The sequence below is a fragment of the Echiichthys vipera genome, assembly GCF_963691815.1.
Source record: "Echiichthys vipera genome assembly, chromosome: 22".
Taxonomy (NCBI): domain Eukaryota; kingdom Metazoa; phylum Chordata; class Actinopteri; order Perciformes; family Trachinidae; genus Echiichthys; species Echiichthys vipera.
This window is the reverse complement of record NC_139847.1, coordinates 18977662-19121840: the sequence shown is the minus strand read 5'-3', so window position 1 is coordinate 19121840 and position 144179 is coordinate 18977662. Positions and strand designations below refer to the sequence as shown.

Genomic DNA, 144179 nt, shown 5'->3' with positions numbered 1-144179 from the left:
AAAACAGATAAATGACAACAGACACAGGAAGTGAAAGACTGGCACCTATCTTGATCCCTATGTCTTTTCCCATAAATCCTGTAAATCCATACCTTCAGCCCCCTAATCCGCACACTAATACCCTCTGATACCCACTCCACATTACAAACACTGGTATTTGTCCAGAACCTGGCTAAAGAATTCACAGAATGGAATAGCCGGGATAAAACGGAGAAAACTGTGAACTTGTGAATTTGTTTCATCAGTTATGCCCTAAGAGCCCACAATACTGTAGATCTATATATGATACATTATAAGATAGTACTTGTGTGTTAAGCATTTGGACGGGGTGAGGGTTATTGGAGTGGATGCACAAAATTCAGCAAACATTTTGTAGGCGCTAACCAAATCAAAGTAATATTGGACAAAAAAAAGAGTGAGCAGATGCCAGGTGTTAGGGCTGCGAACTGAGGAAAACAAAAACACGATGCTTATGAAGATATTTGCATTTAATTAAGTTGAGGTACAATGCATTAACACATGATGCAGTACACTGTGATCAAACAAACAAAACAAGCTTGTGCAAAAAGAAAACATGCAACATAAGAAGCGATACAAAAAACTGTTACAATATGATAAGATAAAACAAGATAACATAACAGGTAGGGCTGGGTATGATCAATTCTCAATAGTTTCCGAATATTGAACAAATTTTGTTGACATGAGTTTCAAAAGTGCTTGAAAGGTGTTGCCATCCAATTTTGGTTAATGTGATTCCATATGTCATGTAGGCATTAACATCTGTTTGCATTAAAATAACAGATTTATTCTCTGCTTCTTTTTACCTGCCAATTATCTATTTTATTGGGAAGGAATAATGTGTGAAAGATCTACATTAACATTTGGGTCATAAGCTTAGTTAAATTTCAGCTGAACAGGACACTTAAATACCAGTACTGCCTAGTTTGACAGTGTTATCTGAGTTTCGTGAGCCTGGTAAGTTTGCCAGCATTATGATCCTCTGTCAATTGCTGTGTTACCCACGCACTTGAGATAAACGGTTCTTATTGGACTGCCCAGGGCCTGGATGGCTGGAAATATGTTTGAAAAGGAGGAGCCAGGCGTATGTGCCGAAGCAAATTAAACATGAGCTTGGCGAATTCATCTGGTTACCAGGCTGCAGGTGCCCTAATAGATGAGAAGGAGTGCACTGCCTTGGACATCCATAAACATAAATTGTGGCCAAAATTATTTTCCTCTGCAGAGTGACTGGGCTTTGCCTTAGTGTGCATTCACACCAAAAGCGATGGAGGCAATTATATCACGTCGCTTGCTCACATTTGTCACATTGTGATCATCGCTTCATTTGCGTCTATAGCAGGAAGCAGCCAAGGCGGCTAGCTAACTGAAGCTAACCCCCGGCTCAGCCTACTCTACTGTTATGCTAAATGGACGTTATGCTAGTGCTAACAGGGATCTGATTGCTTCTAAAAAGAACAGAATTGAGCTCTCAGATTAAATGTGTGGCTCTTAAAAGAGCTGTTGTGTTGTAGTGAGATCAGGCCGTCAGTGATTTAACCTCCGTAGCCATACAGGTGCTGCCCGGTCTCCGGTAGATCAGACCGGGATACGCTTCACCATGCATTGACGGCTTTCTTCTTCTTCTTCTTCTTCTTCTTCTTCTTCTTCTTCCCCTTTTTCTGGATTTCTGGCAGACTAGATGCCTAAAGGCACGTCGCTACCATCCACAGTTCGTAGTTATATCCATTATATTATATCCACAGGAACAGTCTGGTTTCCCCCAATGGACTGCAACAATGGCGGCTTTGTTGAGCCCGGTGAGCCCCTGGATGTTTCACCGAGAACTTTGATGACGCTTACCGCAATCTCAACACTGATTGGCTGTCGCGGCACAGCTTCATGCGATGTTGCTTGAAAAGTTAAAATTTTTCAACTTCAAGCGACACACACGATGAGGCGATAGACATGATGGACGCTTCATCCCTTCATCGCATCGCTCTTATCGCTCAGAATGGGTCGCCCGAAGCGGCATCGCGTGTCATTGCGTCCTTTATATTAATTTTGAATGGCAGTTTGATGTTTTTATCGCCCCCATCGCTTTTGGTGTGAATGCACGGTTAGGTATAAGGTGAGAAGTAGTCACTGCGGGGTAGACCAAGAACATGCTGGAGAGATTATATATCATGTCTGGCCTAGGAACGCCCCGAGGTCCCGCACGAGCAGCTGGAAGGCAATGCTGGAGAGTGGGATGTTTGGAATACTCTGCATAGCCTGCCCAGGACCCGGCCCCAGATAAGTGGACGAAAATTAAATGTTTTGTATTGGCACTGATGACAAATAATTATGAAAAAAATACCCAGCCCTAGCTATTACAGATGTCAAGTACAATAGGCAAGAGACTACAAATTGTACTTTAAGTCCAACACAGAGTTAGAAAGCTAGCTCAAAGACACGCAGGTCCTGGCTACTGTAACCATTCAATTGAATATCCAAAACTCAGGTTTCCAAGACTACTAAACAGGGACTTCAAGTGCTGCTAGCTGCATTAAAACAATACCAGAAACTGTGGCCAAAATACTATGACAAGAAAGATTACCATCCAACTATCAAACTACTAATCTACAATGGAGATCAAAATTAGAGAACAAAGTTTGAATGATTGAATTATTCTAAAATGTTATTTTTTATTGTTCAGAATTTGATAGAAAATCAGCTGTGGCTATACCACTGCTGTACTAGCATTCTTTTTTTTAAATTAACCAAACCTTTATTTTGTGATAAAAACACTGAGCAAAATTAGACACTTTCTAATACTGCTTGTTGGTCACCCCCTGTTTATCTGCAGCTCTCCTAGTTACTTTGTAAGATGGTGAGCTGCTCTAAGGAGACTGAAACCCTGAGACAGCAGGTCGTCCTTTACAAGGACACAGATTCATATAAGTCCCTCAAAAAAGCCGGTCGTCCACGTAAAACAAGTGCACGAGAGGACAGGATGATGAGAAGACTCTCAATGGGGAATCAGTTCAACACTGCAGCTGGAGTTGCTCACCAGTTCAGTACTGAACAGGGCAAGGATATGTCTCTGCAAACAGTGTCTCACGATTTAAGACAATTTGGACTGGAAGCCACTCTGCAGTGACCAAACCTCTCATCAGCAGAAAGAATAAAAAGGCCAGACTTGCCTTTGCTGAGGAGCATGTTGTGTGGACCGAGGAGAACTGGTCCAGAGTGACTTCAGTGATGAGAGGATGTTCACTTTATTTGGGTCTGGTGGAAACATTTTGTTGGGCGTAGGACTGGGGAAAGACTGAACCCAAAGTGTGTAAAGAAGTCAGTTCCATTTGGAGGAGGTAGTGTCATGGTTTGGGGGGTGGTTTCTGCAGTAGGAGTTGGGCCTCTTGTACAGCTACATGTCAGGGTGAATGCAAATGTTTATGTGAACCTCCTTCATCAACATGCAACACCTTCACTGCAATCGTTTCCCAAGCAGATGCAATTTTCATGCAAGACAATGGCCCTCATTTATCAATCTTGCGTGAAAACGGGCGCAGATCTGAGCGCAGAATTGGTCGTAGGAAAGGACCCACATGGGATTTATGAAACATTCATATCTGAACAATCTCAGCGTACGAATGAGCGGGCCTTGATGAATGCGGCGGCTGAATTTGATCGTCATTAACACGTTACGCCCTTAAATATTCCTGTTTTGGAGGCCTCGCCCACTGAGGTCAAACATGGAGAGGAAGAACGCTGGTTAGAAAAGAAACTCTTCCGACACAGAGATCGGCATCCTGACATCCGAGATGGAGCGAAATAAGGACGTGCTTTTTGGCAGTCTTAAGAGTGGAATAAAAGGGGCCCATAAAAACGCTGTATGGAAAAGAATAACGGAGGCAGTCAACCCGAAGCAGCGCTCCACTGTGACCCGTGTGCATGGGTGCGCACTGCCGGACCTGCGTTCCTGCTCTGTAGGTGGGTTTTCCAGCGGGGTTATTAGGTATCCCGTCAGAGGATAACCTTTTTCACCATCTGATACCTTGTTTGATTTAAATCAATTTATCGGGGGTAGCCACTAACCGAGGAGATGACTTTGGCTCTGCAGTGCGCTTTCCTTTTCATTCATACAACTTCAACCGCTTGTCCCTGTCGGGGTCGCGGGGGTCTGGAGCCGAGCTGTTTTGAAATACAAAAGAATTGCCCGCTCACGTCCATATTGATAAATGCCGAAGTTTGCCAGGAAATGGTTGTACGCACGTTTTTCTGCCATACGTTCGTTTGATAAATGAGTTCCAATGTCCCCTGTCACACTGCAAAACAGGTGAAGCAGTTCCTTGAAGCTAAGAATATTGAAACAATGAGATGTCCAGCCCAGAGTCCCGCTCTAAACCCCATAGATAATCTCTGGAAAATCTTTGGAAACAAAGTAATGTCTAAGACACCCACTGCAGTTACTGAACTGTGAGAGAGACGGAAGAAGAATGGAGCAGTGTGAGAAACTAGTGATGTCCTGTGGACGCAGATGTGCTGAAGTTATTCAAAGCTGTGGCCTCTACACTTCCTGTTCATTTTTGAATCCAAGAGAAGAAAACATTGGTTGCTGGTTACTGTTCTCTAATTTTGCTCAGTGTTTTTTTCACTAAATGAAGGTTTTTGTTGCCTTGGTTATTTAAAAAAAGAAACATGCTAGTACAGCATTGGTATAGCCACAGTATTTTAGAATAAATCAAGTATTTATAATTTGTTCTCTAACTTTGATCCCCAGTGTATAACCTGGAACCATTGAATTCTTTGGTGCCTTAGAAACCAAGCTCAATGAACACAGCATGTGTCAGCATAGAAAGGAAAACTGAAACTGAAACTGTAGACTGAGCCCCAGTCTGGAGTACTGCCTGGAGTGACAACAAGAAAGCTTTCAATTCAATGGAACACACATCCATTCTTGAATGCCTGGCACTCTGGAAGGTCAGTAAGACATGATCTCGTTTGAATTGTAATAATAGAGCCTCCACATGCATATCACTCACCAAATATTTTTTCTACTTCACTTCCAAATAATGCTACTCGCAATCAGACGCATATACAGAATACCAGGCACACACTAAAAACAATGTAGCCTTTGTCTTTCCCTCTAGCTATCTATCTGCCTTTGAAGCATCAAGTAAAGTGAAGAACTACACTCGATTTCCAAAAGCATATAGCAAGGCAACCACTGTACCTGCTACTTTTCTGCATTAGTTCAACCTTCCGAGTTGGGTATTTTGAGTTGCAATTATGAGCACAGGTTCAAGAATGGGTCTACTATTAGCCTCCTCTTCTGCATGGACCACAGCTGCCCAATTGTGGACGCATGGTTGCAAAAAAAGAGAGACAGGATTACTGGGACTGACTGGGTTGAACGAACAGATGGCCACACAGACACACAGGGCAGCCTTATACTTAAGGATTTCAAAATAACAAAGAGGCCCTGAAGCATGGCAGGCAAAGAGAATTTGCAGGACTGTACTGAAGAGCCACATCAACAGAAATAACTATATCCAGTGTGGCCAATGCAGGACAATTGCAAACACCAATCCCTGGAAGTTCCTATCAAAGCAAGAAGGAAGGATTCCAACTGATGTCCAATATGCAGAGACTGTGCAACCCCAAGATAGAATGGCTGGGGCTAAGTGACTATCAAGGCCAGTGTCCTGAGAACCACCAATGAGTGCATCTATATAGGGGCCTTCCAGAGTGCAGCATGTAGGGGTTATGGAAGAGCAAAGGAAAGATGGGTTATGTGTGTTCCACTGGCAGACAGATGACCATAGAGGGAGCTGGACTTGTACCAAGTTACCAAGAGTCAAAACACAAGAACACGTACTCAGGACCAGGTCACCAGAAACAGAGTCCAGCAACCTGGTAGGACCCAAGGTGCAAACTGCAAACATAACTGCACTCTCCATGTGGAGAAGGCTAGAACAATGAAGCACAAATGCCAAGATGGGAACTCGAGAAGAGTTGTGAGAAAGGATATGTTACAGAGCCTTAAGTAAAATCTTACCCAATTTGTCCAAAAAAGTGACAAAATGATGAAACGTTTTGAAAACTAAATTTATTTCAAGATCTAGCATTCTTAACATTTTTAAACAGTTTTTACCTCCTACTTGTGAACATGAGACATGTCTACATACTAAAGGTCATTCTAAAACAATGATGATAACAATACTAGACGTGGCTGCTAAATGCTACAGGAGCACCATTGGAGTGCCGTTGCAATGCTGATAACACTCCAAAAGAGAACAGGCAGTCCCACAGTAGTAAGCAAGTCTAATGCTGTGTTCACACCAAACACGAAGCTAACTTTTATGTTACGTTTCTTACATTCTAATTCAGACGCGCCATTGTAAAACTCTTGGCAAAAACGTTACTTTCGGTCATCAACCATAGCCGGAAAAACCACAGTTGGTGCTTTATATCTGTTATGGAAGTCTCAGATATGTCAGAAACACAAATGTCGTTGTGTCTGGGTTAATGACATTATACTGAGGCATACAAAGCTTGGTGAATTTCAACACCTTCTCCAGTAAATACATCTGGAAGATTGTCGCTTACAGCGCTTTTTAAAATACAGATTTTGCTGTGATTTAATTGGAATGAACATATCAAAGGTGTGCCAAAATGATCACATCATTATGCCAATTTGTAAAAAGCCTGAATTCATTCTTTGTTAGGTATGTCCTCAAGTCGACAAGCAGTCTTGTTTTCTGAATGGACTTTAGAATAATCGGGGCTTTGCTATCTCAACACGGATAGGCTTTCGCAGTGAATTTCTCGAGTTTTTCACCACATCTTCTATCGCCTGGCATGAATTTGCATGTGTTCATGACTTCACATTGTCCTTGTACTGTATGTAATAACTCTGTTCGAAAACACTTCGTGTTTGGTGTGAACAGACCATAAAGCACTGGATATGTTTCTGTCACGTTTTCTGTTAACATAATGCTTAAAAGTGTATTCAATAGAGTAATCTACACCTGCAATACAGTGATCTACAGAAGTACATGCCGTTATTTAGCAAGCGTAGATAGCAACATAGATTTAAAGAAAATGGCTTGTGTGAGGAGGGGAACTTAATAGTTTTACTGAAACATGTCTGGTGTAACAGGGTGTAACTGTCAGTTTTCACAGGGATAATGGGAAGTACAGAGATGCTCAGTACTTCTGCACTTGGTATTCCTGGATAAACAAGGTGTCTATAGAAAAGAGGCTCCTCTACAAGGGCACTGTTGAGGTTTCTTTATCCTTAACTCTACAAATAACATAGCAATTCATGTCAGTATGACGAAAGGATGACAATTTAATAAAAATTAGAAAACACATTTGTATAACACAACTTCATTCTGTGTCCTTACTTTGGTGTTGTGACTGTACTTTATGTATTATTATTATTAGGCCCTTTCCCACTACTCGTAGCTTGTGTTGTGTGTGTTTAAGTGCTGTCTTTTGATGAATTAAGAGAGGGGATTGGAGGGGGTTGGCCAGTCAGTCCCTTAGGGGAGTTGTTGGTTTGTAGAGGCTAAAACAGAAATGCTAGACATGTTCCAATGGGCCATGTGAGCTGTAAGGGCATTTGTAGTGAAAACACTGTCTGGTCACAGCAGACACACACATACACACTGTGGACACTGGTATTTTTCCATCATGCTTTGATGCTTTGAGATGAGGTGTCAGGCTTGGCTGGGTAGTCTGGTCCGGCCAATGAGAGCGGTGCTGTTTTGTTTTTTGTTTCTCTCTCCCGCTCTCTCTCACACACATTGATTCACTCTTCTCCTCTTCACTCTCTCATGCTCTTACTTCCTCTCTCTCTTTGGCTGGCAGTGTACTCCAAACAAAATGGAATTTGGCACATTTGCAAAAGACTGTTGAACTGCCATCTAATATGCCACAGTGGGCAATTGCCAGTATGCTTGCTGCAGATTGGGCCCGGTAATTTAATGATGCGTGTGCCAGATGGAGGAGCTTTGGAATGGTTGTGCAAAAAGACACAATAGAAATGAGAAATTGGCACTCCAAAGCATGCACACAAATAAGCAATAAGCACATTTTCAAAGCTCAAATCCCAAGAGATAGGTTTATAGGACTTAAATATTGTAACTCTAAAAAAAAATTGTTCATCTGATGATTTATCATAACGAGCAAATCTCAGTATGCTAAAAGAGGTCAAGTATTATTACAGCCACTAAACACTGGCAATCAAAGTCAAACATGGCACACATTCCTCAGGAACATGCCATTTTGTCTCTGTTAACACACCAGATTTGATTTGTTTGGAGTACGCTGCCAGCTCTCCAATTTGTCTTCCCCCACTATACACAGAATAGAAACTGACAAGGTCTCTTGCACCTGAATAATACAAAACTCAAAGGAACACACCATGTCTTCAGTAGATTATCCTGTTGGTGTGATGAGAACATGGACACCAAAATCATTCATGTCTCCTGGGTAGATCCTTGGCTCCAGTGCTTCATGCCAGTAGGCTCCATGCTGACGCAAACACATAAGCATACCGCTCTGTTGCGCGATAGCAGGCTCCATGTCATTTTTCCAACGCAGCCCCGCCTATACATGAAACAAACCATTGACACACAGGCACCAGAAAATGATTAGTTGGGGAATCTGTCAATCATCACTCTGTGCTTGTTGCCAAGAAAATAAGACAGCTGTGCGATATACTTCGACATTGTCTGTGTATTAGTTTAAGAAATGTATACAATTCAAATCTATTGGTTTCAATACATCTATACATGTAATGGCATGGTGCTAGGAGAGGGCACACAGTGTATCCACAGCAAATTATTACAGTATCAAACCAAAAAAGCAGCCAAGACACAAAATGTCCTATATCCCTTAACAGACAACTTAAATGGCTAGCATCCCTAGCGGCTGTATTTTGTAAAACATGATATTTTTGTAGCTTTGGAGTATATTTTATAGATATTGCTCAAATACTATAATCTGCATGACTTTTATTTATCTTTTTCTTTTAAATAAAAAGGTTGACACAGTGACTTCATGAGACCAGTTACTTCTAATATCTGTGTCCAGTAAGGTTAACCTGTAAGATGTGATGGACTTACCATCCCAACGTTTGATTTGTTAATGTATCAGGTGGATAATATGTATATTAATAAACTTTCAAAATATAAAAACTGGCCTGAGAGGTTAAGCTACTGACCTACAGGACCACACATCCTGTTATGTTAGCCTGTGACTGTAAAGACAGATCTGCCTTCTAAAATGACCTTGAAGAATGATGTACGAAGAAATCTTAATCTTGGCACCCATCCATTATGGCAATATGGATGACTCGCCGGACACTATAAAGACAGAGGTCATGGTTAATAGCAACTTTTAGATTTATTGGTATTGTAAAGAATCTCTTCCTGTCAGAGAGGTGACCCCCGTTTTAAAAGGATTTCTACAAAAGGGAAGCTTATTTAGGATTCATATCGAATATGGGATTCACAAGACAAGAATCCTTTACAAGATAAAGAATTTACCGGGGAACCGGTCATTAGTCTCAGATATGTGAAAGAGCAACACAAGCGAAATGTATTAGAATATATTCTCTGTCTTAAGGTGTCATCTCTTTGGTAACAGGGCTACAGAATGGAGCCCAATTACAAGCTACGGAAAGATTCATTTATAGAGGACAAATTCAAATGTAGAGGGTGGCAATTTTTAGCCTTATACGTATTGTTTTTCTCACATCATAGAAAGTGCTGTGGAGAGGGGCACTGGACAGGGGGGCATGTTATATGTTCTCCATTAAGAAAAGCAAAAAGATAATAATTACTGACTGTGCAGTGTATGATACATACGTCCATACCCTCCAGACAATGGGGATATGTATCTATGAAGATAGTTTAAATCCAAAATAACTGGTTGAACCAGACAGCAAATAAAAGAGTCCAAACCATTTAGTGTTTAAAATTCTTTTTATTTTTAGAGCATAGTATTGCTTTTTTATGTACAAAGTTGTATGCTCATTCACAGGAGTTCTTCTTGCAATGTAATCCATGTCACCTGGGTCCATATCCCTGTGCCTTTAGCTGGTGCCTGCCTGCCAGCAGCCCAGCAGATGGGAAATAGGTCTTTCCCCTACAAATAAAGGTAAGGAAGATATGAATTTTGACATTTCTGTGTAATTAACAACCGAATTTAAAAAAAGATTAAATATTAAGTTACCTTGGCAAGAACTCCGTCAAGAGTCCATCAACCAGCACCAGAGGAAGCATTGCCCCACTATATGAAGCATTACTTCCTCCATGCATTCACTGAACCACTTCAGCAAATGTGCTTAATGGTTTAAGACCTCCACCTGTACAATCGGTCATGAATAATGTGTTATCTGAGGCACATGCATAATTCAGAATGGGGTGGTATTGCTTACCAGTTGCTGCAGTAGCTTTCTTGTAAACTGCAATCCCCTAATGAGTTTTTGACAAGATGTTATACCACATTTAGCATTCTCTGACTCACAAACCCCAGCAATAAAACTGACGGCAATAATGTTGTTTGCGATATCTGAATTTGTTTTCTGCGCTTCCTTTTTATTTAAAGTTTTGTATCATAAAAAAAAGCATTTAAATAATGAGACATTCCCCAATTTTCTCAGTAGCCTATGACAGCCTGTGGACTTCTTTGTGAAGGACAAAATTTAGTGAAAATCCAAATTAAGTGATGTTTTGTGTGCCAAACAGTCTCTTACCTCTCGTCAGCCACCCTACAGCGAAGGGTGTGCAACTGTAGCTAACGTTAGCTTAGAAATAGTCCACACATGTTGTGTTTCCATTACATTTTGCGGCAGCGGCCCAGAGATGGACCTAAGGTTTGCGACCGCTGCAGACAGCTTGAAACAGAGGCACAGCCTGTGTGAACCGTTGTGAGGGTACAACCAAGCCCGCACCACAGCGACTACTGGTTGATCCAAAAAAGGAAGTGCCAAAAATTGCAGTTTGGCTGGAGACTGACCTCCCGTTTCGTCTCTACCCTATAAAAAAATTCCTGCTCCCTTACAAAACGAAAAAAATGACTGCCGTTCCCCCCTGGGCCCGGACAAAAATCTCAACATTGACCCCCACTTCAGTTATCTAGCAGCGTGTGCTGTTAGCCTTGCTCCTCCCTCCCCCCAACGTCACATACATGCCTTTTTTTGCTAAGAGGAAATGAGGCGGAGTCAAAGTCTGGCAAGATGGAGACTCCCAGAGGCAAATATGATTGGATCGAGTTGAGAGAACGGACCTCAACACAGGCTACGTCCATTTTTTTATACAGTCTATGGGTACAACAAAACCTTTTCCCCCGGTGTTGATAAAAACCCTTGAGGAAACACTGACATATGAAATATATTTTAGCTGATGATAGCTTGCTTGCTGGCTGTGGATGAATTGCTAGCTAGCTGCCGTAGCAAAATACTGTCTTGAGTGGATGATGTCTGCTAATTCCTCCAGACTTCCATGGCTGATCTGACTGACTTGCCGTTTGCAAATTACTTTATCAGCTAACATTACGAAGAGACCACCAGCCAAGCAGCGTAGCTAAATTACAGCTAGCTGACTCACTCTGGCTTGCTTTCCATCTAATGTTAGCCCACCATAAGCTAAGCTAAAGTTGAGCAGCTGGCTGTGGCTTGGCCGTGCAGCATTGGCTCATGGAATCATTTTTCAAATGGCCATCTAGCATAATTTTAAATATTTTTGTAATTCAATCTACAGCATTCTATCAACATGATGTTAGACACTTTCTGTTGTTGTGTTGTTTCAGTCTCACTGTTTTGGGCAGTATTTGTCCAGTTTATTTTGTGCCCCTTATATATAGGGTTTTAACATGTAACAAAAGTTTTAGGGATTATAATGTCTGGGGCAGGTCAATTTCAGTCACAGCTATCTAATCTGCAAAGCAGTGAAAAGCACTGTGTGTAAACACATTTTCTTGTCCGTTTGCATAATGCTTATGATGAGCTCCAGTGTGATATCCAGAGGAGGAGAGAGCCAAGAAGTCAGAACCATGGACAGCTTCAGGAGGGGAGGGAGAGAGCTCCCTCATTAAGTGCACACATTTCTCTGCTGATGTTGTTGGTTTTCTTCAAGAAAAGGGTCACCTGAGGTATCAGGGAAGGACACAAACCAGGATGTGAGCGTTGCTGTCTGTGTCATCGTCCCCAAAGATCTCCGTCTCTGCAAGTCCAGACTAAATTTCAGTCTCCAGGTTTTCAGACTAAAACAGGGTCAGCTGTGTTTTCAGAAGCCTCTGTTTTAGGGGGTTGAAAATGCCGGAGTAGTAGACTTTACACTAGGGGTGTATTAGTGTGGATGTAGCCTCAGTGGCTGGGATTGTAATGGCTTGAAAGAATGGAAAACAAGATATAATTAATAGAGTAAGTGTACATAAAGTCCTTGTTTCCAAATGTCTGAGTACTGATGATTGTATATGAAGGCAAAACAGCAATATCCACAGAATCCTCATCGGGCAGATTCTCAATTTCAATACTGTGTTTGGGTAGAATGTGGAAGGGAGAACATGACACAGATTCCATTGTGGCCATGTAGCCGGTTCTTAATTTGGTCATAAACAGCCATTTCAGCCATGTAACGATTTTGGTGTTGGCCGTTACTGACAGAAAATATTGAATCTCGTTGTTTCTCCAGTTAGAGATTTTCATCGCCGTCTTCGCGTAATTCACCCTTCTTCTTCACACTTAGATGTTTGCTCTCTTCTGGTTCCGTGCCAGCTGCTTTATAGACATCTCATCATTACGACCGCTCACTCGCTGGGAATTCTCCGCACAGTGAGCTGCTCTGTTCACACTTTGGGCTCAATCAGACATTTTATAAACTTTATACCGGGGAGATGGAAGGGGTAAAGTCCGTTTGATGTCCGGTCGACTGATTCGGACATTTATGTTCTCGCACACAGCCTCGCCAAGTAATGTCTATTCCAGGTTTGCAATGCATGCGTGAAAGGGACTTACGTGAAGTCTTTTGTTTGCAGTTTTGTCAGCTGTCGCAAACTAACACTTGAGAGATCCATTTGAGTCCATTGCAAATTAAACTGTATGGTTTATTTCTGCTGCAGCTTACACATCTGCACTGTAAGTCACATGTCCTGAGCTCTCTTTTATTTTTTTATTTTCAACTACAAGTCTTGTCCACACAAAAATGTCATCTATCAGGACTTGAACATTAGAGTGTTCTTATGCGTAATCCTCTGCCCATTTGGACATGTGGTATCACATCACTAAGGGCGCACTCACACTGTCCTTCCGTACCGCGCCCCAGGCTTTAGGGTACTTGTCCCCCCCTCCCTCTCCCCCCGCGCCCCAGGTCCGTTTGTACTCACACTACCTGGGCCTCGAGCAAATGCTGCTTGCTGTCCATACGTCATCACGTCGTAACACATCACACACATTGATGACGTTATCGCGATGCATGGCTTTGTTTCCAAATCTTTCCATAGACCTCTGAGTTTTTGTGCGCCTTGTCGACTGTTTTTGAATATTTTCATCGACCAAATCTGCAGTAAACACTCCACCTCCGCATCACACCAACGTGAACCTTTCCCGCCATTGTTCTTGTTGTTAAATGTCTGTGCATGGTCCGTCCTTCTACTTTCTATGTCTGAACAGGCGCACATAAATTACGTCGTAGGCTTCGTGCTCGTGCACGTGCGCACCCTTGTGCTCGTACATGTGCAAACGTGCTCTACAAAAGCCCACCTCTCTCAGACGGGCCGTGGACGGCCAGCTGGCCGCAGTTATGCGCGGAGCGGGTGCACTCACACTGGTCAAACGCACTAGGCTTTAGCTGAAAAACCTGTTTTGGCCCGATGCGAAAGGACAGTGTGAGTGCGCCCTAAGGGACTGTGAGACTGAAGTCTGTGCAGATAAGGTGTTTACATTGTTCAAGTTCCATTTCCATCCAACTATTTTAATGTGCATTCATAATTTGAACATAAATGAAAAGAATGAAAACACTGTAAATTCAAAAAGTCCTAAAATATGGCAAAAAAGTTCTTACACTTGCCTGAGGTTTGAAAAGATTGCAAATCCAAAAAAGAAAAATGCAACAAAGTACAATGGAAACATATTTAACAAATAAAGCCCAATTTCAGGAGCCCGGTCCATATTCAACGGTAGGATCCAGAGAAAAAAGAGTTAGTGAGTGGCTTGCTCCATAGCTGCTCTCTCATCCGTGGAAGCCTCCATGTTGTTTACCCTGAACAGTCTCTTCTCGTTTTGTCAGACTTAAATCTGCCTCAAAACCAATGCTGATTGTTTCGGTCGCTTGGGCAAATTTCTCCAAATTTTCTGTGCCACACGTTTACAGACTGATCTGAGAGTAGAATACAGTGGAGCTCAGAGATCAGGATGGGCTTACGAGGCCAGATGAAAGCGGACAGAATGTACATTTTCTTTTGCGAATTTTTTAAAAAGTCAGTCAACATTTGTGATACATTTGGATGGAAACCCAGCTTTAGTTGCAAAAGTCAAATCTGCAGGTCATGTGATGCGTGGGCCCAGAAATACAAGTCTATTACAAAAGAGCTGAAATATGATGTTATACTGTAACATCATAGTTAAGCTCTTTCATAAGAGACTTGTATTGGATTTTGCATTTAAAGTGTAAACAAACTTGCTTACTATTGCAGTGTCTGTGGCACTCCCTTGCCCATTGGGTCTTACTGAAAATCCAAATTTTCACAAACAGTAGAAACATCATAAATCGTAACAACTGGTCCACTTATAAATCCAATCTGCATACAAGTACCTCTAAAGCTCACTTACCAACATATTTTAACCTTTTCATTTCTCAAAGGTCATGTATGGTATCAATCAGGTTATCTTAACAAGACAATAAGAGACTATTTCCCAAGAGCAGTCGCCCTATGTAAAGAGGCTGAAGGTCCTCAAGGCAGCGGCCGCAGGTTTGACTCCAACCTCCAGCCCTTTGCTGCATATCTCCCCCTCTCTCTCTCACCCCATTTCCTGTCTGTCCTATATAATAAAAGGCTTGAAAGACTGCCAAAGAAATAATCTTAAAAAACAATTAACTGTCAAAACCACAATTATTTACATAATAGTATTCTATACTTCAACTATAAATGTTTGCGTAGAGCAATAGATATCGGGCGATATGTCATTATCTGACTTTTTAAACTTTAAAATACTGGCCTCCAAACATCCACAGTAACTATCCGGTCACAAATTTATTGTTCCTTTTTTTTTAAAGGCTCCAAAATTTCAGCTTGGCACTCAAAACAGCTTGCCACCACTTTTTAATAAACATCACTTAAATAGGAGGGATACTGCAATGATTGGGGACTATTTTCAGCTGTGGATGGATACACATTTGGTTCTCTGGTGAGTATTTGTGGCAGGAGGGCAGTGCTGTTCATTGTGTGCACATGGGATGTTGTTGACAATGGAAATATCACAGTCTTTGCATTTAACGTAGCTAGTTTCAGTTTCAGTGTCAGATTTTCAATCAAATGATTTTGGGTACAACGACTCACTACTGTGAGCAGTGTTTGATCCTTTTTCATCCTTTTGTCATATGTCCTGTGTCATCATCATGCACAGGTTCTTGTTGACATGAGTGTGTAGAAATCTGGATTCTGACGCAAGACGAATGCATGTAAATGTGAATGCTGTTGGCCAAACTGCTCCTGCTGTAAAATGAATGAGGGTCATGGGGAGGAGAGGATGGGTGTGGGGGATGGGCAGGGATTACGTGTGTGCCATTACACCCAAAGACAGCTGCGGGTGTAATAAATATGATGAAAGAGTGCAAGAGAAAGATGTGGACGGTAAAAATGACTTTTGTGTTTCCTGCTTTTGTGTCTGTTCCGTCCAATTTCAGGGAGTGAGAGCGAACAAGGTAATGCATCACTCTGCAAACACGCACACATACGCGTACACACACACTAAGCCCTATTTGACTTTGCAGTAGTTCATCACGAGTCAGGCCTATTGGCGAACAATAAAACTGCTCAGGCAGACAACATTCTTCTCCACCTCCTCCTGGTCACCTTCTAGACTCCTCCAACTGCTCCTAGCCTCCTCTTGGCCTTTCACCTCTTCTTTGCCTCCTTCTATTTTAATCCTAACCAAGGCTACTATATGAAGGCTGGGACGTGCTCTCTGACCCCATTAGAGCTGTGAGGTATGACACATGCGCTATGTAACTGGAGCTGCGATGTTGGATGGTTACAGCAGACGGCGCTAGAAATAAAGGGATGGTGTCCGGTCGTGTCCTTTTTAGGTGCACTCGACCTGACAGAATTTTTCGGGCATGCTCAAATAGATGCAGGTCGATATACATTCTTTTATTTTACGTGTAAAATATAGTCCGACCCAAGGCCGACCGGGAACGCTTCAGTGAAACAAATCAATCATTCCCATATTCTTTGATCGTGCACCAGCTTTTGAGCCTTTCGGCAAGTGCAGACCTGATTTCCACTGTGTATCTGTTTATAGCCCAATGATATGACGCAATATGACGCTGACATCTCCTCTATTTTGGCCTCATTTGGTCCTAACCCTCCTCCTCTTCATCTTCTTACTGCCTCCGAGCCTCATTCATACTTCCACTCTCCCGAGCCTCCTCTTCAGCTACTCTCTACTACCCCCACCCTCCTTCTGGCCAGCCTCCCTACCATCCCCCTCCTCCAGCTTCTCTCCTCCTCTCCTAAATCTATCCCTCCATTCTCTTGTCCTCTTCCCCTGGCCTCCCCTCTGCACTGCAGCACCTATACCCTAGTCATTAATCTCCAAGGTCCCTGTAGTGCGATGCACAATGTGTGTGTGTGTGTGTGTGTGTGTGTCTGTGTGTCTGTGCAGGGCAATGTCACACTCAACACTCCCTGAAAAGTCACATGTACTATGAAGACAGATTTATACTTTGCACATTTGTATTCGCAACAGTCTACATAGCATTAGCTGCTATTCTGCACCATAAGAAACTATTTGTATTATTATTTTTTCCCATGTTGCTATGCAAATGCCCATTTTGGGTCAACATGAGACCATTTCCTCTAATGTTCATTTTACAATAGTCATACCTGTGACTCATGCAAGTGAGCAAATGTATCCATTATTTGCCCATCATTCAAGATGCTGCCCTGATTTCCAGTTCTTTCTTTTCCAGTAAAGCACAACATAAATCCCATATTTGTGTAACTTGTCACATACTAAGACACGCTCCTGTCAAGCTCCAAAAGATAATATGCAACATTTCTTTAATAAAATATCTAAAAAAAAATCTAACAACAGCTTAGTTATAGATTTTGTTGGCTTACGTACTTATTCGGGGTCTAGATTCAAAAGCCAAGTAAGTGCTTCTATAGACACAGCCACTAAGTCAATGTGAGTGTTACATGTTAAAATACAGCCACAACGGAAAAGAATCTGTAAAACGAGTTCCTTTCATGATGAGCTGTCAATCACAACACAGTTCATAGTAACATTGCTTACGCTGCAAAGCAAACTAACGTTAGCTTACAGCGCCAGGAGCCTGAAAGATGGCGAGACGCAGTGATCATCCTGAAAAAATGTCTCAAAGTCAGCCAGGAACTGAAGAGGAGTTTTGACAGTTTGGTATTTGAATTATGGTGATAAACGCAGCAGTCATCAAACAACTGTCAAGCAGCCAAGAAATACGGTGTCACAGAATGTAATGTTTGCAGATGGCGAGCCCTAAAAGACCTTAACATGGTTCTCAAATCCGCTACTTCCAGGAGATGGACAGCAGAGTGTATGAGTCATTAATAGAAAGAGGAATGAGGGGCCGCCCATTACATTCAGGAGAAGGCTTTCAAAGTGTTTTTATGATCCTTATTTCTAAATAAGATTGTTTCTTTGTTAAAAAAAGATTTGGTCTTCAATAAGTATTTTTCAAAAAGTGATTCCTTAAGAAGTTGGGTCGTCTTATATTTGGGCCAATATGGTTATTGTTAATCACAACATCACAGAATTATACTCAGTAACAGTAAATGAGTTTTGAGTTTTGAAATGAGTTATTTCTGCATTAGCTACATGCCGTTTTGCAACACCATAGCGTTAATCCAGTACAGACCTAATATATATATATATATCATCTTACAACGATGTGCTAGGATGATAAGGTAATGGCTAAGACGTGCTTGGCTAAATCTTACAGCAGTGTTACAAAAATAATTCAATGCGCTCAAAAGTATTTTTAGTATGATTTTTTTGACAACGAACGGCAGTGATAGGCTAACCCACAATTGCATTTGCCACATCACGTTAGCTACAGTGTACGGGTAGTCCGCTCATCTAAATCCGTCTTGAGTTAATAACTTCAAACTAATTTATCCAGGCGCTGGGATGAATTGGCTGGTGAATCGGCTAATGGGAGCTTGCTGTTTTCAAATTGCTTTATTGGCTAACATATCACAGCAACCAACGCCAGATCGTGCAGCGTAGTTGCAGCTAGCTGGCTGCTGGCTAAACGTAGCTTGCTTGCTCATTAACTACTCAGTTACCACCACAATATAGTTTGATTCTGTTGAAAAGACTGTGAAAATGTCATTAGAATAGCTTGATATAAATAAACTTTACTAAACATTATGTAACTTAATTTTTTGCCTGACTCACATCGGATCGATTTGCATCGGCAATGGTGGTTGACAATAAAGACTGCAGCGCCCATGTTCTCACGCAACATCACAAACAACATCAAAAAGTCTGTCTTTTGTTATAGTTTTAATAGTGACAAACCTAGGGGCAGAAACCTACATATTATACATTTAAAGAAGCATGTTAGGACTGGTGGAAAAACAGGCAGCTTGTTAACCGCCAGGGATCCGATGTCCATGTCCAAGGCATCTGCATCCACAACCAATTGTTGACTGGGATCTGGGAAAGTGAGGATGGGTGCCGAGGTTGCTCTCTGATCGACTGAACCAACAGATGGTTTAGGAACACACCGTGTTTCGTTAGCTCTGTTAAGCTAATTAAATAGCCGCACTTGCACCATGACTTGCAGTACAGCCTGCTATCTATGACACATACACTAGATGCTAATATGGAGCAGTAGGATGATTTGGGCCGTAAGGTTCGGAGTTTTACAGTATGTGAGCATGGTCCTGTGTTGAATATCAATTTAAATCCTAGATCATAAACGCTGCCTGCACTTCACTCCGGTGTAGTCTCCGCTAGAGACACAGGATGCCCACTCCCGTTTATCTAGTAACGCGTTCTGTTAGCCTAGCTCCCGGGCGGTTGAGCTAATGTGAGCTAATGTGGCTAATTCTGTAAACTTCACCCATAATGTATCTCATGAATACGTATCTCCCTCCCCCCGACGTCACATCAATGCCCTTTTTTGGTAAGAGGAGTCAAAGTCTGACAAGATGGCGACTCCCAGAGGCGAGTTAGATTGGATCAATTGAGAGAACGGGCCGCGGCGGAGAGGCTACGTCCATTTTTTATACAGACTATGTTCATGGATTTGTTGTAGTTGTTGAGTCCACTAGATGGAGCTCTTGGTTTAAAGAAAGGGGTTCAATGAATGGTGATTCAGTGTTTTCAACCCTTTGTTGAACAGAGAGCTCCATCTAGTGGACTCAGAAAATAAAGAAAATGTTCATGAAGCTTCATTTGGACATCACTAGCTCAGGGATTTCTGTAGGCATTAAATGATTCCATGGATGTTAAACCTTGGATTCAGTTGGTGAGTCAGTTGTTGTTTCTCCACAGTATAAACAGGGATCTGGTCCATGTTAATGTATTCAGCTACAGTCCTGTTTATCTTCTGTGTTTCTGGTGACTTGGCACCATATCATATTCTAGTTAAACTCTTAAATAGAGTTGGGCTCAACAAATACAACTAATGGTTATCGAGGCTTCATTTGGATATCACTACTTTTCAGATACGTAACTGTGTCTTCCTGTTAAATTAAGGTCTCTTAACGTTAGATGTTAACATTAATGTTTATTATTAGATGCTAGCTGCTAGTGGCTTGTTTACATCCGTAGCCTTTCCCTTGTTGTTAGCCTTGTATGCTAAATTTTCTACTAAAACCTGTAGTGATGGTCCTCCAGCAGCAGCTCTGAGTTTTCAGCCAGCTCAGTGTTGTTAACGTGATGAACCAGCATTCATGTCCTCAGAGAGACGAGCTGTAGCTTCTGTCTTGTTTTGTCTGCAGGGCTGCTGGGTGAAGTTACGGTGTAACTGGAGGAGGCTGCACTGTTGATGGCAAAAGTATCAATAAAAGTTAGTATCTAAATCCGATACTAATTTTTAGATTTGAATATTATCTGTGTATCGATTTTTTTGTCAACCCTAATCTTTACCAAAGTCTATGGAGCTGAAGTGACGTAGCAGAGCAGTGGCTAACATTAGCCTTATGCAATGGCAGCCACCTGCCACTCAAAGTTATCACACCCTTAATTATGTAGAACTTAGAATAATAGAAAAATAATAGAATAATAGAGTTATATGGGTCATATCAACACTTTTTTGTATCAGGCTGTAGACATGTTTATTGTAAAGTGTGGCATTTTAACATGGGGGTCTACGCGGATTTGTTCTGTTTTGGAGCCACTCTATGAACCGCAGTTTTTGACACTTCTGTGTTGGCTTCATTTCTCAGACCCGGAGGTTGCCGCTTGGAGCAGACACAAGAGCCATGCAAGAGGTCACATGACCACATATGACAGCAAGAACATCGAAGCATCAGTCAGATTGTCATGATAACAGCAGAATTAAGCAAGCTTTTGATACTTAAAACACCAGACTTTAGGTCTTGCATGACAACACACATAAACTAAACCCTGTGTGGAATGTACAGAGCCATTACCCCATCCCCTGTCTGCGCAGATGTCCCCTTCTGGTTATCCTGCCTCTTGTTTGCATGGGGAGAGGGAGACGGAGAGACTGGACCGTGTGAGTAAATGTGTTGACAAAAGTGGAAAGAATAGGATGTCCATGTTGTGCTTCCCTATTTTTTCTCTCCCTTCCATGATTAATACAATAATGCCTCCATGCTTTCAATTCCAAATACCAAACTGTCAGAAGACATCAGATCACATCCACTCTCACTCTCTCTCTCTCTCTCTCTCTCTCTCTCTCTCTCTCTCTCTCTCTCTCTCTCTCCCTCCAGCAGCTGTAAGAGCTTGCATGACAACAAGTCTTTCATTCGTGAGTCATGCAAAAGAAAGAGGGACAAAAGTGATAGTAAAAGTATGAGGATGATGATGATGTTGATAAGGGAAAATGGCCACAACTTTGAAAAAGAACACACCTGTCTCATCACTATTTAAAGCTGCACTAATCAATGGGTTCATGTTAGCAATGGATCAAATGACAGTGTGAAACGTGAAAGGAGTTTCTTCTAGTGACAAACCCACAGAAAATTAGGATCACCTCTCTTAAGTTCTTTATTGTTCACAAACTGCAAAGTAGATGTTGTAGACGCTGTTTTTAGCAAAAACATTAGCAACTAGCTGTTGCACATAGTGGAGCGTTTCTATTTCTTTTCTGGATTTGGTGAAGAACATTGTTGAAAAGAGAGACGGTATTAGACCTGTTTTTTCCATCTGGGTTTTATTCTAGTCAAGCTAACTGGCAACAACGAGACAGCTGGGTTGTATTAATTTATCTTTAGATAATGTTGCTTTGTGTCTGCTGGCAACATATTCTCATCAACGTATGGTTAATAAAGCCGACAGTTAAGTTTAAGCACCAGACAACTTGGTTAAAGTTGGGTGAAAGTCCTGTGTTTCTACAACATGTGGAATTTGCTGCTCTTATACTGTTTACTGTTTACTGTATACTGTTTGCTCTGGATGTAATTTCTACAGTAATAAATACGATGACATATGAGTTACAAAGCATTGCTTTTTATATGGCCGGATGTGTCTAACACATTTGCTGATCAATTTTACAAGGTGATGATATGTCAGATGCTGTTTCAGCTTGCCTCCTCGTCTCCCAACATAGTGTAACAGCCTAAATGCAAACTGAAACCAAGCATTCATGCAAAAAAAGGCTTCTAAAAATACCTGTGCAATTAAAGTCACAGTCATGTCAAGTATGCTTGACATTTGCAATCAATAAGCAATCTTGGTCCTAATCCTTCCATTTTGTGCACTCTCATAGCGTGGTGTGTCCCATTTCTGTTGGGGATGAAGGGGTTGTGGTTATCTCGAGTCCAGATGGTCCGCCAAATGGAGTTTTTCCACATGCATAGTCAAATCAAGGGAGAGAAGAGTTTTCCCAGAATGCATTGCAACTGTAGCTGAGAAATGGTTCAAATGTGTAGATGCATAGATATCGTTTGCACACGCAGTTGATTATTAGACTGTATATTACCAATTATTTATGAGGAGTACCTGACAGTTGTGTGTTGTGTCAATAGAAGATGCCATGGATGCCCTGGCCTACAGTCTCTTCATAACTCTGATACCTACAGTGGTTTATGTTGTCCACAACTGTACCTGGCATCTAACCCCCGGCCCATGTAGCCCCATTCCCAAAGGCCATTACCCAATTAAGAGCACTTTGAGACCAGTGATAGTGTTACAGGAGAAGAAAGGGGATAGGTGTGTTAGAGTTTCACATGAGGCTTCTATGTCTACTCACATTAGTACAAGGTAAAGCTGCCATAGTTTCTCCTTTTGCAGAAACATTTCTGAGTCTTTGAGTGGATATAAGTTAGCAAGTTGAAATGCTAACTTTAGCATGTGACACTGCTTAACGTTTGCATGTTTGCAAACTGTACATATTAACATTATTATGCCTAATTTATCATGTGAAATTTAACATGTAAATGTACTAAATGTACCAAATATTCAAATTAGTTTATCAACTGGAAATGAATCAATACATAAATGTTTTATAGCGCATACATTAGTATGTTGACATGTTTATTGATGCATGAGTGATTATGTGCAAGTGTTAGAATGCTAACATACTACAACTAAATGTTACATGCTAAACCATAAATACAAACACAATGCGGGATCGTCATTCAGGTTTGTGAGTTGTGTCTCAGCTGCCTCCGTCTTGGGAAAGGGTTCTGACCCAAGACTGGATGTAAAGACTTGTTTGTGCTGCTTTTGGATGTTGAAAGAAATATCAAACTAAGCAACACGGAAACAAACTTTATGGATTGGAAGTTTTTTTTCGATATTTTACTGTTTATCACAAGATGTAGGTCCTAATTTTAGGCTAACCTAAAATTAAGAGACTATCTTGATGCTAAACGAAGCTAACGCTAGCTTATGTCAGGTATTTAGTAGTTAGTAATAAATCCAAAAGAGTCAGTCCCCATAGACCACAATGTTAGAACTGTACAGCAGAAACAAACATGTTTACAGGCTGGTATAAAAAACAGTTTCGGTCTCTCACCTGTTTAAATTATTTCACGACTTAAAAGTCATAATCCATAAGATTTGAGATGTGTTGTTTCTAGCAGCCTCTTTGGCCTCTAACATGCAACTGCAGGTGAACCTTTTCTTTTTAGAGCCTCCATTTTGATACGTTCACGGTCGCTATGTGTTGACTTTTTCGGGGGCTCTTTTGAAAACTTTATTGACACACATGCACCTAGTTCCTGTTCCCCTGTATGTTACCCTCTTAAATCCATACACACACATACACATGTTCCGATTACACTTCTGCCCTTACTATCAGCCTGACTCAGAAGTTCGAAGTTCCCGATTTCCAATAACCATGTACCACAGCATAACCGTTAGTGACGATCTGGGCCGGCCGACCAACCGCTGTCAGCAGCGTCACTAACATGAAGACTTATTTACATTTGGGGAGGGAATATCGCCACAGACACACATACTGGACTACTCAGCAAAAAGACAACAAGTGCTTTCATTAGTGGCTCACATGATCAGTCACCATTGTTTTAACTCACTCCTCGGAATTAAACAGACAATTAACTAGATGGAAATTTTAATTATAACTTTAAAGCTCCGAAACCGCTTGAAAATCAGTTGAATATTCAGCGAGAAATGATTGTTAGTGGCTAGACCTCCTGTCTCAATAGACAAATGCATAAACAGGCGGCTGCCCTGTCCCAAGATGGCGGTCGCATTAATGTATCGCTCCAATGAACAGCAGCAGCCAATGCAGCATGTATATATATATATATATATATATATATATATATATATATATATATATATATATATATATATGTTAATCCTTATTATCAGTTCTATAACATGCTAAAACTAGCATAGCATGCTACTGTAAGAATTGCGTGCATAGCACAGCTGAGCCTATTGATGCATTCACATTCAGAATGGAAATAATGTTTTCATTTCCTGACGTTCCAGCATTAAAGATGACCATGCTGCTATTCCTCGCACCATAGAAGTATGTTAGTAGCTAAATGACTTTTTGTTGCATACCGACAGTATCATATGGGTTAACTCAAGATTGTGGCGTGCACGTACGCAGCGGCTCAGAGTTTCCTAAAAGTTGCGCCATTTGCAGCTCCTGCAGTGATTTCTATATATTCTAATGTGCCGTTTATTTATTTACGTATATTTTTTATTTTTTTTATTTTATTTTTCTAGAGATTCTGTGCTCTCATTGTTCCATTAACAAGGAAAAATAAAGTACTTTGATTTTTATTGAGGTGTTGATTTATAGCTTTCAGCAGTGAAAGTGTTAATACCGGATTTTAGTCACAGCGGACTGCAGCCAATGGTGACTTTGCAGCCATTTTAGAACCCGCTTGTTGATACTTTTGCAGTCCTTTCCACCTATTTTCCATCCAAAAATCCCCAATTCTTTTGCTCATGATTTCAACTAGAGGCTGAATGATCTGAATTTGGCATACCATTGTGTTAATGCCATGTGGGAGGAAGCGTGGTGGTTGTAAAGATGTCTGTGTTCCCAACTACAGTGCCATGGGTTTGTACCATCAGACAATTTAAGATGACAGTTTCCCAATTTTGCCCAATACAACATCATCGTCAGAAAAATAGAAGAGTAACAGTAACACCAAAGGGGGACAAATATAAAATCCCAGTAAGATTGGAGAATAAAATGAAAATCTTTAACAAATCCGACAGGATGGCAAGTTCAGAGTCATTAATGAAGGTGTGTTTTGTTGTCCAATTTGCCCAAGCTCCTTCATGAGGTGTCACAAGGGTCTATTCTTGGCCCACTGCTTTTTTAAATTTAGTCCTTAAATGACCTGTCAATAGCAAATAAAGATCTTTTTCTGCTGTTCTTTGCTAATTATACACATTTTTTAGCTTCATGTGAAAATATTAGTTATAATTGGCACACATCTTTAAATTGTTTCTTTTGAACCAACATTTTAGAAGCATTACGTCTCTTACAAAATGCTCCTGTAGAGCAGTGATGTCAAGTCTGCTTGTACAGCACTGCAGGAGGGAGGAAAGGAAAAAAAGAGCTTTTTCAGGGGGGTTAAGGGGAGGCACTACAGGTTAAGGAAGAGTAACAGTTGAAATCACCACTTAGATGCCCCAAACACCAAAGGGGGACAAATATATTATCCCAGTAAGATTGGAGAATAAAATGAAAATCTTTAACAAATCCGATAGGATGTCAAGTTCAGAATCATTAATGAAGGTGTGTTTTGTTGTCCAAATCAAGTGGAGCGCCTTAGATATTTTCATATATCCTAATAATGTACAGAAATAAACCTGGTTCAGGGGTGCCCTGGCATTTCTGGTCCAACTAGTAGTACAGATCTAACAATAGATATAGCGTCTTTTCATTTTTCATCCATCCTACCAAATTTGGTATCAAATGTGTAGTGACTGTTACACTGGGCCATTGATTTTTCATCTTGTCACCTCCGGTACCATCATGTCTACTAGGAGCAAAAAACATGGACCACTTTCTAAGCTGGTCTTTATCCCAAATTACATAAAGAAGCAGAGTACATTATAATAAATCCATGGAGGTCAGAGTCAATAAGGATCAATGGTATTAATGCCCTCGGAGAGAAATATTGGTGCCCACGCTGCTACTATAGACATCCTGTTGTTCTATTTAGAGTCTGATTATAGTGACGGACAAGTATGCCAGGTTAAAAGTGGCTGACAGAACAGAAAATGTTGTTTTAGAATAAGAGCAGGATGTGCTAAATCTGACAAAATAGGTTCAGATCCCATTTTGGGAAGTTCTGGATCATGTTAAGGCAGGATGGGGTCTTTGGCTGACTGGTTTAAAGAGGGAGAACTCTGAAAACATTGCAGCATCGCAAATTACCAACATAGAACGTTATTAAATTCAGTGTTAATCAAAATATGTTATGTTGTATAAAGCTTAAATCATAATCATAATAATAATAAAGTTAGATAATTGATTAGTTGGTAAATTAATAATTTACAAATAAAATGAAGCAACAACAGACCTAATCTGAAAGGGGATATTTTGCAGGATCAGAAAGTGCCCCGTCCCGCAAAATACGATGCAGTCTGGCGTGTTGCGGACTGGCTCCCAGTGTGTGTGACTGCTTTGGAAAGTCATGGAATTATTCCACATCAACGCCTGACATCAATACCAAGGTGTTTTTACTGAACCTTCTCCCGCACAAACCGCGGCCTCCACAGACACCTCCATAACAAAACACATTATATTCTCTGAGACCATGTTGAATGATCACTGCATTGTGTTATGCATTTTATGATATCAAGATCCGACATGAAATTATTTGGCCAAATCAATCAGTAGATTATGCCACAGAAATTTAACACATCATACATCAAGCAAAATGCTGAGCGCACTCTGGTTTCAGCTTTTTCTTTTTGCTGTCTTCTCTGTTGCACTTCATTGTAAACTGAATATGTTTTTGACTGTTGTTTAGACAAAAGACGTTGAAGACACTCACTTCACAGGCACTTTGTGATTGTTTTTAATAATGAAAAGTGCTTCACAGATCAAATTTGTTATTATTATTATTATTATTGTTCACTATTTTCTGACCATGAAAAAAATTGAAAGGCTGCAAATATTAATTCTATTGATTCACATATCAGTAAATGTTAAATCGTCCATCGAATGTGAGAAAATGGAGGGAAATGCCCGTCACAATTTCCCAGAATCCAAGGTCCAAAGAGATACCTTATGAACATATGACACAAAGAGAACATCCATGTAATGGTCGGCACTTTTGCTTGAAAAGTGACCTGAAAAAGAAAGAGTTAACTGACCGACTGATTAATGGACTAATCATTTCAGCCCAGGATTAAACAGTAATGAAATAACTGTTAGGAGCAGCTCTGAGACCGTGCCGGCTCCCAGGTTCTGAACCACTCTGAGGTGGTCTGGATCAGGATAAGCCTGACTGACAAATAGCTGCAATCTGCATCCTCCTCATCATCATCATCATCACCTGCTGTAGTATTGATCGAGGTGTTTCTGTCATTTGGTCCTAATTCACCAAGAACGTAGAACTGCAGCCCCAATAAATATCAAACATGTATCACCAAAAACCTTAAAAGTAGCTCTTAAAGTAGCTCTGTGGTGTTTGCGTTGTATGTATTTGCATTTTCCTCTCATGTTCTCATCTTTCATCGTGTTGTATCAGGAACAGCTAAGCCGATAGGATGGATGAATGGGATTGAACTGAATGTGACCATAATGACCTTATGCCTATTATATGTTTTGGCAACCTATTCAGGGGGAAAAGCACTGCTTCTTACCATAATGATGCTATGATCATTGATCAAGGTATCCACATATGTGTGTGTGTGTGTGTGTGTGTGTGTGTGTGTGTGTGTGTGTGTGTGTGTGTGTGTGTGTGTCGTCATTAGTGACACCACCGTGATATGAAACCGCACAGCAGATATGTAAGAGACCAAATAATCCCACAAGGTCACTATCACACTGTCATCACCGAGGAGCCTGCGATGCATTTGAAGAATATTACATAAACACGGCTGGAGATTAAAATCAAACAAAACCATCCGATCCGATACGTCACAATGTACCCGGCGGGCCTGCTAAGCACCCCCGAACACCGCACGCTCCGTAGCCCGTGTAGGGATGCTGTGGGCTGGTAATTTTCCTCCACGCAACCTATAGGACGGCACGGAGCCGTGCGCTATCTAAGCGGCGGCCGCTTTCCAGCCGTGTGCTCTGCGGGTCTTACCGCGGGTGATGGCCGGCGGCGGTGTCCTTGGTGTCGGCGGTCGGAGGAGACAGGATGGCAGACGGTCTCGCGGCTGATGCACGGGCTGCACAGTTCCGGTGATGAATGAGAGACAGACAACCCCGGCTCTGTCGGTCATACACTGGAGGGTCGACACCAACCGCAAGCCCCGCCTCTCCCAGTCCCCCTACGTCAAGCCTCCGTACTGGACTCACTGGAGCGGCTCAGCATCACTGCAGCCCTCCCCCCCTCCGCTATCTGTGTGTGTGTGTGTGTGTGTGTGTGTGTGTGTGTGTGTGTGTGTGTGTGTGTGTGTGTGTGTGTGTGTGTGTGTGTGTGTATGTGTGTGTGTATGTGTGTGTGTGTGTGTGTGTGTGTGTGTGTGTGTATGTGTGTGTGTGTGTGTGTGTATGTGTGTGTGTAAGTGTGTATGTGTGTGTGTAAGTGTGTATGTGTGTGTGTATGTGTGTGTGTGTCGGTATCAAAGGGACGTGCAGAGACTTCCAAGAAGCAGTTGGATAGCACACCTCGCTTCTGTCTTTCTTCTGTAATTTTGCATCACAGTGGCAGAAGTTTTTTTTTTCCGTTAAAAGTAGATTGAAATGCCATCAGACCTTCTGAAATAAACTCAAGTAGTTATAATAATAATAATACACTCAGGGCCTGGCATCCTGTGTGTGTGCATGAGTATGGATTTCAGAAAACCACCAAACTGGCCCCTTTTTCTGACATGGATTACAGAAAAAGATGTCCCCTTGATGTATTTTTAGCTGTTGATTCTGATGTTTCCTATCTCAGTGCTTCAAAGACATGTTATTCTCCAATGATTCGTTAGCTATAGGCTATTAACGGAAGATCAATGCATCCAAGCTCCTACATGAGGTGTCACAAGGGTCTATTCTTGGCCCACTGCTTTTTAAAATGTAGCCCTTCAATGACCTGCCAATAGCAAGTAAAGATCTTTTTCTACTGTTCTTTGCTAATCAGACAAATGTTCTAGCTTCATGTGACAATATTAGTTATAATTGGCACACATCTTTAAATTGTTTCTTTTGAACCAACATTTTAGAAGCATTAAGTCTCTTCCAAAATGCACCTGTAGAACAGTGATGTCACGTCCGTTGTACAGCACTGTTACCTTGCAAAGTACCTTGGAAAAAGACAAAGAAATGACCCAGAGTGATACGGGAGGTGTGCTCTTGTGGGGGTCCTTTATCCAGCAGCCTATTGTTATATAATCCATCCATGCACAGTGGAGTTCCTCTTCCTCTTCTCTTATAGTAGCTCAGTCCATAGGTGACTCGGCTGGGTTCAAGTCCCTGTGTGGACCATGAACGGAGCGTGGGCTGGTGGCTGGAGGTGCCAGTTCATCTCCTGGGCACTGCCGAGGTGCTGTTGAGCAAGGCACAGAACCCCCAACTGCTCTGGGCGCCGATCCATTGGCAGCCCCCTCGCTCTGACATCTCTCCATTAACTGCATGTATATAGGTCCTGTTTGTGCATGTGTGTGTATTTAGGGCCTGTGTGTGTGTGTAACATGAAAAATAATAATAACAGAGCGAAAAAAATGTAATTTCCCTTGCGGGATTAATAAAGGAATTCTTCTTCTTCTTCCTCCTCAGTAGGAATTCTGAAACTGCTAAAAACTCATTTTAAACCCCAGTTGAAACAGAGAAATACATGTTTTTAATATTGTGTTGATATTTTGTATGCATTTAACTGAGTTACACCACTGTTGTAGGATTGTATTTGAGGGCAGATGTTGTGTTTCTCTTTAGGACGTGAGGGATTACGGAGTCACAGGAGCTTAGTGTATGTTAATACTTATCTGGCAAAACAAAAAAGACTCATGACAGTGTGTGAGTGTATCTTCTCTGTTGCATTTCACAACTGGAGCTGTAATTATTCTCACATGATATAGAGTAGCAGGTGAATATGGCCGACCACAGGTAAAGAATCCTTTAAAAGAACAAGGCAGCGATGCACATTAGCTCCATCTCAAATCCTGCAGACCTTTTAATAACCGGGTCCAGTGGAACCACGTGTGAGGTAATGAAGTGACGGGGAGATATGACCCCATCTGTGTGATCAATGCCTCTGCACAGGTCCACTCTGCTGAGAGCACCACAGTCATATTGATTAAAAAAGTAATTTAGTTCATTTGTGCTCTCCCAATTCCCATCGTAGGAAGGCTCTGCCGTCCTGGCTCATAAACAGTAATGTCCCACACGCAACTCACTGACATCATGCCGTCTTTATTTCTGTAGGTGCCCTTTCCTTTTATGTTTAGGGCATATTATTTATCGTGGACATTTTGGTATGACAGAGTCGAAACCCAGAGATGTCGGCGTTATATATATTATGGTTGTAAAAGGGATACTTCACCCCCAAAATGCTCATTTGTACATCAGCTACTCACCTCGTGTTACCTCGACTTCATATAAAATAGTGTTTTTGTGGCATGAACGGAGAATCCAAAAGTAGACAAAAGACTCTATGCAACAAATAGGGGTTCATATTTAAAAAGAAGAAGAAGAAGAAGAAGAATTCCTTTTATTTACCCCGCAAGGGAAATTCAATTTTTCGCTCTGTTATTATTATTCAGGTTACACACACAGGCCCTAAGTACACACACATGCACAAACAGGACCTATACACATGCAATTAATGGAGAGATGTCAGAGCGAGGGGGCTGCCAATGGCTCAGCGCCCCAAGCAGTTGGGGGTTCGGTGCTTTACAGCACCTCGTCAGTGCCCAGGAGATGAAATGGCTCCTCTCCAGCCACCAGTCCACACTCCTTTCATGGTCCACACAGGGACTCGAACCAGCAACCCTCCGGTTCCCCAGCAGAGTCTCCTATGGACTGAGCTGCTGCCGCCCCTAACAACAGCAAAACTATATCAAAAATGCGTTGGCGTTGATGCTGAAGGCACCTTTAGTGGAGCTGAGCCAAAAAACGTTTTGACTTTGATCGGTCACCAACCCTCTCCTGTGTTCTGTGAGACACATTTGTTCAGAACAAGACTGGACACTCAATAATGATGATATCTAAAGACATCATCACCCAATTCCAATGTTGTAATACATCTTTGAGTCACATGACAGATCTTGTAATTGACAGATTTCACCTTCACAAACGTCCACATCTTTATGGATGAATTAAATTTGTACTTATTTACATTAACACTTATGACAAACAAAAAAAGTGAACTCATAACACCATATTTTTAAGAAGAAGATTTTTTAAATATCAGATTTTATTTATATATCTATTTTACTTTTAATATTTGTATATATTTATACTTTTCTTTTTATTCTTTTTATATATATTTCTATACTTTTCTTTTTATTCTTTTTATATATATTTTTCATCCTTTACTTTTTATTCTTTTTAGATATTTTATATATTTTTTATACTTTTCTTTTTATTCTTTTTATATATTTTTTCATCGTTTACTTTTGATTCTTTTGAGATATTTTATATATATTTTTATACTTTTCTTTTTATTCTTTTTATATTTTTGATATATATTTTCATACTTTTTTAGAATTATTTGAATACTTTTAGTATTTTTTATAGGCCCAAACAAAAGGACATTTCCCAGAATCTTATAACTGATAATCAGCATTCATAACATGATGACCTCATTACAAAGAACATGTCCAAGTGTTATCTGAGACGAGACGATCTGGAACAAGAACAGGTGACGTCTGTGCATATCTGTTTGTTGAGCAATGCGAGATAAAATATTGCTCTGAGCTTTTTCTCCAGAATTAAACCAGTAAAATCCATAACCCTCCCCTTTGAGTCTCTTATTTATGTTGAGCCGCAACAATTTAAGTGAGCTTTATTTAAATGATATGTACTGGACTCTGTATTCGTGTAGGAACGTCCATTATTTACTGAATGTCTGTTTGTTCTCAATGTTGAAAAAAGAGACATTGGGGGGGAAAATAAAAGAAGATTTTTTACAAACTCTCATACAACTTGTGCAGTATAATACAAGTCAAATGTTCCAGGGGCCTTGACCCCTGACCCACAGCAGTGGATGATCCCGGGATTACTTAGAGACGCTGTGGTGGACGCCATTTCAAAGCTTTATACATGAATATATGGGTGTGAAACTAGGTGATTGAGTAATCCATTGGCACCAACAGTGTCATGATAATGGATATAGCGCCTAGTGCTCTGACTATTCAAGGCACATCTAATCTAACCATTCACACCAGGTTTACTCACCCATTCAGAACAGGGAGTAATTCTGGGTTTAGTGTCTTGCCCACTTCGACATTAGGACCGGGGAAGCTGGGGATCGAACTACTGATCTTTCAATTGGAGGACGACCCACTCTACACTGAGCCACAGCCGCCCGTAATAATCTGACAGGAAGTGGGCTAAACAACGCTCCAAAGTATGGATACATTTTGGTGAGGGATTAACTGGCTTGGTCCTTTTCAAAGGGCTCCTGAGACCTCTGACCTCAAGATATCTGAATGAAAACGAGTAGCTTTCTATTTTTAACTTGACCTCACTGTTAAAAATGACCTATTATAATGGGGTGTTATGCCACATCCAGGGTGAGCCCTGCAAGTCGAGAAAACGGGTATTCTACGTCCATTTATTATACAGTCTACGGTATAAACAGTCATAACACAACGAATTAAGCTTTTATCATTTATTTCTTGCCACTGTTCGTTGGGGAACAGTGTGTCTCTGTAAATGATAGTGTGGTCTAGACCTATTGTATTCATCATGTCTTCTTTATCCATTTTGAAAGTTAAAGTTTCTTCTAGTCAGACAAGTTAGTTCTATGGTAAGGATGTCCTCTTACCTTTCCTTAGCTGACAGTAAACAGCAGCTGAGGAAGGCTGGAGTACAGCCGAACCTGTCAGCAAAGGAAAGGTAAGAGGACATCCTTACCATACAACTCATTTGTCTGACTAGAAGAAACTTTAACTTTCAAAGTGGTCTAGACCTGCTCCATATGGAAAGTGTCAGATTCTGATTTGGTACTATAAATAACATTGAACCCAATTATTGTATCATGCACAAGGGCGGATTAAGGTGGTCATGGGCCCCTAGGATGTTCTTTGTGAGGGGCCCCCTCTGACAGCCAAAATACGTGGCTGCAGCGGGATCCCTGCAGCAGGGCTCCTACACTGTATCCAATTAAAGCTGCTATGGACCATGACCACCAGAATGGGGGCCACACAGCTCCACTCTAATTTTAGGCAGCTCATTTTTTATTTTTTTCTCTCTACGCATGGCTATACGCCCCTCCAACAGGTAAAAACTACATGGAACTGTGAGAAATAACTCAATCACATGAATGTGTTTCCATGGCTGCGTAGTTATAACTATCCAGCTAATGATTCAGTAGAAGTTAATATAGCCTACACTTCCAAAGCCTGCAGAACCAACTGCATTATCACTTGGAAAAACTTAACATGCACTCACTGAGGCTGGCAGCAACCACACGCTACTGAAAGTCTGTGGAACAGGTCAGACTATTTAATGCCGTGGTTGAGTGCTAGGAAATATATCAAAAATGCGTTGGCGTTGATGCTGAAGGCACCTTTTGTGGAGCTGAGCCAAAAGCTGTTTTGACTTTGATCGGTCACCAACCCTCTCCTGTGTTCTGTGAGACACATTTGTTCAGAACAAGACTGGACACTCAATAATGATGATATCTAAAGACATCATCACCGAATTCCAATGTTGTAATACATCTTTGAGTCACATGACAGATCTTGTAATTGACAGATTTCACCTTCACAAACATCCACATCTTTATGGTTGAACTCAATTTGTACGTATTTACGTTAACACTTATGACAAACAAACAAAGTGAACTCATAACACCATATTTTTAAGGATTAAGGATTTTCTGTAGCCCCTGAGATATTATGACTATTATTGTCATTGATTGTTTTTGTTTAAATATCAGATTCTTTTATATTTAATTTATTTATGTATTGTTTTTACTTTTAATATTTATTAATATATATTTTTTAATACTTTCCTTTTTATTATTTTTATATATATATATATATATATATACATATTATACTTTTCTTTTTATTATTTTTATTCTTTATATGAATATATATATATATTATACTTTTCTTTTTATTATTTTTATTCTTTATATATATTTATATATATATATTTATACTTTTCTTTTTATTATTTTTATATTTTTTATATATATTTATATACTTTTTTAGAATTATTTTAATACTTTTAGTATTTTTTATAGGCCCAAACAAAAGGACATTTCCCAGAATCTTATAACTGATAATCAGCATTCATGACATGATGACCTCACTACAAAGAACATGTCCAAGTGTTATCTGAGACGAGACGATCTGGAACAACTTTAGGTCTTACTCATCTTTCAGCCATCAAACAGTAGACAAGAAAGTATTACCTCCACCAAGGAAGTTATATTTTACAGTTGCTTTTGTCTGTTTGTTTTTTTTGTCTGTCTGTCTGTCTGTCTGTCTGTCTGTCTGTCTGTCTGTCTGTCTGTCTGTCTGTCGGTCTGTCTGTCTGTCTGTCAGCAGGATTACAGTCAAACTACTGGCCTGAATTTCATGAAACTTGACGGAAGGGTGAAGCGTGGGCCAAGGAAGAACCCATCCAGTGTTGCTCTGCTGTCCAGTAGCAGGGACATGTTGTTTGGAAACCAAAGTGACCAGCCACTTTAATGAGCCCCTGGGGATGAATAAAGTTTTCTTGAATCTTGAATATGGCGCTGGGACAAATGTGGCCCACATCTACCTTCATTGTTTAAGTTTTTCTTATAGGACAATTGGTGTTGAGATGTATGTGTAATTTAAAATAATAAAAAATCCACGGCCCTTGCACATGTGGGGTCATCTGGTCATGTGTGCCCAGTCCATATGAGCTGCCAAACTATACATATGCAGATGTACCATGGGTATACACTTTCAAACAATACTACTCAAAAACACTTTCACAAAATGTACAAATCACTTACTGTATAATACTAAGGAAAGCTGACTAAATTCAATCTTGCTATCTTTTTTCAGGCTTTTGGGGCGAAGTTAACTTAAAACACATCAGGATCGAACCGTCAGTCAGTCAGATTGTTAGTCATCTTCATTCATTCATTCATCTTCAACCGCTTATCCCGGGGTCGGGTCGCGGGGGGGCTGGAGCCGATCCCAGCTGACATCGGGCGTGAGGCTGGGTCCACCCTGGACAGGATGCCAGTCCATCACAGGACTTGTTGGTCATCTTCTCCTGCATGTTTCAGTGTTCATGGAACATTGACTAAACTTAAATCATCATAGAGGGTAGGCTTCACGGGGGACTCACTCGCTCCACTTCTCCCGAGTCACACAACTCACAGTTCATGTGTTTTGGATTCAACCTCAATGGAGAGATTCAACCGGAGAGACAACACCAGAGAAAACTAAACTACAGACCTTCACTTCCTGAGACTGATGGCCATACTTAAGTTTAACATGCACATAAGTCCTTCATTTTGGTTTTGACAAGTATATGTTTTCAAATTTTTTTGCTTCAAACAAATAAAAGCTGACTTTTCATTTGGGGACGGCAGTAGCTCAGTCCATAGGTGACTCAGCTGGGAACTGTTTCGCTGGTTCAAGTCCCTGTGTGAACCATGAATGGAGCGTGGACTGGTGGCTGGAGAGGTGCCAGTTCATCTCCTGGGCACTGCCAAGGTGCTGCAGAGCAAGGCACCGAACCCCCAACTGCCCCGGGCGCCGATCCATTGGCAGCCCCCTCGCTCTGACATCTCTCTATTAATTGTATGTATATAGGTCCTGTTTGTGCATGTGTGTGTATTTCGGGCCTGTGTGTGTGTAACCTGTAAAATAATAACAGAGTGAAAAAATGTAATTTCCTTTGTGGCATTAATAAAAAGGAATTCTTCTTCTTCTTCTTCTTCTTCCTAATAGAGTCAACGATTGATAATGTAAACTCTTACTGCCCTGAAGTTTGGTCTTTGTCATCTAAAAGTCTAATTTTTCACAAACAGACGGAACTGTGGTGGTTCCCGTTATTGTGCAAGATATTACTAGATAATTAAAGTAATATAGCCTAATAAATAATAAAACTGCAGGGCTCTTATACCATCTGTGCTCTGTTGGCCTCTACTGTTACAAGTGAGAACTGCAGTTGGAAGAGTAAAATAACCCTACAGTATCTGTGCCCTGCTGATGTTGTGATACTGTGATGTTATGTAATAGTCTCTTCTGCTCAGATCTGTCCACGTATGTGTGATCTCTGTGGCATCTCCAAGGCTGCAATGATACAACTTGTATAGTGGGCCAGTGTGTGACCACAAAGCTAATAATCCCATACCATCACCAGAGACCTTTTCTCTTGGAGCAACGTTAAAATAAAAATAAGAGCATGATGGAAATTCACCCGTATGCCTGTCAACTTATATTTTGTCACTGTCTGGCAGAAACCTTGTATCTCCATATGTTTTTCTTTTTTTTTTCCCTTTCATAAATCTGTGCCGTTGGTCACTCTTTACGTCCGTGTGGGGGATTTTATAAGGTTTTTACCAATGAAAAAGTTTCAAAAAGAGCATGTGACTACCTCTTGTAACACCACTGGATACTAAAACTGTCAGCAAAACCTGGGTTTGATACAAGGTTTAGGCCTGACAGCATTTGTAATATGTTGCTGTTGCATTTATAAACAGCCTTTAATTAATTAATGTCCAATCTTTCCAGTCACACGTGTGCATATCATTCCAGAATATCTTGCATACAGTAGATACAGTGAGAAAAATTAGTGAAATCTTATTTTTTCTTTAGACCCGAGAAACGAGAGGGACGATTAACAGCAAGTCGACGGGAAAACTAGACAAGAATCCATAGCAACCATGACATGCTCCTGGTCAGGAGAGGGGCCAACTAACGCCACAGATTTGGCCACATTTGGGCGAGGGAAGACCCGATATGGCCATTGACCCCAGACCTCAAGATATCTGAATGAAAAACGGTTCTATGGGGTTTTTCTCATGCAGTGCAAATGTGTTATTTTGGCCTACTCAAAAATTCTAAAATTGAGTATTTGAATTTGAGTATTTGGAGCAGGTCTCTGCTGATCATGGTTGTGCCTGCTGCCGTGGTCCTGCATGACGCTTCCTGCTGCTGTTATAATCTATAACCTTAGCTGTGCTTGTTTCTACTGTTCTGCTGTATTAACCGCCATAACGTATAAGTCATATTCACATTACTATAGATATTATTATAGTTACTGGAAGTGTGTCTGTCTCTGTCTTTGTGTCTGTCTTTGTCTCTCTCTGTCCATCTGTCTGTCTTTGTCTCTCTCTGTCCATCTGTCTGTCTTTGTCTCTCTCTGTCCATCTGTGTGTCTTTGTCTCTCTCTGTCCATCTGTCTGTCTTTGTGTCTGTCTTTGTCTCTCTCTGTCTGTCTTTGTCTCTCTCTGTCCATCTGTCTGTCTTTTCTCTCTTTCTCTCTCCTTTTCTTCCTCTCAACCGGTGCAGACAGATGTCCGTCCTCCACAGAGCTGGGTCTGTTCGTTCCTGTCTGTTAAAGTGAAGGTTTTTGTTGCCACTGTACTCTACAGGGGAATTGTTGGGTCTATGTAAATCATAAATAAGTCATAGAGTGTGGTCTATACCTACTCTGTAAAGTGTCCTGAGATAACTTTTGTTAGGATTTGGCACTGTAAATAAAATTGAATTGAATTGAATTGAATATTTCTGCATACCCAGGTCTATAGACAGTCCTGAATTGCATAAATTGTGTTGTAAGCTGTGTGACTGGAATCCTGAGTCTCTTGTGGATTCAACGAGCACAATTATATTTATGTGTGATGATGTCAGTTCTCATAGGAGCCATTTCATTGTAGTGCGAGCATTTTTGTATAAAATGAGCTGTTAATTACAGCCTCATGGAACATACATCCACGAACTAGAGACCTGTGGAATTTAGAGGATGGATCGCTTCATTCATTCTTTTTTTGTATCTGATTTATGACTTGAAGCACAGTGGTGGTAAGCTCATAGAAATTGAGCTGCATCTCAAATTAATCTTCAGGTTTCAAAAGGGTGGTGACTGCCAAGAGATTCATATTAGACTTTTTATAAAACAGGATTCAGTGTATCTCTTAAAATTTTCGAAAATTAAATATATTTCATCTTATTCTTCACACCCTATTTGTTAAATATTTTCCTGCCATTGGCCCGTTCAAATAAAGAGAACCAGAACATTTTTGATTTTGTTCCCTAATAATTTGTATTTTTTAAACAAAAAAATAATCGAAATAACCATACATTATTTTTAATACATTCAACTAAAATAATGAATGATCATAGAAAGAGACATAATATCTCTCAGGAAGTGAAAACTACGGAGGCCCTGAAGTCCCAAAAGATAATATTTTTTCATCACAAATTATTATCTTCTGCAAAACATGATAATTGCCGTATGCGAATAACATCATTTTTTGTTCGCACAAGATTAAAAAAAAAAATCACCTTTTGGGATTTTAGGGGTGCCGTAGTGTTTTTCCAGATGCAGCGCAAAATATCAGAATCAGAATCAGAAATACTTTAATAACCCCAGGGGAAATGATTTTTGTCACAAACTCCAGCTGTACAAACAACAAAGATTATACAGACAACATATATTAGAAAGAAACATATACATATTCATAACTATTAACAATGAAATACACATAAACAACGAAAGACAACAAAACTGTCACTTAAAACAGAGCCATAATAGGAATATGGAAACCCATTTGAAAACTACATTTCCCTGCATTCCTTGCGAGCTCCAATTTGACAACCAGCCAATGCGCGCCATGACAGCCCGGCACGTGACGTAGGGTAAGTTCCTGCTGTGGCTTGAGGGGAACATATCGACATTCAGCCACGGGAGAATCGCACTTTGCGGGTAAGTTAAGACATTTGGCCACAACGAGGCCACCCGAGTCGGTATTAAGTGTTCTCCGGAGGGGCTTGCCGAAGGTTTCTGTGCTCTGTGGGTCAGAAAGAGCCTGTATTTCGGATGGAACAAGCTGTCGTACCGTCTAGGCCTTAGCTATTTCCTGGTGCAACTCCACAGCTGTGTGTATTGGAATGACCAACTTGGAAAAGTTCAGTTTCGGGGGTGTTGGTGGCGCTTTGTTGTCCCCCCGCTCGCTCGTAACTGTCCCGTGTGCTGACGTTTAGTCATGAGCGCCACCCGCTTCTGACGCCGACGGGATTCTCGGTAGTGAAAAAGACCGAAAGCCACCCTTTGGCTCTGTGTTCACACCTTTGGCGCTGGGTATCCACACCGCAAACTGCCGCTTCACTGCCAGGGTTTGTTAGTCCGTGGAGAATGTAGCTAACACCCTGAATTACACCGTACCACACGCCCTTTAACTGCTATCAATAAAAACAAATGGGTTGAACTTTAACTCCTCGCGACATTTTCACTGTATTTCTTTGTGTTCACATATTAAATCGAGTATTCGCAGATAAAGTCTGGGATGTCGAAGTGAACGTGTGTCTGCTCTGTTGTCGCCCAGCTACTGGTGCACAGGTCACCGGGTCAAACTGATCTAGTGTGGGATTAATCAGCCCTGTAAGAAATGATGACTATAAATCTATTTTATGATATTATATTATACTATACATAAACAGTCGTAGTTAGCCTTTGAAGGTGTTTCCTGTCCGACTCAGTTGCTGGCTTGGATAACTGCTCCAGCTTCTGTATGCAGCCAGATCAATTTTAAAGTATGGCCCATATATCTTTGACAGGCTTTAGTTTGCCACATAAAGGCTAAATATGGATCTACTGTATGTGTTGGAGAAGTGTTCATTTTGGCAACTGACTTTGATTTAGTTTTAGTCCTTTGAAAATTATTCATATAAGGTCTTAGTCAAGAAAACTAAATGCATTTTAGTGTCTTTTTTTTGTCAATTTTTTTTATTAATACTGCTTTTTTTTTCTACATCTATATCTGTCTGAGTGTTTGATGTGCACAGAGCTACAGGTGTGTTCTTGTCTTCTGTGTGGTTAGTAGAGTAGGGGCTGTTTACCAGGCTGGTATCAGACACAACTGTCTGGTCTGGTCTGGACACAGGCAAGCTGTTTACTGTAGTAACAGTCACTTTTGTGAATACGTACAGTACGAGCTGTCATTATGTCATGTAGCATTTATTTAGCTGATGCTTTTAACTGAAGGAACTTGCAGTAAGTGCATTCAACCATGTGGATACAATCCAAAAGAATCCTTTTTATAGGCCAAGGTGCGGTCTGAACAGGTGAGTTTTCATCTGAGAGGGAAGATGTGTAGCAGTTGTGTGTCCTGATGTCAATGGGGAGCCTGTTGCACCAATGTGGAGCCAGGACAGCAAACAGTCAGGATTGTGTAGAGTCAGGCCCCCTTTAGTAGGGAGTGAGTAGCAAACTGATTGTCAGAGGCAGAGCATAATGGAGGAGCTGGGGTGTACGCTTTGACCATGTCCTGGATGGAGGATGGCCCTGAGCCATTCACAACCTGATGGCCGGCAAAGTCTCGGCAGTCACGGTTACCAGGTTGCCATTGGCAACCAATTTTCGACCGTTGGTTCTCATCAGTATAAACTACTTTTTAACACATGAAGAAAAAGGGACAGCAAAATGTGCAGCCCAAATAAAGTACAATTTTAATATTTGTTGCATTAATGATATTTGAATATAACTGTTACAGTCAGAACCAGACAACTGCACATGCATTGGTGTGTTTTAGGGCTGAAACAATTACTTGAGTAACTCAAGTTGCTCAATTACAAAAATTCATTGAGTCAAAATCTCTGCCTTGATGATTCGTTTATTTCCTTTCTGGCGCGTTCTGCGGCCTGTTCAGTGCAGGGATCATTGTTCCACACGGACCGTTTTTGCGGATGCACTACACTACATCTGGAAAAGGCAGAGAATAAGTTTGGGATCATTTCACACTTAAAAAGAAGCCAAAAGGTAAATTTGTCCACTGTGAACTAGAACTGTTCTACCACAACAGCACGACATCGATGAGCAGCCCGTTGTTAACGCCACTTCACCGAGCGACGCTGTTTCAGTTTAAGGAGGATGGTTGCCGTAGTGATGGACAAACAGGAAGAGAATGCGTAACGTTGGCTGTCCTCATGAACGCCTATATGTTTAGTTTTTCATTACAATGTTAAACATAACGTCACCTCCCTGATCAGTCTTTATAGTTTTGAGTAAATGTGTCAGTGGAGTTTTGTACGTTGTTGTTGTTACAGTAAACAGGAAGAGAGAGACTCACTCTTCCTGATAATATCTATCTCTAATTCATTTATAGATTAATCTATTTGTCTATAAACCTGTTTGAGTAAACACGTACGTCACATAGAATTTTATGCACCACTTTGAACTGTTGAAATAGTAAAGTTACTCATGGTAAATTGTGAATGTATTGCCTTCAACACACACATCTCTCTCTCCCTCTTCCCCTCACGCACATGTACATACGTGCACGTGTGCACACTCAAACACAAACAAACACACCCACCCCCAGGTTACCACACCAAATAGGCCTACCCCAGACATAATATATCTTTTTTTACAAAATTATAATATTTTTTTAATCAGATTAATCGATGGAATAATCGGTAGAATACTCAATTACAAAAAGATTGGATAGCTGCAGCCCTAGTGTGGTCACTTGTGTGCACACTGGAAAGTGAGAAGATGGCAAAGCCAATAAAGTTGTTTGACTGTGGGGTGGAAAGTTGGACGAACTGTCAGCATCAGAAACATATGTGCAAATTGATTCAGTTGACAGAGAACCAGATGAACCTGAACCAAAATTAAAAGAAACAAAAGATGTCCGCATAGGTCCATCGTGCAAGCAACTTATAATGCCCCATACTTGCATTCAATCCAGAATAGAAGCGTAGATTGTCTTTTTTTACTTTTTATGTGGGAAAACTACTATGTTAAAGAAAATATTAATCACACACATGCTCACACTATTGAAGTTAGTTGTCCAGCCCTGAGATAACCTCAGATATAAGTAGCTGTAATTCTCATTTTCCATGAAATCTCAGTTTAACCGCACTATAATTAGTTCACGCTTCATTGCACCCCGCTGCCACACATTTCACAGAATGAGGAAGCATTTATAGCCCGTACTTTCATATACTTAATGTCAGTATTGATGCGTCTGCTTCAGAACACAAGACCAGATTGTTTGACCAGAAGAAAGCTGCTTAATCATGTACTCTCATCATTTCTGTTGTATACCAAAGCTTGTCTCTTAGGGAAAACCTTATACGGTTCCCAACAACAAACCTCTGTGAGGGTGGTTTCCCCACAGTCAGCCACAAGAACACAATTATAGACCAGAACAGGACAGATATGAAACAAAATCCCCTCGTCTAATTATGATATCAGTCCATCCACACTATGACTGATCAGTACGTTTGGGTGTCTTTCTTCAATATTTGTTTTTGGTTGCCCAATGATCTGTGAATCACACGCCGTGGTTTCTAAATAAAGTTTCACTTTTAGACTTTCTCTCCGTCTCTATGTAACTCCCGCCCTCTCTCTCTCTGACTCACAGACACATTTGTATTCCCAGTTCCCCTCCCTCCCTCCCTCTCTCCCCTCCTGAAGCGCACATGTTCAGACAGGTTCATTTTGACAGGTATCTCCAGGCAGAGCAGGAATAAGCTCACTTTAACATTAGAGTTGAATATATGACTCTTTTATTTTTTTCCAATTCAATTTTGAAATCTTGAAACTTTATTTCGATTGAACAAACTTGTTGAACCATATGAAAATGTGATGAAGCACTTTCAAAGTAATACAATCTGTAGAGCTGAGAGACTCTAAAGAAAATATGTTACGTTGCATTATGGAAACTGTAGGATCCAGTGTTTTTGGACGAATCGGGGATGTAGACTCACTGAGCCATGCTGTTAACAGCCAGGCACAGTCAGGTGAAGTGTTAACCTCGATGACATGGTGGAGGTGCACTAGTCAGAAACACAGTACAGTAAGAGATTTTTTTAGATCATTGTGGATTTTACAGTTAGTACACTACCTCCATGCAATATTTAAAACTGATCCACTCACCATATAGCTTGGTATATATCTGGTTGGTTGAACCTGTTTTAGTCGAGATGTTCTGATGCCTTTTTATTTTATTTTTTTAACTTTCCTGATACTGATTCTGATATCTGAACTTGCAAATCAGCCGATAATCTGATTACCATAACATTTAGAAATGTATTATGATATACAGTATATACACTGGAGAAATTAGAGAGCAAATTATTAATACTTAGTTTATTCTGAAATTTTTGATTTTATATTGTTCAGAATTTGATAGAATATCTTCTGTCTCTATACCTCTGCTGTAAATAAACAAGGCACTTCAACAAAAACCTTTATTTTCTGAAAAAAGCAATTTTGGACACCCCCTGTTTATCTGCAGCTCTCCTGGTCACTTTTCTCCTGGTCACAACCTCTCATCAGCAGAAAGAATAAAAAGGCTAGACTTGCCTTTGCTGAGGAGCATGTTGAGTGGACAGAGGAGAACTGGTCCAGAGTGACTTCAGTGATGAGAGGACGTTCACTTTATTTGGGTCTGATGGAAACATTGTGTTGGGCATAGGACTGGGGAAAGACTGAACCCAAAGTGTGTAAAGAAGTCAGTTCCTGCAGTTCTGCAGCAGGAGTTTGGCCTCTTGTACAGCTACATGTCAGGGTGAATGCAAATGTTTATGTGAACCTCCATCAGCATGCAACACCTTCACTGCAATCGTTTCCCAATCAGCTGCAATTTTCATGAATCAGAATCAGAATCAGAATCAGAATCAGGTTTATTGCTAAGTATGTTGGACATACAGAGAATTTGACTCCGGCTTATACTTTTCTCACAGTTTCCAAACATTTAACAGGACAAACCTAAACATAACAATAACAATAACATTTACAGAACAACACAGAACAATAATTTAAGATAAAAAATAGAGGTAATATTAAAAATAGGTTAACAAGTAAATATGAGAAATTTAAAATTGAAAGATAAAATAATTGTGCAAAGTAAAGTGACCAGGCTGTTATAAATATCTTTGTTATATTATTTACAATGATATACATAAGGTGCATAAGGTGCATTTGTCTTCGGCATGTGTGTGTGATCTGTCGGGTGGGGTCAATTGTTCAGCAGTGTGACGGCCTGGGGGTAGAAACTGTTTTTATGTCTGGCTGTTTTTGTGTACAGAGTTCTGTAACGCCTGCCAGAGGGGAGACAATGTCCCCGTCACACTGTAAAACAGGTGAAGCAGTTCCTTGAAGCTAAGAATATTGAAACAATGAAATGTCCAGCCCAGAGTCCAGATATAAACCCCATAGAGAATCTCTGGAAAATCTTTGGGAACAAAGTTGTGCAAGAAACCCACTCCTCTCATTCTGATCAATGTTTTTTTCTCTAAATAAAGGTTTTTGTTGAAGTGCCTTGGTTATTTAATAAAACATGCTAGTACAGCAGTGGTATAGGAACAGCTGATATTCTATCGAATTCTGAACATTAAAAAGAACTGTATTTCAGAATAAATCAAGTATTAATGCTTTAATTTTGATCTCAAGTGTATGTACATGTAACGATTTGTAAAGCAAAAAATATAAGCCAATGATGCGATAAGATACTTTGACAAATAGATCACATCAATAGGCCCACACTTTGGAAATCACTACTAAAGAACTTTCTTTTATGACCATAATGGAAAAAAAACTTTGTAAACTTTGAATTAGATATTTTTTAGTGGCCAAATTATGGTATCTGATCGGTGTATAGACTTGTGTAGTTGCAGATACTTTTACAGCATTTTAGGCAGTATCATCAGGAGCATTTCTGATATTTTTATCGGAACAACTCATTAGTTCAACTAGTTCTCAGTGAAGAATTGCACCGCTAATAAGCTCCGCTGATGTTGATGCTAGGATGGATGGTCCCAAGCGACGGGCAAAGGCATGAATCCAGTGGTGGACAAGCTCTGTCTTATCTGACATGGTGTATTCTGACCCTGGGCTGTTATCAGAATGTTCTGATGTGTTTTCTTTTGCTGATGACTGTCTCTATACCGACAGGAAAACAAGAGCCCAGCTTTGGAACAGAGCACCACTAACAGTCTCTGTGTCTGTCGTTCTCAGCCTGTGGAAGCCCCCTCCCTGAGCGATGGCCTCACCAGTCTCAGTCTACCACTCCAGCGCCTTGGACACACACATTTCCAGTGTAAGTGTCTGTTTGCAAAACGAGACAGTGCACTGTAACTAGTGCATGTTGAAATATTTAAATGTTACATGTGTGCTGTTTGAGGATGACACTCAGCCAGCATGCTTTTGAAACAACTGCTCCACCACTGAAAAAAGATGCGGGTTGCACAAATATGAATACCTTTTTTTAAAAGATATAATTTGCAGAAAATGATGCCTGGTGTGATTTTCGAAATGTTGTCATATAGCTATTTTATCATTTTATTGTGGATCTACTTCACAAGTACTGCTTTTTCACTCTAACAGCTTATTTTCTTACTGAACAACTGTTTCAGAGGCTGTAGTCTGTAGTTAAATTGCAGACCTTAGAGCAATCCTAAAAAGTGATATTTGACCGACATTTGTAGCAAAGGTCTGAGCCTTGTAATCTGTCTATTCACTCAGTATCATGTACTCAGTAAGAGGGTTTCAAAATATCAATTTTCTGGCTCTAAAGTGAGAAACTTCAATGAACACATTCAAAAATTCCTAATAAGGAAGAGCAGCAGTGTTAAATGTAGTTGCTAAGCTCCTTAAATCCTCCATGGTGCCACGGCTCGTCAGTTGGACATCTTAAAAAGGAAATGTGCCGTGTTTATGGTGTCTCATGTCACTGGCCACATAATCTGACCACACTTCTACTGGCTAAGGCACCTACCCTCTGTCGTACTAAAGCACCAAATAGTGTGTGAAATTGTCACTATTTAATACCCCACTAGTCCCTCAAATAAATGTTACTGCGATTTATTTTATGATGATGTCTTTATGCCTTGTTGTGTGTGTGTGTTTGTTCGCAGACCTCCCGAGAGTCTCTGAAGATGGAGTTGTTGGCTGATGTCACCCTGCTGCCAGGGGAGGAGAGGATTATAGGTGAGTACATGTACTCAATCAGTCACACTGCTGTCAGGGGAACTGTTTGGGTCGCTGGGAGAAAAATGCTCCTGTTCATCATCTAACGTCTGAGAAAGCAAAGGCATATGGCTCCGTGGAGAGAGTGCACAATTCCAGCTACTAGCCCCCCAAAGATCCTCCTAAGTAACGCAGACTAACTGGGATTTGTACACTTTTCATGGAAAACCTCTAACAGGTGGCGCCCAGGAAGCATCCCGATGAGATCCCCACTTGTATCCACAATCTCATTCTTTCAGCCACTACCCAAAGCTCATGACCACAGCTGAGTGTTGGGACATAGATGAACTGTTGAATTGATTGTGTTTACATGCACATCAGTAACCCGTAAATGGTCTTTCCTTGGTTAAAGAAATAATGAGATTATTGAAGTTCCCCAAATATACATGAAAGGGGGTTGAATGGGAAAATGACGGTGTAACTCTTCCTCTGGTACAGTAGGTGGAGCTCCGCCAGCATACATCTGTTCGGAATACAACTTTGTATCGTTTCTGGTTTACCTTTGTCAAAATCACAAGTGGCGGGGTGCAACTTTTGGACAGTATTACGACCAAAACAGGTTTTCTTGGTAGTGATGTGTGCACCGTTACTCCCTGGTTTATTCTATTTTCGGGTCAAAAGCCACTGCAGCGGAGGGGGGAGGGGGAGCATGCGCAGACCGGAAACCCGATAGTAACCGGAGAAGGCTGTTTACATGCACGAATTATCTGGGTACTGAAGGAGTTCTCTAGGTCTGTTAGCCAGGATATGAGAAATCCGATTTTACCCGGGGTACGGTGTATACATGGTGTTTGAGAAACCGGAGTATGCCCTTAACCCGAATATAACCAGGTTTTTAAACTAGATGTAAACGCACTGACAGAGACCTTTACCTTCAAGCTCAGCTTCCATCTTCACAATAGTCCAGTACACGGCTGCATCACTGCTGACGCTGCACCAAACAACCTGTCCATTCTACGCTCCACTTTACTGTCACTTGGGGCAGTAACTCACTTCCAACCCGAATAAATGACACACACACACATTTTATTGGTATTATTAATTCAGCGATGAGCAAATAATCATCTGTACAGAGCATTGTTAATGTTCTTTAGTTCTGAGGGTGTTTGAGGGTGCTGGTACTCACTATTGCAGGCTATCAAGTACTGAAATTTGGCATCAAATACTGGTTTACTCATTCTTGGATCAGATATCACCAGATTTGGCCGTTGTTGCCAACTCTTAACACCTCATCTTCAAACACAGTGGTTATGTGTGTAAGACGGAAGAAAGTAAACCTTCAAGTGTAAAAAAACAAACCATTTTGTGTCATAGTTGCGTGCATGATCTGCCAATCATAACGCAGCCGTTGGAGACCTGGAGAGAGTTGGAGAGAGTTGAAGAATGCCAGTCCTATCAGACAAACTTGAAACGGTCGACTTAAAAAAAGAAGGCAGCTCAAAGCAAGTTAGGTAATGCTATTTCATGACAAACAGAAATCCATCGGCCCACTTTTGCATATTATGCTTATGCTGTGACCCTCCACAGTCGATGCTTCAGGAAATAAGTCCAGTACGAAAAACCACAAATGATTTGTACATTTCTGTTTGTGCACAGTTGAAACAATCAAATGTCTACAGCATGTCAGTCAGTGAGCTTAAGAGGTGATGGTAGGTGTATTTTTGAACTTTGGACAGAGCAAGGCCAGCTGTTCCCCTCTGCTCCCAGTCTTTATGCTAAGCAAAGGTATCCCCATTCTGTCTCCAGCTCTGTACTTTAAAGACCCCCTCCACTCAAAAGGGTTTCTTCTTGTTTCCACATTTGGATGCTTAAGCTTCACTGTGCAGAGTTTGACAAGAGAAGGCTCTTTTCACATTCGTCTGATGAAGTTCAACTGAAAATCAGATTTGAAGGGTTGGGTCTACAAGCATGATTTGCGACATCATAACTAGTATGAAAGTCAATCCTGGTCTAAAGTTCAACTTATACAAGTTTGATGTCGAAACTTGGAAGTCGCCAGTGCTCACACACTGAGAATGGGCTTGTAGTGACGTAGGAGACGTTTTGTGTCCAGCAGAAAAACTTCAGAAAAGATTTTTATGCTTTATATATTTAAATTTTGCATATTCACACTCTGGATTTTTTTTCAATGAGGTAAATCGAGTAGATGTCCTTTAAGGATCTAATTTGGAAAAATGGAAAAAACTTCATATTAGACACACTTCTCTAAAAGGGACAGATGACATGAAATGTGTCAATGTTCCTATCTGCAAGAAAGCAAATAACTAATATTTTTCATCACGTTAGTCGTCTGCTAATTTAAAACAATTGTGATTGATCATGTGACCCACTAATGAAAGCACATGTTGCCTTTTTGCTGAGAATTCCAATATCTGTGTGTCTGTGGAGACATTCCCTCTCTAGATGGAAATAAGCCGGCCCAGATCATCGCAACAGTTATGCTGCGTTCACTTGTAATCAGAAATCGGGAACTTCCACTTCTGAGTCAGGCTCGTAGTAAGGGCAAAAGTGTAATAGGAGCGTGCGTGAGTGCGTTGATTTAAGAGGGGAACATATCAGGGATGGGCCGAAAGTAGAGGGGTGAATGTGTTTCAATAAAGTTTACAAAAGGGGAAAAAAATATTGAACACAGAGCGACTGTGAACGTGACAAGATGGAGGCTCACCTGCAGTTACATCTTACTGCCAAATAATCGCTAGAAACAACACGTCTCAATTCTTATGGACTTTAATTGGACTTTATTGTGACGATCGTCACCATGTTGTCGCTGATAGAAATGGTGGCCAAAACTACTGTAAGACAATAAATGTTGATGCATTTGAGTAATGTGGCTGCAAAATAATGTATTATTATTATTTTAATGTAAAAAATGTGTTTATTCTCTAAACTGCAGTTGTCTCTTTAGGTCTTTCTCTGGACACTGCAGTTTACTCACCTTGTCAAAGAGGCACAATAGTGTTTTTTGTTCTACTGAGTACCTCTGTTGGAAATCCAGATACGCTGTCATCAGTTCAGTTATTCATCAGTTATTTATGAGTCAGCCAGTCACTATTCTCTGATTCTGTCAGCCAACTGTGACACCACCTGTAATCCGTCGACATGTGATGTAGATGCCCCTCACTGAGTGGGTCTGTCCTTATTAGTCTCTTAGGTGCTATTCATGACCTACCTTTGCTGCACGCCTCTCTTCTCTTTTTCTCATCTGTGTGTGTGTGCTGATTTCCTCCCTCACAGTACTCACTGCTCACCAACAACATGAAGGTGTCTTAACCAGAGTACTTGCCTGTGTAAGATAAGACACGAGAAAAGGTGGGGAAGCAAATCCGTAAATAACAAATGTATTCATCCATTTTCAGATAAAGAAACCATCTACATCTGTCCGTTCAACGGGGCTGTGAAAGGCAAAGTGTTGATCACCAACTACAGACTCTACTTCAAGAGCTCAGATGCTGTAAGTCCCATTAAAGTGAATGTGGAGCCAGTCAGCGGCTCAAGGGTGTGTCTGTGTGTGTTTGACGGTTAAAAGCCATAATCTCGTGTCCCAGCAGTGAGGTGAAATAACACATCTAATATAACATCTCTCCTGGTGTTTTAACATGGTGCACTGTTGCTCTGGTCTGTTATTACAAACTTAAGCTCCATTCGGACAGGATTAACATCACAGAGGGAGGTGAGGGATGAAATATTCACTGTCCTCCTCGCTTATTTAACTCTTAGTTACAGAAGCCATTTTAACCGTTGGGACAGGTTGTGGTCTGAAGAGAAAGCCAAAATACAGAATAATAATGATTGACCAGCACAGGTAATGCTAAAATCCCCGCACTAGAGATATAACTTCAGTCAGAAAGACTCCTATATAACATGTTTTTATGCAGAACAGTAATATTTTCCCCCTGCAACACTTTCATTTTCTGAATGTCACAAGACCAGAAATTTAGTATTCAATATTAGGATTGGGCAATATGGGAAAACCAGCTCTTGCAAGTGTGTGTGTGTGTGTGTGTGTGTGTGTGTGTGTGTGTGTGTGTGTGTGTGTGTGTGTGTGTGTGTGTGTGTGTGTGTGTGTGTGTGTGTGTGTGTGTGTGTGTGTGTGTGTGTGTGTGTGTGTGTGTGTGTGTGTGTGTGTGTGTGTGTGTGTGTGTGTGTGTGTGTGTGTGTGTGTGTGTGTGTGTGTGTGTGTGTGTGTGTGTGTGTGTGTGTGTGTGTGTGTGTGTGTGTGTGTGTGTGTGTGTGTGTGTGTGTGTGTGTGTGTGTGTGTGGCTCCTCCATAATTACCGACAGGATAAACTAGTTTTTCTGTGTGTGTCAAGGCAAAGTCGGTAACAAATGAAATGCGTCATTAAAATTGAAGTCAACTGTCAATAATTCACGAGTGAATTTCACACTTCAGAGGTAAAGCAGGTCCAGCAAAGATAGCCCTGGCACAGAAAGGTAGTGGAGTAGGGAAAAGAGCTGCGGTCGCACACACACAGACAGCAGGCATATAGAGACACAGTGTTTGGTCGGATTACACAGCACCACGCCAGTAAAGTATACCCCCACGCCGTCCCAAGGGCCCCCCTGTCTGTCAACATACAGTGCTCCACACAGACAAAGGTTTGAAGGGTTGTGACGGCTGCCACGCTCACAGAACAGATACATTTCCATGTTATTAGATATATTGTTTTCTCCCTCTGTATATGTGTTTTGAACATATTAACTGTATCTCTATTGACTGATCAGCTCAGCCTGTGCGTCTGTGTCACTAGAGGCTTCCCTCAGTCGCTGCGCGGGGAAATAAAGTGACCTGTTGGCGTTACAGCGCCGCACAGCACACAGAGATCACAAAGGAGATGCTTTAAATGAAGGAGCAGAGTCACTTGTGAAGATTAATTGCATACAGACATGATCCTGCGCCAGAAAGATCTCCTTTAAATGCACAGTAGGGAACAGATTTAATTTCTATAACGTTAAGTTCCTCAATGTCAATAGAGCATCAGATGGCCAGTCAGCACACGCCTACTGCATAGTAATGAAATTAGTTAGAGTTGAACTTTGTAGCACTGCATATTAATTGTCCATGATAAGAAGCTGTTAAAATAATGAAGCAGGAGTTAGATAGGTTCAGTGTATCTAAGGTCACAGGCTTCTCTGTGGTCTAGGTCCAAGCTTTCCCAGGTTGTTCCAAAGTTTTGTCTCCTTTATACATATGCAGGGGGGCAGGGAGCGTATTTCTTTCTTTCTTTTTTACTGCTAGTAGAGAATGATGTAGTTGTTGTCATGTGTGCACGTTTGTCCATCCATCCATCTTCAACCGCTTGTCTCTATCAGGGTCGCGGGGGGTTGGAGCCGATCCATCGGGTGTGAGGCAGGGTACACCCCGGACAGGACACCAGTCTATCACAGGGCACATAGAGACAAACAAAGACAGACAACCATTCACACTCACATTCACACCTACGGGCAATTTAGAGTCATCAATGAACCTAACACCTGCATGTCTTTGGACTGTGAGAGGAAGAGAGAACCCAGAGAGAACCCACGCAGACACTGGGAGAACATGCAAACTCCACACAGAAGGGCCCCAGCCCTGATTCAAACCAGGAACCCTCTTGCTGTGAGGCAACAGTGCTAACCACCACACCAACGGTGTGCACGTTTGTGTGTGTCATATTTATATTTTGTGTGTCGGTGAGTGTAACCCCGTGTTGACTTTGTTGCAGGATGTGGCGGTGACGCTGGACGTTCCTTTGGGTGCCATCAGTCGGGTGGAGAAGATGGGTGGGGCTTCAAGCAGAGGAGAAAACTCCTACGGCCTGGATATAACCTGCAAGGTGTGTGTGTAGTGAGGGGTACAGCATGAGGAATGTCACTATCGGCTGTCAGCTTGTTCCACCTCAGAGATGAAAGGTGCCCTGTGGAGTTTTCTAACCAAACACATGTTCAGTTTAGATTTAGGGGCCGTCCACAGGAACACAGGTATTTTTGAAAGCCTGTGTTTCTCTGCACGTTTCGTCCTTTCATCCACACGTAGCCGTGGGCTAGTTGTTGCTCCTGAAACAAAAGTTTTTTGTAACCGGAATCCAGGGTGAACTTTTTTCGAAAAGTCTGGTTTAACCAGTGTCGTGTGGACAGGAAAACCGAGGAAAACTGCATTGTCTTGTCAACATTGTTTGATGGCACACTGTGCGAAGGTAAACAGTAAGTTATATACATGGAGACGTGTGGAGCATTCTAGACGTGACCAGCTGACGGAGTTGTATGGACCGAGCCAAAATACTGGTGCCATTTAGCAACTTCTCAGCACTTTGTGTGCGTCTCATACAACAACTACGTCATTTTCCTGAATTTTGCTGATTTTAAATTCATGAGTGACAATGAGAAGTAACTCAACTCAACATCAGTGCTCACAGCAGTCGCACATATTTTCTTAAGGAAATGCTTGTGTAGTCTGGAATATTATCTCATATGCTGGGTGTGTGTTAATCTTGTCTGTCCTCATCAGGACATGAGGAACCTGAGGTTTGCCTTGAAGCAGGAAGGTCACAGCAGAAGAGATATCTTCGAGCTCCTCTTCAAATATGCCTTCCCCCTCTCACACAGTCTGGTAAGGCAGCTTCTACCTTCTACTGCCATCTGCTGACTAACAGAGTTTTCTTCTATCTGGGGAAAAGGTTCTTCTTTGCTGGGCCAGCAAGGGAATTCATTCAAAAGATGATACATTTACTCGTATGACTTGATCCAGATCGTGAAGACAGACCACAAAGAACACTTGTACAAGCTAGAACACAATGAACACTATGAACTGTATGTAGGGATCACTTAAACAGAAGCAAATCCACCCAGTATTGGCTGACGTTTTTCTGCTTACAGTCACCCTCCATTTGTTTCAATGCCCAGTATTCATGCAAATGTTAAATGCAGAAATGCAGCCCCCTCATATGCCATGACACACAGCTCCTGCCCACACCGCGGCTACATATGCTTGGCTAATATTTGTGCATGCTAAAATGTGTGTCAGATCTAGCCTTACCAGGGCTACTGTCTCTGGTATGGTCCAGCAGAGACAGTCCTTACATTTATTCTGCCAGCTAGCTTCTGACTCCAGTATATTTGACAATAACAAAGCAAGCAGCATTACAATGCTGGCCTGGCACAAGTTTATGTTTTAAGAATGTTTGTAGCTCAGAGTTATTTCACCTTATCATTTCCTGTATATATCGTGTTAGGACAATTGGGGCCCTTCTATCTGGTTTTTGATTGGAAAGTCAAATCTACAAGCCTGTGGACAGAAACACAAGAATAAAAGCCAGCCTTGACTACCAACAGAGGAACACATCTTTAAGAGCCATCAAATTTCACTAGCAAAGGGTCGTAGGCCGAAATCAAACTCGGGCCACCCTTCAAAGCCTCTTTGAAGCCTTGAGTTTGCCATCTTGGGTTTTTGAGTCCGTTGTGACCATAGCGGGATGAGAGGGCAGACCAGAATGTTAAGCCAGTGTCTTTTCAATGGCGCTGGGCTAAGCTAAACGCTAAAGAGGCTAAAAACAAATGACTTGACTCAAATACTTTCATTTGTGCTGCAGTGACACAAAGGCAGTTAAAAACCAGCAGTTCCTCTTAAGTTACCAGCTAATGTTTGGTAGCTAACATGTCAGCAAGGTGCAACCGAATGCTAATCGAGACCTTTCTAAGCGACCAAAATGTTATAATTATCTTAAAGAGGTATGAACACAAGACAACACCCAAAACAAGTTTGTGGCTATTTTCATGTACACAGTGTCACGCACTTGTTAATCACAAGGTAGCCCCACTAAAGAATCCCCTGCTTTATTGTCAATTTTACTCTAAATAGGGACATCATTTACTAAATGAACGTCATGCTGTATTAAAGAAGGCTTGAAACTAGTGATCGGGACCATGAACTGGGGTAATAAATCATGTGAGAAGTTGGCTCATTTTCTCATTGACTTCTATATAATCAGACCTCTTTATGGAGACATGCAACAAAAACAATGTTTTCTTCAAGAATTCAAGACAACACTCAGTGGGTTATTGGTATGCAAATGATCATTTTGAGGGTGAAATCTTCCTATAAAATGTTGTTGCATGCTCTACTATAAGTAACTAGAAGCTAAATATTTGGATCTGTAAAAATCTGTTAATACATTTATCAGATTCAGGGTCTGGGCTGGAATGTGAAACAAAGCAACAATGATTTAGACAATCAGTTATTTATGAGTCATTTATCAAGTAGCAGCTTCTGTAATGTCTCAGATTTGCTGCTTTCTTTTATTTCTATCACTGTAAACTGAATATCTTTGAGTTTTTTACTGTTGTTTGGATAAATGACATATGAAGAGATCAAATGTCTTCAGGCTGTTTTCAGACATTGTACAGACTAAATGGAAGAAAAGTTGTCAGATCAATTGATCATCAAAATAATCTGTAGTTGAGACATCCAACACACCAAACGTACAGAAAAAAGGTCCAATAAATCAAACTAATGGTCAGAACTTAAACCTACATAATTGTTCCATTATCCAGGTGACTTCTGTGTTTCTCTGTTGAGGGGATCATTAAAAGAATACTCTGAAATAGTTAGCGTGGAGAACGTACCCCAGAATCGGACAAAACATGACTTGTGGTTAGATACTCTTGTCTTCCGTCAGGGTCACTGTGCTGCTGCTATAATACTACTGTAGTGTGTAAATGAAAAGTGTCCTTCTCTCCCCTCCATGCAGCCACTGTTTGCATATGTGACTCAGGAGAAGTACGGGGAGAACGGCTGGGACATCTACAAACCTATAGAGGAGTTCAGACGGCAGGTAAGGAGGAAGAGAGGTGCAGCATTACAACTTCACTGTTACACTGCTGCTATTGTTTCAGATCAGTACCTGCAACAACTGTACATCAGTAAAAAATGATGGTCTGTGTCTTTTTTAGGGCTTACCGAATAACAAGTGGCGTATTACATTCATCAACAAGAACTATGAGCTGTGTGACACCTACCCCACTGTGTTGGCCGTACCCTTTAAAAGTAAAGAGGAGGATCTCAGGAGAGTGGCCGCCTTCAGGTCAAGAGGACGCATCCCGGTGAGCACAAAACTGATCCATATAAAAAGGAACCATGTAGAGCTTGCCAGTGACTGCCAACTTTTTGAACAGCTCCAGGCGGAATTTTCTAGCATCGTGAGACCATCTTGATCTCTGAGCTCCATTGTATTTCACTCTCAGATCAGTCTGGTAACATGCGTCAGAGAAAATTTGGAGAAGTTTTCCAAGCGACCGAACCAATCAGTGTTGGTTTTGAGGCGGCTCGAAGTGTGACGCAACGAAAAGTGACTGTTCAGTGTAAACAACATGGAGGCTTCCCCAGATGACATGAGCTCAGCTATGGAGCAAGCTGCTCACTAACTCTTTGTTCTCTGGATTCTTCTGTAGAATATGGACCGGGCTCCTGAAATTGGGCCTTTGATCCGTAAATTCACGTTAAACACAAAAAGAAAATATCCTTTACAGACATGTGTTGTTTACTTTGCTTAGACGCTGTTAGTACGTCATACGCTTCTGTCACCAACTTCTGCCCGTATGTTGGTGACAGATGGTTTATCCAATCAGCAACCAGTATTTTCGCCCCTTCCCAAAAGATCTCCAAAGGAGAGTTCGCAGATGGATCTGCTGAGCAAAGGAGAACTATGCAAATCAATCCATCTGGCGGAGTCGGGTTAGGGATTTCCTCATTTGTTTACTCCCATCGATGTTTCAGGAAATCCTTGTATGAAGAGTTTTGGTTTTGTTTTGGCTTATATGCCTTGATTTCTTAGTACAGTCAAACCCAAGGTGCAGTGGCGAGGACTCAGCATGCTCTACCAGGTGATCTACTGGGCGCCCCTCTATAAAGAATTTTAAGCCTTGAACTAAGCTATCCAGCTACAAGATGACTATAAAACATTTTATGGCACAAAAACGAATTTGAAAAAAATTAGGCAAAGGTACAATACTTACTTAAAACAAGGTTGATATCCTACAGACCCATGGCTTCAACAGGAGCATAAACCATCATATTACAATGTCGTAGCTCTTGTTAAATATACATTTGATGGTTAACACATTATGGCTTGTAATCTCAATCCTGATGCAGATGGTATTGTCTTTTCCAGAACCACACTGCTGAGCTCTAGCATGCATGAGATCAATTGTTTGAGTTTAAAGTTGTGTACTACAGAGAAATAAGATACTCAGGCTGTGATCAATCCATCATTGTTTCAGTTTGTTTGTGGGAATCGTAGAGGTACACCAGCATTGTCCTTTGAGTGGGATGTACAGGATGGCATGCTATATAAAATAAATATTCAAATGCAAAAATGACTATAGCCAATATAGATCAAAAGTAAACCTGAGAAAACTGTTTGCAGTTTGGTTTGCTCGCCCTGGTAACAGTTAGTAACTGGAACATGTGCAGCACAGTGTTGGGAAATATGAATGTGACAATTCCTCATTTTCCCTACTGAACTGTTCTAGAACTACTATCATTTCATTGTTGGCTCACCATCTAAAGTCAATCTGCAGCTACAATAGAGAGTCAATCTGAGCCTATTTTGTCAAAGACAGTCCTTCCATTCAGGCTGCAAACAAATCTTATCTCCTTAACCCCAACCAGGGACTAACCCTCACTACCAGACTATTTGATATGCAGAGATTGTTTGATGCAGTACACAGCCTGAAGGGAGTCTTGGTTCTGCTTTAAATGAGTGAACTTTGTTGTTTTTTGATCAGAGTTTGTAAAGAAGAAAATGTGACCAGTGCGTTTACATGCAGTTTAAAAACCTGATTACATTAAGGTTAAAGGCATACTCCAGTTTCTTAAACACCATGTAAACACCGTACCCTGGGTAAAATCAGAGTTATCATACCCCGATTTACAGACCTAGAGAACTCCTTCAGTACCCCGATTATTGAAGCCTTCATGGGTTTCGCGTCTGCGCATGTTCCGTCAGTTATAACTCCCCCTCCCCACTCTGTGGCAGTGGCATTTGACCCGCAAATAGAATAAACCAGGAAGCAACAGCACTAGGAAGAAAAGTCGGCTGTTTGTGATCTTGACAAAAGTGAGCCGGAAAAAATGCTGTATTACGACCAGCTGTATGTTGATGGAGCGCTGTACCGGAGGTTGAGTTACTCTGTCATTTTCCCATACGACCCCCTTTTCACGTAAACGAGAGAAACTTCAATAATCCAATTATTCCCTTAACCGGGGAAAGACCATTTTCGGGTTACTGATGTGCATGTAAACACACTAATTATGACGCTTAAAGCTCACATCACATAAGCATTACCTGTGGTGCCCATTGCCTCAAAGCAGTCTTCTTTGCTTTGTGCTTTGTTTCATTCTTTCACATCTGTCACCCTGGAAGACTTTGTTGCCATGCCAAGCTACCCGCCAATGAGTCTGTGTCCTGCAGTACTGACTGCTCTTTGTGTTTTAGGTTCTATCATGGATCCACAGGGAGAACCAGGCAGTGATCGTCCGCTGCAGTCAGCCTCTGGTCGGCATGTCCGGTAAAAGAAACAAGGATGACGAGCGCTACCTGGACCTGATCAGGGAGGCTAACGACACCACCAAGCTCACCATCTATGACGCTCGGCCCAGCGTCAACGCCGTGGCCAACAAGGTCAGAAGGGAGAGGACTTACTCTCAGACACAGACTCAGCAGGTCACGCTGTCACCTGCATCAGGCTGTCTGAAACACTAGTTGAGAGGGAAATGGAAAGTAACAGATGGAGACTTTCTTGTGAGAAAGCTTTCACGTTACTGTTGGTTTATAAAACACTGTATTTGGTAGTTTTTGTATGGTTTAAATATTATGGCATGATGATGTCCTTTTTTAAAGTAGTGAGAATTTGGGCTACAAATAATGATCTGTCCATTATCTTTTCAATTAATGAACAATCATGTAGTTTTAAAACGTCCAGAAAACTGGCCAATAAGGTTCTTTGAATGAAACAAACAGAAAACTCATGTTTCCCACACGATCTTCTATAGTTTGAGCTTATTCATTTGATCACGTCATCGAATGGCGTTCTCTTCCTCTGCATGGTTGAATGAAGAATTTTCACCACCAACTGCATCTGATGTGCCCGGCCTCCCAGTCCCTTAATCCTCGCTCACACACTGTCTAAAGTCAACATGCACTGCCCGCTTTCAGCCGCACTGAGTTGGCTGAAATCCTCCCTGAATTAGACCTCAGCCACTTTGTTTGGAAAACAAAAACATTGGTTACATACTGTAACCCCAAATTCTCTGAATATATTAACGTTAGATGTTTATGTCCCATTATCCATACACACATCTCATCCCATCTCTTACTGTAATCTGTTAGCTAGTACGACCATCAGTCTACCAACTGACAGTGAAGTTTGGTGTTATGACTGCTGTAGCTAGCTTGTCGCCCATAGTCTCATTTAATTGGATGACACTTTTGTCAACGCCCCTGAGTTCAGGATGAGTCATCAAACATTCGAAACTGTTTTAGATGTTATTTATCTCATAGCCACCAGTCATTTGGTCAGTCTGTTGAACACTTTTAAACAGATTAACACACTCTTGTCAACTGCTGGCCAAACCGCCGTGGCATTTTTTAATATGGGTGTTTTCAGTATTGTCCTCAGAGGATGATTCCTATTGATTGTGATGGCCCCTGAGCATTTATCTAGCACCATCAGAGTCATCCAGACATTGAGCCTGGATGCTTTTGTTGGCCCCATACTTCCTCTAATGCGTCCATGTGTTAAATTAATCAGTACGCACTTCCCGTTTCTGTCTCAGAACAAGGTTTTGTTTCACCTTATTTTAAAAAATATATATATATTTTTTTTTATTGTTGCAGTTTTCCGAGCCTTTATTATGTAGGACAGACAGGAAATGGGGTGAGAGAGAGAGTGGGAGACATGCAGCAAAGGGCCACAGGAGTTGAACCTGCCGCTGCCTCCAGGACCTCTTTTCATTGGGCGACTGCACTAACCACTAAGCCACCGGCCGCCCCAAATTATTTTTTATCTTAATGTCTGCTATATCTCCAGGCTACAGGAGGAGGCTACGAGGGTGATGAGTACCAAAACGCAGAGCTCATCTTCCTGGACATCCAGAATATCCACGTCATGAGGGAATCCCTGAAGAAGCTCAAAGACATCGTCTACCCCAACGTGGAGGAGTCTCACTGGCTGTCCAGTCTAGAGTCCACACACTGGCTAGAACATGTTAAGGTGAGAAACAGAGTGTTTCATTTTCTCATCTAGGTGTACATTATCATTTGAAGTATTAAGTGCTGCCATTACTTGTTTTATCAAAGGCCAAAGCATTTTCTAAATTGTGCCTCTGTGTGTGCAGCTGGTGTTGTCGGGAGCCATCCAAGTAGCAGACAAGGTTTCCAGCGGGAACTCTGTGTTGGTTCACTGTAGTGACGGCTGGGACCGGACTGCTCAGCTCACCTCTCTGGCCATGCTGATGCTGGACAGTCACTACCGCACTCTCAGAGGATTCCAGGTAGTTAGTTTGTTGTGCTTTAAACCAATAAGTGATCTTGATTGAACTTTGTTCTGTTTCTTTTGGAGAACATAATTTGGACCTTTTTGGACAATTATTTAAAGACATTTTCTGATGCTGAGTGTAGCTCATTGTGTGATACAATGATTTAAACCGAGTTTGCATTGGGGATCTGATTATTGCTGTTTAATTGGGATCCTTCTGTCTGGTGATTTGTAACACCTTTTAACAATGATTAATTTATCCATGTGGGGATTGACCTTTCAATACGAACCTAACCATTAAACTGTCTGATTAAACACAGACTGGCAAACTTAAAAAAGAACATTCAGGCAATCTGCTACAGTGCGTTGGAAACGCATGAAAACCATGATTCCTTAAATTCTTTTTGTCAAACACTGGAATTATTGAGGCTGGTACTGATTTAAGACAGGAAGAATTCACCAGTTGCCAATGTGACGGCTGATGTAGGACAATTTTGAGCAGGAATGAAGATGGACCTTTTCTATGTGGATCGTGCACTGACATGACTCTGCAAAGTTCTCAGAAGACTAATATCTTACACACATAACTTTTAAAATAGTATTTAACATTATTAAGCATTATACATTCAATATATATTAGATTGTCAACCATTTCTAGGAATAAACACTGAAAAAATAAAGAATAGAAAAATAATAATAAGTAGCTACATAAACATCATGGTAGTATCAGTTAATGCTGACATTTAAAGATATAATCCATAAGATTTTCGTCTCTTTAATTGTCTTTTAAGTTCCTATCCATCAAAGAGTGATCATATGACCCACTTTTTCCTTTTGCAGAGTATTTCAATCTGTGTGTCTGTGGAAACACTCCCTAAATGCAGATATGCCACCACGCCACGCTGCTGACACCGGCTGGTCTGTCGGTGGAACTCGTCAATGGTTATGCTGCGTTCACTTGTAATCAGAAATCGGGAACTTCCAACTTCTAAGTCAGGCTTGTAGTAAGAGCAGAAGTGTAATATGATAGTGTGTGTGTATGGATTTAAGAGGGGAACATATAGGGGATGGACCGGAAGTAGAGTAGTGAATGTGTTTCAATAAAGTTTACAAAAGAACCCAAAAAAAAATCACCCCAAGCATTCTGCACTACGTTATATGTTCTGTAAAAAAGGTTTTCAATTCGGAGCATATCAGAAAACAACATATGCGCGGATACCAATCTGTCTGTGATACATATCGATCAACCAATATGTCGCTCTGGCTCTTATTCCAGGTCAATAACTGCCCAAACATGATAATAGAAGGAAACTTCTCATCCACATCAGCAGCACAGTCAGCTTTAATTGAACCTGTGTGTGTGTTTTTACTCTCCTTCAAAGTAATTGATTGATTTTTGTTGTGTTGTTTCAGGTGCTGATTGAGAAGGAATGGATCAGCTTTGGGCATAAGTTTGCCTCAGTAAGTAATTCTTTAGAATGATCTACTTAAGCTTTGTGTGTTGAATCCATGTACAATACTGTAGAGATAATAGGGAGATGGAATCACCTGCTAGACATTGCTGCCGGTGGTACAGCTGCAGGGTCATCAGCCAGGAACCACCAATCACCAACGTTTGGCTCCTCTAATGCTGGAAACATCTCCTGGTGGTGCAGCAGTGACAGGAACGTCACCCTGCCACCCCCTGCAGCTAATAGGTGTTCCCCCCTGCAGCTGTTGTTGGGGTTAGTTGTTTGTTCCCAAGCACTTGTCTTCCCTTCTTAACCTGAGCCAAAAGCTTCCTTTCTCAGCTCCTCTGCCAGCTCTTTGGTGCCTTCTTCAGGCTCCCTCTTGTCACTCCTGCCACTCCTGCGTCCCTCAGAAGGTGTGTGGTTAACTGCCCAACATAGCCTCGGCATCCAACTTCCACTGGATAGATGGTGGTCTTCCAGCCAGCCATCCGGCAGTCAGCAGCCAACTCTGAGTACTTGGCCTTTTTTCAATCGTAGGCGGCCTCGATGACTCCTTTCCAGGTTGTCCAGCTTCCTTGTCGGCACTGTGACACGGCCTTGGTCCTATAGCGCTTCTCCTCCAACCTTGTCACCTCTGCCGCCTCCATCTTCTTCTTCTCTTTGCGGTTGGCCTTGGACCAGAACCATGGTGCTTCTCCCCACCCTAGGCCTGCCCTTCCTGCCTGGACTCTGCCGACAATCTCTTGATGTTGCAAGTTACTGATGGCTCTGTTGACCTCAGTTTGGGCATTCCATTTTAAGTTTGAGGGAGTTGGAGGGTGTTCCTTCCGAACAGGCCCGTTTCAGATAGGCATCGTGGCAGCCCCAACCACTTTCTGATGAATGAGCTGGCCTTTCCATCCATCTTACTTATGGCGAATGAGGGGATTTGACTCATTTTCAGCGCCCACATCAATCTTCTGTAAAGTATGAACGAGTAGCACCCGACTTTGTACTTACCTTCTGAGATCTGTTTTTAACACGGTCCTCCCTTTCTGTTTGTCCAAAAGTTCTGCCGTGTATTGCCTCCCAAGGCTTTTTATGGGTTTCTCAGAAAGGAGTGGAATTTCCTCTCCCCCTACGATGAAGCTGGTGCTGTCGGTTCTGACTCTTCTTCTGAGAGACGGGCTCCGTGATTTTGAGGGCTCGATCCTCATTCGAGCCCACGACATCAGTCTTGATGTACATGCTGTGGTCTGAAGGAGGCTCGTGACGTCGTCCATGAAGTCCTCAGTGGGGGTAGTCTCTTCCCAGCTGGGACCCTGATCCCTCCAATCGTTTGCCTGGCACCGATTAGGATCACCTCAAATGCTGCCACAAACAAAATGGGAGAGATGGCACAGCCCCTAGCGATGCCTACCTCCAACTTTTGCCGGCGCCTTCGCACTAGATGGTCAATCTCCTTTTCCCTCCTTCCCTTCTCTCTTTGTGTGGTCTTCTGGTTGGAGGTCCTGTCCTTGCAGACCTGGTTCAAGATGTCCCTAACCTGATTGAGCTTGGTTTCGACACCTCCTCACAATGTTTACCCCAGTTTCTTGACCACATCTGTGTCTAGCAAACGCCCTGCCTCTGCCTCACTTGACTTTGGCCATTTGAGTTTGCTCTTTCTAGTTGGATTCTTGGTCTCTGCTGTTGGCTCTGCTCTGTGTGAGTTGGTGGCAACTGGGTCTAGGAGCTCACATGGGGGCTCGTCCTCCACCAGTGGGCCTTCTTCATCTGTGCCGTCTTTGCCTTCTGCAACATTGGGTCCATTGGCTCTGTTGTTTTCGACCTGGCTTTTGGTCCCTCTTGTCTCACCTACCAGGGCAGTGCAAGGTTGCTGTTGGCCCTTCTGCCCACACTTTCGCTTCCCCTGGTGGATTCACAACCCCCTGAATGTGGTCAATTTCTCCCATTTGCAGGCACACTTCCGGAGGGTCTTCTCCTCATTTCCTGTAGTTCTGGAGTTCGTCTTGTCGTCTGTTACGTTGCTGTCATTGCCGTGTTGTCCGTCCTATTAGGCCCATCTTTTACCCTGCCTCTCAGAGGGCCTGCGGGTTGTATTCTCTTAGGATTCTTCGTAGTGATGATTGGGTGTCCCTCCGGGGTACTAGTGGGTTGGGTAACTAGCCGCCCACTCCCGGTGCGGACTTTCCCTGTCGTCAACCAGTCTTTCCTGACTGTGCTCCAGTCTTCCCTGGACTCCAACTGCTCTGGAGTCACTGGGTTACCAGAACTTCAGTAGAGATAACAGGGAGATGGAATCACCTGGTAGGCATTGCTGCCGGTCGCACCTCCTCCGGTGCCCACGGGTCAGCTGCAGGGTCAGCCATTTTAAAGCAATGTTCAAATTGTTCAGTTTGGCATCTATGCAAGAAATGACTCAATTGACAAAAAAATTGTTTACCTTCCTGTTAATCATTAGATTTTCTCTGTGTGTGTGTGTGTGTGTGTAGAGGATAGGTCACGGTGACAAGAACCATGCAGATCAGGACAGATCACCCATCTTCGTTCAGTTCATCGACTGCGTATGGCAGATGACTAAACAGGTATGTTGAGCACATCTGAGTCATCCAGGTGTATTTCTGTCATTTGTCTTGTGGTCGCTATAAAATACCCATTTAGATTGAGATGACATTGGAAGGTTTTTTTCCACATCTATTTCATGAGCCAGCAGTTTAGATTTAATTGAATATAATCCTCGCTCACAAACAAGCCCCCTGTAAAGACTGCTGTTTGAGTTCATGTAGGTGCAGCAGCTCAAAGTGCAAAAGGACGGAATATAAATAATATCAAGGTTCTCACACGTTCTGGAAAACCTGGAGATTTAGTTTCTAGTTTTCCATTTACCTGGATAATGATTACAGTGATCAGACATCCTGGAAATAATGTTGTTTTGGTGTTTTAGCCCCTCACTCAGATCACCTACAGTGCTGTGAAAAAGTATGTGAACCCCGTCACTTTTTCCAAACTTTGTTGCTTTATAGATCAACTTAAATGAGATAAAAATCCATCTCATTCGTCATCAATCTACACATAATACATCATGATTTTAGCAAATGTATAAAAAATCAAAACACTGAAACATCATTATTATGAACCGTTTACTCAGTACGCTGTTAAAGCACCTGGAAGTAATTCAACAAGATCGCCACACTTTATTTTTGATTTTCAGGGACCCTTAGAAGAGATACTGAGACCTCTCTGCATTTGAACGGATCAGATGTAAAGATGTAAATGACACTGGTACAGTATGGAGCAGGTGGTTGGATAAACAGCAGTGAGTCATCAAGGGTCTGATGGATCAAGTGAGCCTTAAACTATCTGGCAGCAGAGGTGGATGGGTCACTTTACAGGCTGAATCTCTGGACTGAATTTCCACTGGAACTCTATGTAAGAATTGGTCAGGAGGAGAAACCTGTTAAGTCAAAGCTGTTTATCCAACCACCTGCTCCATACTGGACCACTGTCATTTACATGCAAATCTAATCCCACCCTCAGTTCTCAAAGAGATCAAATCAAATGCAGGGAGATTTCAGTATCTCTTGTAAGTCCCTTAGGAAATCAGACCTAAAGAGTGTAGTGATGTTGATGTGTGCCTGCAGCCTGATGTGGGCCTGCAGCCTGATGTGGGCTGCAGCGGGCCTGCAGCCTGATGTGGGCTGCCGCGGGCTTGCAGCCTGATGTTGGCTGCAGCGGGCCTGCAGCGGGCCTGCAGCCTGATGTGGGCTGCAGCGGGCCTGCAGCCTGATGTGGGCTGCAGCGGGCTTGCAGCCTAATGTGGGCCTGCAGCCTGATGTGGGCTGCAGCGGGCTTGCAGCCTGATGTGGGCCTGCAGCCTGATGTGGGCCTGCAGCCTGATGTGGGCTGCAGCGGGCCTGCAGCCTGATGTGGGCTGCAGCGGGCTTGCAGCCTAATGTGGGCCTGCAGCCTGATGTGGGCTGCAGCGGGCTTGCAGCCTGATGTGGGCCTGCAGCCTGATGTGGGCCTGCAGCCTGATGTGGGCTGCAGTGGGCCCGCAGCCTGATGTGGGCTGCAGCGGGCCTGCAGCCTGATGTTGGCTGCAGCTGGCTTGCAGCCTGATGTGGGCCTGCAGCCTGATGTGGGCTGCAGCGGGCTTGCAGCCTGATGTGGGCCTGCAGCCTGATGTGGGCCTGCAGCCTGATGTGGGCTGCAGTGGGCCCGCAGCCTGATGTGGGCTGCAGTGGGCCTGCAGCCTGATGTTGGCTGCAGCTGGCTTGCAGCCCTATGTGGGCCTGCAGCCTGATGTGGGCTGCAGCGGGCCTGCAGCCTGATGTGGGCCTGCAGCCTGATGTGGCCATTATTTCCAACAATCTGTTCTTTCATGTCATTGTTATTTTGATATGTTGTGTGTAGATAGATGAGGGATAAAATGGCTTTTATATATTTTAAATTGAGTCTATAATGCAACAAAGTCTGGAAAAAGTGATGGTGTTCATATACTTTCAGGCAGCATTGTTAATACCAACATCTATTCGTTGTGAACCTAATAATTGCACTGTGACAAAAAAGGGCCATGAGGAGGCAAAAACAGAGATCCTTGTGTGATTGAGGCAGAATTTGTAACTCCTCTGCTCTCTCCTCTCTCCTCCTCTAAGTTTCCTACAGCCTTTGAGTTTAATGAGCGCCTCCTGCTGACAATCCTGGATCATCTCTACAGCTGTTGCTTCGGGACTTTCCTCTACAACTGTGAGAGTGCACGCGACCAGCATGTAAGATGGACCATAAAACAACTGTCTGCTCCAAGTTGCCTTACAACATGCACGCACGCAGGCTTTGATTTTATCTTTCGGTGCAGTTCATCTTTAAATGTCTCACAGTTCCCCATCTTTGATGTGCAGGAGGTGAGGTCGAAGACGGTGTCTCTGTGGTCTCTGGTCAACAGTAAGATGGAAATGTATTTAAACCCTTTCTACACTCCGGAGTCCGGCAGGGTCCTCTACCCCGTTGCAAGCATGCGCCACCTAGAGCTGTGGGTAACATACTACATCCGCTGGAACCCACGCATACGACAACAGGTAGGACTGCCTGTGTGTTTGTTATAATGTACTGTGACCTGCACAGGGGGGAGCTTCAGGGGCCACCGATCTTATTGGGTATCAGTACGGCTGTGTGATATATCCAATATACTCGATATATCTCTGAAATAGATGTGAGACACACTCACCAACCAATTCCGCACGGCATCTAGGTGCAGAAGGGAGGGAAAACGATATTCATGATATCCACCGTGTCACATCGTGTCCTAACAGCACACGAGCGTCAGACTGTCGCACCACATCAACGCTCTCTGTCCACACTTATTCATAGAATGTATGGAACAAGCTGTGTCCCTGAAAAAACTAGATTTGCACCTATCCTGTTTTTTCCGATCCAGTTGGATACTGATACCTGGGTTGAGCGTATCAGCCAATACCGAACAAAGTGTTTATCACCACCCCTTGCAACTTTGGCGTTGCAGATATTTCATTTTGCAGTCGGACTTGCTGGCATATCAAGTTTGAAAATTTCCAAATAACAGACTTGGCTCGTTCCGGCACTTGCTCCATTTGTCTCTGTGTTTGCTCATCACTTGCTGCTGTGCGTGCTCTGCTTGATGATGTAACCGCTTTTGCAAACATAGAATAGAAGTGACTAGATCGCTGTAACTCTATTGCTGTGTATGATATTAATAGAAAAGAAGTGAGTCAATATCAGAGCGGATATCCGATCCAGGTATCTGATCGTTGCACCAGCGGACTCCCAGTATGTCAACATGCCACACACACACTGTAGTTAGAGTAATTCCCTCCTTATTTGGCCTGTTTAGCTACAACATCAGATATATTTAGGTTTCTTAGGGAAATGAGGACGTCTCGTTTAGATAAGTTGTTATCATTTCATAATCAGCTGTTCTCCGTCCATTGCGGCACTTTCAGCGTGCACAGCAGAAATAAATTGAAAACCGGGCCTCCGACAACAGTGCAGCACCGTACCAAACTAGTATAGAACTTTTTGCAGATCTCACCCCCTAGCCACCCCCCATCCCCCCTTAATTGAGACCTTAGCAGCTCTGTTCTATATTGCCCATTGTTTTTATTATAAAGATTGCTTTTGCAGTTTGAAAAAAAAATTGTCTATAATAGAAATAGTCTTATTTCAACTCAATTGTGATTATTCACTATGTAAATATAAAATGTTTTGGAGGAATCACCTGTGAAGTTAAGCAAGAATGGTATATAATCTGCAGGGATTGTAGAAAAAACAGTAAAGGGGAAAAGTGAGATTTCATGGGATTCTTTTAAAGGAGATTTTGAAATATAGAGCTACATTTTCGTATATAGTGAAATGGTGAAAATGTATCGCTTTATTCATTTTTTCCCATATCGTACAGATATAGTTATCAGTTGGTTTTTCTAGTAATGTAAACTTTCCTGTGTTCCTGTGTCATCTCTCCATAATTGAAAGGAAGTGTTAGGGCGTGATCACACTGTCCTTTTGGCCGCGGCCAAAACCGTTTTTTCAGCTAAAGCCTAGTACCTTTAAGCCATGTGAGTGCACCCGCTCCGCGCTCAACTGCGGCCAGCGGACCGTCCACGGCCCGCTTGAAAGAGGTGGGCTTTAGCGGAGCCGTTTGCGCATGTACGAGCACGAGCGTGCGCACGTGTACGAGCACGAGCCCTACGGCAGTAGCGTTATGTCCGCCTGTTCGGACATGTAAATAGAAGGACGGACCATGCGCGGACATTTAACAACAACAACAATGGCGGTGAAAGGTTCACGTTGGTGTGATGCGGAGGTGGAGTGTTTACTGCAGATTTGGTCGGATGAAAATATTCAAAAACAGTCGACAAGACGCACAAAAACTCTGAGGTCTATGGAAAGATTTGTAAACAAAGCCACACACACGCGATCAATGCGTGTGACGTGTTACGGCGTGATGGCGTATGGACAGCAAGAAGCATTGGCCGGCCCTGGCAGTGTGAGTACAAACGGGGCTGGGGCGCGGGGGGGAGAGGGAGGGGGGACAAGTACCCTAAAGTCCAGGTTGTGGTCCGGGAGGACAGTGTGATCACGCCCTTAGTCACAGATCACAGAGTCATCACAGATTAGTCACAGAGACGGTTTCTTAAGTAAGTCAGTCTTAACTCAAGCTTTAGGGTCACTGTACTGTACTGTAATCAAGTCGCAATTTTAGAGAAAAAGTGACATCATGGGAAGGCATTATTAAAAGAAAAAATAGTAAAGTGATAATATTTTGAGAAAATGTTTTCCCTTCAATTGTAGAAACTGTGTGTGTGCCTGTCTGTGTGTGCCTGTCTGTGTGTGTGTGTCTGTGTGTGTCTGTATGTGTGTGTGTGTTTGTGTGTGTCTGTGTGTGTTGCAGCAGCAGAGTCCAGTGGAGCAGCGCTACAAGGAGCTGTTGGCCCTCAGAGACGAGTACTTGAAGAAGCTGGAAGAGCTGCAGCTGTCCGACTCCTCTCCTCCCTCCCGTCTGGCTAACACCCCCAACACCTCCTCCTCCACCTCCTCCACACCCCCACAGCAATACACACACCTACAAACTCCCCTCTGAGGGCTGGTGGCACGCACAAACACACACACACACACACTCTCAGATATACTTGTTGACTTGCACTTATGTCCTCTTCACTCTGATTTCTGTCAGTCTCTCACACACGCAGGGAATTAATTAGTATTGTGCAGTCCTAACTGTTGATAACAAAGAATGCTAATAAGATTTAGATTTGATGGGTAATTCTAACACCATAGAGGCGATGATGGTGATTTATGCAATATGTCACAGTACAGCCTTGTCACAAGACTTTTCTACAAACACTCACCATACAGGGAAGCCTTAAAGACATTCAGTGGCTTTCAGTCCAAGGGCTTGAACACACAGGACACACAGTGGATGTGTATGCGTTCACACAGGCAGCAGAGCAGAGCCGTGTTCGGGGTTTTCTCTGTGAGGAAACACACCAGAAAAACTGCTGATCTTTTTAATCGCATTGCCACAGAACCACGTTTAGATGTACTGCCTACTGCTTCCACTCTCTTTGCTAAGCTTGGCTAACCACGTCAAACTGATGCTGATTTTCTCATCTATTCTAGTTTATGTTTGACATTGGAAAGAAATTTCGACTAAAGGTCTCCCCACTAGCTTTTTCACAAGCCTTCTGCAGCTTTCAACTGCAGAGTTAAGCGGCTGTTATACTCGATATAACTTATGCAGACTGCCGGTCACGAGGACGCCCACACAGTTCTATCACAGCTTAATGAGATCCTTTCGATCTGGCGGTCCACCCAAGTGCGTTTCCCAGTGTGATGGTGGCAGTTGCTGCTGTAGTCAGAGATTCAGTCTGAACTCAGTCATTTCCTGTATCTGTGTTTTGTCACAGCCCCTCCTTTTTTATAAACTGTATCTGCCAGATGGATTGATTCCCATTTGCTCAGCATATCCATCTGGGAATTTCATTTGGAGATCTTTTGGGAAGAGGGGCGAATGTACTGGCCCAATCAACCAATCAGATCAACAAAGCGTATGACGTACCAACAGCGTGGAGGCAAAGCTCAGAAAGTAAACAACATGTGGGTAAAGGATATTTTCCCTTTGTGTAACATGAATTTACAGATCAAAGGCCCAATTTCAGGAGCCCGGTCCATATTCAACAGAAGGATCCAGAGAAAAAAAGAGTTAGTGAGCAGCTTGCTCCATAGCTGCTCATCTCATGGCTGCCTCCATGTTGTTTACACTCAACAGTCTCTTCTCGCTTCCTCATTTAAATCCACCTCTAAACAACACTGATTGGTTCGGTCGCTTGTGCAAACTTCTCCAAATTTTCTCAGTCGCACGTTACCAGACTGATCTGAGAGTGAAATACAATGTAGCTCAGAGATCAGGATCTAGTCTCCCTTTAGGAGACTAGTGGCAATGGTGGAAGTGAACGTGAACACATTATACTAACATATCTAAAATCAGATGGATTAGGAGATAATATAAGTTAGTTTGAGACCTGTTTCTGTCTCAGCAGCAACGTCTGCCCTAACCCTCGTGGACATGAGCGGATGATGCCATTTACATCAGGCGGACGGAAGCATACAAGGCGGATCACCTTTCAGTTGACTCCACTCACTAATAGAGATTAATTTACCAAACTACACAAGAATAGGTTAAAGTGTAAAAAAAGGGAAGGCGAGAACTCCCAAAGCTTGCCTCGTCGTGGGAAAAATTGAGATCAGATTTAGTTGGAAATGCAGCACATTCCCCAGTTGGATGTGAGAACACGGCTCTGCGATGCGTCTGTCTTTGTCAGCTCAGCTCCTGCCTGCGTGCTGCTACACAAGCGTTAGTGTCCTGTGTGAACAAAGCGACATGCTAATCAGGATGTTGTACAATTCTCACCGCTCACACTTCTTCCTTTGTGCTGCACTGCTACTGAGTGCTGCCCTTTCCCTCGAGGTATTGATTAGAACCGCTGCAGAGCTCATGCAGCGGATTTGGAGGCTTTGAGCTGCTGCAGTGAGAGTCACTGTGCGTCTCCAGCTAAGTGTATATATCAAGTGTGTCAGATTTGGATTGATTGATGTGGAATTAGTTGCTTATCACCTGCGGGTGAAAGCTAGAGCTGTGTTGGTCTCGTGTGTTTTGCCACTGCTCTCAGCTAAGCTCACCTAAGCAGTATTTCCCAGCACTTCCTAAGCTACGGCGCTGAGAGAAAATGCAGTTCCAGCCAACTGGCAGAGTTTGGTTAGGAGTAATCAGTAATTTACATTTATGAATGCAGCTTTGATAGGGTTTGAAATACATTTCAGGTGCTCAAGACGATCTAGGGACATGAAGTGGTGCTGGCCTCTGATCCTGGATCACCTCTTGTGCTCATGTTCTCACTAAACAAAGACCCCGGGTGGAGAAACCAGCCCAGGTCCATGATAGCCTTACCACGCCAAGATGTTTGAACCAGCACATGGTTTTAGGGACAGTGAGCAGAAATAAACCAGTTAGCTCTCACTCTCCGTAAATAACATTTTTGTAAGCGTGACTCTTTCTACATATTCTATCCACCCCAACTGAAAGGTCCTATGTTAGAAACTCATGTGGTCCCATAGCACATGTGCCTTTTGGACAGCTGTTGGATTTGTGTGAGAGTTTTTTCCCCCACATTTAACTTGGATATCATGTGAGTCACTCTTTACACCAGAAAGAACCGTTTTAATCAGTGAATAAAGTGTTTCTGTTGTGTATTTCCATTTGCCAGACATCTAATTGGTTCAGGTAATTGGCTAGACTTGTTTACAGCTGCTTGCTTGGTTCTCTGAGTGCTCATCTCTGCACTATTATACTCCAGATTACAGCTTTGTGTAGCAAATTGTTGTTTGTTTATGTCCCCAGACTTTAGCATGGTGCAATTAATCGGAATGAAAGGGAAAGTTATGGAAACTCCTTGATTTTATATGGAAAGTAATTGTTAGCAGTTATTTTTACATGGGAAAACTCTATGGAAGATGATGCCTGCCAGAAAAGAAAATAGATACATTATATATGTGATATGTCAAAATTATAAGGTGCCAGGTTTATATTGTGACATTAAAGTGAAATTCTGGCGTAAAATCATCCCAGGGTCTTTTTGGGCAGATACAATCATCATATAAGTCATCGAGACAATTTTTTCTGTGAAACAAATATTAACGGAGAAATCCCAGACAGTCGCTAATGGTGGAATGCAGCTAACACTGATTAGCTCGGGGCAGTGCGGTGAAGGCATTTAAACGTCTTTTTTAACCACTAATACTGCTGAAAATAACAGCAAACCTCTGCAGTAGCATGAGAAGAGTCCTTACACAGAAAACAAAGCACCAACAACGTAGTTAGTGAACCCAGAGTTTATTAAAAGAGTGTTTTAAAGACTTACCTACTGGACCCTGTACCAGCTCCTCTCATAGTAAAGTCCATTCAAGTGGATTACCAAAGTCAATCCCAAAGGAAGGAGCCCACTGGTGCTTTGTTTTCTGTGTTGGGACTCTTCTCATGCTGCTGCAGAGGTTTGCTGTTATTTTGAGCAGTATTTAGTGGTTAAAAAAGACGTTTGAATGCCTTCACCGTACTGCTCCGAGCTAATCAGTGTTAGCCACATCCAGCTGTTAGCGACCCTCAGGGATTTCTCTGTTAATAGTTGTCGCATGAAAATAATTGTCTCAATGGCTTATTTGATGAGTGTATTTTCCGAAAAAGACCCTGAGATGATTTTACGCCGGAATTTCACTTTAAGTCAGTCGTGCGATTTAGTTTTTTTATGTGAGCAGTTTAATTAAACTCTCAAACCGATGAGTTGGCGCCATCTCATCAATTTGATTCACTGTCACAAAAAAAGTCACAAACAAGTTAAAATGAGGAATTGTTTCATTATTATTATTAGGACCAGTTCTGACTATGACTTTTTTGTCCTGGCTCAAATAGGCTTGTATTGAATCCCCCAATAAGAACACATGAAAAACCAACCTGTCCAAAAAGCACATCCTTGAGTAGTTGTCTCTTTGGGTTTTGGTGCTGTCGTGGAACTGGTGTCTACAGTGAGCAGAGTCAAACTCAGGACATCACATGGGTGTGCGTGCGCGTGTGTGTGTGTGTGTGTGTGTGTGTGAACAGAATCAAATTGCCTGCTAATACGAGGATTTTGCTGCTAACTCAAAGGGCTCCCATTTCGGTTAGTTTAAAAACAGTTGACACACTCAGACAGTGTGTACCGTATCATTCAGTCTGTCACAACGTATCACAATCGCTTCTCTGCCACCGTATTTGTCCTCAGTCTGGTAGTCAGTCTCTGGCACTTTATTCCAACACAGGCCACTTAATAAATAACAGGCTTGAAGACTGGAGTACTGTAAATCGAGGATTTGAGTGTGATACCTTCTGTCAACAGCACGACCTAATCCCTCAGAGAGAAATGGAATGACTGTGTTATTTTGGCAATGCCAGCTGTTGGGTCCATCACTGAAAACAAGAATAAACCCAATGGATATCTATTAAAAGGAGCTCCAGACCTGGTCCTTGTCGCAGTTTAGCTTTAACACTGCAACAAGTGCTGTGCTCTGGCTCCGTACCATAGGAAAACTGCTCCCAATATTGAGTTCAGACTAATACAGGGTAGATACACCTGGAAGTCCACTTGGACCACCACTGTAGATCATGTCCACCTGACACTATATTTGTAACATTTCATAAAAACCTCCTTCACAAATGAATATTAAGCTAGTCTGTTTGAATGCAATCTAAGATGGAGGTTTTAGTTGCCTCTACTTTGTATGATGTACACAGGGACTTTACTTCTGGAAATCTTTCTACTCAATATTTCCTCCACCTCTCTATTGCATCTTTGAATTCCCAAACAAGCAGCCTTCCTGCTGAAGGAGAAATGTTAGACTCCTACTCCCACGCATTTCACTTTGGGTTTTCAGCAAGTTGGAAGGAGCGATGCATTGAAGTGATGCATTGTATGTACAGTGACCATGTTAACCGTGGATGAGGTGCAATAAGTCACTTTGCAAAGCGTGTCAGCTCATGTCCAGATTTGTGCCTTGATTCTTGTGTGAATCGCTTTCACCTGTTCAGAGAAACGTACACTCGCTACCCTGGGTCATGTTTGAGATTGACTGCTCCGTAGTTCAGAGGATTCAAAGGAAGAAAGCCTTGTGTGCTCTGATTTGGGAGGAAGCCATGCTGTTGTTTATGGGTCTGTGCCAGTTTGAAGTGGGCGGCCACTGCAGGCATTCCGCAAGTAACTACAGAGTGCAGAGGACCCCCTCACATATTAGCCAGAAAAAACAAAAACTCTGGTCTAACTTTAAAGGACCCCATTGGCCCCCAACCAGTTAAGATTAGTGCGTTCGCTGCAGAGATACAGAAGGTCCGATGTATATTCAGGTACATTCCCTGACCATTCTAGTGCACAGTGTTCTCTATTGTATTTCAGAGCCTCAGACAGTTTTGCGCAGAGGCAGATGCGACACTGTATTGACCTTTGCAAGCAGAAGTATCTTAGCAAGAAGTTTCAGTGTCTCAAAATCATGTGACCAGGCCCTGACATGGAGATCTGTGGAGCGTAACTGTTCAAAAGTGCTCCAATTCTATAAAATAACAGCAGAAAATGAGACCACCTGTATTCCAACTCACAGTTTGGTCTTGGAGTTAAGCTGCCACTGCGCTTCATCACATCTCCCCCCTTCACTCCACCTTCCAGAGTGGATGTTCAGAACAACTATACACTCTTGATTTCCAATGAGGTTGATCAAACTTGTTCAAAAAAAATCCTTAATCCTTTCACACCTTCCAGACAAATGTTATTCTGAGGACTGACCAGAGGATAATGCCAGAGCTTTGTTTCTGCTATCACAAGGGCAACTGCACTCCCCGGCCACTTTATTAGGCACACCTGGTGCTTAATAAAGTGTCAGTGTGGTCTTCTGCTGCTGCTCCCTCTCTGTAGAAAGTAGGTGGTGTTGTGTGCTCTCCTGCATTCCTGCATTCCTCTGTTGGAACCAGTGGAGATTTGAGTTCCTGTTGCCTTTCTATCAGCTCCAACCAGTCTGGCCCTTCTCCTCTGACCTCTGGCTAAAACAAGGCATCTGCTCCCACAGAACTGCCGCTCACTGGATCTTTCCTCTTTTTGGGACCATTCTCTGTAAACCCTAGAGATGGTTGTGGGTGAAAATCCCTGTAGATCAGCAGTTTGTGAAATCCTCAGAGCAGCACGTCAGGCACCAACAACCACACCACGTTCAAAGTCACTTCAATCACCTTTCTTCCCCGTTCTGATGCTGCTTTGAACTGCAGCACATCCTCTTCACCATGTCTACATGCCTGAATGCACTGAGCTGCTGCTGTGTGATTGGCTGATTAGACATTTGCGTTGACGAACAGGTGTACCTAATAAAGTGGCCGGTGAGTGTAGAAAATCAGGGAGTGGTGTAGCTGCCTGATAAGTAATGGAAACCCAATCTCCATATGTGCGTAGATGGTTGAGGTTAGACGTTGAGCGCAGATGGTCAGGGTCAGGATTGGCTTTTAGTCAAGGGATGGGACCTGGATGGATGGGATCTGAGGTATCCCTTACCAAAAAGAAGTACACAACAAGTTCATTTTATTAAGTAAACTAAGGAAAATATACTTGAACTTTACTTAAGTATACCAATATCAATGCACTAATAGTATACTACTTTAATACTGCTAGGATAGTTATTTTTAGTTCATAAAAGTAAACTTGTAAGTTAAAATAAAGTATAAGAGCAGTACACTTTGAGTACACAACAAGTTTGTCTAAGTTTAATTTATTACTGCATCTAGTGAGCTTAAGGTATACTTCTTAGTTTACTAGTTATGTACTTCTAACTCAATTTTTAGTTTATGAAAGTATAAGTTAACATATACATATAGTACATATAGTGTAAACTATGTCTACTTGGACTTTTCTGTACATTTGTCAGTTTAGGTCAATTCTACTTAAGTTTACTTTTATTAAAGTATATATGTAACGAGTACATCTAATAATAAACCGAGAGTATACTCTGTTATTTGGATTGTCAAATAAGTTGACTAATAACACACTTGGATGAACTTCTTTTTGGTTGGGGATGGATCGCGTAGTAACAGAAAGAGAAAAGGCGAAGCGAGTGTTCCTGGCTCCTGTTCGTTGTCCTTCTGTCACCTGCCTTTAAAGAGTCAGAGCAGTGCTGCCTTCTTCCATGAGTGCTAGGGTTTCACAGAGGTCTTCTTTGGCTACCTGCAAGTACGTCACATCTCAAACATGACTCCTTCCTGTGGGTGGGTGGGTCAGAGCGGGCATATTACACGGTGCAACCTGATCCCCATGTCCACGGAGGTGAATTAACAGGTTCTACCAAGTGGATCCTTTTGACAAGTGTTTGGGGTCCTCTATGGACGGTTCGATCTCCTTTAGGAGGTTTGTAGGTAAAACAACAGACGGCAACATAAAAAAGTGCGCATTGGTCGTGTTTTTAGGGAAAAAACAGATAAAAATCTATTTTTATTACTTTTTACTTTGTACAAGCACCATGATGTAATTACCTCAATCAAAACCTATTTTACTGTCTAAAGTTCTATTGTTGTAAAATACAATTATTTTATGTAGTGTCAAATCTTACAGTTTTATAAAAAAGAAAAAAAGGAAAGTAATGTTGGTTCAGAAATTGTTGGTATAAATTGTGGATTTCTGCTGCGTTGGTAAAAATGTCTGGTTCTATTTTTGAGGGCATTTCTTTGGTTTGTGCTCGCTAACCCAGGAGGAAAGACAGAAGCTTCTGGACCCTGCTCACGCATCACAGACCATGACACCTTCCTCTCACTCCTCTGGTGGATCTCTAGCTCTTTGATTCACTCTGGCTCTGTGGTGAGCAGTCTGAGAAGGACTCTGTCATTGTTCATTTCAAATGTACTCTTTGATTAATGTAGGGGGTTGTAGTCTGAGGGGTTTTGTCTCATAATATAGCCTGCTTTTTAATAAATACACATGAAATGTGTTCCAGGATCTTTTTGTCATCAACAAGGGAAAGTGAAATCAGGATACATTTCAAATGTATTTCTATGAATCATGTTAGATCCTCTCCACAGTGTGTTGGATGGGTCCTGTTGTGTAAATATTACTGATTAAATTAATTTAAGGATTTCTGACTCTGGCTCCTTGCATGTGTCATTTATTGAATTATGTGATATTTGTGTGTGTCGTGCTTTTCATTATACCAACACTAAACATGCTGAAAAGTGTGTACACAATGTGTGTTGGGGAGAAAGTTCTCTTGAACAATGCTCACTCTTCTTTAAAATTAAGGCAGATTGAGCCGAGTTTAGCTACATATACAGAATATTAATTACTTTATTCAACTATATGATTAGTTGTGATATATTTTAATAACTGACGAATCGGTTTGAGTGTGTGTAAGTAAAATGGCTCTTATTCCTGCTTCTTAAATGTGTATACAATGCTTTCTGATGCACTGTCAACAGTCATAAAACATGTGACTTAATTAATTAACTTATAATAATAAGTGCCTTCTGGATGCTCTTGACTAGTTAAATTTCAGGTTGAATGATTATAAAACAGTATTACTACACACACCAACAATCAGCTGTTATAAGGACTCAGTGTGTTTAATGCCATTCCTGTGATTCTGCGTTTGTGTCTTGCATATTAATAACTTATGACGCAGCATGGAGTATTTTAATGAATGAACAAACATCAATATGTGCTCCACAAAACAGACAATTACTTATACTTACCATACTCACTGAAGCTGTTTACAAGAAGGGGATGAGCAGACTTCAGATCCTTCAACGTGTGCAGCACGATGTTGGAGATCTTTTATCAGTCTGTGGTGGCCAGTGTACTTTTCTTTGCTGTGGTTTGTTGGGGAAGCAGCACTGGAGCCAGCGACACCAACAGACTCAACAAACTGATCAGGAAGGCTGGCTCTGTGATTGGCTGCAAACAGGACACTCTGGAGGCTGTGGTGGAGAGGAGGACACTGAAAAAACTGTTCTCCATCATGGAGGATCCTCTCCACCCTCTCCAACTCACACTGGTCAGACAGCGGAGCACCTTCTCCAGAAGGCTGCTTCAGCTTCGCTGTCGTAGCAACAGATTCAGGAAATCTTTCCATCACTGTATATAGTAACTCTCTCACCTCTGCCTGACAGAGAACTCTGCTCTCTCTACTGTTTTTTTATTATTGTAATAGTATATTCTGCATATTTTGTTGTATATATTATTATTGTTTATTGTTTATAGCACACTGCACTGTATATAGACTATATGTATATATTGGATTCTATGTATGTTATGTACAAAGTGTTTTATTTGCTGACCCACTGTTGCTGTTACAAAATCATTTCCCAGTCTGGGATCATTAAAGTCATTCTATTCTATATTACTGCAGCACACTTACTACAGCTGATTGTTGAGGTGTGTGTAGGTAGTCATAATGTAATATAAGCCCCATCAGTCTATTATAACTAGTCAAGAGCATCCAAGACACTTTAACTTATTAATCATGGTACTCTAATGGTTTATGATTGTTGATGAAGTGCATTAGTAGGCATTTTGTATGTTTATGTCTTGAAGCATTATGAATGCATTATAATTCACTATAGACTAGTGATGTCCAAATGAAGCATTAGTTGTATTTGTTGAGTCCACCAGATGGAGCTCTTGGTTTAGAGAAAAGGGCTCAATGAAAGCTGATTAAGTGTGTTTTCAACACTGTGTTCAATCAATCATCTTCAATCGGGATATGGAAAAAAAGCCGGTGTCTCAGTCCACAGTGTCAACGGGATAACACAGCAAGTTGCCATGGAGACGTCCTTGATTGGGCCCCAGCCGGAGTCAACAACCAACAGGTGTCGGTGAAGGAAAAAGGGGGAGGACGTGCAGAGCGTCACACAGCAGCGTCCTCCTGGAGGAGCTGTTCCAGCAGCAGCCTTGGCCAGAGCACCTCCCGAGAAACAGATGTGTTAAACACAGAGCTCCATCTAGTGGACTCAGACAATAAAGAACATGCTTCATGAAGCTTCATTTGGACTTCACTACTATAGACTATGAGCGTACTCACACTGTCCTCCCGGACCGAGACCCGGACTTTAGGGTACTTGTCCCCCCTCCCTCTCCCCCCCGCGCCCCAGCCCCATTTGTACTCACACTGCCAGGGCCGGCCAATGCTTCTTGCTGTCCATACGCCATCACGCCGTAACACATCACACGCATTGATCGCATGTGTGTGGCTTTGTTTACAAATCTTTCCATAGACCTCTGAGTTTTTGTGCGTCTTGTCGACTGTTTTTGAATATTTTCATCCGACCAAATCTGCAGTAAACACTCCACCTCCGCACCACACCAACGTGAACCTTTCACCGCCATTGTTGTTGTTGTTAAATGTCCGCGCATGGTCCGTCCTTCTATTTACATGTCCGAACAGGCGCACATAACGCTACTGCCGTAGGCCTCGTGCTCGTGCTTGTACACGTGCGCACGCTCATGCTCGTACATGTGCAAACGGCTCCGCTAAAGCCCACCTCTTTCAAGCGGGCCGTGGACGGTCCGCTGGCTGCAGTTGAGCGCGGAGCGGGTCCACTCACACTGCTTAAAGGTACTAGGCTTTAGCTGAAAAAACGGTTTCGGCCGCGGCCAAAAGGACAGTGTGAGCAGGCTCTATGTTCATGTTTGGCTGTCAGCCCAGGCTTCCAGGTGGCAGCCTTTGTGTTGACCCCAGAGGGATGCAGTAAACTGTCCCACTCTGAGTATGTCAAGAAGTAGTGAATTGAATGTATCATTGTGTGTACAATGTGATGAATAGGCATTTTCTTGAAAGGAACAAATAAATACACAAAAAAAACATTCAGAAAGTGGGGGTCCCCTATAGTAGGGGATTTTCTAGTCCGACCCCCAAAGGTCGTCTAAGTACGTGTGTGTGTGTTAGCGTGTCTGTGTGTGTGTGTTAGCGTGTCTGTGTGTGTGTGTGTGCGTGTGTGTGTGTGTGTATATGTGTTAGCGTGTCTGTGTGTGTGAGCGTCTGTGAGTATGTAGCTGTGCTTCTTTCTACTATTCTGTTGTATTAACTGCCTTAACATATACGTCATATTCACATTACTATAAATATTATAGTTACTGTTAGGCTTTGCTTGCATCGCTGGAAGTGTGTCTGTCTGTCTCTCCCTGTCCATCTGTGTGTCTTTTCTCTCTTTCTCTCTCCTTTTCTTCCTCCCCAACCGGTCAAGACAGATGGCCGTCCTCCACAGAGCTGGGTCTGTCTGACGTTCCTGTCTGTTAAAGGGAAGGTTTTCGTTCCCACCGTACTCTACAGAGGAATTGTTGGGTCTATGTAAATCATAAATAAGTCATTGAGTGTGGTCTTTACCTACTCTGTAAAGTGTCCTGAGATAACTTTTGTTATGATTTGACACTATAAATTAAATTGAATTGAATTGAATTGAATTGAATGTATGTGTTAGCATGTCTGTGTGTGTGTGTGAGTGTGTGTCTGTGTGCGCGTGTCTATGAGTGTGTGTGTCTGTATGTGTTAGCGTGTCTGTGTGTGTGTGTGTGTGTGTGCGCGTGTGTCTGTGCCTGTGTGCGCGTGTCTGTGTGTGTGTGAGAGGGTTTGTACCTGTGTGTGTTTGTGTGCGTGTATTTGTGTACGTGTGCGTCTGTGAGTGTGTGTGTGTGTATGCTTGTGTGTGTACGTGTGTGTGTGTGTGTGTGTGTATGTGTGTGTCTGCGTGTGTGAGCGTCTGTGAGTGCGTGTGTGTGTGTGTACGTGTATGTATGCGTCTGTGTCTGTGTGTGTGTGTGTGTGTGTGTGTGTGTGTCCGTGTGTGTGTGTGTGTGTGTAAGTGTGTGTGTGTGTGTGCCTCGCCTCCTCTCATCCTCGCATCTGTGCTGTGCTGTAAGTGGGCGGAGCCACAGACTGGGCCAGAGATGTGAGTGAGGAGGAAGTGCACATCCCCAAATGACAGGAAGCATTAAAGTCATTTTACAGAGAAGTTAGCTCGAGCCCTGACAGAACGCACGAGCACGCGCGCAGAGGGCGGCCATTGAGTGCCATTTCTCCCGCATCCTCATCTCAGAGGAAACCCTCCGCCCCTGGTGACCTCGAGAGGAAACAGATGGAGAAACAGGCCGGAGCTGCCGGGGCGGCGGACGGAGCAGGGCCCAACAGAAAGCCGTGGGGCTCGCCGACCGGCGGACCAGCCACCGGGGATACTCTGGACAGGTGAGGGGGCTCCATATCACAACAATATGTCACACGTCGTCCATTTACGGGGTTCTGGCTTTACCACAAATTTCCATCCGCTATTAATTATTAAACAACATATTTCCTGAATCATGGGGACCGTGTCTTTCATCCGCTGTAAATACACTGCTTAATATTAAGACTTTGAAATATGTGTTTTGCAGTATAATAACATATATTGAAATAGAAATAATAATAACATATTACCGAGTGGAGTGGAGGTAACTTACAGTAGCATTGCTAGATAGAGAAGCTAACTGCGAATCCGTTACAAACCAGCATACTCTGTAAAACCAAAGGGAAGACAGCTTACATGTTGCCTGAACAACAGTGTCCAGCAGCGGGTCAACAGGCAGACAGCGTTAGCTCTGTTAAACAGCGATAGCTTCGGAGCTAACGGTGCTGCTACTGCACCCCGCATGAGTGTACAGTAGGCGACGCTGTGGCTGACTGCTTATGTTTACAGATACAGTGACAGACCACAACCAGCACATTGAATTCAGCTTTGATATATATAAATATACATTTATATATCATTTTATTCTCACAAATAGGCCTACATGTCAGTTGAATCGTCTTAGCGGAGGGTACACACAGGTATGGCAGTGGTTATAACATGTTAATAATGTAATGGGATTTGAAAACTAATCTCACAACTGAATTGTATTATTGTCAACAATTCATAATAATATTCATTTAATATTTTCTGATTTATTTAAGATAGACTCTGTATTAAAGACTCTGCACCCATGGTTCACCCATTGATTCCAGAATAGCCTACACCCAGGGGTGCAGATCCAATGTCAGGATTTGGGGGGTGTCACAAAAGGGATTTTTTTGGATCTGCACCCCTGCCTACACCCAACTTCAACCTGAGCAGAAGTCCAGTCATCCGGATTTATTCCAAACACCTGTGCCTTTTAAAACTACAGGAGCCACCTTAAGGCCTTCATAATGAGACTTTTAAGGCCTATAATGAGAATAGAATGTCATTATAACATGAGAATATCTAGTTATAACATAATAATGTTCTCGTTACAATAAAAAACTGAGCTGATATGTTTTCCCTGATGGTGACAGCAAACCAGTGTTGCAGCTGCCCGCTGCATTAAGATTGTCAAAGTGCTGGCTGTAAACAAGCATACGGTACAGCAGCGTATTACTCCTGCAACAGTGACAAAAGAATCTGATAAAGGAATCACTTATATTGTGAAATCGTATCTATGAAATTATTTTCTATTTTATTTAGAACAATAAGATATCTTTTTCCCTATTATGGCAACATTTCAACACATATCAATATAACAAGACTACTTAGAACAAAACAAGTTGGACATTTCCATATGATTTCATGTTCTAGAAAACCATCCTGTCAAAGCCTTAAGAGACTGTATGTAGACTATGGCTTAAGAGACATAGATTAGAAATAATTGTGTTTTTGTGTGGACCAGGCCATTTGAATGGACACCCATGCCAGTCAGTCTTATCAGTTATAGGCTGACATACATTTTGTGATTTCATCCTTGCTGTGTGAGTGCTCCTTTCCCCGGCGATCGATAGTGCTCCTGGTACCATTCCAATATGTCACCGTATTTGCTTTCCTATGACTCCAATCTGTGTGTTTTACACCACTGTTACAGCTTTATACTCGTGTTACTCTCAGTAACAGTTGTCAGTCCAAGTAAATAATCTCTGGTCTTACTTTTCACCATTGCTGTTCTTCCTCTGAAGTATTTTCTGTTTTTTCGATTTATACATTCAAGATCTTTAATCCTAGTGTAACGTAAGCCAATCTGCTCCTGTTTACGTTCTCACAAGCACACCCAGTGTACGCCAATGGTCACATGATATGTGTTTTCAGATGTCTTTCTCAATGCTCAGTATGTCCCAAACATTATAGACAGGATAAATGCTCAAATCAAAGCTGGCAAAATAATAACAAATAAGTACTGAATCTCCTGGCCTGCTCAATTATAAACACTTTAGTTGCTAATAAAGGCTGTGTAATAAAGGCTGTGTAAAGATATTATACAATGATTCACATGGTTAATTCAGTGTAACACTTATTTGCTACAGCACTAATTCCATCAGTACAACAGGTTTATGTCATACTCAGCACTCTGCTGCTCTGAGTTTCTCTTCTCAACACAAACAATATTTCCACAGTCCAACACTTTTTCTAATCACTTCTGCTTTGCAATTTTTTTATTACCATAGTTAAGCCATGAAACACTTCTTGCAGATGTTTCACAACAAAAGCATACCAGACAAGGCAGATATTCCAAATTGAATATATTCCATATTGTGAGTTTCATTGTGTTGAAGTTTAAGGAATTATATATATATATATATATATATATATATATATATACACAATACTGTATTTGTAAGCTTTTTTCCTGTCTGTTTCCATTCAGCCCAACAGGTTCTCATGTAGAGTGGTGTAAACAGCTGATAGCAGCCACCATCTCCAGTCAGATCTCAGGATCGGTCCCAACTGACATCTTGAACAGGGACAACAAGGTACCTAAAGCGCACGCACACACACACACACAAGCACACACGCGCACACACACACATACACACACAGTATTTCTCATCAGTCTGTGTTTTGTAACTAGGCTAGGAGAAGACCAGACTTCACGGTAAGGCCGGCAGAAATGTCAGTATATATGCACTTGGGTGTGGGCAGAGCTTTGTGTGTGAAATGTATGTGAATGAACTGTATCACAACTGTTGTTGTTCAGATGAGCTGCTGTTGAGCTGCTGTATAGTTTGTCTTCTGCTTCTGCCTCGTCAGCAGCCTACATTCCTCCACCAGAGTACATGTTTGTTTCATCGTTTCAACTTGTTGTCCTCCAACCAGTAGACTGGGTTGAGAGATCAACATCGTTTTATTTGGTACGTATACACTGTGATTAGTTCCAAGCCTTAGCATGTGGAAAGCAACAGTTCTTAAAGGGGACACTTTGCCGATTTTCATCCAGCCTTGTGTCAGTGAAGCACAGGCAGTAAATCCAGATGAATGGCACTGGATCCCTCCACCCAAGACGAAGTATAAAGAACTTTTTTTGGAGCGGTAGTTTAAAAATTGGGGGCCGTCTTCACAAAACATCTTAAGGCTAATAGTAGGTCCTAACTTGCTGATTTAGGAGTAACTCTTAAAAATAAGGGGCGTTTCATTCCTAATTTTAGGAATAAAATTTAAAATACGTGAAATTCACAAAGCATTTTAGTCCTCAAGGGGACTCCTACATAGGTCACTCAGAGTAAATGAGGAAGGAGCTAACACGGCTGTCGCAGTCAACTTTTTGAAGAGATTAAATGATAGTGAGCTTTTAAAAAGGTATGGCATTAATGGAGATGGCATAATGAACGTGGTAGAGTTGTTCAGGGATGCCATCACATCACCAACCAATAAAAACAAACAATCAAACGTGATCATTTTAACTATTTTTGACTCCAAAACCTTATGTTTCTTCACACGTGCCCAGTGTTTAACAACATGACCTGAACCTCACCTAACACCAGACACTTTGTCGTGACCTGTTGGGCTTAGGTCAAGTAGTCCAAGTGAGTCCTGTGACGGCAGCTCTAGGTAAGAGGAAATGGAACCGAAATCATTTCAAAAGGGTATCATTACTTTCTATAGGCACTCTACATATACTGTACGCTATACATTTAAATAAATATTATAAAAATAATATAAAACTAGTTAGACCAAAATGTATTAGATAACCTACTAACTCCAAAACATAAAATGGGCAAAACACAACGCTGTAAAGTTGCACTGGATTTATGACACAAGACAAAACATTGTGAAACAGAATGTGGCACAACACACATTTTATCTTGATTCTCTTGTTTTCACAATCATTGGAAGCCAGAATTGTAACTGAAAGTAAAATTTACCCTACGTGGTACCTGTTCAGTGAGATACTTTTATGTTTTATTTGTTCTGGTTGGAGATGTCAGTCTACACCCCAATACGATGGAGGTCAGTTGAATGTGGTTGGTGTAGTTCCCATGGTTGAAAAATGAACTTTAAAAAGACTTTACACAGTAAGTGTCAGAACGTTTCAGAAACAGTGTTCGACGCCCTCTAGTGTGAACACTTCCTGTGTGTGGAATGAAGCGCTTTTCTGTTGCTTGGTTTTAAATGTTTCACAAATAAATATCTGCTCAGCTGATATTGTAGCAGCTTCCAGTTGCTTGGTTTTAAATGTTTCACAAATAAATATCTGCTCAGCTGATATTGTAGCAGCTTTCAGTTGCTTGGCTTTTTGAATCACCATTGTTGCATTTGCTTTGCGCTCTTTGCTGTGTTTGCAACCATCTGTCACCAAAAACAGAATGGTTACATTTACACTGTCAGTTTCACTGATAGATTTTGCCAGCGATAAGAATAAGAGAGATGTAATGTCAGTTTGATATCAGACAGTGAATATAGTTGTTTCCATCTCATTTGAACTACATTTTTCTGTGTAAATGTGTGTGTGTCCTTTGTACTTGGTGTGTTTAATCTCCAGGTGTCCAAGAGGCTGAATCCCAGGGTAAGAGTTGAAGTCTTCTGATAGATTTCAGACACACTGAGCTCAGTTTGAAACAAAGTGTTGCTTGGCTCAAATGATCTTCTATTACCAGTGTCCTTCAGTGGAAAATCAACCGTTAATGGATAAAATACACAAACAGGAATATTCCAGCTAACGAAATAGCACCCGATGAATGAGTGTGTTTCACTGATTTAAAGATTATATTACAGAGCATGTCATGAACAGGTGAAAGTGAAACAGTCTCTGACTTCTTAAACATTACAATGTGCACAGGCTAGTTCATGTCAACAGGATGTGATTGTGTGGCTGACAAGTAGGAGCATGCCTGTAGGTCGGTTGTCAGTGTTGTACGAGGTTAACCTCCGTACTTCCTCCATCAGACCCACTGTAGACAGAACACACTTAGGGCGCACTCACACTGTCCTCCCGCACCGGGCCAAAACCGTTTTTTCAGCTAAAGCCTAGTGCGTTTGACCCGTGTGAGTGCACCTGCTACTACGAGCATGAGCACAATGCCTACGGCGCAAGACGCACAAAAACTCTTAGGTCTATGGAAAGATTTGTAAACATAGCGACGCATCGCGATGACGTCAATCAATGCGTGTGACGTGTTACTGCGTGATGACGTATAGGCAGCAAGAAGCATTTGCGCGAGGCCCAGGCAGTGTGAGTACAAACGGGCCTGGGGCGCGGGGGGAGAGGGAGGGGGGACAAGTACCCTAAAGCCCGGGGCACGGTGCGGAAGGACAGTGTGAGTTAGTCTTCATCTCTGCCTGTTCCAGCTAAGTCTGCTTCCTGCTTTTTTTTCTTTCTGTGTACTTTTCTTCATGCTTTTTCTTTGTCCTTTGTCCTTTAACCCCGTGCACTCTGTCCCTCTTTCCCTCAAGCTTTATTAGCAGGGCCGTATGAGTTTGACTTCAGTGTAAATCTGGAACTCTATAACAAAAGAGTTGACTGTTTCTACAGTGGGCCGATCACTGAAATCTTCCCTGTGAGATGTGAGAGACTGTCACACTGTCGTGGCTCTGGGATGGATTGTCATGAAGTTTGAAGAAGTTCATGTTTCGCCCAGGATGACTTATAATCACATTGATAATCCTCTGACATTTTTTCTCAATCAAATCAAATCAACTTTATTTAGATGGCACTTTTCATACTTTGTGTAACACAAAGTGCCTCACAGAGAATAAAAACAAAACACAAACAACAAAGAAATACCATGAAAACCCAAACCTCCCACCCCCACATATATACACATACAGATACACAAATAAATACACGCTTGCGCATATACATAGCCATACGCATACACACACAAACATAGACACACCCACACACATACACTAGCTGTTGCTGAGGAGACATGGCTGGGCACCGGGAACTGACGTCAAACTTTTGATTTGTCCAATACTTTATGACCACATACCTGTCAAATTAATAGAATTCCCACAGCCTCAGTTGTACTTATTGTTACGTGCTTATTAGTAAATCACGTTAGCATGCTAATGAGCTTTGCTAAAATGAAGAACACGGAAAAAAACAAAACAGCATTAACATAGTTGGTATGTGAATAGAATAGACCCAGTATGGCAGTAATGTTAGAAAATCATATATACTTTAAGTACAGTAAGTACAGTAAATACAATCCATCATTTTATATTTGATAGTAGTATTACATCCTAGCTAGTACAAGACTTACAAGACCAATTCAGATAACACTATTTTTGGTAAATAGACCTGACATGTACCTTTTGTACATAAACACATAACATATAAACAATGTTTTTGTGATCCCTCTGGTTTGGTTAAAGAATTGTGACTAAAACATTTAGCAGAAGATGTTTACATTCTAAAATAAACCTTTGTACTGAGGACAGTGTTTCTAAATTAGATTTAACATTGGTATTTCTGTAATGCAGTTTCTTACAGTACAGTATACTGATCTATCAGGCTAAAATTGATCCAGCTCTAGTTGGTACATATAGTGATGTATTTACAGTTCTGAAGAATCAATTGAGAGACAGTTTATGGCAACAATAACCAGATAGGAATGTCTGATTTTGGCTAATACAAAATTGCACATACAACCAGCAGATACATACTTCTATGTTTGCGGAATATGTACGTTGTTTTCATTGGGTGTGTGTGCTCTGACCTCATCACTCCCTACAAGGACACACCAAGCTCAGCAGCAGAGTAGAAAGTGATATCAGTATCCTCCGCACAGAATAATGTTTATTTACTGTATAATGTGTCTCTCTGTCTCTCTCTCTCTCTCTCTCTGTCTCTCTCTCTCTCTCTCTCTCTCTCTCTCTCTCTCTCTCTTTGTCTCTCACTTTCTCCATGCTGGCTCTCCCCGGCAGCAAGATTCACAAGATGAAGGGCTTTGTTACCATGGAGAAAGTGACTCTGAGCATCCTTCCAATGCTTTGGCAAGTCTCTCTCTCTGTCTGTCTGTCTCTCTGTCTGTCTGTTCCTCTGTCTGTCTGTTCTTTCACTCTCTCCTCACTCTGTACTGGTCTGCATGCCTCATTCTGCTGCTCCTCTCCCTCTGTGTCAGCCTCCTGCAGTGCTGTTGTCCCGAGGAATGACAGGAAATAACACATGCAGTGTACAAGTTTGGAGTTTGAAAGACTGTGTGTTAACCCCACAGGGAGAGTCTAATGAAAAATGCTGTTGATTTGCATTGTGGGAAGTGTAAAAAACAGTGGTTTTTTTGTTTCTTTCAATATGTCTCTCACAAGTCCCTCAATGTTCTGTTATATGTTTGAGTTCATTGCTGGAGGGATATCGAAATATAGTTCACATATCTGGTAGAATGGATTCATTAACATACTCTACAGTCTTTCATGTAGCCCAGTTTCTAACGTATAAAGCTAGAACATTTGAAATGCTCTTGTGATATATCTGTTGTCAGTGTTCATCAACGTTTTGGCAAACTGGCTTCTTTAGAATTTAAAAAAAAAGTCATTTGTCTGTTGTATTTTATACAGAGCAGTTCACTAAAAAGAATGATTTCATGATGTTTTTACTTCATCAATCATTAGTCAAGGCCCCTACACATGATATGCGATTAAAAAGGCTTTGGGCTGGCCGTTCCATTCATTTCCCAGGGAGGAGGCGGTAGCACCAAATGTAGCAGATTTGCTTTTCTGCTGCTGCGCTCAAGGTTCAAATCAGTTCAACTTTGACCTTGCTGCCCCTGACCTTTCAAAAGTACGACCAATGAGGTAGAAGCTTAGAGTGTGACATTTACGTTTCCTAGGCAACCAGCGAGCGACATGAAGCCGGTTAGAAAGATGGAGGAACTCCCGAACTAGTTAACGTTACATTAAAGTCGTATCACGATCTGGGAAGAAAACATAATGCTGGGAGGTTTATACGCAGTCACACCAGGTTTGTGAATAGGCAGGTGACGAGCGGTTGTTACAATACAGCGCGAAAAGCTTATCATGTGAAGGCCCCTTAAGAGTATCAGTGTAATAGAACTGTTGGTCCATGTGTGTGTGTGTTGTGAGTCTCTGGACAACAGGGGAGAGGAGGCAGAGAACTATTTGATTGGTTGTCTCCAGGTTGCCATTTCCACTCATCAGAGTTCATTTGCATAACATTGACCCTTCCTCATCTTCCCTAACCCTCTTTTGAGTGTTGAATAATGAATGGCATCCATCTCCAGTGTGAATCCATTTGTGTTAATATCCAACGTCGTCTCATCAGACCTGAGAGGCTCAGTTCTTTGACCGGTACATGCTACTCTCGAGCATTTTCCGTTTGTTGGGTCAGCTTGCAGCAGGAAAACCACCAGAAACTTCAGAGAAAAAGCCTCTTCATTTAGTCTCCTCCTCAGGCAAACCTCATCAACAACATGTCCAGTCTTATGGTGCGTTTCATTTACCTTGGAATTCGGAAGTTGGAGCGGGGAATGAGGTCACACCCGAGTTTCAGCGTTTCAGTTACAAAGTCGGAAAAAAGTAGCCAGAGGCCAAAAACGGGAGAGAAAACAAGATGGCTACATCTACGCAATGTCATTAATTACATCGTAGGCTACTATTTAGCCGTATTACAGGAGCTTCTACTTTTTGTTTAAAACCGGGGCAGCCATCTTTGAATGTCAACTCAGGAGTTGTGTGGATTGTCTGACTTTCTGAGTTGGAAATCCAACCTCGGGGGTCGTTCAAGTTGAAGGTTCCGACTCGTAGCTCAGAAATCCCGACTTCCGAGTACAACTGGAACGCACCAATAGTCTGTTAGGTGTCAGTGGTGCATGCTGGGTGTAGTGGTCCCATTAACTGGTCTGTGTTCTGTACAGAACCTTCCCGCTCTGAGATACGGAGCGCAGGTCACAATGCTCCAGGACCAGGTCCCTGTGCTCCCAGGAGAGACCATCCAGACGACAGGTAAGTTCACCTCAGTCGGCCTTCAGCCCTGTCAACATCTTCATCACGTGTATTATGTAGTCGGCAGCAGGCAGGTCGATATGATATACATCATCAAAACCATTTAACAATCTCTGTCATATTTGAATAGTTTTCATTTCTCAAATATTTAATTTACACTGGAGTATAAAAAAACTATTATTATCGACTATTCATTTATTGAATTAGCAGAAAACATACTCTATTGGGATTTATATTGTCCTCCAGATATGAAATGACCTATTTTGGGATAAAAGATTTTCAGCTTGGCTCAGCCCTAAGAGGCAGTTCTTTTTAACATCCCATTGAATGTACATATTTCTTTCCTGTCCATTTATCAATACCTTTTTGCTTTTTTGTGTGTTTGTGCCTGTGTGTGTTTGTGGTGACCTGCAGTCAAGGATGTAATGTATATCTGTCCGTTCAGTGGTCTGGTTAATGGAACCCTGACCATCACAGACTACAAGCTCTACTTCACCAGTGTGGAAAGGGTACTTCAGATCTAATTGCTTATTGATTCACAACCACTACTGTTTACACCACTGTACTGTTTCTGTGCAGTGCTGCGTGTTAACATCAGTCTCTGCACATCCAGGAGTCCCCATTCGTTCTTGACGTGAACCTGGGAGCCATCAGCAGACTGGAGACCATCAGTGTTCCCAACCAGGGAGAGAACACCAAAGGACTGGAGCTGGTCTGCAAGGTACCAGAGAATGAGCCAGGCATTTCAGCAATAACTGTGATGAGTCACTGAGGACTCTGATGAGTGATGTTCTGATGTCCTCCCTGCCTCAGGACATGAGGAGTCCCAGGTTTGCCTATAAGACAGAGGAAAGCAATCCAGACATGGTGGAGCTGCTGGCCAAACATGCCTTCCCCTTGTCCCACAGCCTGGTCAGTCTCATTCAGAAGTGTTCATTAAACCTGGGCTAATTCAAGTGTTCTGAGATAAAAATAGACTTCTTCACCTCCTCTTGACTCTGTTTTCAGGCGTTAGAAAATATAGCACGTGGCGGGAGACTTTGGCCAATCACAGGCCATTTAAGAGAGAGAAAGAGTTCCTATTGGCTATTCTACAAATGCAAATGCATGTGTTCTCAGCCATAGATGTAGCAATATTAAAATCAAGTGATATCTAATGCCTAGTTCTGAGTATTTTCTCATTTAATAAATCATTATTTTTAATTGAACATAATGTGGAAGAATCCGAACGTAAAGCGCTGTTATGTCAGTCATGTGAATATGAGTAAATCTCCCAAATGGCACTTGTTTTTACTCCCAGAAAGTGAAGCTTGTACATGTAAATGTGATAGTGATAATTAATGCTAACATGCGTCCTCTGGACGTACCTCTGGCAGCCCCTGTTTGCCTTCCTATACAAGGAGCAGTTTCCTGTGGATGGCTGGAAGGTGTACGACCCGACAGCAGAGTACAGACGTCAGGTAACCACACACCAACACCCATCTCTCACAACACACATGAAGTCTGATACACTCGTGATGATAAAACCATCTAACTGTATTGATGGCATTTGGATATGACCATGTTTTATGAGTTTAGGAGAAGGTTTTTTGTAAATGCTTTTAAGTTCTAGTCTATGAAACTTGGCACTTCCTGGAAAATGTTCAATCTACACCTTACGTAGGAAGGTCAGAGATTATAGCAGTTTGAAGACTTTTTATTGTGAAATGCCTGTGCAGTAAGTGTTGAGTTAAATTGACAGAAGGTTAACAGTGATAGAAAACAAAGAGTGAAAGAAAACTATATTTGTGTTTGAGAAGAGAAACTTATCATGACTCTGCTGATGGATTACACATTCATATAAATGTCCCAGGTTTCACACATTGTGTGGAATACTCTTGTAATGGTTTCTTCTGGTGGTTGGGTTTGTTTTATCAGGGCCTCCCTAATGAGAGCTGGACCATCAGTAAGATGAACAGCACCTACGAGCTGTGTGACACCTACCCCTCCACCCTGGTCATCCCCACCAACATCACAGAAGAAGACATCAAGAGAGTGGCTGTGTTTCGAGCCAAGCACCGCATACCGGTCAGTCTGAGGGGCGCATACTGAGGAGAGACACAGAGTGTCCACAGAGGGGTTAATGCAGTTGACAAAGCAAGACCATCCTCTCTCTGCTACAGTCGTCTTGGCTAGTTAAAGCGTTATTCCGGCGCAAAATCATCTCATTTCTTTTGCAGCACTTACACACATCAAATAAGCCATCGAGACAGTTTTTATTAACAGAGAAATCTGGTAGAGTTGCTAACAGCCGGACGTGGCTAACACTGATTAGCTCTGGCAGTACGGTGAAGGCATTAAAACGTCTTTTTTAACCACTAATACTGCTCAAAATAACAGCAAACCTCTGCAACAGCATGAGTAGAGTTCTTACATATTAACCAAAGCACCAACAATGTAGTTAGTGAACCCAGAGTTTATTAAAAGAGTGTTTTGAAAGACTTACCTACTGGCCCCTGTACCAGCTCCTCTCATAGTAAAGTCTAAACATGGTTCAGGTCTGCTCTGTGTCCCCAGAGTCAGGACTAAACATGGGACAGGTCTGCTCTGTGTCCCCAGAGTCAGGACTAAACATGGGACAGGTCTGCTCTGTGTCCCCAGAGTCAGGAATAAACATGGGACAGGTCTGCTCTGTGTCCCCAGAGTCAGAACTAAACATGGGACAGGTCTGCTCTGTGTCCCCAGAGTCAGGACTAAACATGGGACAGGTCTGCTCTGTGTCCCCAGAGTCAGGAATAAACATGGGACAGGTCTGCTCTGTGTCCCCAGAGTCAGGACTAAACATGGGACAGGTCCGCTCTGTGTCCCCAGAGTCAGGACTAAACATGGGACAGGTCTGCTCTGTGTCCCCAGAGTCAGGACTGGACATGGGACAGGTCTGCTCTGTGTCCCGAGAGTCAGGACTAAACATGGGACAGGTCTGCTCTGTGTCCCCAGAGTCAGGACTAAACATTGGACAGGTCTGCTCTGTGTCCCCAGAGTCAGGACTAAACATGGGACAGGTCCGCTCTGTGTCCCCAGAGTCAGGACTAAACATGGGACAGGTCTGCTCTGTGTCCCCAGAGTCAGGACTGGACATGGGACAGGTCTGCTCTGTGTCCCGAGAGTCAGGACTAAACATGGGACAGGTCTGCTCTGTGTCCCCAGAGTCAGGACTAAACATTGGACAGGTCTGCTCTGTGTCCCCAGAGTCAGGACTAAACATGGGACAGGTCTGCTCTGTGTCCCCAGAGTCAGGACTGGACATGGGACAGGTCTGCTCTGTGTCCCCAGAGTCAGGACTAAACAAGGGACAGGTCTGCTCTGTGTCCCCAGAGTCAGGACTAAACATGGGACAGGTCTGCTCTGTGTCCCCACAGTCAGGACTAAACATGTGACAGGTCTGCTCTGTGTCCCCAGAGTCAGGACTAAACATGGGACAGGTCTGCTCTGTGTCCCCAGAGTCAGGAATAAACATGGGACAGGTCTGCTCTGTGTCCCCAGAGTCAGGACTAAACATGGGACAGGTCTGCTCTGTGTCCCCAGAGTCAGGACTAAACATGGGACAGGTCTGCTCTGTGTCCCCAGAGTCAGGACTAAACATGGGACAGGTCTGCTCTGTGTCCCCAGAGTCAGGACTAAACATGGGACAGGTCTGCTCTGTGTCCCCAGAGTCAGGACTTAACCTGGAGAGGCAGCGTTCAGTTTTTATGCTCCACAAAACTGGAACAAACTTCCAAAAAACTCTGGGTCTGCTGAGACTGGAGACTTTTCTATTTGCTGCTGCTTTTCAGTGAACTGAACTGTAACTTCTGTAACTTTAACCATCTTTTAGGTTTTAAAAATGACCTTTTATGTGTTTTAAATGTAAATGTTTTATGTGAAGCACTGAAGAGTTGCCTTGTTGTTGAATTGTGCTGTACAAATAAATTAAAAATAAATTACAATGTCACGACAGCTGCAACTAATGCTCATAATGATTATAGGTTGCCTATGGTTTGCAGCTCCGGACCCATTGGTTCCTACTGAGGACATACTGTATAGCTTGAAAAAAAGGCTCACAAATATATAGTTTCTTTTTTTTTCAGAAATGCTCAGTATTTTCCTTTAACAGCCGGTCACTGTAGTTTAATACACAATACTTAAACAGGAGCTAATAGTGCATTTGATAGGGACTATTTTCAGCAGTGGATTAATCCACTTTTAGATTGAGTCTGAATTAAGTAGAGTTTGTGTGTTGATGTGTTTTCTGTGAGTCCTGGTCCTGCGCTGATCCTGCTCTTCCTGCAGGTCCTGTCCTGGATTCACCCAGAGTCTCAGGCCACCATCATACGCTGTAGCCAACCGTTAGTCGGACCTTCAGACCGTCGTTGTAAAGAGGACGAGCACTTCCTCCAAATCATCATGGATGCCAACGCCCAGTCCCACAAGCTCACCATCTTTGATGCCCGGCAGAGCAGCGTAGCAGTCACCAACAAGGTTCTACACACATCAAATGTTCCTCTTTTCTCTCCCTTTGACCTCACCTTTTATTACACATTGACTGATTTTGTTCTCGCTCTCTTTTCAATCCCCCTTCTCTCGCCTCCTCCGCCTCTGCTGCCTCCACCGCATGCAGGCAAAGGATGGAGGGTTTGAAAGTGAGAGTTTCTATCCAAACGTGGAGCTGAACTTCCTGGAAATCCCCAACATCCATGTGATGAGGGAGTCCCTGAGGAAGATGAAGGACGTGGTGTATCCCACCATAGATGAAGCCCACTGGCACTCCGCCATTGACCAGACGCACTGGCTGGAGTACATTCGGGTAACTCCGTGTTTAGCTCATCACTATAAAGGATTCTCAGACCACGAAGTGCAGAGGGTGTGTCATTAATATACTGTAGTGGCTCTACGCTGACATGTGCCTGTGTTGTATGTAGTTGTTATTAGCAGGAGCAGCAAAGGTAGCTGATAAACTGGAGTCCGGGAAGACGTCGGTGGTGGTTCACTGTAGTGACGGCTGGGACCGGACTGCTCAGCTCACCTCCCTGGCCATGCTGATGCTGGACAGTCACTACCGCACTCTCAGAGGATTCCAGGTCACACACCGCATCACAGTATCAGCTATATACTGCAGTCTACAGCTGTAGAACATAATAATGTACCGTGTGTGTGTGTGTGTGTGTGTGTGTTTGCAGGTTCTGGTGGAGAAGGAGTGGGTTAGTTTTGGACACAAGTTTGCTGCTGTAAGTTCTTCTGATGATAAAACCATTAATCCTGCTGAATGATCAAAACTTAAGTCTAGTCAACATGTACATCCATTGTTTGTAAAGGTAGCTTTTTTGTCCGCAGCATCAGCATTTTAGGTCACTGAAAAACTGATCTTTTGAAAGACTCAGAAACTCTGTTTCCAGTGTTGTTGTGTAGATGGCACAAACTTTGTGCAGTGGCGGACGTGGTCCAAATAGGACTTTTTACATGTCTATGCATAAATATACAGGTTCTCTTCCACTGTGTTGAGTAACAGAGGAGTGTGAATGTGTTATGGAGCGACAGATGTGCAATTACAGGCAGGTAGCCTTCCAGTGATAGCTTTTTTTCCAGTTTCTATTTGGCCAACACAGCTTTTTGGTTTTGCTCTTGACAGTGCTTCAATGCGTTTTCATTTTTTAATGTAGTTTTTTTTAAACTGCTTGTGTGGACAGGATTTTTTTTGAGAATGAATGAGGGGGAAAAAAAACTCTGTTTGCAAAAAAGCCTGTGATCTAAATCTACTTAAACTGATGTAGTTATTACTGTATATCTACAGTAGCGTTACTTTACTTCAGCCTTGCTGCCCGACCTACACTAAACTCACACTGTGTAGTTTCACGTTTTACTGATTTTAAACTAAAAATAACACTCAGAACATCAAGAAAACATTTGACAAAAGCCAACCAGCACAGTATAGCACAACCAGTTTAAAGATTAGGATGCATGCACCACGGAATCACTAATCAGAAAAATGATTAGACAAATATACAAAACATAGAAAAAGGAAAGCTAGCAGGGCGTCTTTCAATCAGTTGCACATTGCACTTGTGAGCTTTCATTTATAGTGTGGAGAGGGGAGATGCATTTCTCTGGAAGGAAAACATTTGGAAAGGCCAGAGGTCTCTCTTCATTGTCAACTAAAATTATATATATTATATATTATATTATAAATACTTAAATTAAATCCTACAATACTTTTGATATTGACCCTTGAACCCAACCAAAACCAAAAGCGTTCGCCTGACTCAGCAGATGTAGACTCCTCTCCTTCTCTTCTCCTGTCGCTGCTATCTGCTTCGTGGGTAATGGTTAGGGTTAGGGTTAGGGTTAGGGTTGTTTCATTTGTCTCTATTCCTGAGCGATAACTCCACCCACAGCTCTCCGGCGAAAAGCTCTGATGATGCATACAACGCAAATATCAATGTCACAGAAATGTGACCATGCAACATATGTCAGATTTTTTTCAAATAATTGGAAACAGGAATAATAACAAAATTAAATAACAGGAAAGAAAGGCTCCAAGTGCTGCAGAGAGACATTGGGAATGATTTATTTTGAATGCCCCTTCATATTCCATACATATACTGTATGTTGGTAATGACATTTCTCATGTGCCTGTCTTTGTTGTGAATGATTATGACACTCATATAAAACCTGCTGTGTACTGTGTTCTTTCCAGTTAATTAAAAGTTTCTCTTTGTGTTGTTGCAGCGCGTGGGTCACGGCGATGAGAACCACGCTAACTCGGAGCGCTCTCCTCTCTTCGTCCAGTTCATCGACTGCGTTTGGCAGATGACTCGACAGGTCAGCCTCCCTCCCACCTAACACCTGTCACGACCAGGCCTGAGCACACGGGCACACACGAGTACACGTTCATGTGCTTTATATCCACGTGGGCTCAATGGTAGACCTGTAGAAGCTGCCACTCTTTACCCATAACCCCTTGTGTTCTCTGACTGCAGTTCCCAGCAGCCTTTGAGTTCAACGAGCTGTTCCTGATCACAGTGCTGGACCACCTCTACAGCTGTCTGTTCGGGACTTTCCTTTATAACAGTGAACAGGAGCGGGCCGCCAAGGTAGGAGCCGTTCTCCTGTCAGCAGGTCACACGTGTGGAGGAGGCGTGTCTCACTAACTCTTCTGTCCTGTGTAGGAGGTGCAGACCAACACTGTGTCCCTGTGGTCCTACATTAACAGGTAACAGAACCACTGTGCTGCCTTCAGAGTGATAATAGTGATTGGAGGGATTTTCTGACTGTTGAGTGTTGTCCCCTTCACAGCCAGCCCGAGGACTTCACCAACCCCTTCTATGTGGACTACGAGCACCATGTCCTGTACCCGCTGGTTTCCTCCAGGCACCTGGAGCTGTGGACCGCCTACTACGCCCGCTGGAACCCACGCATGAGACCACAGGTACACACTGCGTGGCTGCTGAGGCTTTTAAAGTAGCCGCGTTCGATGACGAGTACACATCAGAACATCTTGACCCTTCTGTGTCTGCTTCCTTATCAGAAAATGATATCACATTTTCTCAGTGGATTAGGATTTTGCTTTCAGGCCTCTTTTTCATTGTAAAATTACAACTAAGTGTAAGTGTAACTCCAGCATTTTTTGGCACTTACATGCATCAAAGCACCAATGGGCTCCTTCCTTTGGTAATCCACTTGAATGGACTTTACTATGAGAGGAGCTGGTACAGGGGCCAGTAGGTACGTCTTTAAAACACTCTTTTAATGAACTCTGGGTTCACTAACTACGTTGTTGGTGCTTTGTTTTCTGTGTAGGGACTCTTCTCATGCTGCTGCAGAGGTTTGCTGTTATTTTCAGCAGTATTAGTGGTTAAAAAAGACGTTTGAATGCCTTCACCGTACTGCCCCAAGCTACTCAGTGTTAGCCGCATTCGGCTGTTAGTGATACTGACTCTTCCAAGCTCATCCTAAACTCTGGTGCTGGGATGTTGACTCTGTCCAGGAAACATGACCACGTTACACCAATCATGGCTCCTTACAGCAGGTTCCCACCAGCCTCCCATAGGCTGCGAAACCCGGGGCACAGGTCCATCCGCTGGGCCGTTCACATAGGTCACGCCACACAACGGAGCGCCGCCAACGACTCGTGAGCTGGAGCAATCATTTCAGTGTCTGCTCTATTTTTTACACGAGCAAATCTAGCAAGAAAATACTAGAAAAGATATAATATAAGATATATGGAATAGAAACTTCAAATAAAAAGAAATTATTTAGAAATCAGCCCGGTGTCACTGCTGCCTGTGATCGTAAATAACGTACTTATTTGTTTGAAGAGTAGACTGCTGCTCCTACACACACACACACACACACGTAGAGAAAACTTCAGAGCAGCTGGTGGAAACCTGCCGATACACCGGCTTCCTGTTGCCTTTAGAAGGATTTTAAGGTTTTATGGATTTTATTTTAAGGCGGAAAAAGCGACGGGGCGCATTAGCCGAAATACAACCATGGTACCCATCTGCTGTTGTCTGACTGAGATTTAGCTTTTTAAAAAGGATTTCTCTGCATTCATATTCAGACAACTGTTTACAGAGACGCACTCTCTCAACTCGAACTCCATTCTCACGTCTCCAGTTGCTAATCAGACCATAAACAAAGCCGGCTGCTCTGAAGAGAAAGTCTCGGCCCGGATTTCTGCTGCTACTGGAAATCCTGAAATATTAGCCGTCGCCCCCCAGAGGATGAATGGGCGTCAGTAAAATGATCTCATGATATTATATATTTTTATCCTAAAACAACCAAACTCATATTATGCTTTATCTGCAAAAATACTGGTTATTGACAACTATCACTTGTTGTTATTATTGATTCATCTGCCAATTCTTATTCAATGTGATTCATCGCTTGGTTCAGAAAATGTCAGATAATGGTGAAAATGTCCATCACAGTTTCTGAGGTGATGTCCACAAATGTTTTGTCTAAAACCTAAAGACTCTCAGTTTTCTGTCACAGGAGACTCAGGAAACCATCTCCTATTCTTTAACTCTTCATTAATAATGGAACATATTTGACAACCAATCAGTGAACTGCCTGTTTAAGATCTATACTTAATGCTCACGATATTATGTCTGCTTTATTCTCACAACATTATCGTGTGTGTGTGTGTGTGTGTGTGTGTGTGTGTGTGTGTGTGTGTGTGTGTGTGTGTGTGTGTGTGTGTGTGTGTGTGTGTGTGTGTGTGTGTGTGTGTGTGTGTGTGTGTGTGTGTGTGTGTGTGTGTGTGTGTGTGTGTGTGTGTGTGTGTGTGTGTGTGTGTGTGTTCCAGGTGCCGGTGCACCAGACGCTGAAGGAGCTGCTGATGCTGAGAGCAGAGCTCCAGAGGAGGGTGGAGGAGCTGCAGAGAGAGGCCTCCTCCCACTCTCTGTCCTCCTCGTCTGAACACTCCCCCTCACACACCACGGGAACTCCACTGCACACTGCTGTCTAACACACACACGCACACACGAGCATGCACACACACACACACACATACATACACTTTAGGCCAAATACTGATGTTTACAATGTGAAGGAGGCTTTACAAAGAGATTCCTAATTTTATATTAACTTTCCTAAACACATTTGTAGCAAAGTAAAATGATGACATGGAGACGTTTGTACAGTTCAAACTCGTATTTAAAGAAAGTATTCAGACTAGCCGGACACAACACCTGTGCGTGTTATTTATTGTATTTAAAAATGATCCCAGTTGAGAAAGGCCAGCTTCCCCTGCACTGTGGGAATTTACCCGCGTGTGTGTTTGTATAAAGAATTGCTTCTTTTTTGTCTCAGGGCTCAGTTCATCACATGATCAAATCCCTGCATGCTCCCTCACTCACCGTCTCTCCCTTTACTTTGGCACTGATCCTCTTCACCAACATCACAATCACTGTCAGGGTTCCCACATGTCCTGGAAAACCTGGAAATAACTTTCCAGTCAAATGATCAAATATCTATGCTGAAATGATCCACGGTGTCCCAGAAAATTTCAAAAGCATTTCAGCCCCTCACTCACCCTGAAAACTGGACGCAGCACAAGTGTGAGCCCTTAAATGGACCTCCTCCACAAGTCAAACTGAACTCGTCCAAAACCCTGAACTTGCTGCTCATCAAGCTAGGGCTATAAGAGTCATAAATCAAATATGAGAAAGTATTAATATACTGTATATATATATATATGTGTGTGTGTACAGTATGTGCGGCCCTCTCCTGACCCCATCCTAGTGGTGGCTGTATTTTTAAACCCACTGGCAGTTTTTGAGTCTCGACCCTTTGGTTGCTGCACCCACATAGGAAATAAATGAGCACACATGTTGTTTTGTGTTAAGTTTAAGTGAATCATTTTTTATGACGCTCATTTCCATTCAGTCTTTCCTGTATTTTCAAGATAAAGCCCTGGAAATGTGGGAGCCCTGTTTGTTCGGCGCTGTGCCACAGTTCTCTCCAAAGTCAGGAGCAGAAACCTCAACACGTTCTCCTTCTCCTTGTGTTGTCGAGCCAGCTCCCTGCACTTCACTGCCGGACTGTCTCACTGTGCACGTTTTCCTTCATTTGTGTGAGAAAATCTGTGCTTTTGTTTTTTTTTTTTTCTGTACGTTGCCTTGCCACCATGTCACTGGTCCCACATCCCCTTAACCAGTCTGACCGTCACTGTAAATCACTGGATTTCTCACAAACGAACCAAACTACAGGTGTGTGTGTTGATTCCCTGACTGAACGCAGCACGTTCGTGGAACAAATGTTGATGTCATTATGACTTCAGATGAGAACATACGGAGAGATCATTGTGTTCTTAATATAGTTCACATTTCAAGAGTAAAAGAATAATCATGAACAAATATGAACAAGAACTACCGTATTAAACTGTTAAGGGTTTCTAGTGAAATCAGAATACATTAAAGGTTGAATATGTAGAACCCTATATATATTTATATATATATATATAAATATATATATATATATTTTTATATATATATATATATATATATATATTTATATATAAATATATATATATATATATTTTTTTTTAAATAATCCACCCACAGTGTTTTGAGGGGTACAGAATGAAAGTATTGCTTTTCCATAAAGAAAATATATATTTAGTCTGAATTAATATATTTATATATATTGTACGGGTTTGACAATGACTTTCTGTCCCGTTCTGTTTCCATGGTAGCAACCAATAGCGTTGCTGGCTGGTTGCCAGGGTTGTCTGTTGTTGGGTGCAGCTACTGTAGGCTGGCACTGGGTGAAATGGAGTTTGCCAATCCTGCAGCTGCTTCTTTGTCCCAGCAGCTGAGTGAGCGGAGACGGGCAAAAACCAGAGTCAATATAGGCCGAGCATTCACTCCATGGACTGAGAGAAAGGAGAGAAACGCCATTAAAACACATGCCCAAATGGCTACGCTTCTCCTTTATCGCTGACATCACTTTCATCTTTACTTCAATTCAATTCACTTTTATTTATAGTGCCAAATCCTAACAAAAGTTATCTCAGGACACTTTACAGAGTAGGTAAAGACCACACTCTATGACTTATTTATGAATAACCAACCACAATGAACCACAGAATTTCCCGTAGAGTACGGTGGCAACGAAAACCTTCACTATAACAGACAGGAACGTCGGACTTGGTTGGAACGGCTAACGCTAACTGTCAGTCAAACTCCTCTAATACATGTTTTCATGGTGCGATTTGCTGGAGGGGATGGGTTCAAACAGACTCGGGTCTCCTGTAGGCTACTGGACCAGGTCTGTCTCCAGGTTGTACACACCACTCAGAAAGACTTCCAGTTGACGACTGGCTAACGTTAAATACTGTTGTCAGATTAAGTGATCAGTCCAAATTAGTCGTTACCCGGTATGATTCACCACTCGACAACGAACCTGGCAACCCGACTACTGGAATGATTTTGAGTTGTAGCGACTACGATCTTGAGACACTAGATGGCGCTGTTCTACTCATCCTCCATATTCAACCTTTAACAGTAACAGCATCCCGTCCGTTCTGAAAAGTAACGTATTATTCACACTGTTTACCTGTGGCATGTGATTGTTTTGTGTAAATAATGTCTAATTATGAGAAGTTCAACCTAATGAGCCATAATCACTTCTGACATTCCATTTTAAAAATAAAAAAAGGAAGAACTGCACCCTCCAGTCTCTGTTGTCTTTGAACTGTTTTATTATTGGTTCATATTAGTAACATATTGCCAGAGAGTAATCATAGTGGAATAAGAGGAAAGCAGAGTTCACTATTACACTGCAAGCAATGAAAACCGTCCAACATTCAGTTGTCAGGAAGACACAGAGTTCACCGCTCGTAGGCTACAAGTGACTGTATGTAGAGAAAAGCATGCATGGAAGTGTGTATGTGTATGCGAGGTGTGTATGTGTTGTATGTGACGGGTGGCCTTGCAAAGCCAGCCGCTAAGTATCACATCGTTAAACGCTCTTTTTCCCTCTGAACTGGAAACAAGTGAGGCTGCAGGGTTTGGGCTGGCTTCGCAGGACACGGTTACAGGCACAACAGTAAAGTGACCAGGGAGACACTCTATAAAGTGAGCGAACCCTCTGATCCAGGCTCACTTTGTACCATAGAAATAGAACAAGTAGAAAGAAAGAACATATCTTAGCAGGCCCGTCCGCCGCTAAATGTGTCACATTTTACAGTTTCATGCTTCATCTACACACTCACTCGCCTGATGAGACACTTTGGTTCATTTTCTGTATATAGCCTAGCATGAAAGCATGACGGATTTAGCAAGCTAGCTAACTACCCAGCTGTTTGCTAGTTAGCTCGCTGGTTCCACAATGCTGTCGAGGAGGTCATCCCTGTGTTCCCTGGTCGTATAAGCCTCTGCCTCCGCTGATTTAAAATCAGCATTTTGTTAGGGTTGAGGTTAGGGGGTTATGTTAAGGTCTACATAGACCTATTTGCCGGGGAATTCAGCACTGATTGGGGGAAAAATAACAGACCGGGGAATATAGCACACTTTCTGTGAAAAGAGGGGAACATAGGATCCTTGTCTTAAAAAAGGTCACATACAAAGCGGGGAACATAGAACCTTTTTTGGGGAATAGCTGGGAACATACAAAGTGAGGAACATAGGACCCGGGAACCTGGGACCCGGGGAACATAGGACCCAGGGAACATACGTACGCTCCCCTTTCATGCTACACTGATGACAGAAAATTATCTGAACAATGGTCTAATGGTACGTGTCCCCAACGACAATTTGTGACACATTGACTTGGATTGTCACCATGGCGACTAACAAAAATCACCCTTTCCCTTTACTACTTAAATAACCACGGGAAACAGTTCGGTATCAGTTCTATCATTCTATGTCTATGGTTTGTATCACTTCGGTACGTCGTCTTGAAATTATTCAATTCACGTTGCTACAGTAACCAATTCCTGAGCCCAAGCCCAGCTCTATAGAGACTAATTGAATTAATTTTAAAAGAGCACCTCACGGATTTTACCGCTTTGGAGCTGCGTTTTCAGGGAATTCAATCCAAAGTGTGTAAGTTTCAATTTCACTATTAAGTGCACTATTGTGAAATGCAATGTTCAGGCTTTTAGATTCATGATCAGAAAGCGTAATTATTTGGGCACATGAAGTTTGCTCTTTGCAGCGCTGCTATAGCTCGTATTAATAACTGTATCCGTGTCACTCACTTGATTCTTTTAAGCACGCTTTAAAAAAAACAACGCTGCTTCTTTGGACCTTCCGTTGCTCTGGCACTGCATCCCGCGAACCGTCCACCAGTCTGGACACAATGTCACACCCACCTGTTTGGACTGTACAGATGTTGATCATGTAGCGTCCGCCCCGCTGAACGTTCTGCTAACCAGCAGTGCGGCACGTGCGCCACACTGGAAACTGAATCTGGGAGCAGGACCAGCATCCACAGTGTGGACAATAACAAAGACATTGGATCCACACTCTTCACTCTGATCCAGTAACGTCTTCGTCTAACCATCGAGCCGATTCAAATGTGACGACAATCCTTTCCCGTCGTCACGTCTTAAGTCCCAATACATGAAGTCAAGCCAATCTCAGCCACTGCTACATCTTTGGTGGATTTGTATTTTTGCTACAGGACGAAGGTTTTTGCTTTCATCGCATTAAGACATTTCAGTACATTCAGTAAACGGAAAGGTGTGTTATTTTGCGTTTTGCGTGAAGTTTTGCAGAAGCCTGAGCTTGACGGAACGCGCCGCACCCTCTGGTCATATGGGTGCTGTGACCTGCCGAAGGCCGCGGCCGTTGCTCTAGCTCGGGTGCAGCTACGGGGTTGTTGGGTGAATACTGCGGCTCGTCCCCGTGGGACTGTGCAGGGTATAAGGCAAAGAGAGAAGCACCATTTGAATTAACAGCTGACAGGGCGTCCGTGCGTGACTCTTACAAGGTGAACAGATCAGTTTAACGCTTTCGTTACGAACACTCAAGAGTCCCTGAACGCTCGTATGCGGGTTCAAAAAGCAGCCAGGTTTCTTATTAGCGGTGTTCCAGGAGCGGCACAAAGGGATTGTGGGTTGAAGCGGCTGCTTTTCCAAGGCAACGTGGAGGACTGTGCTGCATCCTGTCAGATATGTAACACACCACCAACGCCACGTACAGCTCATACAACACATACTGCCTCAGTAAAAATCCTTCACGCGTTCACCTCTGTGTAGATACGGACTATTCTATCACACTACTCAGGTCATTGCCTATCCTTATGCCACGTCCATGTCACGTATGTTCTTAACTTCTTCACAGATACATTGGCTGTCTGGTTGGCAGTGGGGTTTTAAAGGTGAACTCATTACTGAGCACTAGCTGAAATTTACACACGAGTGTAAAGACCAGCCCCCAAGACCCAAAACAGTTTACGGAAAGCTCAGAGACACCTGACTTGGAAAAGCACACAAAGATGATTCCCGTGAGCCAAAGTTTGTCATTCAAGGCAACCAACTTTAATAGATAGAGTGCACCTTCACACAACCAACTGTCCTTTTATGTCTAATAAAGAAAACATTGCCAAAAAAACATTGCCAAGTTAGAAGTCTCTCCCATTGACGTGAACGCGGCATTATTACCTCTACAAAGGAGCTTATGTTTTCGGTTTGGTTTGTCTGTTTGTTCGCAGGATTACGGAAAAGCTACTGGGCCGATTATCATGAAAATCGGAGGAAGGGCGCAAGGGGGGTTGAGGAAAACCCCATTAAATTTTGAAGTAGATCGGAATCACAGGGCAGCTAAACCAATTATACTTTGACCATTGCGAGATAAGGCACGTCCTTGGCGGAGGTCTGCGCTCTCCGAGTGCCCCTCTAGCTCTCACCAGGGATCCTGAGCAGTGCTATAAAACGACACGCAGACTAAATATCCGACAGCGTAGTAAAGAGGGAACGGATTGAGATGCAGCCCAGATCTCATTTCAGGAACACACGGAACCTCCTTAGGCGACCTGCCTTTGGAAGTACAGAACAAGGGAGCGGTAACTATCTACAAAAAGTGAAGCTATGTTAATAAGAAAGTTGAATACAAAGTGTAAAAAGAGCAGGCGAAGAGTGTAAACACACACACACACACACACACACACACACACTAAAGAGTATAATATGGAGCCTAAAAATGCTCTTACACACTGCTAATAGTACAAACACGGAACTGCTCACAGTAATATGTACAACCATCCCAACTGTCCAAAAGCACTCGTTATGACACTATTTAAGATGCTAAAGCTAACTACTGCTGCTAACTTCATCTACACAGCTAAAGCAGACTTCTAGTTTGTTTTTTAAATGCATATCATCTCAACCAGTATTATTGTCTTTGTGCCAACTGATTCAGACTCCTCTGACTTCACACATCAGACATCTGTCACAAATACCTCACTTTTCCACTCTGTTAAATCTTGTTCCATTGTGGCCATTTTGAAGTCTACCAGGGGTGGAGCTAAAGGGGGTGTGGAGCCCCCAGGGAACACCTCACAGGCCTCCGTACGCCTCAAAACAAAGGTCAGGGTTCCTGCACACTTTCCATTTCAGAATTCCACACTTTTGCAGACTTCTCAGGATTTTTCAGTCAATTTCAAACATCTGAATACCAATTGTTAGATGCTAACAAAAATAGCAATATAACAATAACAATACTAATTAAATAAAATCCAACTTCTAACACGTATGAATGGATGCTTTTGCCGTTGCAGTCCCTGTTTTTTTAGTATCTCATTTATACAGTTTAGCGCTCCACATTCCTGCTAAAGCTTTCATGCTAATGCTAATCAAAATGTAGCAATGTGCCAGCATAGCTAGCTTATGTTTTATGAGGAAGGAAATGCATGTGTCATGCTTGTTAGACTTCAAGGATTCACATGTTGCATTTCATAGGGGGAAAACTCCACAGGAGACCTTTAAAATTGATCAATTTATGCTAGTAGCTAATGGCTGTCAGATGTCTTTAGCTCTGGTGGGGACTGCTGCTTTTAAACACCGTCCCTTTGGACTTCATCCCAATGTTGATTTAAAATGGCCACCATGGAACGAAGATAAATTCACACTGGCACCTCACTGCTAACACAATTAAACATAGTACAAACAATATTGATTTCTGAATGTCGCAGTTGTATCATCAACAAAAGTCCCATTCCGCACGTTTTCCGCCTGTCCTCGAGCCTCGTCACAGCCTGCTTTTTCCAGAACAAAGTGCTGAGGTTTTCTCTTTTTCAATTAGCTTCCCGCTGAACAAGAGCCCCCGAATGAACGAAGGTGGAGAAGCACACGCTGTGCAATTTTTTAGCTCTCACTGCAGTGGAACTGATTTAGCTAGCATCATCTTTTTTATGCTACATGCTACGAGGACGGTGAGCGGTTGCATTTCTCGAGCTTGAACTGAACTTGTCTTTCGTCTTTAACGTTTTAGCTCTTCTCGTCACTATAATTCCACCGTCACCACTTTGGAAAACCAAGCCAGGATCCCTCCATCCTTCATTAGGCATCGTCATTAAAGGCTGGTCAAAAAAACAAAACAATCTATTTACACTATAAAAAGTCACAGGTTGTAAGTAGACAGAAATGTTTGGACGCCTTATTTTTCCGCACTGCAAAAGATCCAAATCTGAATAAGGCAACTTTGTACATCGACATAGACAACGTGAGGAGGGTGTAGCAACTAATGATGTCACTGTCACATGACAGCAGCTACCGAGCATTCTATGAGCTACGTTAGCTAACCAATTAGCTAATATTGGAGCCCATTTAAGGGCGTTACATGTACCAAAATGTAATTAAAAATTTTAGGAAACTTCAATTTATAATTATTATTACTAGCATTATCGTCATAATAACGGATTATCACCTCATAATGGTAATATAGTTAACTGATAATGTAATAAATTAGATATAAAAAGTCACGTTATAGGAATAAGATGTTGTGTGTGTTGAGTGAGTATTGCCCTTAACATTGACCGTGATAATGGGTTGACCTTATCTGAACATTTCCAGGGGTGTCAAACTCATGAGACCCATGATGGTTCTGATAGTTCCTGGTTCTAGAACTGGTGCCTTTTTCTCGAAAACCAGATACTGTGTTTCTCCTTTTTTAGAAAGACATTTCCCCCAGCAGCTCCTGCATGAACAGTAGCGTAGTTTGACAGTGTGTAGCCTGCAGGTCAACATGTTGGCTCTATAACAGCTGATCCAGCATCAGGCCTGTTGCTCTTGTTACAAAAGCAGGACCCCTTTTGGACAAATAGGAATAGTGCATGTTATTGTTATTCTCTCTAATTTTTTAGACTTTGCAATGTGATCCAGTGGGCCGAATTCGACACTTTGGCGAGCCGGTTCTGGCCCTCCGGCCCTATGTTTGACACCCCTGGTTAACACATTTTATCACAACATTATACAAGTGATTACATAATCAGTTGCTACAAGGTTGTCAGATGTGGGGAATACCTGACACAAATAATCCATTATGTGTCAAAAGGGGGAAATTAGATATGGCTGATTGCTAAAACACCACTTTCATTTATGTATAAAAAAAAAATGTAAAAAGAGAGAAAAGAAACTGTGGGTGTGTATCTGGTTCACTTCAGAAGTTCAGATGGAGGAGTCACAATGTAAGTCACTGACAAATCAGTCGATCAACACGTAAACAAATCCACCTGAAATCCAGTGACTGACTCCCCGTGAACTCAAAGAGGCTACACACACACCTTCAGATGCCCGGAGGAGTTTCTCTCTCCAACCAACAAAATGTGTTGAGATTTGTCTGTTACTGAAGCCCCAGTTCACAGCAGAGGTACATGCTGAAGGCTGGAGATTAGTGGTGTAAACAATAAATTACTATATACACGTACATTTGGCAAGGTTCCATATGCTGTCGGCCATGTTTACAGCAGAGAATAAAAAAAAAACCTGTGTTCACATTCAGCGCAGAAGGACTACAAATCCCAACCTCTGCAGCACAGAAGGATCAACACGGACATGCTACACAATAGACAGTCTATCCTGTAGCATGGCTGTGTGTGTGTGTGTGTGTGTGTGTGTGTGTGTGTGTGTGTGTGTTTATGTTTGTGCATGGGGGTTAGCCGGGGGTGGGTTTGGGAAAGAGCGTGTGTGTGTGGGGGTGGGTGTGGGTGTTGGTGTGTTACACAGCATTCTCTTCAGTGGGAGGTTCAGCATTGGGTGGCTCCAGGAGAGTCTGTTGGACTGCAGAGACCAAACAAAAACAGGCTGTGGTTAAAACACTCATCGTCTCCTTCAGCTCTTACGGTGTAAATGACATCAGACTGCATATACACTGCAGTCTTTTGACAAGATGTTCTCAAACCAATTACATGACAGGTAAAGGAATACAAAAAAAAAGAATGAATGGGATAACCCGACTCTCGCCGGATGACTTTCATTCCGCCTTGCTTCCGTCTTGACTCCGCTTGGCTCCACCCAACCTTCTGGGATCGCACCATAGGAAAGTGATTTCAGATGGTCGAGCTAATCAGGACCGCAGGGCGGGGTTTTATAGATATGACGGAGCAGAGAAACAACAATGGCGGCTCGCATGGAGGAAGCAGATGTCAACATGGATGCTGCTGTTTCATCCGTGTTTCCAATCTAGAGAATCTTTCTTCTTAAAAAGAACCAGAGAACGGCTCTGAAGGCTTCGGTTGGTGGAAACCATGTCAGCTGATTTGTTTGGCTTTTCCCTGCGTCACTCATCAGAGTCACAGGTTGGTTTCGATGTGAGTGGTTGAAGTAGCACGTCAATAAAGATGACGGACAAGTGGTTCATCCAATCATATGCAAGGAGTTTTGATAAGGCCCAGCCTCCTGAAATCACTTTGCTATGGAGAGATCCCAGAAGGATGAGGGAAGCCAGGAGGAACCAAATTCATCTGGAGAGAGTCCGGTTAGGAAGGAGACTCATCCAGTAAATAGTGTATGCAGATGATACTGTTTTGTTTATTATCATTTGTTCTGCATTTTATTCTGCTATCTACTGTGCCATTCATCTCTGTATTTGTTCTTGAACCAAATTCATCTGGAGAGAGTCCGGTTATGAATGGGATGCTATTTTTGATCATGATATCCAAAGTTCCCACTACAAGACTTTCACATTCATCAGTTTGTTGCACTGTTCTAACTGTAACTTGCTGCCTTGTTTTCACACAACCTGACTGAAAGGCGACAGCTGGTCACACACTACTACTGTACGTATCTGCAACACGTTCTTCACTTATCAATGAGTCCAACTGAAACGCTCCAATACTGTGGCTGTTTGAAAAGGTGAACTGCTGGTTAACGCTGTGAATTCAAACTAACCTGGAGCACCGGCTCTGATATCTAATATCGCCGTAGATGGTTTTACAGTTGACAGCGTGGTGCGTTTGTAACAAGCCCCCACCGCAGAGACTCCCGGTTGATCCAATCAGGAAGTGCCAAAAACTGCAGTTCTCTGAGTGTCCACTAGGGACAGGTTTCATAACAGAGCAGTTTCTCATTGACCCCCATGTTAAACAGGCCATTTTCACAGCATCATTAAACCTGTTTAAGGCCTGGTAAAAAAAAAACATTCTGGTCTGTATGTTTCGGTCATATCTCCATGACAACACTGAGGGGGGTGAATTCTTTGTACCAGGCTAGTTTTTACTTTATTGGAGGTTAAAGTTAATGAATAATTAGGGCCGCAGCCTCTTGACTGACAGCTAGCCTCTGGCCCTCACTTCTCCTCGGAGGTAAACTTCAGCCAGATGGACGTATCTCGCTCCCCCCAACGTCACATACATGCCCTTTTTTGGTCAGAGGAAATGAGGCGGAGTCAAAGTCTGACAAGATGGAGACTTCCGTAGGCAAGGAGGATTGGATCAAGTTAAGAGAACGGACCTCGACGGAGAGGCTACGTCCGTTTTTTATATACAGTCTATGGTTTGACGCTCAAGTGTGCCTTGGTCTTGGTTTGTCTGATACATACAGTAAAGTTCCTGTTGTGACAGACGTCCCCTCCCCCTGTTTCCCATCAGCCTTTGTCTTGCGCTCTCATTGGCCCTCGGAGTCCCCAAGTGTGTCTTGGAGGGTTTTTTGAACACTGAGTTGCCTCTGATCTAGGACTTTTGTCTGGGAGCTGTCAGTGAGTGGACAATCAGGGCTAAAGTCCTGTAGTGGGTACCTGACATTAAAGAACTAAAATAAAAAAATATAAAATGTACATTTCCCCCTTTTGGTTTCAGATTCTTTTTTTTTAAAGGAGAACACGGAATGGGCCCTCTGATGGGCTTTTTTTCTGTGTCTCTCCATCTGGGATCCTTCACGGATCAATAAAGCTTTCTGTGGAGTGCAGTGGAGATGTGTTTACCTTGTGGTTCTGTAGCCACCACAGCCTCAGGGTTCTCTGCCTTCACCATGTCAGTATTCAGGCTTTCTGTAACAAAACAACAACACAAGTCAGTGAGCATCAACACATGCAAGGACTGTGCTTCTGCAACTGTATCTTCTGCTATTAACTATGCTTTGTCTACTGGTACTGCAACTGGTGAGAGGGTGTTATCTCCTGGCTGCTGACTAATTTAAAAAGTCTGAACATAAAGTCCTCCCCAAGTAACTAGACCATTTTCAGGTTGCACCATTAAAACGTAGGTAAGACTGTGTAAATCAGTTGCTAAAGTGGTGTCCAATCACGAGCAACCAACTATGTAAACAGGAAGTCATCTTATGTGAATATTAAGGAACAGTCCGTCTGCTGTTTGCAGCTGTGCAGGTAGTGAACAGAGGCTGTATATTTAAACAGCTGCTATTCCACTGACATGAAGTGTTAGTGTTGTTATTTTCAGCTGTACTAGCAGCAGTAGTGACCCACTGTCGAGGTCCATGTCCTGAGGGACTGACTTCTCTAAAACACATGACTGCCGTGTAAAAGCCTTACGTTGGATACCGAAGCACAGCTTCTTCTTCTGGTAGGAGATGTAGCTGGTGATTGCACCCACCAGCGCCATAGCAACCGCACTAACGATTCCTGCAATGGTGCCCACTTCTGCTGTGGTCTCTGCAAACACAAACAGTTATAAGGTAAAGTCCAGCGGCTGAACAGACAGACATGCTTTTATGAGCAAACACCAGAGACTAGGGATGCAACGAGTCATCAGCTGAACATCGGTATCGGACAATATTTACCTTTAACATGTGCAAATCAGATATTCAACGATTGCAGTGTCTGATGTTTAATTGCTGTGTCTTTTGGGGATGGCTTAATGTGTGTTAAAAGACTAAAAAGGCATTTGAAGCAGCTATTTGCTCTTTCAAAGACAGCTGTATACAGTAGTTCCCAACCTTCTTGGTCTCAGGTACACAGCCCTGTCAGCCCTCACGCACCCCTTCATCAATTCCCAATGTATATTCCAAACGTATAACACCATGAAGGAGATATTGTTCATTGTTTCATGAAATTAAACTGTCTATATTTAGGTTGGTTTGGAATCTAACTACTATTACTACTTGGACTGAAGCTCTATTTCAACTGTTTACCTTTTACTTTTAGCTTATTCAAGAGTTTACCCATCACTTTGAGCTAACTATTTCAACCATGGTAAATTGTAAATGGACTTGGACTAATATAGCTCCTTTTCTAGTCTTCTTTCACACTACTTGTCACATTCACACAGACATTCACACAGATGGCAGTGGACATCTGCATACCATCTAATCTAATCCAACCATTCACACCACATTTACACACCCATGCGCAGCACAAGGAGCAATTTGGCAATTCAGGGCTCAGTGTCTTGCCCATAGACACTTCAGCATGCGGACCAGAGGCGCCAGGGATAGAACCACCCATATTTTGAATGGAGGACGACTCTGAGCCACAGCCATTTACCAATCACTTTTAGATAACAATTTCAACCATTTCCCCATTACCTTTTGGTAACTATTTCAACCATTTACCAGTAATTTTAAACTAACAATTTCAACTATTTACCCGTTACTTTAAGCTAATTATTTGAACTGTTTTGTCACTACTTATAGATATTTTGCTAACTTGCTCTCTTGCATCTGCGACATGTAGTGTTCGGATTTTATAGCTCAATCCACTTTTTCAAAATAGTTGAGCTGCTCCACAATCTTTTCAAGTACCCCCTGGGAGCAGCAGCCTACCCCCTGGTATGGGAATCACTGGTGTAATGAAGGACAGAATGAGTTTATGGGTCTACATCATAAATGTGTTTGTTTATTTATATGTAAATTCTACCCTTCATTCTTTTTCAAAAAATGATCTGTGACCTTGTCTAGGCGTCTTTTCCAAGGACTTGACCAGTGTCCTCTCGATGGCAGCAGAACTAGGCTGCTTAAACGGCCTTGGCCCAGCTGGAGCTGCTGCGCCAGGCTACTGTGAAGTGTGACCGCCTGTGAGTGTGAGTGATCGTGACGGGGGGAGAAGCTCTGCAGCTGCTGCTGCTCATTGGGGAAAGAAACCGCAGAGTGACAGAACGGAATCTCCAAACACAACACTAGTCGTTTTTAACAAAGACAAAGTCTCTGGGGATCAGTTCAGAACAACGGAATAAAAAACTTGGAAAAAGCTCCGGTGGATGTTCATTCTTCAAGATCACTGATTCGCTCATTTAGCTGTCAATCAAAAAAGGATTCCGCCACAGACAGCTAATTCAATCATCATGCAGAAGCTGAGCGTCCGACTGTGTAAAGTGCTGTGGAGCTGTGGGGATGAATGAGAAGGAAGATGCCCTGGTTACCTGTGAAAAGTAGCTGATTCTGAACTAAAGATGAAGGCTCTCTAGCGCGTATTTAGTCAATGAAATGTACACACAGCAGAACATATTTCACCACATTTTACAGGAAGCTGAGCTTCCCTTGCACTCTGCACCTGGTCTACTCACATTTACCATTGGTACCATGAGTTGATCCGTGCCGTGCTTTAGCACGATTTCCCCCCTCCGTCATCCCCTGGGGCCTAGGCCCGTCCTGCACTCACACTCTTCAAAAGATCCGGGCCAAAGCATGGTGGCTTCTTGCTTATAAGTCATCACCCCTGGGAGTTTTTGTTTTGTCCAACTGCTTATGAATATTTCATCTGACCAAATCTGCAGTAAACACTCCACCTCTGCTTCACACCACCACAAACCCTTCAGCGGCATCTTTTTAAATGTCCGTCTCAGGGAACAGTTGCATATCAATGCCCGTCAATGCTCGTGATCGTGATCTGCAATCGTGCCGTGCTGAAGCTCACCTCTGTCAAAACGGCCTCGGCCGGGAAGTGTATCGTGCCTGGGTACAGTTGTACTCACACTGGTCAAAACAAACTAGACTTTAGCTGTGAGTCGTGCTTAGGCACGGTACGCATGGTAAGTGTGAGTTGACCTTTAGGCCCAGAATTTCAATTGGTGCATCCCTACTGGAGACAGAGAAAACCCACCATTGTTGTCGTCATACTGGTTAATTTGATCGTCAGCACTTGGACGTCCACCTATGGAAACAGAATAAAAGCAGGGTTAAATTCCTTAGATACTGAGTTCTACATAGATTCTCTACAAAGATGCAGACATTACCTTTGCCTTTGTCAGGTTTGTAGGTGTCATCTTTACCAACATTAAACAGATCGTCGTCAGAAAATCCACCTGAAAGAGGAGACAATTTACTACACTGAGGATGAAGAACAGCACAAACTTTTTTTATGGCAATATAAATCACTACCTAACATGAAGTATAGAAAAATGTATAGAAGCAAATGGGGATGGACCAACTAAAAACTGGAAAACTATAGTTTGGCCTCCAGCAGTTAAACTCAAAGAATGCAGAAATAGCATGTGAAGGACAGTGTTACTGCATCCAATGGGAGGGGGGAATGAGCAACAGATGAAGACAATGAAGTCCCTCTTTTGACATGGAAGAGTGTTATTTAGTTCTTCACTCAACAACAGAGTACTTATTCAAGCAGACTGTGGGGACAATTGTCCTGATGGTGGAGCCGCGGCAACTGTCTTAAGTCTTGTTTTCTATATAAATGAGCTGTACGTGCTATGGCTTTGAAAGTTTTAGAGTCCAAGCAACTGAGAAGAATCTAACATCTACTGCTTAAATCCTTCTTTCAGAGTTTTCCAAATACTACAAAACATTTTAAAACTGCGTTGAAACTTTCCTGTAATTAAAGAAGTGCATTACCAGTTGAACAAGGTATGACCGCCGAATGCTGAACAAGACATTTTTTGGCGACCCAAATTTTAAGAATCAACAGAAAAAACAGGTTCACACTACTTTAATGTCTCGGGGATATGTATTGCTAAGCATCTAAACTGACTGAACCCTAAAGTATCTTCTGTTTTATCGTCTATTTGACTCTAAATGGGACCATCATTTACAAAATGAACAACATGCTGTATTGAAGAAGACTTGAAACTAGAGACTGAGACCATAAACTCATTAGGAAAATACTTACTGAGGTAATAAATCAAGTGAGAAGTTTAGGCTCGTTTTCTCATTGACTTCTATACAAATGGACTTGAACCAATGAAGTCGCCTCAGAAAGAATGCGGGTTTAAGGTACTTCAACACTGGTTTCCCTTTTTAAGGCCTGGAACTGGAAGTTACATCCACTTATTTAATACAGTCTATGGTTAATGTAACCTCTGCGTTCTCTCTTTCTTTATCTGTTCTTGGAAGTACTGTAGCAAGTGACGGAGAGCGAGCTGTACCCAGCATGCAGTTCAACGGTGTGACAGTCGAGAGGGCTCCCCTCTCAATACCCTACACAGTATGTTCATAACGCACTACTTATAAACATGTCCTGTAGATCCCAAGAGTTCCCATTCGACACTGCACTTCCTTGGGTCCTCAGCAATAAACCTGCGTGTATTGTGTGAAGTGTGACGTCAACAGGACGAACGGTTGACAGGAAAATGAAAGGGCGGACAGACAGATAGTCAGACAGACAGAGACTCATCCCATTTTAACTGGATGTAAGTGGGAGACCTGGAGAACTTGAATGGAGACACAGGTGAGGTCCAAGTATAGATGAGTGGATAGGTTTGGGCTGCAGTATATTTATTAAGGGCGTTTTTTTTAAATAATCTGGTGAAAAAATTAATTAATTTGAAATGCGCCCCTTAAATATACTGTACATCACTAATAAATCATAGGTAATGACTATATATTAAAGCTGCTATGTGTAGAACTTGTATGTGGAATCTTGTATTAGAGAATCTAATAGTGAAACTATGCTGATGTCAAAGGGTTTTGGTCCGGGTATCAGCGTGCATTGTTGTCCATCACAAATTCTGAAATTTCTGGAATGCTCATATTCTACACATAGTGGCTTCAATTCCACATGAACTACTTAAAATTATGATTTTAGTGTGATACCGAACTAACGGCTACAAAGACTAATCCTACAGGAGACTCCCACCCACCTCCCTGCCCCTTGTTCTTATCCTTGCCACCAATGTCATTGTTGGGATCCAAGGCATCAGCCAGGTCAAAGTCATCGGCAGCTGTAGAGGTCAGAAGGTCGGCGGTCAATGGTATTGCAAAATAAAGGCAAAAGCAAAAGTTTAAAAAAACATTGCAACATATAAACTGAGAGGGTAATAAGACCTTCAAGACTCAAGAATGTATGCTGCCACGTGTCAACCAGCTAATATATGATGGAAGATGTTCATCAGTTACCTCATAATTCAATGATCTTTTTTACCATAACTCCCTCACCATATTCAAATTAAGCTACATATAGCTGCTGCAACTGGCTGCTGGTTACTTAAAGCGTAATTTCTGTGTAAAATCATCCCAGGGTCTCTCAATTCCTGCATATGTTTCACAATAAAAGCCTAATGGGAAATGGAAGAATTATTTCATTTGTTTAAGCTTTAGATGGCAATTCTAGAATGTTGTGTCAATTTATACATGTAACTATCTCTTGATAGATTCAAAATCTTGGATTACCATCTAGCCACAGCCCTTTTATTGTTAAACACCTGTGCAGCAAGTTTCACTAACGATAGTTTAACATCTGATCAAAAAAACAGGCGAAGTGGACCTGAAAAAGAACTAATTAGAAAGAAGAAGGATCAAGACTACAGGTGAACATGGAGGAAGTGTTGAATCTGAATTAACAGCAAATTTAAAACAGAAGCAGCTCAGAAAGCTAAATGTAAAGCAGAGAGCAGCAGAAATCAATGCAAATGCTTTGAATAAAGAGCCGGGGCTCTCTGGCCTCAAGAGGACAGCTGCTATAAACACAGAGGAAGGTATGTTCTCTCACCTGGCTTGGGTTTGGGCTTGACTGGGGCCTTGGTACCTGTGGGGACTTTAGGCTGAACCTTGGGTGGAGCTTTGGTGGTTGTGGTGCCACCGACATTCAGTAAATCCTCCAGATTAAAGTCTGCACAGAACATTGACAGCTAAAATCTATAGATCTGCGGTCTTCAGTTATGATAAATGTTTCACACAGATAAATACGGCCTATCTAAATAACTTGTAATAATTCTGAAGAGAATATAGCAGGAAATGATCCCAGTAAGAAGCTTCGGTGTGGTTCTTACCTCCTCCTGTTCCTCCAGCTGGTGCTGCTGGCTTTGGTGGTTTTGGGGCAGGGGTCGCTGTTGTGAAAGTGAAAGATCGACCATGTATTAATACGTATCAAGTTTATAGCGCTTGGACATTTTATTTTCATATTTCTCCCTTGTTTTTGAATATAAATTTACAACAGGGCTTGACAGCTACAGTTGCCAGGTTGCCAATGGCAACCATTTTGATAATATTGCTACCAACTTAGCGGTCCGTGAAAATAGAGATACGTTGTTTCTAGCGGCCGGTTTGAGGTTAAGATGTGACTGCAGGCGCGCCTCTGGGATCACACCCCCCAGAGTTCCTTTGGAAACTGAACAGTGTCGACTCTATGATGTCAGTAGATTGGGAGCTCTCACCTCCACGATGCGGCGTGGTGCCTTCACATGCTCCATAAATCTGTTGATCCACCATTTTGAGTCAGCAGAAATGAAACATTACTGCACCGGTCAGACACGTAAGAGTGAGCCTGAATCGAAATTCAGACGTTAACGTTCTGTTTCATTGCCCTTTTACTCACAGAGTACAATGGAACGCAGCATAATCCGCAGTGACCGGCTCCACCTGGGCAGACCAACCGCTGCCTACTGACGTGAAAAGCGCCACTAACTCTGCCCCGCATTTGAATTTAGGGAGGGAATGTCTCCACAGACACTTGGATGTTATTCTCAGCATTGAGGCAAGTACAAGTGCTTTCATTAGTGGGTCATCTGATCAATCACCACGGTTTTAACCCACTATTTGATAGACAGGAACTTAGACAATTCACTAGATGGAAATCTTACAGATTACAACTTTAAAATAAATAAATAATAAGAAGAAATATTTTTAAAATATGAGTTGGTGATAATTAAATATTGTTTCTACAGTCAAAACCAGAACATGTTGCACGTTTGTACAGGTCTGTGCATGGGAATTTGTTTTAGATACAACGGCAAAGCAAACTAAGTTGTCCGGCTGTGGAAACAACTTTATTTGTTCAGTTACTAGTCTTGTTTTTGTCACATTTTCATTATTAAGCTACATCATAGTATCCTCATTATCCAGAATATAAAATGACTAAAAATCGCAACCATAGTTTTGATGCAACCAAAAACTGATACCTGGTTGCCAACCTGGCAAACACTTTTCAAAGTTGTAAACATAAACATTCTAAATGTGTCCAAGTTTAAACCCTGTTGCATTGAATATGAATGACATCAGCTGATAGGAAGTCAACAAGGACCAAGGCTGTTGCCTAGCAATGGAATTCCATTGAAAAGGTCTATAGTTCCGGTTACTGTAGTCTTTTTCTTAAGAAAAAAAACAATACAAATACAGTGTTGTGCTGATTCAAATTCGTATAGACCTGATATTAAAGTGGATTATGCAACTCAAGTAAGTTTTAAGAGTTTCTGTGCTGATTTTTATATTGTACAAAATAAATGGAAACCAATGGAGATAGAAGGTTTTCAGAGGTCATGGAGGACATGCAAATTAAACCTGAGGATTTATGGCACTTACATGGTTCACTGTCATCCCCCAGAGCATCGGACAGGTCCAGGTCCTGAGACAGGACTACAGTCCAGAGAGGAGATAGGGACAGAGGAAGACATGTTACACACATAAAACCAAAAAGGATTCAACACATACTTTAGACTGCTCTCTTTGATTGAAGCTTTTTGCAGAGGTATGAACGTTTCAGTGATCAGCTTTCCGGGCCCTGCTGGTGTTACTGTGTCACACAGATCCTAAACCCCGGCCCTGCTGCCAAACTGTGCCCATAGTGCACTAATCCACTCCATTTGTTGTCTGGATGGCAGAACAGAGATCATTTACCAGACTGAACACAAAGGCAGAGACAAACAAACACTGGCCAACCTCACTGGCTGCCACTCACAAACAAACACATGGCGTGTGTGTGTGTGTGTGTGTGTGTGTGTGTGTGTGTGTGTGTGTGTGTGTGTGTGTGTGTGTGTGTGTGTGTGTGTGTGTGTGTGTGTGTGTGTGTGTGTGTGTGTGTGTGTGTGTGTGTGTGTGTGTGACAATATCCAGCATGCAGCTGCAATAAAGGACAGGACTTTAGGAAGGGTTAGTTCACCCCAAAATCCAAAATACCTAATGTTAGTAATAGAAAATATAAATAAAGTATGCACATATGTATACGTTTTCATCCATCCACATGACATTCACTACACTTTTAGGAGACAGGAAGTGTATACCATTCCATTCCAACTGCGCTATCTTTTGTATAGAGAATCTTTGCTAAAGCTCAGGTGAGGAGATCCGCATTAATATTTAAGTGTCTATTTGCAACCAATCGAGAATAGCCTCACCACCACCTTCTGGTAGTATAAAGACTAAGTGCAGAATCCTGCAAGAAACTTGAATGAAAATGTTCTTATTTTTGTCTTTGTTTGGTTAGGTTTAGGCATCAAAACCACCTGTTCTCATGAACACCTTCTTAGGAAATCCTACTTAAAGTTATGCACAGAAATCTGTGGAAATTTGTACAAAAGACAAAAAACTTGACTGATTTTAGCCAACAAGAGAAAACGGTTAGGGCTAGGCATGAAAAACACTTGGTAGAACTTGGGATTAGAAACAATAAATATGTGGAATACACACGGAAATCTACGCATTACTTTTCATTGTTGTGTATGAAAACTACATGGTTACGTTTAGGTATAAAAAACTACATGGTTAGGTTTAGCCATAAAAACTACTTAGTTAGGTTTAAGAATAAGAAACTACTTGGTTAGGTTTAAGAATAAAAAACTACTTGGTTAGGTTTAGGGGGTTAGGATTAGGGTTAGGGTTTAGGGGGTTAGGGTTAGGGTTTAGGGGGTTAGGGTAAAAAACTACTTGGTTAGGTTTTGAGAAAAAAACTACTTGGATAGGTTTAGGGGGTTAGGGTTAGGGTCTGGGTTAGGGTTTAGGATTATAAAAACTACTTGGTTAGGTTTAAGTATCAAACTACTTGGTTAGGTTTAGGCATCAAAACTACATGGTTAGGTTTAAGTATCAAACTACTTGGTAAGGTTTAGGGGGTTAGGATTAGGGTTAGGGGGTTAGGGTTTAGGGGGTTAGGGTTTAGGGGGTTAGGGTTAGGGTTTAGGGGGTTAGTGTTAGGGTTTAGGGGGTTAGGGTAAAAACTACTTGGTTAGGTTTTGAGAAAAAACTACTTGGATAGGTTTAGGGGGTTAGGGTTAGGGTCTGGGTTAGGGTTTAGGATTATAAAAAACTACTTGGTTAGGTTTAAGTATCAACCTACTTGGTTAGGTTTAGGCATAAAAACTACATGGTTAGGTTTAAGTATCAAACTACTTGGTTAGGTTTAAGCATCAATGCTATATGGTTGGGTTTACGAATCAAACTACTTGGTTAGGTTTAGGGGGTTAGGATTAGGGTTAGGGTTAGGGGGTTAGGGTAAAAAACTACTTGGTTAGGTTTAGGGGGTTAGGGTTAGGGTTTAGGGGGTTAGGGTTAGGGTTTAGGGGGTTAGGGTAAAAAACTACTTGGTTAGGTTTAGGGGGTTAGGGTTAGGGTTTAGGGGGTTAGGGTTAGGGTTAGGGTTTAGGGGGTTAGGGTAAAAAACTACTTGGTTAGGTTTAGGGGGTTAGGGTTAGGGGGTTAGGGTTAGGGGGTTAGGGTTTAGGGGGTTAGGGTTAGGGTTTAGGGTTTAGGGGGTTAGGGTAAAAAACTACTGGGTTAGGTTTTGAGAAAAAAACTACTTGGATAGGTTTAGGGGGTTAGGGTTAGGGTCTGGGTTAGGGTTTAGGATTATAAAAAACTACTTGGTTAGGTTTAAGTATCAAACTACTTGGTTAGGTTTAGGCATAAAAACTACATGGTTAGGTTTAAGTATCAAACTACTTGGTTAGGTTTAAGCATCACAACTACATGGTTAGGTTTAAGTATCAAACTACTTGGTTAGGTTTAAGTATCAAACTACTTGGTTAGGTTTAAGCATCAAAACTACATGGTTAGGTTTAAGTATCAAACTACTTGGTTAGGTTTAGGGGTTAGGATTAGGGTTAGGGGGTTAGGGTTAGGGTTAGGGTTAGGGTTTAGGGGGTTAGGGTAAAAAACTACTTGGTTAGGTTTAGGGGGTTAGGGTTAGGGTTTAGGGGGTTAGGGTCAAAAACTACTTGGTTAGGTTTAGGGGGTTGGGTTAGGGTTTAGGGGGTTAGGGTAAAAAACTACTTGGTTAGGTTTAGACATAAAAAACTACTTGGTTAGGTTTAGCCTTAAATAACTACTTGGTTAGGTTTAGGCTTAAAAAAACTACTTGGTTAGGTTTAGGGTTAGTAACTATCTAAATGGATAAATAGCCCTACAGGTCAGAGGAAAATATGTATTTTTGGACTCTGGGATGAAGTGTGCCTTTAACATTCACATTGTTCCACATTTTCAACCTCACTTCTGTAAATCGATGCATACGTATACTGTACATGTGTTGTACAGAGCTTTGTTACCCTTCTAACCCTTAGTTGGAGGGGTGTAACTGACAAAAGTGATACTTTCATCTGCAGTGTGTGCATATAAAATGATTTATAAATACATTATGCTATGAAATATCATTTTGATTTGAGGACACAAATTATTTTGTCGTCCAACATACTCCAAACAGTACATTTCCTGCTTATGATCTACATTTAATATTATTAAAAATAAATGTTAAATTACATAATTACATCCAACCAATCCTCATAGTTGTTCCTTCACGACTATCAATGTCTATCTTATCTTTTTCTTGTTCTGCTGTCACCCAGTTTCCCCCTGGAACTCCATTCTTATCTTATCTAGCCTATATCTTCAGTGTAGCCTTCCTGCGTGGCTTCCTGTCCATGGGGCATTTGAAACTGCTCGTCTCATTGATTTTGGGGCATTTTTCCTTTGTTTAATAGTTGACACCAGAGAGAGACAGGAAATGGGAGAGAGCAAGAGGGGAGACAAAAGCCCCCTGGTTAGAATGAAAACAGGAGCATTACAATAATTGAATGCGCACTCACACTGTGCCTCCGTACCGTGCCCCGTGCTTTAGGGTCCTTGTCCCCCCCTCCAGGCCCGTTTGTACTCACACTACCTGGGCCTCGGAGAATGCTTCTTGCTGCCTATACGCATTAATATTTAAGTGTCTATTTGCAACCAAGTGAGAATAGCCTCACCACCACCTTCTGGTAGTATAAAGACTAAGTGCAGAATCCTGCAAGAAACTTGAATGAAAATGTTCTTATTTTTGTCTTTGTTTGGTTAGGTTTAGGCATCAAAACAACCTGTTCTCATGAACACCTTCTTAGGAAATCCTACTTAAAGTTATGCACAGAAATCTGTGGAAATTTGTACAAAAGACAAAAAACTTGACTGATTTTAGCCAACAAGAGAAAACGGTTAGGGCTAGGCATGAAAAACACTTGGTAGAACTTGGGATTAGAAACAATAAATATGTGGAATACACACGGAAATCTACGCATTACTTTTCATTGCTGTGTATGAAAACTACATGGTTACGTTTAGGTATAAAAAACTACATGGTTAGATTTAGCCATAAAAACTACTTAGTTAGGTTTAAGAATAAGAAACTACTTGGTTAGGTTTAAGAATAAAAAACTACTTGGTTAGGTTTAAGAATAAAAAACTACTTGGTTAGGTTTAAGAATAAAAAACTACTTGGTTAGGTTTAGGGGGTTAGGATTAGGGTTAGGGTTTAGGGGGTTAGGGTTAGGGTTTAGGGGGTTAGGGTAAAAAACTACTTGGTTAGGTTTTGAGAAAAAAACTACTTGGATAGGTTTAGGGGGTTAGGGTTAGGGTCTGGGTTAGGGTTTAGGATTATAAAAACTACTTGGTTAGGTTTAAGTATCAAACTACTTGGTTAGGTTTAGGCATCAAAACTAAATGGTTAGGTTTAAGTATCAAACTACTTGGTAAGGTTTAGGGGGTTAGGATTAGGGTTAGGGGGTTAGGGTTAGGGTTAGGGTTTAGGGGGTTAGGGTTTAGGGGGTTAGGGTTAGGGTTTAGGGGGTTAGGGTTAGGGTTTAGGGGGTTAGGGTAAAAACTACTTGGTTAGGTTTTGAGAAAAAACTACTTGGATAGGTTTAGGGGGTTAGGGTTAGGGTCTGGGTTAGGGTTTAGGATTTTAAAAAACTACTTGGTTAGGTTTAAGTATCAACCTACTTGGTTAGGTTTAGGCATAAAAACTACATGGTTAGGTTTAAGTATCAAACTACTTGGTTAGGTTTAAGCATCAATGCTACATGGTTAGGTTTAAGTATCAAACTACTTGGTTAGGTTTAGGGGGTTAGGATTAGGGTTAGGGGGTTAGGGTTAGGGGGTTAGGGTAAAAAACTACTTGGTTAGGTTTAGGGGGTTAGGGTTAGGGTTTAGGGGGTTAGGGTTAGGGTTTAGGGGGTTAGGGTAAAAAACTACTTGGTTAGGTTTAGGGGGTTAGGGTTAGGGTTTAGGGGGTTAGGGTTAGGGTTTAGGGGGTTAGGGTAAAAAACTACTTGGTTAGGTTTTGAGAAAAAAACTACTTGGATAGGTTTAGGGGGTTAGGGTTAGGGTCTGGGTTAGGGTTTAGGATTATAAAAACTACTTGGTTAGGTTTAAGTATCAAACTACTTGGTTAGGTTTAGGCATCAAAACTAAATGGTTAGGTTTAAGTATCAAACTACTTGGTAAGGTTTAGGGGGTTAGGATTAGGGTTAGGGGGTTAGGGTTAGGGTTAGGGTTTAGGGGGTTAGGGTTTAGGGGGTTAGGGTTAGGGTTTAGGGGGTTAGGGTTAGGGTTTAGGGGGTTAGGGTAAAAACTACTTGGTTAGGTTTTGAGAAAAAACTACTTGGATAGGTTTAGGGGGTTAGGGTTAGGGTCTGGGTTAGGGTTTAGGATTATAAAAAACTACTTGGTTAGGTTTAAGTATCAACCTACTTGGTTAGGTTTAGGCATAAAAACTACATGGTTAGGTTTAAGTATCAAACTACTTGGTTAGGTTTAAGCATCAATGCTACATGGTTAGGTTTAAGTATCAAACTACTTGGTTAGGTTTAGGGGGTTAGGATTAGGGTTAGGGGGTTAGGGTTAGGGGGTTAGGGTAAAAAACTACTTGGTTAGGTTTAGGGGGTTAGGGTTAGGGTTTAGGGGGTTAGGGTTAGGGTTTAGGGGGTTAGGGTAAAAAAATACTTGGTTAGGTTTAGGGGGTTAGGGTTAGGGTTTAGGGGGTTAGGGTTAGGGTTTAGGGGGTTAGGGTAAAAAACTACTTGGTTAGGTTTAGGGGGTTAGGGTTAGGGGGTTAGGGGGTTAGGGTTAGGGTTTAGGGGGTTAGGGTTAGGGTTTAGGGGTTTAGGGTTTAGGGGGTTAGGGTTTAGGGGGTTAGGGTAAAAAACTACTTGGTTAGGTTTTGAGAAAAAAACTACTTGGATAGGTTTAGGGGGTTAGGGTTAGGGTCTGGGTTAGGGTTTAGGATTATAAAAAACTACTTGGTTAGGTTTAAGTATCAAACTACTTGGTAAGGTTTAGGCATAAAAACTACATGGTTAGGTTTAAGTATCAAACTACTTGGTTAGGTTTAAGCATCACAACTACATGGTTAGGTTTAAGTATCAAACTACTTGGTTAGGTTTAAGTATCAAACTACTTGGTTAGGTTTAAGTATCAAACTACTTGGTTAGGTTTAAGCATCAAAACTACATGGTTAGGTTTAAGTATCAAACTACTTGGTTAGGTTTAGGGGTTAGGATTAGGGTTAGGGGGTTAGGGTTAGGGTTTAGGGGGTTAGGGTAAAAAACTACTTGGTTAGGTTTAGGGGGTTAGGGTTAGGGTTTAGGGGGTTAGGGTTAGGGTTTAGGGGGTTAGGGTCAAAAACTACTTGGTTAGGTTTAGGGGGTTGGGTTAGGGTTTAGGGGGTTAGGGTAAAAAACTACTTGGTTAGGTTTAGACATAAAAAACTACTTGGTTAGGTTTAGCCTTAAATAACTACTTGGTTAGGTTTAGGGTTAAAAAAACTACTTGGTTAGGTTTAGAGTTAGTAACTATCTAAATGGATAAATAGCCCTACAGGTCAGAGGAAAATATGTATTTTTGGACTCTGGGATGAAGTGTGCCTTTAACATTCACATTGTTCCACATTTTCAACCTCACTTCTGTAAATCGATGCATACGTATACTGTACATGTGTTGTACAGAGCTTTGTTACCCTTCTAACCCTTAGTTGGAGGGGTGTAACTGACAAAAGTGATACTTTCATCTGCAGTGTGTGCATATAAAATGATTGATAAATACATTATGCTATGAAATATCATTTTGATTTGAGGACACAAATTATTTTGTCGTCCAACATACTCCAAACAGTACATTTCCTGCTTATGATCTACATTTAATATTATTAAAAATAAATGTTAAATTACATAATTACATCCAACCAATCCTCATAGTTGTTCCTTCACGACTATCAATGTCTATCTTATCTTTTTCTTGTTCTGCTGTCACCCAGTTTCCCCCTGGAACTCCATTCTTATCTTATCTAGCCTATATCTTCAGTGTAGCCTTCCTGCGTGGCTTCCTGTCCATGGGGCATTTGAAACTGCTCGTCTCATTGATTTTGGGGCATTTTTCCTTTGTTTAATAGTTGACACCAGAGAGAGACAGGAAATGGGAGAGAGCAAGAGGGGAGACAAAAGCCCCCTGGTTAGAATGAAAACAGGAGCATTACAATAATTGAATGCGCACTCACACTGTGCCTCCGTACCGTGCCCCGTGCTTTAGGGTCCTTGTCCCCCCCTCCAGGCCCGTTTGTACTCACACTACCTGAGCCTCGGAGAATGCTTCTTCCTGCCTATACGTCATCACGCCGTAACACGTCACACGCATTGATGACGTCATCGCGATGCGTAGCTTTATTTTTCAAATCTTTCCATAGACCTCAGAGTTTTTGTGCGTCTTGTCGACTGTTTTTGAGTATTTTCACCGACCAAATCTGCAGTAAACACTCCACCTCCGCATCACACCAACGTGAACCTTTGGCCGCCATAGTTTTAAATGTCCGCGCATGGACCCTGCTTCTTTTTTCTATGTCCCAACAGGCGCACATAAAATAACGTCAGAACCGCCGTAGGCCTCGTGCTCGTACACGTGTGCACGCTCGTGCTCATACAAGTGCAAACTGGTCCTAGGTGCGGTACGCTTGCACTCACACCGTTCAAAGGAACTAGACTTTAGCCGTGAAAGGCGTGCTTGGGCACGGTACGGATGGACAGTGCGAGTGCGCCCTTATAGGTACATGTTGTCTGACCACATCTACCACGAGCATAATGCACCTGAAGCTCCCTAAAACTGTTGGAATCAAGTTGTATTGTGGGTAATGTATGCACCACGTTTTTGACAGACAGAAAGACAAGAATGTGTGGGGTAAGAAAGATTATATCTCTGGTTCTGCTGCATCGTTTGAGCTCCTTTTCTTTTTCTAAACTGTCCATCGTGAGTCTGACAGTGTTACAGGAGGGCAATGCTACTTCACTGGATTACTCTTTGAAGGTGGAGGCATATGCAACTTTTGGATTACAGTTAAAAAGTGAACACTGTGTTGGTTTGTGACAAGAAATGTTCTTCTGTGTAAAAATCAGATGCCCTACACCACCCAGACCTCCACCATCACTACATAGACACATTCCCAGGCATACATCTTCCAAGCTGCCCCACCCACCAACTGCCCAGTGCCAAGGGGAACTGACAGATGTGACTAATCCACACTAATACAGCTTCCTCAGTTTTTAGGTCAACAGCATCCCTCGCCATGTTACCGTACGTAAAAATGATTCCAGTGAGCTGCACACAGTGAGGTGCAGTGATTTTAAATCTGGGGAGTGCAGGTACCACAATCATTATGAGGGGATGGAAAGTCACACCGGTTCTGCCTCCATCCAATCCTTACTAACACCAGATCTTTACCTAGCCCACACTTACTGGGTAAAGATATATATATATTTAAGTCAATATACTTAAACTACCCGGCATACGCATTTTCAGTCTTATGCCTACACCAAGGCAGTTGAGCTAAAATCAATTCACATAATTTACATCTCATTTGCATAATTTGCATTATAGCATTGCATTATGTAGACCACCGCTGGTTGGGTAAATCCTTTATTCAGTTTCTGACTGCAGCTTCTCAGTCGGTGCATACCTGAAAATCCTGTTACCATACGGCCTTTGAAAGAAAGAATCCATCAAATACAGTCAAATGTCAGGAGCTCCTGCACTAGGCTGCCTGTCTGCCTGTCTGTCTGGCTGTCTGTCTGTCTGTCTGTCTGTCTGGAGGCTGGGGATGTGAGCTGAGGTGGAGATAATTGGGGTGTGAGGACGGGTGCTGCAGTAACTACAGAATGAAATCATCTGCTTTTCAATTATTCACCTTTAAGGGACTAACTTTTCATATTAATCACCACTGGGTGACATCATTGTCAGCATGGCACGTGCGGCTGCAATCCAGACAGACGGATACTGTGGGTGGTGCCACATCACTTTGATCTACAATAACGAGTATTATACTGTATCAATATACATATTAATAACTAAAATAACCGGAGCTGCTGTTACAAACACTTTTGAACTCATTTCTTTATTAATGTACAATAACTGCATCTATTGCAGCTGGTTAACATCAGCACCCGTGCTATCTGGAGCAAATGGAGCCACAATAACTAATCAAGCTTTAATGCTCAAACCCATAACGCGGTGTATAGTCTATGATAAAAGCTCATTATCCCGGGTCGACGTTTAATAAGTGGCTCTGCGCCTCTTTAGCGTGTGCCCCCGGGCCGGTGGACCGTTACTCGGCCTCGAATCAGAGTGCGGCACAAAAGGCTGAACATATGGATTTGCTGAGGTGTGCGGGACAAAGCCCCGGCGTTACCTTCCAGCGGCAGCAGCAGCGCCAGCAGCAGGCAGAGCGACCACACGGGGCGGTTAGCCATGACTCCGGTCTCCTCACACACGAACGCCCGGCACACGGTGCGAATACGGCGGTTAAATAACGGGCCTGTCACAGTCTCGTTCGTCCGCAGCCTGGGGTTGGTTCAGCTCAGTCTCGCTCGAAAGCCGCATACAAGGCGTTCACTGTGGCGTCCTGTGACACGCCCACACGGGGCCACTTCCTGCCGCTCCTTTCAAAATAAAACCCTGGTGGAACGCCAGTGCCACTTAGACCGGGGGGGTTCAAAGTCTGACACTTTGATTTGACTGTGACAAACATTTTGGGATCTGGTATCCACTTCTTATAGTACTTACACACTCCACTCAGACATGTTTCAGAGGTATAAAAACGATCCTCTTTGATAATAAAGGAAGTCGTTGGATTAGCCCCCCTTTGTGCCTCTCATGCTTTAGTATGTGGGTCACAGAGGAAACCAGCAGTTTCTCTGAAAGACAACAAGCAATGTTTTAAAACCAGAATGCTTTAAAATCTTTACTGTTGTTCTCAAGGTATTTCTAGTGTCTCCAAATAATCAGAACCATCTGGGGGATTTTTGATAGCCTATTCAGAAACCCACACCCTGGGAGCCAAAATGCGTGCTTAAGGGTCTGCTCACACTGTCCTCCCGGACCACGACCCGGACTTTAGGGTACTTGTCCCCCCTCCCTCTCCCCCCCCGCGCCCCAGCCCCGTTTGTACTCACACTGCCAGGGCCTCGGCCAATGCTTCTTGCTGTCCATACGCCATCAAGCCGTAACACGTCACACGCATTGATCGCGTGTGTGGCTTTGTTTACAAATATTTCCATAGACCTCTGAGTTTTTGTGCGTCTTGTCGACTGTTTTTGAATATTTTCATCGACCAAATCTGCAGTAAACACTCCACCTCCGCACCACACCAACGTGAACCTTTCACCACCATTGTTGCTGTTGTTAAATGTCCGCGCATGGTCCGTCCTTCTATTTACATGTCCGAACAGGCGGACATAACGCTACTGCCGTAGGGCTCGTGCTCGTGCTCATACACATGCGCACGCTCTTGCTCGTACATGTGCAAACGGCTCCGCTAAAGCCCACCTCTTTCAAGCGGGCCGTGGACGGTCCGCTGGCCGCAGTTGAGCGCGGAGCGGGTGCACTCACATGGCTTAAAGGTACTAGACTTTAGCTGAAAAACCGGTTTTGGCCGCGGCCAAAAGGACAGTGTGATCACGCCCTAAGTGTCCTCTGGGAGCCAAAATGGTGCTAAACAGTGGTGGCTGCTGTCTCTCAAGGAGGGGAAGCTAATTTTTCCGGCCTACATCATAAATGTGTTTGTTTATTTATATGTAAATTCTACCCTTCAAGAAAATGATCTGTGACCTTGTCGTACCAACTCTGCGTCTCTTCCAGGGACTTTACCAGTGTCCTCTCAATGGCAGCAGAGCTAGGCTGATTAAACGGCCTTGGCCCAGCTGGAGCTGCTGCGCCAGGCTACTGTGAAATGTGACCGCCTGTGAGTGTGAGTGTGAGTGACGGGGGGAGAAGCTCCGAAGCTGCTGCTGCTCGTTTGGGTAAGAAACCGCAGAGTGACAGAACAGAGTCTCCAAACACAGCTCTAGTGGTTTTTTACAAAGGCAAAGTCTCTGGGGATCGGTAAAGTCTCCGGATCAGTTCAGAACAACGGAATGAAAAACTTGGAAAATGCTCCGGTGGATTTTTATGCTTCATAATCGCTGATTCGCTCATTTAGCTGTCAATCAAAAAAGGATTCGGCTTCAGACAGCTCATCTAATCATCATGCAGAAGCTGAGCATCCGGGCCAGCCCACTGCCCCAGAGACCCCCAGACAAGCTGAGGTCGCACTCACACTGTCCATCCATACCGTGCCCAAACAGGTTTAACAGGTAAAGTCTAGTTCCTTTGACCAGTGTGAGTGCAACTGCACCGCACCTAGCTGTGGCCTGCTTGCTGGCCACGGCCCGTTCCGTTTGGGAGAGGCGGGCTTTTGTAAAGCACGTTTGCACATGTACGAGCACCAGGCCTACGGCGGTTCTGAGGTCATTTTATGTGCGCCTTTTGGGATACAGAAAAAAGAAGGAGGGACCATGCGTGGACATTTAAAAACAATGGCAGCGAAAGGTTCACGTTAGTGTTATGCGGAGGTGGAGTGTTTACTGCAGATTTGGTCGATGAAAAGATTCAAAAACAGTCGACAAGACGCACAAAAACTCCGAGGTCTATGGAAAGATTTGTAAACAAAGCGACGAATCGCGATGACGTCATCAATGCGTGTGACGTGTTACGGCGTGATGACGTATAGGCAGCAAGAAGCATTCACCAAAGCCCAGGTAGTGTGAGTACAAACGGCCTGGCATGCGGGGGGGGAGGGAGAGGGGGACAAGTACCCTAAAGCCCGGGGCACGGTACGGACATACAGTGTGAGTGCGCCCTGAGCGTCTGATGGGCGGGCCAAAGCCATGCATTTATCCAATGAGTGTCTAGTTTGGCTGCAGTGGAACAACCCGCTCTATGCTTCCCCACTGAAGTCAGTAGAAGCTGAGCGTCTGACTGTGAACGGAAGTGTAAGTGTCCTCTAGGAGCCAAACTGTGTGTTAAAGTGCCCTCTAGGAGCCACAACATGTGCTAAAGTGCCCTCTTCAGTGGCGAGGACACACTATATGTGCCCTTTTATTTTACTCCGCCCCTGCCCTTCAAAAAGTCTGTGCACGCCACTGGATCTGTGACCCAATTGTAGACTATGTGCTAAGACAGGAGAGGTACATACTTTTGGGTAAATTACTGGACTAGATAGGCACCAAATCAGTTGAAACAAATCATGCTGGCTCTGTCCCATTCAATTCAATTCAATTCAATTCAATTTTATTTACAGTGCTAAATCCAATCAAAAGTTATCTCAGGACACTTTACAGAGTAGGCAAAGACCACACTCTATGACTTATTTATGATTTAAAGAGTCCCAACATTTCCCCCATGTGTAGCAACAACTTACAATAAAACATGTATGTATGTATATGTAAATATGAGTAATAGTGTTGTTATGGTGTGAGAAATAACCAAAGATTGACCTAACTTTTTTTGTATGATGTAAATCCTTGATTAGCATAACAGTCAAGCTGAGAATGAGTGCTGGGGGATTGTGGATAGGAGTCACATGGGGGTTTGCAAATGGTGACAAAAGGGGGTTCGTAAACACTGATAACATCTACTGGGGTCATAAACATGGGGTAGTGTGTTTTGTTACTTTAATGTCATTGTGTCTGTAAGGAGCTTTGATGTAACGGCATAAATGTTGAAGTGACTTGAAGAGAGGCAGAGATGGTTGAGACCCGGCTGTTGGTGTGACCTCTCTCCTGTTATGCATGCAGTATTTAGTAAAGACATGATTTGAGAAACACTGAGGACTCCAGAGAATTTCTTTCCCAATGGCTACAAATGTTATAATTTATACAACTAATGATAGTATATGAGTAATAGTGATAATAGCACATATTAGTTGTTCCATCAGAAACATTTCCTCTCCAGAGGTTTCATTTAAATAAATGGTGGTATTTTCTCATTTATTAAAAAACAATAAAAAACAAAAAACGTTTTCTCTAATATTTGATTTTTTTTTTTGCAATTGATATTTGTCTATCAAATCTTTGTTGTTATTCTACCCTCTCCCATTATTCTGGTCACGCCCCTTCAGATTCATGGTCAGACCCTTTGGAGGGGCCTGACCCCTAGGTTGGGAACTCCAACGCAGGCTATACAGTGGTTCAAACCAGCTCCAACTCCAGCACCTGATCACCTGATCACCTGGCGCTTATAATAATGAATTAATTAATTATAACACTTTTATGTGTAATGTGACAGTTTAAACAGTGTCACATTACCGCATGCATTCTGACTCCAAGTGTGTTAAAGTAACTCAGGAGTGCCATTATGCGTAGGCGTGGTTTTGGTCCCTAAGCTGCGGAAACGGGCTGAATGTTTCCAAAAAGCTGACCGCAGCAGCAGCAGCAGCAGCGGCGGCGGTGGCGGCAGTGGACCCTGGACCAGCACCGACACCAGACGGTCCAGCTCACACAGTTTACACAGCACCCACCGAGGAGATGGAGGACAAAGCGGGGACCAGGTAAGACAACAATAACGTCGTTGCCGGGTTCCGTTAACTCGTGAGCAGAAAGGGGAACTATCCAGAGTCCTTTGAAAACAGGAGAAGTCTCTGTGAATGTGTTGGTTACTTACTTTCCCCTCAACTGTAACTTTGAATTTCCTGATATATATCAATAAACATCGACTAATAGTAATGCCGAATTGAAGAGTGGGTGCCAAACCTATTTACTACACAGTTAAATCCTCCCTGCCATGTATGCAGCTGTGCGTTTGACTAAAGTCCCATAAAATGTAGACATTATGTAAGGGAGTCTGGCGGGACTCCCTCTACAGAGAAAACGACAGTTTAATGAGTGAACAGCGAATCATTTTCACTTAATGTGGATGATTTTTAAAGTCATATATACAGGGGCGGATTAAGGGGGTCAGGGGCCCCCGGGCTGCTGTTTGTTTGGGCCCCCCATATTATTAATCAGCTTTATTAGAAAAAAAACCCTCACTACAACAGAAAAGGACTCCACAGCTTTGAAAAGTTCTGTCAATTGAGGGATTTTCTCTAGTAGATCTTGGTGCTGTTGTTCTTTCAGTCGTGCTTCTCTTTTTATCGCTCCACTATCACATTTCCTTCCTGACATTTTGCCGCTGCACTGTGTAGTAACAGTGAGTGACGTATTATTTGACAGCAAGATTCAAGAAGCTTTATTTACCCAGAGGGAAATGATTGTGCAACAGTTTCAATACAAAGATGGGAAAGGATCAGAGTAACAATAGCTAACATAAATCAAATCAAAATAAAGCTAACATCAAATGAATCCAACAATTAACTAGATGTGACAGAGTGCAACAGACATTGTGGTTAAACGTAGGTAAATACAATATACAACAATACACAGCGTGCAGTTTAGCAGCAGATTGAAATAAAATAAGTACAAACTAAATAAGTGATGAGGAGCGATAAGTAATAATAATAGTAATAACAGTGTTAAAAATGTAGCAGCATTTCTTACTGAAGTAAGTTACAGTAAAGTACAGTGAAGTGTAGCAGCATTCTGACTGAAGTAAGTTACAGTAAAGTACAGTAAAGTGTAGCAGCATTTCTTACTGAAGTAAGTTACAGTAAAGTACAGTAAAGTGTAGCAGCATTTCTTACTGAAGTAAGTTACAGTAAAGTACAGTAAAGTGTAGCAGCATTTCTTACTGAAGTAAGTTACAGTAAAGTACAGTAAAGTGTAGCAGCCTTTCTTACTGAAGTAAGTTACAGTAAAGTACAGTAAAGTGTAGCAGCATTTCCTACAGAACTAAGTTACAGTAAAGTACAGTAAAGTGTAGCAGCATTTCTTACTGAAGTAAGTTACAGTAAAGTACAGTAAAGTGTAGCAGCATTTCTTACTGAAGTAAGTTACAGTAAAGTACAGTAAAGTGTAGCAGCCTTTCTTACTGAAGTAAGTTAGTTACAATAGAGTGTAGCAGCATTTCTTACTAAACTAAGTTACAGTAAAGTACAGTGAAGTGTTGCAGCATTTCTTACTGAAGTAAGTAACAGTAAAGTACAGTAAAGTGTAGCAGCATTTCTTACTGAAGTAAGTGAGTTACAGTAAAGTACAGTAAAGTGTAGCAGCATTTCTGACTGAAGTAAGTTACAGTAAAGTACAGTAAAGTTTAGCAGCCTTTCTTACTGAAGTAAGTTACAGTAAAGTACAGTAAAGTGTAGCAGCATTTCTTACTGAAGTAAGTTACAGTAAAGTACAGTGAAGTGTAGCAGCATTTCTTACTGAAGTAAGTTCCAGTAAAGTACAGTAAAGTGTAGCAGCATTTCTGACTGAACTAAGTTACAGTACAACTAAATAAAGTGATGCAGTGAAGATATAAAGTGATATAAAGTGACATTTTCTCAGGACACAGTGTCTCCACTGTTCCTTACCTGACCGGGGGGGAGATGAATTATGTAGTTTGATGGCCACCGACCAACTGACCCTCTGAACGCGCAGCTGATTGGGTAAATGTGTCCCGTATCTATCCAATCAGCAACTGTTTTGAATGTTTCTAAGGGCCCCAGTAGGAGGCACGTTTTTTTTTCTAGTGAGGTCAATTTAAAAAAATGTAAAATAGTCCGGCCAATCCGGGGCCCCTGCAGACCTGGGGCCCCTGGGCTGCTGCCTGGGCCAGCCTGTGCATTAATCCGCCTCTGCACGTTTACCTATAAGCCAATCGATAGAAGTCCAACTTGACAGGTGTGTGACAGCACTTGTGTTTATGCCGTTTATTCAGGTCTCCAGGTGCAGTTTAACTTGTTGTCTCGTTGGCTGCATTATAACTTCCTGGCTGATAATGTGGCTGCTCTTCTTCAGTGTTCCAGTTTTCATACAGTTGAACTCCGGTCGTTGTTTTAGACTGTTTTCCTTTTTATTTTGTATGTAATTGCCAATGCAAAAGTGTAAAATATAGACATTACATGAGACAGAGAATGGAGATTGAGTCCAATTTGACAGGTTTAAAGGTGTTTTTTTTATAATGGAGCCTACCACTAGGAGTCACCAAAGACAGAAATACTGGATTCAAAACATACCTCATGAAGAGTGCCCCTGTCTGAGGCCGTACGGTCTACATGGATTCAAACCTCATGAAGAGCGCCCCTGTCTGAGGCTGTACGGTCTACATGGATTCAAACCTCATGAAGAGCGCCCCTGTCTGAGGCCGTACGTTCTACATGGATTCAAACCTTTACCTCATGAAGAGCGCCCCTGTCTGAGGCCGTACGGTCTACATGGATTCAAACCTTTACCTCATGAAGAGCGCCCCTGTCTGAGGCCGTACGGTTTACATGGATTCAAACCTCATGAAGAGCTCCCCGGTCTGAGGCCGTACGGTCTACATGGATTCAAACCTTTACCTCATGAAGAGCGCCCCTGTCTGAGGCTGTACGGTCTACAGGGATTCAAACCTTTACCTCATGAAGAGTGCCCCTGTCTGAGGCCGTACGTTCTACATGGATTCAAACCTCATGAAGCGCTCCCCGGTCTGAGGCCGTACGGTCTACATGGATTCAAACCTTTACCTCATGAAGAGCGCACCTGTCTGAGGCCGTACGGTCTACATGGATTCAAACCTTTACCTCATGAAGAGCGCCCCTGTCTGAGGTTGTACGGTCTACATGGATTCAAACCTTTACCTCATGAAGAGCGCCCCTGTCTGAGGCCGTACGTTCTACATGGATTCAAACCTTTACCTCATGAAGAGCGCCCCTGTCTGAGGCAGTACGGTCTATGTGGATTCAAACCTTTACCTCATGAAGAGCGCCCCTGTCTGAGGCTGTACGGTCTACGTGGATTCAAACCTTTACCTCATGAAGAGCGCCCCTGTCTGAGGCCGTACGATCTACGTGGATTCAAACCTTTACCTCATGAAGAGCGCCCCTGTCTGAGGCCGTACGATCTACGTGGATTCAAACCTTTACCTCATGAAGAGCGCCCCTGTCTGAGGCCGTACGGTCTACGACGATTCAAACCTTTACCTCATGAAGAGCGCCCCTGTCTGAGGCGGTACGGTCTACATGGATTCGAACGTAAGTTTCCCTAACTAGTTCAACCTAACGACCACAATCTAAAGGTCAAGTATCTGAGTTAACCAGTGATGGAGGTAAATAATTACAAGTACTCTTAATGAGGTAAAGGTTTGTGAAGGTTGTAGAAAGGCTTACTTCTAATCACAGCTTCCATTCAATGGCACGCATACTGGAGGGAGACGCCACTGCAGCGATGGAGGCTTCGTCACTTCCGGTACTTTGCCGGATTGGTGTATACAGAGGCTAAGTCCTCGCCCCAGGGGCCGGGTTCGGCTCCGACTTGAGGACCTTTGCTGCACGCATTTACAATAAATATTCTGCTGTATTTTGAATAAAGGCATAAAAAGACCCAAAAATTATCATAAAATCATAAAAGAAAAGTGCCCTGATCCCAATCATTTAATATCTCCGATACTGAGTCCAATACAGTGGCTTTACTTCAATCTTGATTAACTTCAACTTTAATTAAAATTGACTTCAATAAAAAAAAAATATTGTAATATAAAAAAGAGGGAATCTTGTACTTAAAGACTGAGCTGTCTTGTGTTGAGTTGTTTTAAAGCAGCCTTAAAAAAACAAACAATAACCATCTTTAAAAGTGAATCACCTGATAACTAAATATTCCCTTTAGATTACACAGGATTAGTTTTCAGTTTTTTAATATCTTGAGCACAACATCGATGACAGTTAATTTGAGGTTTTCTGCCAGATGACGGGGGGATTTGATTTTCATTATGTCTTGTGTCGTTAAGATATTTAATATATGGTCAAAGACATGTGATTATTTGGTTTTCATTGAATTCCACCCAGTGTGTACCGCTTAGTTGTGTGACATGGTGGTGTGGAGTGTAAGAGTGTGACCAACATTTCAGTGACACTGTGGGTTAGTTCAGCAGATATATCCTGTCCTCGGTGCTGACCTCGGTAACTCCATACTCTGCTGAGTCAAGTTTTATCACGAGCACTTTTTCTTTGTTTTTTTGCCTTTAGGATAAGAGGTTGAGAGGAAGGGCTGCACGTGTCCCGCGTTAAGGAAGTAATGGGCTTTTTTGTTGATCATCAGGATGTGCTTTTTGTTCTTTGGCCCTGTTTTCTTTCCTCAGAATGTAAAAGGCAGCACATTCCTGGACAGGGACCTGCTAATGTTCCTAAAACTGCAGCAGTGTGCATAAAGCTAAGCTGACATGTCCTGAACGGTTCTGACAACAGCCCTGCCTGTGAGCTGGTGACAATGTTTTCTCTACGATAATGTAAATGAAGACGCCGTTTTCATTCTGTGCCGTCGTGGTAGTGCAGACGGACCGGTTCTGGCTCATTAGTCTAAGTATTAAATCATTCCTGGAATACTGGCTGCATTTCCTGGAACACACTTCACCCTTCCTGTTTAGTTTTAGTACAGACACTCTGCTCTGTTCTCTCTGACCGGAGAAGATTTCACAACTCCACAACCCCGAACACAACTTGACACGGTGTCACTGGACAGCAGGATCTGAATTCCCCTAACATCTTAAAGCCAAATAAGTCCTTTGACCTGACTGGGACTTGCTTGACTATTAGTGCAAATATAATATAATATAATACAACTGTACTATACTGTGACAGCATTAAAAGGCTCTGTATTGTAGACAGTGACACTGTTGAGTTTGAGTTGGATTTTCTCTGAGGTTCAAACACAATTGAGCAGTTTTCTGCTGTTCTCCTCACCTCAGTTTCTCACTAAGGGATTGTTTACTTCATTACTTTGAATTGCAAAAGCAAGTTTGAGTTAAGCAAAAATGTCTGTTTTTATGACTTTTTTTTATAACAATTCAAATGATATTTCTATTGCCTATTGTGATTGATTTAAAGGTTGAATATGTAGAATCTTTATTAAAAGCTATATAATAATAATACACCCACGGTGCGTTTTCAGGGGTCCAGAATGAAAGTATTGCTTTTGCATAAAACAAATATGTTCAGTCTGAATTAATGTTTAAAAAAATGTTTTGACAGGTTTAAAAATGACTTTCTGTCACGTTCTGTTTCCATGGTAGCAGCCAATAGCATTGGGCTTTGCTGGTTGCCAGGGTTGTCTGTTGTTGCTACAGAAACAAAGAATCATTTTGAGTTGAGAGCTAGCTAAACGTTTACACAGTTGAAGACTGGCTAACGTTAAATACGGTTGTAAATAAATTGATTATTCCGATTAATCAATCGTTACCCTGTATAATTCATGGAGCAGGCTGACCGCCTGACACTCAGCAACGAACCTGGCAACCGGACTGCTGGAATTATTTTTTGTTGTCGCGACTACCATCTTGAGACACTGGATGGTGCTGTTCTGCTCATTCTCCATGTTCAGCCTTTATATTGGCATAACTTACATTTACAAAATTTGGACAAAGGAGAATAAAAGAGTTGGATCAGAGGGAAATAAATCTGATTTCATTTTTCACTGCTCACATTTAGAGATGAAAACATGAGAAATGGTTTTATGAGGAACATCCTCCGCTTTGATGCAACGGATTACGCCACGTAGCCTCTCCTCCATCTCCTCCATCTCCAGAGCCTTACTCTTGACCCACTCCCCTTGCTGTGGCAAGACAGGTTTTTTGAAGCGATTGTCATATCAAACCATTTCTTTTTTATTTAGTGTCTTCTTCTTTTTCTACTCTTTGGTGCCATTTTCATGAATGAACGTTTTCAGACATATGGGGCCGGACATGAAGCCTAATATGGTAATAGATGGGCGTTAATTATGCTGATTTCCTATTCTCATTAACTCACGCTCATTTACGCGCAGGTGGCATTCATTATGTTTACGCAGGTCATGTACACAGTTCTCACAAGTCAAGAGTATTTGCTGGCACACATGAACACACCGTATGAAAAAAAGTAAGACAAAGTTAAGATAAGAATAGGAAAATGTTCCAGCATGAAGCCTATTGTCTTTTTCGATCATAAAGCAGGTCTAGCTAATCTTAGCATTTCAATCTCAGTTGCACACCTGTTTTGTGACTGTATCTTGCACGGTTACGACACTACGCTAAAGTTTGTTGAAGTGTCTTTATATTTGAATGTTCCGACACAAATAATGTCGCCCACACAGAGTGACGCATAACACTGTAAGAGAATCAGGGGGGACGTTTTCTTACATTGAGTTTGAAGTAGTTCCTCTAGTGTGTTTCTCTAAAAAACGTTTTTACCCTTCAGTGCTATTCTTCTTTGCCAGGTGCCATTACAATGTTCCACTGTAGGGATTAATGTCCCCCTCAGGATCAGAGCTGTGTACTGTAATCTAACCAGGCACACATGGTCATAGACAGGTGACAAACACTACGCTGTTGTTGAATCTGCTCTCTTCTGTTACACATGAGAGGAACTGGGATCCAGGATCAGTTTGGAGACTCCAGAACACACAGTTGTTGTTGACCTCCCTGTCCTGCAGTTCATTGTACTGTCAGCCACCACTGCTGCTTTCTAACAGCTCACTTTTTGTTAGTTTGCTGCTGCACCGTGTGTGTGCGTGTGTGTGTGTGTGTAAGACAGGAAACATGACGTGATTATACAGTGCCATAAGTGTGTATTGGAGTGTAATGAGATCCACAGCTCCTCCACTCCCAGCTTGTTGTTGTCCATCCCACACACTCGGACTAACCCGGCCTTAATGTTTCCCTTGTTTAGCCAGCGCTCCTTGGATAATATTGTCCCTGCAGTGGTCATGTGACTCTTTGTACTTTTTAGCAAATAAATTGTTGTGGCAATGTGACCAGAGTGTGCATTGTTTTATGTTTGAGGGCAGAAATGACAGAAATGACGAGGTTTAGTGGCATCCTGCTGTCCTAGTGGTTCAGAACCAAAGTGCACTATCCTCTTCTTTGTCAAGACCACAGACTGGATAAAAAAATGGACGTAGCCTCTCCGTCAGGGTCCATTCTCTCAACTTGATCCAATCGTCCTCGCCTCTGGGAGTCACCATCTTGTCTCCGCCTCATTTCCTCTTACCAAAAAAGGGCATGTATGTGATGTTGGGAGGAGGGGCATACGTCCGTCTGGCTGACGTATACCTCCGAGGAGAAGTGAGGGCCAGAGGCTAGCTGTCACTAAAGAGACAACACCCCTAATTATTCATAAACTTTAACAGCCAATAAAATATAAACTAGACTGGTACAAAAAAACCACCCCCCTCAGTGTTGTCATGGAGATATGACCTAAACATACAGACTAGAATGTTTTTTGTCCCAGGTCTTAAACAGGTTTAATGATGCTGTGAAAACGGCCTGTTTAACATGGGGATCAATGAGAAACTGCTCTGATATGAAACCTGCTCCTAGTGGACACTCAACTGCAGCTTTTGGCACTTCCTGATTGGATCAACCAGGAAGTCTCTGTGGTGGGGGCTTGGACAAAGCCTTGCATCTACATTAACCATCATGCAGCGCGGCCACCAACAGTTCGGTCAGACATTCAAGTGTGTTATACTCGTTCACAGATAAATTCACCTGATTCAGAAATGACAAGACAAGTTCCACAAATGTTCCCATGGAAGTTAAGCTCTGAATTTATTTCATTTAATATCTTACCTTTTAATAGTGAACTTATTTGGGGGAAAATAGACATAAAAAAACAAGTCCTATGGCATGTTTTGGTTAAAAGTGAGTAAATGGAGATTATCATCCATGCCAAAGAGGGTAGGTGCCGAGCAAACCAAAGAACAGAAAATAACACACTGCAGGGCTCCAGTTACATCTATTCATTGCACCAAGGCAGTGATGTTTTGAGCACAACACTGCTCTTCTTGGATCTTACTGCTCAGGGCTTCTACATTCGAAACTACAGTTGTTGCTTAAATGATGTCAGGGGACATTTCCAAACACAGAACTGCATTGAATTTGTGTAAAAAGCCCAGGTTATCTTATGAAAGCCCTATAAAATGAATCCCAAATTTCATACACAGGTTATAATTAATAAGAATATTGTATCTGATATGCTCTCTCCCTCTTTCTACAGAGTCTTTAAGAAGTCCAGCCCCAACTGCAAGGTAGGATGTGTGTGTGTGTGTGTGTGTGTGTGTGTGTGTGTGTGTGTGTGTGTGTGTGTGTGTGTGTGTGTGTGTGTGTGTGTGTGTGTGTGTGTGTGTGTGTGTGTGTGTGTGGAGGTTCTTATCGTTGTTTCCTCCACTCTCTTGTCGTGCTTTATCCTAACCTCTCTGTGTCCCTGTCTCTCCACAGCTCACCGTTTATCTAGGGAAGCGAGACTTTGTCGATCACCTAGAGCGCGTAGATCCAGTAGGTGAGTCTAGACCGTCATCACCACCACCACTCTGATCACACCGCAGAGACTATAATGCTAATGGTGCGTTCAGGGCGCTTTTTCATTTAGAAAATCATACGTTTCCTGGTTTATCACCAGCAAGATGCACTCAAACTAACGACCTTATGTAAGCTTTATGTAAGAGCGGTGACATGTCACTTCAACACACTGGGGGCCACTAGATTATGGGATGCTGTGCGGCCCTTTATGATGCCTTTGGTTTAGAAATGTAGTGTAAGTATTAAACACATTATGGAAAGACAGAAGTGTTCTTTTAAGGATAATGCTGATTTAGTTGGAGCTAGTCTGGATAATTTAGCATTTGTGGACACAATGTTTTGATATTTGTTTAACATCAATGCTCAGGTACCGTGTGTGTGTGTGTGTGTGTGTGTGTTCGGTGTGCGTGTGTGTGTGTGTGCGTGTGTGTCTGTGTGTGTGTGTGTGTGTTCTCTAGATGGAGTTCTCCTTGTAGACACAGAGTATCTGAAAGATCGAAAAGGTAAGAAAACTTGAGAAAGGACTGACTGAATGACTTTGAAACACTCATGATCCATTAAAGTCAAATTTGTTGAACACATTAAAAAGTGTTTTAGAATGAGAAGATATTACATGCCCCTTAGAGCAGCTCAACTGTTCACGCATGCAGTGATATTTGATCACACATGCTGTGTTACTGTATGGAGCCAGGCTTCACAGTCCGCTGTCTCTATTCTCAATAAGTATAATATAATAAGTATAGTTAATACGTTGCTCATCTATGACAGCTTTTAACAAATTGATTCTTTTTTTGGCAGATGTTCTAGCCTTTTATTATATAGGACAGACAGGAAATGGGGTGAGAGAGAGGGGGAGACATGCAGCAAAAGGCCACAGGTCGGAGTGGAGGACCTTCAGCCTCTCTACATGTCCATATGTCCTAAAAATAAACACATATGGAACAGCCATGAGGGGATCAGGAAATTGTAACTGCAGTTTTTCAGTTAAAGGAATGCATTTTTGGAGTGCCCTATAACAGGAATAAAAACACAAACGGATCTGAAATGGTTCAATAAAAAGGCTGAAACCAAACCAAACCTGCAGTCACTGATTTCTCCTACCTGATCATGCACGTAGATAAACATATATACACACATAAAGACTATGTGCATGCAGCCATGAAATGATTCACATCTCACTCATCTCTGTGAGGAGTCAAACACAGCTGAATGAAAATCCCTCTCTCTGGCAGAAAACCGGAACTGCCATTAAAAAAGTGTATCAATAATAATAAAGGATAAATAACAGTGTGGGCAGTGAGGTGACAGATTCATTACATCAGAAGTCAGAAGGAATTTGCTTTGGTGTTCTGGTGCATAAGCAAGAAACACTAAAAATACTATTTAAAGATTATGCTTAATGTAACTGTTTAGTATGACAGAGGTACGTAGGAATGTGCAAAGATCAACAACACTAAAAGTACAGTTAATAAAAACATCTTGTTTTTCATTCTTTTTGAGCAGTTTGGTTTTTGCAGCAGTCCCTGTGAATAAACACTTTCACAACACTAACACTTTCTTCGTTTTCTAGACTAAACAAGGGTTTATTAGATCCTTAAACATAGTCTGTCAAAAGTCTGTTTGGGTAAGTCAACCTGTTACTATCCTTTAAAAAGAACTCACATATATAATTGTTATGTGTATGTGCCATTTCCTCCAGACAGAAGTTTTTATATCATCATGTCAAACATATGAGAATATCTCTACTTAGTATGTGCTCCTTTTAGCCAATGCACTTTAGCTGATGATGATATCATATGATCTTTTCATGTCGAGAAGCCTAACCACGGACAGGGGGCACAAATGGGGCAGAAATCCTCCATGCAACACCTCTGTATCCTGTTACTGTGCATGCACACCAAAAGCGATGGAGGCGATGAAAGCGTCAAGCAGCCATTCAAAATCAATATAGATGACGCAATGACACGCAATGTCGCTTCAGGCGATGCGTTCTGAGCGATAAGAGCAATGCGATGCAGCGATGAGGCGATGGACGCTTCATTGCTGCATCGCATCGCTCTTATCGCTTGAAAAGTTCAAATTTTTCAACTTCAAGCGGCATCGCGTGAAGCTGTGCCGCGACAGCCAATCAGCGTTGAGATTGCGGTAAGCATCATCGAAGTTCTCTGTGAAACATCCAGGGGCTCACCGGGCTCACCAAAGCGTAAATCCAGATTAATAATAATAATAAGAAAGCCGTCAGTGCAGAGTGAAGCCGAGGAGGAGACCGGGCAGCACCTGTACGGCTACGGAGGTTAAATCACTGACGGCCTAATCTCACTACAACACAACGGCTCTTTTAAGAGCCACACACTTCCTCTGAGAGCTCATTTCTGTTCTTTTAGAAGCAATCAGATCCCTGTTAGCACTAGCATCACTTTCATTAAGCACAACAGCAGAGTAGGCTGAGCCGGGGGTTAGCTTCAGTTAGCTAGCCTCGGCTGCTACATGCGATAGACGCAAATGAAACGATGATCAAAAATGTGACAAATGTGAGCAAGCGACATGATACTCGCATTCCGGGCAATTTAACCGCCTCCACCGCTTTTGGTCTGAATACACAGTTATTGTCACCTGTTTTGCGTTGTCCCCGATAAATAACCAATAAATAAACCAAGTCTTCATCCATCCTCAGTGTTTGTGACTCTGACCTGTGCGTTCCGCTATGGGCGGGAGGACCTGGATGTCCTTGGCCTTTCCTTCCGGAAGGATCTGTACATCAAAACCGTCCAGGTCTTCCCTCCTCTGCAGGAGAAAAAGACACCTCTGAGCCGCCTGCAGGAGAGGCTACTGAAGAAGTTGGGTCAGCACGCCCACCCCTTCCACTTCACTGTAAGAAGGGAAAAGATCTTTAAGAGTTTAACTAAATACTTAACAGCTTGCATACTTACTATGACCCATTTCGCTTTCTGTGAAGTTTCTTTACATCTGGGAGAGTCTATATTATTTGGTGCTTAACACAAGCTTAAAGTGAACTTCCGGAGTAAAATCATCCCAGGGTCTTTTTCAAAATGATTTTTTTTTGGTAAAACAACTATTAATAGAGAAATTCTGGTGAA

General features: G+C 42.3%; 5 protein-coding genes across 8 annotated transcripts in view; 3 read left to right on the top strand and 2 right to left on the bottom strand.

Moving 5' to 3' along the window:
* nat16 (N-acetyltransferase 16) overlaps positions 1 to 8468 on the bottom strand; it is a gene marked incomplete at its 5' end in the record, with an annotated part of 11901 nt that extends 3433 nt beyond the window's left edge. The window contains one exon of the mRNA XM_083937265.1: positions 8413 to 8468. Within this exon, the coding sequence (XP_083793391.1) occupies positions 8413 to 8468 (56 nt within the window). The remainder of the gene's footprint in view (positions 1 to 8412) is intronic.
* Positions 8469 to 39034: 30566 nt separating this feature from the next.
* mtm1 (myotubularin 1) lies at positions 39035 to 76955 on the top strand. The gene is made up of 16 exons (XM_083937200.1): positions 39035 to 39095; positions 45354 to 45435; positions 46253 to 46325; positions 49721 to 49815; positions 52067 to 52177; positions 52849 to 52950; positions 55088 to 55171; positions 55290 to 55439; positions 57833 to 58018; positions 59427 to 59609; positions 59734 to 59889; positions 61287 to 61334; positions 63799 to 63891; positions 65962 to 66075; positions 66205 to 66381; positions 68730 to 76955. Exons 2-16 carry the CDS (start codon positions 45379 to 45381, stop codon positions 68916 to 68918), a joined length of 1818 nt encoding a protein of 605 aa, XP_083793326.1. The 5' UTR covers positions 39035 to 39095; positions 45354 to 45378; the 3' UTR covers positions 68919 to 76955.
* Positions 76956 to 80864: 3909 nt separating this feature from the next.
* mtmr1a (myotubularin related protein 1a) lies at positions 80865 to 101038 on the top strand. 3 transcript variants are annotated; one of them, XM_083937197.1, is made up of 19 exons: positions 80865 to 81118; positions 83557 to 83662; positions 83761 to 83784; positions 85669 to 85692; positions 90002 to 90089; positions 90504 to 90598; positions 90703 to 90810; positions 90903 to 91001; positions 91466 to 91549; positions 92007 to 92156; positions 94398 to 94586; positions 94726 to 94911; positions 95027 to 95185; positions 95285 to 95332; positions 96831 to 96923; positions 97082 to 97195; positions 97271 to 97314; positions 97398 to 97530; positions 99412 to 101038. In XM_083937197.1, exons 1-19 carry the CDS (start codon positions 81012 to 81014, stop codon positions 99571 to 99573), a joined length of 2013 nt encoding a protein of 670 aa, XP_083793323.1. In that variant the 5' UTR covers positions 80865 to 81011; the 3' UTR covers positions 99574 to 101038. The 3 variants fall into 3 exon arrangements, with proteins under 3 accessions (XP_083793323.1, XP_083793324.1, XP_083793325.1); XM_083937198.1 differs by lacking the exon at positions 83761 to 83784; XM_083937199.1 differs by lacking the exons at positions 83761 to 83784; positions 85669 to 85692.
* A 1282-nt stretch (positions 101039 to 102320) lies between these two features.
* Positions 102321 to 128231, bottom strand: cd99l2 (CD99 molecule-like 2). 2 transcript variants are annotated; one of them, XM_083936629.1, is made up of 10 exons: positions 128072 to 128231; positions 118690 to 118743; positions 117162 to 117218; positions 116882 to 117001; positions 116034 to 116114; positions 114177 to 114245; positions 114044 to 114094; positions 111539 to 111658; positions 110972 to 111037; positions 102321 to 108831 (listed from the first exon to the last, which is right to left on the bottom strand). In XM_083936629.1, the coding sequence occupies exons 1-10, from the start codon at positions 128130 to 128132 to the stop codon at positions 108770 to 108772; spliced, it is 741 nt and encodes a 246-aa protein (XP_083792755.1). In that variant the 5' UTR covers positions 128133 to 128231; the 3' UTR covers positions 102321 to 108769. The 2 variants fall into 2 exon arrangements, with proteins under 2 accessions (XP_083792755.1, XP_083792756.1); XM_083936630.1 differs by lacking the exon at positions 116034 to 116114.
* A 3864-nt stretch (positions 128232 to 132095) lies between these two features.
* LOC310964160 (arrestin red cell-like) overlaps positions 132096 to 144179 on the top strand; it is a 20841-nt gene continuing 8757 nt past the window's right edge. The window contains exons 1-5 of the mRNA XM_083937201.1: positions 132096 to 132247; positions 140780 to 140810; positions 141001 to 141061; positions 141540 to 141584; positions 143756 to 143952. Coding sequence (XP_083793327.1) covers positions 132225 to 132247; positions 140780 to 140810; positions 141001 to 141061; positions 141540 to 141584; positions 143756 to 143952 — 357 coding nt within the window. The 5' untranslated portion in view covers positions 132096 to 132224. The remainder of the gene's footprint in view (positions 132248 to 140779; positions 140811 to 141000; positions 141062 to 141539; positions 141585 to 143755; positions 143953 to 144179) is intronic.

Coding starts and splice junctions, on each gene's coding strand:
- mtm1 (XM_083937200.1), top strand. CDS start 45,379: ATGGCCTCACCAGTCTCAGTCTACCACTCCAGCGCCTTGGACACACAC. Junction 45,436..46,252: donor TGGACACACACATTTCCAGT/GTAAGTGTCTGT, acceptor GTTTGTTCGCAG/ACCTCCCGAGAGTCTCTGAA. Junction 61,335..63,798: donor TTGGGCATAAGTTTGCCTCA/GTAAGTAATTCT, acceptor GTGTGTGTGTAG/AGGATAGGTCACGGTGACAA.
- mtmr1a (XM_083937197.1), top strand. CDS start 81,012: ATGGAGAAACAGGCCGGAGCTGCCGGGGCGGCGGACGGAGCAGGGCCC. Junction 90,090..90,503: donor AGAGACCATCCAGACGACAG/GTAAGTTCACCT, acceptor GGTGACCTGCAG/TCAAGGATGTAATGTATATC. Junction 94,912..95,026: donor ACTGGCTGGAGTACATTCGG/GTAACTCCGTGT, acceptor TGTTGTATGTAG/TTGTTATTAGCAGGAGCAGC.
- cd99l2 (XM_083936629.1), bottom strand. CDS start 128,132: ATGGCTAACCGCCCCGTGTGGTCGCTCTGCCTGCTGCTGGCGCTGCTG. Junction 117,219..118,689: donor GGGGGATGACAGTGAACCAT/GTAAGTGCCATA, acceptor CTTTCACAACAG/CGACCCCTGCCCCAAAACCA. Junction 116,115..116,881: donor CAAGCCCAAACCCAAGCCAG/GTGAGAGAACAT, acceptor TGACCTCTACAG/CTGCCGATGACTTTGACCTG.